The sequence below is a fragment of the Dromiciops gliroides genome, chromosome 3 (assembly GCF_019393635.1).
Source record: "Dromiciops gliroides isolate mDroGli1 chromosome 3, mDroGli1.pri, whole genome shotgun sequence".
NCBI lineage: Eukaryota > Metazoa > Chordata > Mammalia > Microbiotheria > Microbiotheriidae > Dromiciops > Dromiciops gliroides.
The window spans coordinates 270,320,180-270,464,358 of NC_057863.1; the positions used below are offsets into that span (position 1 = coordinate 270,320,180).

The 144,179-nt window shown below is 38.2% G+C and overlaps 1 protein-coding gene, 1 non-coding gene and 1 pseudogene across 2 annotated transcripts; 1 reads left to right on the top strand and 2 right to left on the bottom strand.

Annotated features, from left to right (window-relative positions):
* Positions 1–53,836: 53,836 nt before the first annotated feature.
* IFNAR2 (interferon alpha and beta receptor subunit 2) lies at positions 53,837–118,860 on the bottom strand. The gene is given in 10 exon segments (XM_043998038.1): positions 53,837–54,412; positions 54,415–54,667; positions 63,215–63,348; positions 81,855–82,023; positions 87,137–87,297; positions 88,181–88,347; positions 91,300–91,423; positions 104,066–104,101; positions 106,330–106,417; positions 118,488–118,860. Coding segments are annotated over 9 exon segments (1,515 nt in total). The 5' UTR covers positions 106,385–106,417; positions 118,488–118,860; the 3' UTR covers positions 53,837–53,996.
* On the top strand, positions 81,644–81,750 carry LOC122752207. The gene has a single exon (XR_006355997.1). It is a non-coding gene; the product is annotated as a U6 spliceosomal RNA (small nuclear RNA).
* On the bottom strand, positions 108,971–110,830 carry LOC122747455 (annotated as a pseudogene).
* Positions 118,861–144,179: the final 25,319 nt, after the last annotated feature.

The window sequence follows — 144,179 nt, forward strand, 5'->3', positions numbered from 1 at the left end:
TCCTGCAAGACTCTGAAACTCACCCCTAACCCCCAGTACCTCCTGGTCCCTCCCTTTCTCTGACTGCAAAAGTTGAAGGGGTGGACATGGGAGAGTTCATCTTAGATTCTCCACTTAAGGAGGGAGGCTAGGGCAGCTATCCCAAGTTCCTACCTGGCTGCCTCTCTTCATCGTTCCCTCATGCTTGTTTTTCATCATGTCCATGCCTGTACAAGCCTTCTCTCCTGCTTTTCAACTACTCATTATGTGTTGCCTTCTCTCATTAGACTGTGAACTTCTTGAGGGCAGGGGCGGATCATTTCCTTTATTTGTATCCTTAGCATTTAGTATGGTGCCTGGCATATAATAGGTGCTTAATAAATGTTTATTGACTGATTTATTGTTTGAAGGGCAAGGGGTGGGGTGGGAATGATAGTCTAGTTGCTTCTTTCTCTTTACTCCCTAGGTTCTATGTGATGGGCCAACAGGGAAGTTAGAAAAGCAGTAAGAAGCAAATTTGATAATGGGCTGCCAGAAGATAGACCTCTGTGTGACAGCCTTTGAACTTTGGAAAACTAAGTGGGTGTTCTGGAGGGGGTACTTCAAATACCAGCCAGTTTCCCAGAACCAACCACAAAGGTTGTTCTACACCTAGCTCTCCAGAAGGATCCTATAGCCGATGTTTTTGTTGGCTGTCTCCATCTCAGCCAACAACTGGAGTATATTTGACCTGTACAGTCAGTTCTGCTATAACACTTGTTTTAAAGATGCAAAATCTCTTCCAACATTATTTATATAGTAGGCAACAAATATGAGTATAACTCAAATTTTTTTTATTTGCTCATGTGCAATTTTGTCTGGGAGACATAGTGAGAATGCAGACAATGTCACCACTTCATCTTAATTCACAAGCTGCAATCCCGATACACAAACAAACCAGGTCTTTTTCAAGGTAAAGTGTCATATTGATTGTATATCTTCTGGTAGATAGAAGAGAAATGGTCTGCACCTGTGTAGTCTTTCCACAACCCACCACCTTCTGACATGGCCACTTCCTCCCAGAGTTGTGGCCCACTGAGACCACCCTCTTAACTGTAGCTGTCTACTTTACCAGCCCAAGCCTTTGGGAACTGGGGGCATAGGCCAAGGAGCAACCCCAGGCTACAGATATCACCACTATTTATTATAATATTTATTCAGCATGTATAAAACTGTGCTGTTCTTTTCATTAGGTTCGTATTCCCCCCCTTTTTTTTTTCAGGGCAGTGAGGGTTAAGTTGCCCAGGGTCACACAGCCAGCAAGTGTCTGAGGCTGGACCTGAACTCAGGTCCTCCTAACTCCAGGGTTGGTGCTCTATCCACTGCGTCACCTAGCTGCCCCCGTATTCCCTTTAAAAATTTTTTTTAATTTTAAAATTTTTGTTATTTTTTTGTGTGTGTGAGGCAGTTGGGGTTAAGTGACTTGCCCAGGGTCACACAGCTAGTAAGCGTGGTGTTCAAGGCCGGATTTGAACTCAGGTCCTCCTAAATCCAGGGTTGGTGCTTTCTCCATTGCACCACCTAGCTACCCACCCCCCCATTCCCTTTTTTATGACAATGATAAAGTTTTTGAATGCTATGCTTCTAAGCCCATTGTCCTCAGAAACTCTTTGGTTTTTATTGCACAATTTTGCACAGCATGGTTATTTTTAGGAATGCACATGTCAAATAACAGCAGAACCGACAGCATTTTGAATTGTGCCCCACATTCACAGTAGTAAGACGTTGGATTTGAATATTGACATTGTATTAATTGTACTAAACAATTCCTTAAGCTCTACTGACATTTGTGGAAATTGGTGACCCTGATTGCCTAGATCCATGGGAGGCAAAGGATCTGGGAGTGGATTGGAGTGGGAAGGCATTTGGGTCAGGCCACAGTGAAGATCAGATTAATAAGCAACTCGCCTCAGGGAGACATCATGGGACATGGGTGCTACCCTTGTCAAGCAACCATCTAACAGAGAGAAGTCTCTCTTGGGAGTACATAAGAATTGCACTACTTATTTCTTGGAGACTCCTCATACCTGATGAATAGGAGTGGGCTGCTTTTTTGCAGCACGCTTCCATGGGAAAGTAAGTGGTGGGAAGCTGCAGTCTTTCTGTATTTCCCATGTAAAAACCACTTTATCAGCTGAGAGAAAAGTTGATTTTCCAAACTCATGCTTGAGAACCTTTTAGTGGAGGAAAAAACCAGATTGATTCTTGCCCACATGAGAGGGCAGCCAGGATGGGAGAGGATCTAGACATTTGGTCATATGAAAAATGACTGAAGGAACTTGGGGTGTGCAAATATAGAAGATTTGGAGGAGGTATGACGGGTTTTTTTCTAGTAATTTTTATGGGGGGGGAATGAGGGTTAAGTGACTTTCCCAGGGTCACACAGCTAGTAAGTGTCAAGTGTCTGAGCCTGGATTTGAACTCAGGTCCTCCTGAATCCAGGGCCAATGCTTTATCCACTGCGTCATCTAGCTGCCCCCCCCCCCCCAGTTATTTTTAAATACACAAAGTACTGCTGAATGGAAGGATTAAATGTACTCAACATAGCTTCAGTGGCAGAATGAAGTCCAACGAGTGGAAATCATTGGCCTTAACAATGAAAATAAATATCATTCTAAGAATTGAGAAAGGTCCAAAAATGAATGGGCCACCTTGAAAAGAGGTGAACTCTCATTTCTTGGAAAGATATGAGAAGAAGTTAGATAACCACTTGTTGGGGGGTATTGTGGAGTTCTAAATTAGGTAGAAGGCTGAACTCTCTATGTCTGAGACTATGCAATTAAGAACTGAGTAAAGCAATAGAAATCTCAAAGATGGCAAAATTATAGAATTAATGTTTTAGGAGTTATATTGAAAGTGAATTTTTGGAAGTATATGACTGCCTCCATTTTGTCCTATCTTCAAAATTTTGCTGTGTGTATAGTCTCTGCATGAACTACAAGACCATATGCAGCAGCTGTTTTCCTTCAGTATCTTCTCTCCTCCTACAATTGATACAAAAAGACTTCATTGCAAAAAAAAAAAAAAGGCTATCAGAGTCTCTGAAACATCACTCTCCATCATCTAGTGTAACAGGCAGCTCCCTTCGATTCAGTGAAACTAGCTATACTAACAGGGACATGTTCCTTGTCTATCTCCTGTAGCTAATGATATACGTTTTCCTTAACAAGCATACTTTATTTCCTTTTTGTAAACAACTGAAATTAGTAACCATCTCTCCCCACCATAAATATTGCTAGCTGAATTGTGAATGACACATTCCCCATCAACTGCTGTTGGGTTTTGTCACATTCTGACTATAATAAAACCCATACTCTGGTTTGTGCTGGCTTAACTGGCATTATCTAGTTGAATTGACAAGAAAATTCATAAATTCATAAGATTCATAAAAACTTACCACTTTCAGTAGTTTGGGCACAGATAGGCTGACTCCATTCTCCACTTTTGTTCTTAGTCTTTATAAACCCTTGTACTTGAAGACAGTATACTGTCCAAGGATCCAGATCAGTAAGGACTTCGGAATCATACAAGGCACTTTTTTCAAACTAAAATTAAAGATGAACAGAAGAAAAAATGCCACAGAAATAAAGAACAATTTAATTTTGCAATGACCAGTTATAACACACACTCAGCATTTATAACACATACACAGGGAAGTATTAAAATGATGCCTATATTCCACTTCTCTCTAGGAGGACCTTTTTTTTAACTGATCATGACTATTGATAAGTATTCCAAATGATATGCTGAAAAGTAAAATTCTTTTCTTTTACTTAGAAAAGCAAATACAAATGTTATCCTTCACTCACTGATATTCTCAATCTGATTCTAACCGACAAAGAACAATTAGTTGCCACAAGAGTGACCACTCCATTTTAGAATTAATAAATGAGGTAGATAAGAAAATTGAGTTTAGCATGACAGGCACCCTAGATTCTGAGAGAGTGGATAATAATGGGTTTAGAGAAAAAATAGGTATGATTTCATGGCCTAAAATTCTACAGGGGAAGTTGCTAGATGAAGAAAGTTCTTAGTAATAAAATGCTGAAGGTAAAAACATAAATTATTCTGAGGAAAAAAGAGGGGTAGAGCTATTTCAAATGAATAATATGGGCACATAGGGATCTTAGCAACCAATGTACATTTTATTTTATTGATATCTATTGTCTTTACAACTTTGTCATTTCATCTCTCTACGTATTCCTGATTAAGCTCTACTTTGTGACAAAAGAAAACAATTAAGCAATAATGTCTGCAGCAGGAGCTGTGGCTTTCGTATTGGACTGCACAACTACACTGTGGCCTGTGACTCTTCAAGGCGCTGATCCATGGTCGTCTGTGACTGGCAGAAGCCTGCTACTAGATCCAACAGTGTATGCAAGATCATACTAATAGTACTTCCCCTCTCTTTCAAGAGCGGGAAAGCTATGTGCTCTCTGGGACCCTCACTGGTTTTTTGATTACTCAAAATTTGATTTTTATTTAGTTAACTTTTCTTTACATCGTTCTATATTATATATATGGTTGTATATATATTTTCTCTTGGTTCTGCTTATTTTGTTCCATTCATATAAACCTTTCCATGCTTCTCTGAATTCCTCATATTCATCTTTTCTTACTGCATAACCATGTTCTACATCATTCAAATATCCCAGTCCCGCCCCCCCCCCCCCCTTATGGACAGTATGTTCATTTTCCTGCATGATTCCCAATTGAAATTCAAAACTATTAGCTAACTTCACAGTTCTACCAAGTGAATTAGTGTGGTCCTTCCCCTCCTAGCCCTCCATATTACAACAATGGTTATTGACATTTTTTGTGTGTGATCAAGTTGCATGGTATGAGACCCAACTTCAGGGATATTTCAATTGGTACATTTTGCTGTTAATGATTTTGATCATATTTTCATAGAGTCATTTATATTTTAATATTCTTTTGAACACTTTGTTCATATACTCTGATTTCTTATCTGGTGAGGAATGGCTCTTGGTATTAGATATCTGTGTTAACTGAGAGGCAATGTGGCATAACTGAAAAAATACTGACTTGGTAGTGCTGAACTTGGAATCATAGGACCTGAGTTAAAATATTAGCACTCCCACTGACTATTATACAACCATGGACAAGTCATTTAATTTCTCAGGACCTCAGTTTCCTAATCTGCAAAAATGAGCGGGTTGGAGTAGTTGACCTTTAAGGGTCCCTTCCATCTTTAGATATATGATTTAACTTTCTCTCTCTTTCTCTCTCCATATACCTACATAAACACATATGTATGATATCAGACTTTTATTGATGGAAATATTTCACCCATTCTGCCATTTTTCTTTTATTTGTGTTAATTTATGCAAAAGTATTTTAAAATGTTGTATATATAACTATTTTATATTTTATTATCTCTATGTCTTTCTTAATTATGTATTCTTCCCCTAACCACAATTGTAAAAAGCACTTGATCTTATTCTCTTATAATTTCTTTTTATGGCATAACCTTTGACATTTCAGTTGTTTATCTATTTTAACCTTTTTGTGTATATTTATTTTAAGTTTATTTAAGCTTATATGGTGTGAGATGTTGGTCTAAATCTAACATTTGACAAACTACTTTCTACTTTCCCCAACCAGCTGTTGTTAAAAGGGAAGCTCTTCTCTTTGTAATTTATGTTGTTGAGTTTATCAAACACTGGGGAACTGTTTTCAATTGCATCTGTTTCTTGCTTATTCTAGGCTATCCCACTGATCTATTTTTTTGTTTATAAAAAGAACCCCAACCCTAATACCAAATAATTTTAATGATGACTGTTTCATAATAAAACTGTTTGAGGTCTATGTCCCTTTCATTTGAACTATTTACTATTAGTTCCCTTGGGATTTCATATATTTTTTTCCTTCCAAACTAATTTTACTATTTTGTCTAGTTCTTTAAAATATTTCCTCTGTAACTTAAATGGTTTAACATGACAAAATGTAAATTACTTTAGGTAGTATCATAACTTTTTATTATGTTGGCACAGCTCAATCATCAGCAGTGAATATCATCTCAATTATTTGTCTTCCTTTATTTTTGTCAAATGCTTTATAATCATATTTACATGTCTATATGTATGTGTAAATGGGTAGATTAACTCTAAGATATTTTATGTATTTCCTAATGATTTTGAAAGGAATTCCTTATAATTTCTTCCTGGTCTTTGTTAGTACTTTATAGAAATTGTTTTTTCCAAATTTATTTTATACTTGCTGGAATCCAGCTACTAATCCTGTGACTTTATTTAGTTACTGATTTTGGGGTGTTTTTAAAGTATATGATCCCTTCATCTCCAAGTAAGGATAATTTTGTTTTCTTTCTCCATTGCAAACAATGCTAGGTCTTGATATTGTTTTTGATCATATTAATGAAAGACCCTACAATGCTTTTTAGGATTTTTTAACATGAATGAATGCTGCATTATATCAACATATTTTTTGCATCTATTGAAATAATCATGTGGTTTCTGTTATCCTTGATTATGTAATTATGATAATTTTCTTTAATATTGACTTATTTATGCATTACTGTTATGAAAACAATCTGGTTGTGGTGGATTATATTCTGGCTATAAGAGGCAGCTTGGTTTAATTGATAGAGAAGTAGCCTTGAATCCAGGAAACAATTCTGAAGATGCAAATAGAAATAATTCTAACAAGGAAGGGAAGGGAGAACTTATCTCAAGGGAACACTGTGGATACAGAGGTATCTTAATAAATATCTTTGATTTTATTTTAAAAATATAAGTTCCATATCTGATATATACTGTGATTTACCCTGGCAAGTCCCTTAACCGCTCAGTGCTCTATGCAGCTCTCTAATACTCTAAGATGCAGATAAGTTGCTGACCTGCATTAGTAAAGGGAATTTTCTCATCTTGGAGTTCCCTGTGCCAAATCTCCCCTAAACCCCCCCAAAACAAAAAATAAAAACCAACAACAAACCCACAAGTCTACTCCTTATCCCTATTTTTTTTTTTAATTAGTGAGGCAATTGGAGTTAAGTGACTTGCCCAGGGTCACACAGCTAGTAAGTGTTAAGTTTCTGAGGCTGGATTTGAACTCAGGTCCTCCTGAATCCAGGGCCAGTGCTCTATCCACTGCGCCACCTAGCTGCCCCCCTTATCCCTATTTATGAGTACATTTTTTAAAAGTTTACATTACTATTCATTAATGAGATTGGTTTTCTCTGCTTTGTCTCTCCCTGATTTGACTAGCAGGACTGTATGTCTCACAAAAGTAATTTGGCTCTAGAGCACTTTTTTCCTTTCCATTTTTAGGATAATTTTTTTGGGAGAATAGTTATTAATTACTCTTAAAATATTTGATATAATTAATGTAGCTAGATATAGCCACATAGGTTTGGCCAATTTTATTTTTTCCCTAAAAGGCAAGGAAGCTGTTTCTGAGACTTGATTGATCTTGAAGCCCATAGCTTAAGGCTTGACAAAACTCAGTTCATTAAAGGCATGAGAAAGCTTATAAGGAGTCTGTAGCCCTCAGACTTGGTGGATGTCTTACTGCCATACTAGTTACCACACAGCCTGTTCACCAGATACATTCCTATATGGAGACAAGAGGGGCCATCTATACCTGAACCAGTTCTGTATCCTTGCTGAATATCCTTTTTATTCTATAGCAAGGTAACCCTCCTTCATGAACTTTTGGATGGCCTTTCTACACATATTTCATTTCATTCTAATTTTGAACTTGAACTACCAGAGCAACTTGAATCAGATCTGGCCTACATGAGAAACCTCAATAATTCTGCAAAAGAGACGCAAACCCCACAACTTACCTTGTGATTGGTGCCATTTTTCCAGTATAACACTTTGTAAATCCATGAATAATAATAATCTTTTAAAGTCCATTCATTAGGTTCATTTTCAATGTTTGGATGTGAAAAGTGTAAGTGTAAAGAACCAGCCAGTGATTCTACTTGTATTCCAGGAGGTCCAATGATGGCTAAGTATGAGAACAAAGGAAAAGCACACAATATTTCATTGTCCACCAAGATTTGCTTTTCATAGGTAACATAAGAAAAGCAAATTAGCACAGATCCTTAGGCCTACAATAAGGCAAGTTTAGTGGTTAAGTAAGCTTTTAGTATAAATATTAAATATGACATGCACTAATATTGGATTTCACTCCAATGATGTACATTTTTGTGATTGTGTACTACTACTATGTCAAAAATGAATGCTATCCTAAGGTCAAAAATCATACCTATGGGGAAGTTAGGTGGCACAGTGGATAGAGCACTGGCCCTGGATTCAGGAGGACCTAAGTTCAAATCCGACCTCAGACACTTGACACTTACTAGCTGTGTGACCTTAGGCAAGTCACTTAACCCTCATTGCCCCCTCCCCCCACAAAAAAATCATACCTATGGGGAAATCACCAATAGAATTAGTCATAGTAATTAATTTTCATCAAATCCTGATGGCTGTAATATATAGTTTTAGAGATAGTGGTAGGTTAAAATGGAAAGAGTTCTAGAATTGTTTAAGTCTTGTTTCTGACATTGTAGCTCTGTGACCATGGATGTTTATTTTTTCTGTCTGAATTTCACACTAGGGTGTTCTTGTAAAATGGAGATAATAATACTTGCATGATCTATCTCACCAGATTGTTTTTTTTTGGTTTAACCTTAAAGTACTGCATAAGGAGTTGTTATTAATGCTTTTGTTTTCATTTATGGAAACATTTCATTTAGCTGGAATCTTGGGAGTAATTAATGGTTTATATGCATGGATTTTCCCACATAGATGAAATGTACTTTTTCAAAAACAATTTTTGTTGTTACATATTTTTCTGTTTTCTTAAGAGCATAATGAACATAATCTAATGTGTCTGTGATTTCACAGATGTGCACATTTTCTATCCAGTGTTATTCCTATCCATTTTAACAGATTGTTAAAAAAAAAATACTAGTTGCCTCTCAATGACACTTCTTCTCATCAAAATCTCCCTTGTAACAAATGACTACAGTTAAGTTTTTGGGCCTTTTCCTACCCTACAATCCTGGATGTAGCTGCTGCTAAGCCAGGTATGATAGTCTCCTAGTCCTGTACCTCCCACAGTCCTGGAAGAAATGGTTCAAGATAGGCCTCAGGGTCTGTGAATCTTTTCCTCTCTTAGCTGTATATGGGGCATCCCAGCTGGTAACACCATGGTCTTCGGACTCTCACCCCTCCCTTGGCCTAACTCCTTCTACAATCCTGGAGAAGGTTGTCCTGCGTTTCTGAATAGGATAATATACTAAAATGGGGTCCTGCAACACCAGCTCAGAGCTGGGCAAATGAAACTCAGAATGAATAACATGGTTCCTTGTTATTTTTCCATCCAAAGGGAAATACTCGCCTACAATTTTTTTCCTTCATTTCTTATCTGTTGTTCCCTCACTTTATTTGGTTTAGTATTTCTTAACTGTTTTTTTTTTTTTTGTGGGGCAATAAGTGTTAAGTTACTTGCCCAAGGTCACACAGCTAGTATCCTAACTGTTCTTGAGATGGAACTGAGTTAGATTAGAATCTTTCATGCTTCCATTTTTGCCAACAGCATCCCATAGACTGTTCATTGAGGATCAACCCAAAATATTAGAAGCATTCTTTTAGCTCTTTTAACATTTTGTGGATGCTAGGGTAGCACTTAAACATTTCATCTTTTAACTATTATTCTTTTTACCCACCTTCTTTTCTAATCATATATATCTTGGATGGTATCTTTTATGCCAATTCTTAAGCACAGGTCATCATTGGCAATATGTTGTAGCATGTTATGAATCTCTCCATTGTTTTGGGAGCTTATGAAATAGAAGATGGCACAAGGTGTTGAGTTGTTCAGTTGTTTAAATAGTTTCACCTTCACTCACCCCAGCCCCTTGAGGAAATGGCTCTTCAAGAAGTTTCAGAGGTATGGTAACTAGAACATGTAGTTCCAAACATGCCTAGGTCATGTAATTAAATCCTTTCTGCAGGATCAGGGCAACCTTCCTGGCATCTCCTTCCTGGCATTTGTTGGCCCCACTCATCTCAGGCAGGTTTCTGCACAGCCTGGAGGAGAATTGGCCTCCATGCTGATTCTGGAATCATAGGAGGTGTACAGCCTAGGTGGTTGGTCCCAGGCGTTAGAGGGCTACAGAAGGTAATCATCAAGTGGGACTCAGACTGAGAGACCCCAGTTCTATTATATCCAAACTGCTGATATGAGAGGCATAGCCCAGGGGATGTGGTCTGGATAGTCATTGTTTCTTATAGCCCAGTAATATTCCATTACATTCATGTACCACAACTTATTTAAGCATTCCCCAGTTGAAGGATATCTTTTTTGTTTCCAGTTAAGTTACTAAAAAGTGCTACTCTAAAGATTTTGATTTTATTCTTTCCATTTATATTATTTTAGTCATTATGTATATTATTTTCCTGGTTTTATTTACTTCACCTTGTACCAATTTCTATAAGTTATCCCATGGTTCTTTTCATTATATTTATTGTTTTTTATAGCATAATAATATTCTATTACCAAGTATTATATATATTATGCACCATAACATGTATAGCCATGCCCCAACTGATGGACCATTTTCTATGTTCCCAGTTTTTTTTTCTTAGACTAAAGGAAACTCTCAATAACACATATACACACAAACAACTGGAAAAAAATTAAGCATCTGAGTTGTCTATCAATGTTGTTGAAAGAAACACTGCCACACATAGAACTTCAGTCTGTTATAAAGCAGTAATCATCAAAACAATCTGGTACTGGCTAAGAAATAGAGAAGTGGATCAGTGGAATAGAATAGGTAGAAGTTATGTTCTAGTAAATGACTATAGTAATCTAGTATATGATAAACCAAAAGATCCAAGCTTTTGGAACAAAAACTCATTATTTGACAAAAACTGCTGGGAAAACTGGAAGACAGTGTGGCAGAAACTAGGTATAGACCAACATCTGACACTGTATACTAAAATAAGGTCAAAATGGGTACGTGATTTACACATAATTGATGATACCATAAGCAAATTAAGAGAGCAGGGACTTGTTTGTCTGTTAGATTTATAGGCAAAGGAAGAATGTATTACCAAAGAAGATATAGAGAGCAAAACAAAATGTAAAATAGATAATTTTGATTATATAAAATGAAAAAGTTTTTGCACAAACAAAATGAATGTAACCAAGATTACAAGGGAAGCAGAAAACTGGGAAAGAATTATTTTGAAACAAGTATCTCTGATAAAGGCCTCATTTCTCAGTTATTTAGAGAACTGAGTCAAATTTATAAAAATACAAATCATTCACCAATTGATAAATGGTCAAAGGATATGAACAGGAAGTTTCAGATAAAGAAATCAAAACTATAGTCATGTGAAAAAAATGGTCTAGATCACTATTGATCAGAGAAATGCAAATTAAAACAACTCTGAGGTATCACTTCATACCTATCAGGTGTACAAAAAATTAATTATTAACTAATCTAACCTGGAAAATATAATTTGGATTTATGAAAAATTATAATTATATGGAAAATTATAGGTTTAGAGAAATTATAATTGGGCCATAAGTCCCTTTGTGGTCGCCATTAAAATGTAGAAATATTTTGATTTACTAGCCTAATTTGGGGGGCTAATCTGACTGGAGGACTAATCTGGGGACTTTTGACTGTTTGGCTATCTGACTGCTATAAATTTAATGTGGGCCGTTTATCAAGTTCCACCACACTGCTCCACTCCTAAATTGATAAGCAAAATATTAAGAAGCCTCTTAACTAAATAATCAAAGCAGAGTTTATTTATGAGATACTATTTAAAAAAGAATACAGGGAAATAAAATGTACAACCTGACTGTGTTCCTGGGTGCTTTCACCTGCTGCCCCTGGAATTTTTTTCAATACAATCAGGGCTTTAGCCACCTCTCGCCTCAGGGTATGTTACACTTTCCCTGCTCAGCTACTTTCTTCTAACTCCTCTTAATTTTCACTTTCTCCAACCTGTACCCTGTGCTGACCGCTTCTGTGCTTTCCGCTGCCTCCTGGTCAGGCTGTCTGTCTGTCTGCTCCGTCAGTCTGCCCTCTGCTGCCTTTGCCGCCCCTCTAATTTTGTCTGCCTCTCTTAATCTTGTCTGCCGGCCTTTCCTCCTTGCTCCTAGTCCTGCATTACTGTTTGTCTAGTCCCCTCCTGCATCCTTGTAGCCCGCCTCTAGTCTGCTGTGCTTCAGTCCTCCTGTCTCTCTATCTCCAACTTTTCTAATCTCGTCAGCAGCCTCCCTAAATCTTGTCAGCCTCCAGTCCTCTTCTTCCCCGTCTGAGTCTAACCCCCAGGTCTATATATACCTTTTCTTCTCTCCACTCAAATCTCGGGGCTTCTTGCACCACACACACCAAGCTAATCCGCTAGCCAGGCTGCGGCTGGTGGGGACGGGGTACGCTCCAGCCTCACATGCCTCAGCATAGGCTATGCCAGGAGCCCAGCATTTCTCAGATACTCCACTCAGGGTGGAGGAGCTGGGGACTTTTTCCCCCAGCTGTCTGACCTGGTGTTTTTTGTACAGGCTTTTTTGGCTCATCTGAAGCAGAGGGGGACGGGCATCAGCACCTCCCACGCAGAAGAGACCCTGAGGGCCTGAGGCTTCTAATCTCAGCCTAAAGGTAGGGTCCCCAATCAAAATAAATTTCCACACAGGAAAATACTGGATGTTGGAGGGGATGTGGGAAAGCTGGACACTATCTACTGTTGGTAGAGTTGTGAAAGATCCAACCTTTCTGGAGAGCAATTTGGAGCTATGCCCAGAGTTTAAATTTAAAATTTAAAATTTGGGTTTTCTTTTCTTTTTCTTTTTTTTTGGTGAGGCCGCTGGGGTTAAGTGACTTGCCCAGGGTCACACAGCTAGTAAGGGTCAAGTGTCTGAGGTCGGATTTGAACTCAAGTCCTCCTGATTCCAGGGCCGGTGCTCTATCCACTGTACCACCTAGCTGCCCCTATGCCCAAAGTTTTTATAGAACTGTGCATACCCTTTGATCCAGCAATACCCACTGCTAGGTTTATATCCCAAAGAATCCCCCAAAAGAGAGAAAAAGGCATATTTGTACAAAAATATTTATAGCAGTTCTTTTGTGGTGGTTAAGAACTGGAAATCAAAGGAATACCATCAATTGGGAAGGATAAATAAACTGTGGCAATATGATGGTGATGGAATATTATTGTACTATAAGATATGACAAGTAGGATGATTTCAGAAAGAACCTGGAAAGACTTGTAAGAACTGATGTGTAGTGAAATGAGCAGAACCAAGGGAACGTTGTGAACAGAGACAGCAATATTGTTTGATGAAGAACTGTGAATGACTTAACTATCTCAGCAATACAATGATACCAGACAATCCCAAAGGACTATTGTATGAAGCATACATCCACTTCCAAAGAAAGTACTGACATTGATTGAATATGAGGCTGAAGCAGTGCTATTTTTCACTGTCTTTCATTTTTTCTTTCATTAAAGTTTTCTTGTACAAAATGACTAATATGGTCATGTTTTACATAATTGCACGTGTATAACCCATATCTGATTACTTACCACCTGCACGGTAAGGGGAAGGGAGGAAGGGAAGGAGGATAAAATTTGGAACTCAAAACTAAAATAAAAATGTTTATCATTTTAAAAAAAAGAAATTATATAAAGTCTATGAACTTGAGATAAACAAAAGAAAGGTCCCATGTACACCGAAGTGTTTGTAGCAGCACTTTTTGTGGTGGGGATGAGCTGGAGATAGATTAGATGTCCATCATTTAGATAATAGCCAAAGAACTTATGTTTTATAAATATATTATATTTTATGTATAAGGAGATTCAATTATTAGAATATTACCAAACTATAAGAAGTGATGGATATGAGTTTCAGAAAAGCATGGGATGACTTATATAAATTAGTAGAGAATAAAGTAGGTAGAGCCAGGAAAGTGATATATATATATATATATATATATAGTGACTGCAGCGATGTAAATGTAAAGAACATCAGCAAAGTTGAAACTGATTGCCACTAAATTGAAGGACCAGGTTTGGCCCAAAGAAAGAAATAAGATAAGATACCTCTCCCTACCCAAACTACTTTGCAGAGGAAGAACCATGGGTGTGAGATACTGCAAATACCATCATTCTGTTGTTGTTGATATGTGTTTTAGTTTTGTGGGAACTTTTTTTCTTCTTTTTTCATAGATTCAAGTGATGGCTCTCTGGGAGAGGCAGGAAGAGAAATATGATGGGAAACATAGATGTCAATAAATAAAAGACATCAATAAAGATTATTTTTTTAAAAAGACTGAGAGAGGGGCAGCTAGGTGGCGCAGTGGATAGAGCACTGGCCCTGGATTCGGAGGACCTGAGTTCAGGTGCGGCCTCAGACACTTGACACTTAACTAGCTGTGTGACCTTGGGCAAGCCACTTAACCCAACTGCCTCACCACCCCACACCAAAAGAAAAAGAAAAAGAAAAGAAAAGAAAGAGTAAAAAGACTGAGGAGAAAAAAATCTGCAGCCCCCTTACTTTTCTCTTTAAAAGTTTTATTATTAATATCTTTTGATCTTGCATCACTTCATTGCCCACTGTGTCTCTCCCTGCCTTCCCCACCAAGTCAAGGAGCCATTTCTTATAACAGTTGGTGTTTCTCCTTCTGAAGAGGACCATGACATCAGGGTGATGTCATGCTTTGCAGTGAATTAGATTTAAGTGAGGGAGGGCTATGAAAGGTCATCAACCTCACTCTCTCCTCCAGAAGCCATCTGATCCAGTGGCACGATATATATCAGGATGACTGGAGATGCCCTGAATGTTTAAGGCAATTGGGGTTGGATGCCTTGCTCAGAGTCATGGAGCTAGTGGTGTATCTGACAGTGATATTTGAACTTGGACCCTCCTGATTCCAGGGCCAGTGCTTTGTCCACTGTATCACTTAGCTGTCCCCTTGTAACAGAGAATAAAAAGAAAGAGGGGGAAAAGCAGTTCAAAATATTGGGGCAGCTAGGTGGCACAGTGTGTAGATCCAGCCTCACAGACATGTTGGCTCTAACTCAACAAATAGCTTTCTAACAGTTAGAGCTTTTTTTTTTTTAAAAAAATGAACTAGTGACTTAGAGAGTAAGCTTCCCATTAATGAAGGATGTTATCAGAGTTGATTCTAATATTGAGTAGGAATTTGTACTACACCTCTAAGATCCTTTCTTTCAAGAGGATTCTCTGATTCTAAATTTTAGCACGGTTTGGCCTAAATCACTGTAACTCCTAAATGACTGAACACAGCAAACATCCCAATACCTCCCCATCAGTGCCAGGGCATTGGCCTTAGGGCTGAAAGGGACCTTAGAGGCCATTCAGTCTAATTCCTTTCTTTTACAGATGAAGAAACTGAGGCTTTGGGGGTTAGATGACTTGCTCAGTGCCACACAGGTAGACAATAACAGGGGCAGGATTCAAACCCAGGTTTTCTGGCTCCAAAGTCACTTATAACAGTGCAGTTGTTTCCAATGGAAAAATCACCTTCCCCTACCCCCAGCATCTGCAACTCTGCCCACCTAGATCACCTCTTGGTAGCAATGAACTCTCTTGGCTAGCTCTGTCATCTGAGCCAGTGTGTATAAGGGTGTTGTCAATTTGAGGAGCAGAGTTTTTATTTATTTAATTAGTATGAAATTTACTTGTTACGTGTTTCCATTTGGCTTTTCAAGCTGTTGACTTTTTTCTCATGACTTTCCTGCATCACTCTTATTTTTTCCTCTACCGTCTCTTACTTTATCTTTAAAGTCCTTTTGGAGACACCTCTATGGCTGAGAAACAATTCATATTTTCTTGGAAGCTTTGGATTGTAGGAGCCCTGATGTGCTATCCTCTTCTGAGGTGCACCTTTATCTTCTTGTCACCTAAAGAAACTTTCTATGGTCTGCATCTTTCTCTGTCTTTTCATCTTGCTGGCCTATTTCTTGACTTTTAACTCCTTCTTAAAGTGGGACACTGCTTCCAGGCTGCACTGTCCTAAGCTTCAGGGGGTCCAAGGTGGTACGATTTAAGGAGAGGAAGGTTCTTTACTTGTCTGGCCTGTGCTCAGGTCTGTAAATAAATCCCAAGCCTACTTGCTATCCAACCAGGAAACAAAAGTTACTACTGGGTTAATAGCGCCAGTGGGTCTGTGTCCCTCCCCTGCCTGGGCCACCATTCAAGATTGCTTCCTGGTTCTCAGCTAGGTTAGAACAACTGAATTCTTCCTCAGCTCCAGCAGAGACCCCTGTATTTCTCCACCCACCCCCCTGCCCAGTCAACTGCTCAGCTTTCTCACCAGACTGTGAAACTTAGTTCTAGAAGACACTGGCGCTGCAGCTGATTTGGAGGCTCTGGGGGTAAATTTCTCTGGCAACAGCCTGCCTGGGACTGGATCTGTGTCAGCATGACCTCGGGATTGGACTCCACTACCAGCCCGGCAACAGCCAGCCCCCTCCTGCACAAACTTCTAAGCTGTTTCTTTGACTGGAAAATTGATCTCAGCCTGTCCTTTTGGGGGTTCTGCTGCTCCAGGAACTGTCTTATGGCATTTGGACTTTTTTGGAGTGATTGTGTCAGGAGCTCTAAGCTTATTGCCTTTCCTCCCTCCATCTTGCTACCCCCCCCCCCCACTACCTGTTTCAAAGTATTGTTCTATATTCCCCTGTCCTTCTGAAATCTGTTCTGTCTTTAGGCTCTTTTGATTTTTGAAACTCTCCATGTAATCTTCACTCTCACTGTCTGATGTATATAGATTTCAATCTATGAAGGGTTGTCTTTTTAATTATTTTTCCATTTGTCAGCAGTAACTGGAGATCATTATCTTTTGTGTCTCCATCCTGCTACTGCAGAAGATGGCTGGAGATGCTTATTGAATCTTACATTCAATTTAGAGCTCAAGATTTCCTCTTCCCATGGGCACAATCTTTAATCTTTTGAGCACCTCTCTGTGTGGAATTCCAAGATGTCAAGATTAGAAGGAGTTCTAAACATTATGATCTCAATGTTTCCTCATTTTTCATCTGGAATGTTATGGTAAGGATGCTTCATTTTAGGATGGTGAAATTGGGCTACATGTCTTACTACATGTAAGAATTCCCTGAGATTTGACTGGCTTACGGTTTTCCTCCTCTATTGAACTAATTACTTTAGAGAGTTCTTTAATGAGATGTCCAGGTCTAACATTCTCTGGAATTCAAAGGCATGTTCTGATACAAATTCTTTTTCATCCATAATTTAAATCAATATGCAATGCCTTGACTCCTGCACTAAATAATTTAGGGGCTGGAAATAATCATCTCTCAGTTCATTCAGCTTCCAGTAGATTTTGGTTACCAACCAACATATGGCTTCAAAGAAAGGACTTGAAAAGATCAGGTGTTTTAGCCTTCTGCCCTTCTCCTACCGCCTAAAGCTGCATGCCAACATTAAGTTTCTGCCAGAAAGTTCCCTCCAAAAGCATAAAGTTCTGAGATGTGAGCACAACATGAACCTAACTTGTTGGAACAAATGGTATTGAATAAAAAACAAATCTTCTCACCCCAGAGAACATGGTACCAGACTGACATGCCACCAAAGTCAATGTGAAAGTCTGTATAATTGTTTTGAACTCTCATCAAACAATATTTCTGAACAAATGGCTTAGGGAAGACTGAGTCATCTGGCCAGTAATTTCCATCCAACAATGTTTTGGGGTAGTATCAGGAACTTCCACCAATTCTGACATGGCTGTGTCTGAAAATTGAGGCTGATCACATTTACACCTTTGTTCTGTTAGGATTCATGAAGTATTTAATATAATGTGAAGCCTCATTTTTGCTAATCTGCCTGCCTTGCCACATCAATACATCTATTACTTGTCACCACTACATAAATTTCCACATTTTCTAACAGCATCAGAACTAATCCTTAGGCTGAGTTTTGATCACTCTCCTGGATCCAGAATGATCCACAAGAGAAAATAGCAAGTCCCTTGGCAGGGTAGACTCCCTCGATAGAAGGGAGGGATGATCTAAGTTCTAGATAATCTATTTTGGGAACCTAATAGGCACATCAAATCCCCATGTTCTCCAGGTATCTTTTTGTCTGTGGGCTACCATTCTTTACAATGATTTCATCAGCACTTGGGAAGACAATTCCTCAGCAAAAGTCCTTGTTCCAACTTGTACTGGTTGGGAACCATCATCATTCTCTGTGTAGTCATGTCTGGACCAGTTCCTTCTCTTTTCATGAAGGAAGACCCATGGAGAACTGCACAGTTGGGAAAGTGATACAGGTCAATATCGACAGTATGATGTTCTTCTGCTGCCATGGAAGCAGTCTTCTTACAGATATTGCACTGCGATCATGAAGCGGTTTGTGTTGTACAACTACTGGCACACACAAGTACAGGGTGTGGAGGGGACGGTGCTATGGAAGGCCCAGCTCAGGGCTGCTTTGACTGCCACTGCTCTGGTCATGTGTTAAAAGCCACTCATCTCCCCTCGATCCCTCTCCAGCTGACTAGAGCAAGCTCAGCTGCCAGCCAGTGTGACCTATTACCTAAGCCTAGTGCAACACAATGGCCTCCTGGTGGATCTTCCTGTCCCCACTCTTTATCCCCTTTAACCACTGCTGCCAAAATAATCTTTCCTATGTAAAGATCTTGTGACACCACTCCTCTGCTTAAAATTCTTCAGTGGCTCTTTTTTTTTTTTTTTGGTGGGGCAACGAGGGTTAAGTGACTTGCCCAGGGTCACACAGCTAGTAAGTGTCAAGTGTCTGAGGTCAGATTGAACTCAGGTCCTCCTAAATCAAGGGCTGGTGCTTTATCCACTGCACCACCTAGCTGCCCTCTTCAGTGGTTCTTTATGAAACCCTTCTACCTAGTATTCTAAGGTGATCTGCAACTGGCACCATTCTACCTTTCCAATCTTATCACCTATTATTCTTTACATTCTAAACAATGTTTTGCCCCAATTACCACATATAACATTCACCTGCTTTTGTGCCTTTGCCCAGGCTTTCCTCTGAGCTTCAGATGCCCTCCCTTCTCCTTTCTAGTGGCTGAACTGCCATCCATCATGTAAAGCCCAACTGAAATGTCACATTTCCAAGGATTCCAGTACTGATATTCCTCCTTAGATTGCACACCGTATACTGTTTGTTACTTTCTAATGTGTTTATCCTTTATACAATAGTAATATAGCTATCTGTGTTGGTGTCTTATTTCACTATTAGATACAATTCTTTTTTTTGTTTTGTTTTGTTTTTTGTTTTTATTTTTTATTTTTTTTGGAGATAGATTCTTAAAGTAAGGGAATGCTAAATTTTTTTCTACATAGTACAATGTATTAAAAATGTTTTGTTGTTCATAGCAATAACCAAAAGTCAAATTCAAGGTTTCCTGCTTTTATCTTTATCTATCTTGATCATTATTTAAGTGTCACAGCAGGTATAATGTTACCTGAGTCAGGAATCACTTTTCTTGACAACCCTGGGTAATCTTCTGCTAGGTTGGGCAGGGAAGAAAAGGGGCGAATGAAAAGGGAGAGGATTAAGAAGGTAGAAAGAGAACATAGTCTCAAGATGAATGTAGGATATCATTGTTCAAAGGATTAGGCAGAGAAGATTAGTCAATTTTCTGGAAAAGTTAAAAGCTAAGAGAATCTGCCAAAGACAAGGCTGTCCAGTGATATTCTGCATGGTTCTAAACAATGCCAGTCCCTTTTGGAGACTCACCCACTCCCATAACAATTGATGCCATATAAATAGTAGACCATTAATTACCTTGTATAATAGTAGACCACTCTGGACACCTCTTACCTTTGGCTTTGTAGCACCCAAATAATCTAAGTTGTTTCCTTTTTCCTTTTTAATCTTTTTTTCCCTTGCTTTCTCTTTGTTTCTACAACCCTTTTGCATGGATAGGCCCTAACTTTTCATTCTATGATATCTTTTATTAGGATTTACCAGGATTTTTGGAGAGTTGATTGCTTCCATGAGTTCTTCTAACATCTTCACATGATATGAATTCATTGATAATTTATGATAATTCATTTTTTAAACAAACTATTTAGCTATGTGATTTATGGACAAACCAATGAACTTTTCTAGGTCTCTCTTTTCTCATTTGTAAAAAAAAAAGAGGGTTGGATTAGATCAGAATTTTTCAAGCTGTAAAAGGGGTATGTAAAGTAATGGAAAAATTATTAGATGATTCTGAGAATAACTCCTATATAAATACACCCACTTTGCAAAATGAAACAAAAGTTCATATAAAAACCAACAAAAGACAACATGACAAATTAACTCTGAAGGTGAGTGTGATACAGGAATTATTTATTACAATATGAGTAAATGAAGTCAAATTTTGAATTATTATATGCTTCATTTGATGCTTGACTTTTTCTAGAGATGAAACACATGAAATATGAATTATTTACGGGCTCAATTTTACAATGATCTGTAATGTTACTACTGACTATAGGTTAAACATTATAGATTTGGTGTCATATTGGTCCAAATATAGGCCAGCACCTTCTTCTCCTTCCCTGTCTTCCTCTCCCTCAGCCATGAACAAATTTTGAAAAATAATGTCCAATCTCTTTTCACTTTTTTTTTTTGGCAGGGCAATGAGGGTTAAGGTGACTTGTCCAGGGTCACACAGCTAGTGTCAAGTGTCTGAGGCCGGATTTGAACTCAGGTCCTCCTGAATCCAGGGCCAGTGCTTTATGCACTGTGCCACCTAGCTGCCCTCAAATAATGTCAATATCATACATTATCATAACACTACTCTGATGATGCCATCCTAGAGCATGTACACTCAGGCTTTATATATGTGATTTGAGAAAAATCTTGAATAGAATCTATGTTGAGATCATTATAGTATAAGCTTTTTGCCTTACCTTAAATTGTAACCACCCTAAGATTTAGTGAAATGTTTAAACATACTGTTTTTTTTTTTTTTTAGTGAGGCATTTGGGGTTAAGTGACTTGCCCAGGGTCACACAGCTAGTAAGTGTTAAGTGTCTGAGGCCAAATTTGAACTCAGGTCCTCCCAACTCCAGGGCCGGTGCTCTATCCACTGCGCCACCTAGCTGCCCCTAAACATACTGTTCTTTACTGGTTTTTCTTTCTCAGTCTACTTTACTGGTTCATTATCTATGTCCCCCATCGTAGGGTTACTCCAAGGGATACTCCTTGGATACTCCCTTGCTCTGTCCTATGCTCTTCTCTCTGTCTCCAAGTGTGTCTCTGTCTTTGTTACTCCCTGTCAGTATTTTTTCATTACTTTGTCTTGCTGATTATATCAAATATCAAGAATTCAATAACTTCACAAATCCTAAAATAACCTGCTTCTTCTTAGAACTTTCATTTCTTCTTTTCTCACTTCTCAGCCCTTTGTAATCTGGTTTCTAATCTCACCACTCAACAGAAACTACCCTCTCCAAAATTATCAATAATTTCTTTTGTTGTTTTTAACTGGCCCTGTTATTTCATCAGTGCGTGGAGTTTCCTGTGAGAAACTTCTATTAATGTGGTTCAGCACCTCTTCTGCAATTTCTAGCCTAGACCAGGGTTTGGCAAGCTACTTCTCTTGGGCCAAATTGGGGCCCTGCCTAAGCCAAGAATGGTTTAAAATTTTTATTTACAAAGTAAAAATCATTCTTTAGCAATACAAAAACAGGTGGGGGAGGAGGACTGGTTTGGGTTGACTGAAGCCACAGCCTCAGCTGTTGTTTGCCTCCTGGTCTCAACAGCTGCCTGTGGCCAATGAAAGGGTTAAATGATTTGTCCAGGGTCACAGAGCCAGCAGATATCAGAGATGAGAGTTGAACCTCTCTCTACCCACTATGCCACTCTGTCTCTTACTAATGATCCCTTAGTTGCCAAATCTGATGGTATTTTCTCAATCCTCATACTTCTTGGTTCTCTATGACATTTGACATTAATAACCAACCTCTTCCTGGCTATGTTCTTGTCTCTGGGTTTTTTTGTGACATTTCTCTCTTGGTTTTCCTTTTACTTCTCTGTTCACTACTCCTTCTTAGTTTTGTTTGTTTGTTCATCATATATATGATGCTGCCTGACTGTTGGTAGATCCAAACACCCAGGTCCTCTTCTTTTTGCATTCCCTTTTATGCTAACCTCATCAGCTTCCATGGCTTTAATGAAGATCTCCATGCAGATGACTCCCACATCTATATATCTAGTTCTACTAGGTTCCCAAGATCCAATCCTATATCATCAAATGCCTATTGGACATTTGAAACTGGATGATACATAGACAATTCAAAAGCTCAATATATCAAAATAGATCTTATTACTTCTCCCCTCAAATCTATCCCTTTGCTGAACTTCCCTATTTCCATTGAGGGTACCACCATATTACTAATCTCTCATTTGGGATTACCCTTACTTCCCTTTGTTCACTTAGCTCACTGTCCATTCAGCAGTCAAATTTTATCATTTTTATTTTCACATAATCATTCACATTCAATTCCTTCTCTCTACTCACTCAGTCACTACTTCTGGCCTGTACTATTGTAAAAGCCTCCTAATTGTTGCCACTGAATCTCCATTCTGTCCTTGACTTAATTTCCCGATGATGTTCCTTTTAAAAAAAATTTTATTGATGTGTTTTGTTTTTACATTACAAACATTTCTGAATATCCCAGTCTATGTGAGCTCTCTTTTAACAAAGTAAACAGTGAGGCAACACTTACAATGCCAGTGACCTCAGCAGAAAGTGAATATAACATTCAGGAGCTGCTAGTAAATTAAACATTTACTGGCTCCCCAGAAAAAGAAAATGTACCCATGATACATTTTAAGTTTCATTTTCATCATGAACATTTTCTTCATTGTTTTCTTAAGTCTAGATAATGAACAAAACAATGAATCAAGCCCTTGATTTATAGTATTTGCTCATTTCCAAAGGTAATAATTCTCATTTAACTCTGCATCAATTAATACAGGTCTTGCCATATTTCCTTGAAATCATCTTTATTTCTTATAGTACAATAGTACTCCACTACATTAATTTATTCAGCCATTTCTCAATTAAGGAGTATCCCTTCAGGTTCTAGTTTTTTGACATCACAAAAGAGCTGTATAAATACTTTTTTGGGCAGCTAAGTGGTACCATGAATGCAGTGCTAGGTCTGGAACCTGAGTTCAAATCTGCCTCAGACACCAGCTGTCTGACCCTGGGCAAGCGACTTAATTCTGTTTGCCTCAATTTCCTCATCTGTAACATGAGCTGGAGAAGGAGATGGCAAACTGTTTCAGTATCTTTGCCAAGAAGCGCCCCCCCCCCCCCCAAAAAAAAAAGGGGTCAAAAAGAGGCATGACTGAAAGGAACTAAATAATAAAAATACTTTTGTACATGTAGGAACTTTTCCTATTTCTTTTGTTTGTTTGTTTTTTTGGGTGGGGTAATGAGGGTTAAGTGACTTGCCCAAAGCCACACAGCTAGTGTCAAGTGTCTGACCCTGGATTTGAACTCAGGTCCTCCTGAATCCGAGGCCAGTCCTTTATTCACTGCCCCACCTAGCTGTCCCCAACCTTTTCTTATTTCTTTGTCTTTTTGGGTACAGGACTAGCGGTGGTATAGCTAAGTCAAATGCACTGTTTCCTAACCTAATTTTTAATTGCTGTCCAGAATGGTTATTGTACTGTTTACAGGTACAAAGAAGAGTGTGTCAATGTACTTGTTTCAAACAACACCTTCAACATTCAGCATTTTCCATTTTTTTGTCATCTTTGCTACTCTTATAGGTATGAAGTGGAATCCTGAAACTGTTTTAACTTGAATTTCTCTAATTAGTATTTTGGAGTAGTGAGGCTTTTTTCTTTCATATGGTCATGGATAACCTTGTTTTCTTCCCCTTGAGAACTGCCTATTCTTATCTTTATACCATTTCTCTATTGGAGAATGGCTCTCATGCTTATAAATTTGAATCAGTTCTTTATATATCATAGAAATGAGACCTTTATCAGCAAAAAAACTGAGAGATATTGATCTCAATCTAATTTCATCTTAAAGTTTACATCTAATCATGTTACCTTCCTATTTAATAAACTCAAGTGGCTCCTTATTTCTTTTGGGAACAAATATAAATTCCTCTGCCTGGCATTTCAAGTCTTTCTTATAGCCTTAATCTACATTTTCAACTTTATGGTGCAGTATGTCTTGTATGTATGACACTCCATTTCCTGTCCCTGTGACTTTTTACTGGCTGTTCTCCATGACACGATGGCACTCCCAATTCACTTTTGTCTTGTTTCCTTATTCCCTTCAAGACTTAACTCAAGTCCCACCTTCTATATAATATTTTTAAGATCCTCCTAGTTCTTAGAGCTCTCTTCCCCAAGCTGCTTTGTGTGTGTTTTTGTGTGATTATGAATGTGTTTGTGTATTTATGTTCATGCTTTCTACACAATAGAATGTAAATTCCTTGAGGGTCAGGGACTGTTTCCCGCCCCCCCCCCCCTTATATCCCTAGTGCACAGAGCTTTGATCATAGTAAATAAATGCTGATTGATTGATATGCATGATTTGCTACCATCATAGTCAGATGGCATAGGTTCAAAACATAATGAAAGTGATTTTGTCCTTTTTTGTTGCATCTGAATGTGAAATGTATACACTAAAAGTTAAATAATCTTTGTGTGGAATTTAAAAGTATCATATATGCTATGTTTCTCAGTGTATTTAATTTTTGACAAATATAATTTGTTCTTCAAAAACTAACTTAACAAAAACTGAAATGATTCAAGAATAGTTACAAATAATTGCTTGAAGTTTTCAGAAATATAATTTAGATTTAATTTAAATTGTTTGTCTATTTTTAAAACAAGAAATAACATCACATTATGATATATACATAACTATGTTGAAAAGAAAATCCACTGAAACAGTATGAGTTAGTACAAATACAGAAACACAAAGTAAAAAGCTCAAATCCCCCAAAAATAATCTATCATATTTAACCTGTGTAACTGATAGAGAAGAAAGTGTTGTGTTTGCTGTATGCAAAGATCTAGCTGCAGAGAGCTGAAACCTAACAAACTAAAACAACACTTTGAAAGTGTATATGCAGAATACATTGGTAAGTCAAGATAACTTTAACAGGGAAAATTGGATGCTTTTAACAAGCAAAAACATATTTTAATAAAAAGTCATTACTCTCAAAAGGATTGCACATATTGCATAAGATTACCAATAGAATTGTTTATTGTAAAAGTCTCATTCAATAGGAGAAATGGTAGTTCTACCTATAGCTACTGATATGGTTAAAATAATGGCTCATAAATTAAATGCAAGCATATTTGAATGGTTCCACTTTCAAATAATTAGTGGGAAGGAGAATCATCAGTACATTTCTGATGATCTTTGTGATTAACTGAAAAACTAAAATCTTTCTATTTTGCATTGTCAGTGGTTGAAGCAATAGATGTAGTTAGAGATGCTCATTTGATGACCTATGTATGATACTCTACAGAAACCGATATTAAGGAAGATCCATAGTTTACATACTTCTTTCTAGCAATGCCATATCAAGAGAAATTTGCAATATAATTGACAAACTTTTAAGATGAAAATTGTATAATGTGGGGGTAATGTATTATACTTTGCACTGAATAGCTCAATTGATGTCGAGATAAAACTTAAAATATGTACAAGTACCAGGTAAGAATGTGGCCCCTTGGGGCAGCTAGGTGGCGCAGTGGATAGAGCACTGGCCCTGAATTCAGGAGTACCTGAGTTCAAATCCAGCCTCAGACACTTGACACTTACTAGCTGTGTGACCCTGGGCAAGTCACTTAACCCCCATTGCCCCACAAAAAAAAACAAAAACAAACAAAAGAATGTGGCCCTTTATGCAATATAGATACATTGAACACTTCACAGATAACCAGTTACTTGTATTGAGAAATACAAGTGAGGTGCTATATCGGCTTTCAAGTTGTCATAAGAGAAATCAACTTCATAAAAATAGTCCATTAAAATGAATACTCTTTTCAAAATTGTTAGATGATTTAGGGCAGAGCATAGGGCATTTCTATATGACTGTGAAACAATAGATTTTCATATGCCAAAGTACTTACAAGAGTGTTTGAACTAAATGAAGAAATCACTTTTCTTAGTGATAATAATTAAGATGAAGTAAATTCATTTTATAACAAAATTTCCTCCTGAAACTTGTATGTTTTTGGATATTTTAAAAACTGAGTATCCTAAATAAATCATTGTAAGGTCTTCAAGTTCATACTCCTATCCAGAAAGATAAAGAGATTATATTCCCCGCAAAGTTAGAACTATAGATATTGCAAAATAATATTTTAATATATTTCAATTTTAAAAAATACCTATCTAAAAATGAATAGAAGAAAGTAAAAATCTGCTCATTAATCACTTGATTGGTGTACAGAAGAAATTCTCACTGTAAACATATAAGACACTGTAAACATAAAAGATTTTATTTTATTCCATTTGTATAAGAACAGTTAGTAGGGGGCGCAATGGATAAAGCACCAGCCTTGGATTCAGGAGGACTTGAGTTCAAATCAGCCTCAGACACTTGACACTTACTAGCTGTGTGGCCCTGGGCAAGTCACTTAACCCTCATTGCCCCGCAAAAAAAAAAAAAAATAAAATAAAACCAAAATCAATTAGTAGACATTTCTTATTATGGTGTGTTTAAAAAGTATTTGAAACTGCAAATTTTATGTTTAAACTATGGGTAGAGAGCTTTCTGCTTTCTCAAAGAAAATGATACACATATAAATATGTTTGTATTTCCTAACATTTGCAGAAACAGATTTTTCTGCTGTTAACTGTTACAAAGGCAAATATCGATCTCCATTAATATTTGAAAAAGATTTATTATCATCAATTATACCACATTTTGAGACTGTGTTTAAAACATATAATATCAATAGTTATTTTTATAAATTATTAGTATAAAAATAATAAAGGAGCTATCAATAAATATGTTATTTTTCATGTTTAAGTTTGCTTATATATTTACAATTTTAATAAATTCATTTTATTTGAATAAAATACAAGCTAAGAAAATTACTTATGTAGATGATTTTACAAAAAGCATGTGTAAGATACAGGAGCAGGTATAACAATTTTTTTAAAATAGGGGTTGTTAGGCCATAAAGCTTGGAAACCACTGGACTACATGAGCTCAGATGCCTTCCAGTTCTAACATTCCATGAAAGCCTGCCTCTTCAAGCTCAATACATCTTCTGCTATAATACTTCATTTCTCCCTACTTTCCTATCACAGAGAGTAACACTACCCTGTTTCCTATTTCCAAGCTAAAGGGCAATGTTAACATTTCAGAATTTACTTCTTTTCCACTTTATTAAAAAAATTACCAGCAGCAACGATTTCTTTCCCTGCCACACTACTGAATATCCCCATTCCTGTTTTAGCTATCCAACTGTTCATACATACTCCAATTAATTAGTACCTATGACTTATTTTTTTCAGGCCTTCTACCTTCTTTGCACTTTCAACATTTTTTATATTTAACTTCAAATTATTTTTCAGTGCCTAATTTAATTTTGCACTTTCATAGCCCTCTAGTGACTCCTTATTTTTCTCTAGACAAAATATCTATTATTTTGAAATTATTTATTAACTAGTCCTCTTTACCTTTTGCTGTCATCTCCTGTTATACTTGCATTCTTAGTTTTGGACAAGATGACCTTCTTGGGGGCACTGTCCATCCGGTTTCCCATCTACAGTAGTACAATACAATACAACAATACCAAGCCATTGTTCATGGTATCTATGTCCTTACAACAGCCTTCTCTCTTTCACCTACCATATTTCTTCCTAAAGTTACAACTCAAACCCCAACTGTTTCAAGGATCTTTATCAATTAACTCTACCTATTCTCCAACTTAGCCCAATGTGTGACTTACTTTGATCATAATTGTTATGAGTTATTATGTAATTTTTATGAATACTCCTTATAGGTCACTCTCCAATTTCCACTTGCAGATTTCATCCCCAGAGTAATGATGGCTTGAGTTCTAAGGATAACCCTGTGGCACTCCACTTTTAATATTATAACCCTTAAACTCCCATTTGTGTGATTAATATGAGAAATCAAGGCTTACTTACCTTTTTTTAGCAAAGGTAGTTATTAAGATAGGTATAGTAAGGACAGTTGGTCCAAACACTCTTCCCAAAAACCTAGGGCACATACACCACCACAAATATACACAGGTCCATGGGCAGAGGGGCTTCAAACTTAGAGGAAAGGTAGCAAAACACACATATTGGGAATATGGGAGACAAAGGGTTACCAGTACTGGAAATCCTTACTTCCTTTGTAGGGTTCTTACATAGCAACCTATGAAAAAACAGCTCTCTGCTGGGGAGGCTGCTCAGCTGGGCTCCCAGGTTCTGCTCCTTTCTTGAGTCCACAGCAATCATTTTTATCCATCAGGAGGGACAAAGCTTCCTAAGGTGCCTCCTTCCTTTCCACATCCATGTCTGTCCTCAGTGTGTCTCTCTACTCCCAGCTGGATGCTTGAATTCCTACTGGTCAGATCTCACTGATTACACGGTAGGTGATGGGGAAGGGGAGGGAGGAGAGAAAATCCTTTCTTCTCCTACCAAGAGCAATTACCTCTCAGTGCCCTGATTTTACTCCTGGCTTTAGCTGGTGAAGTGGAAACTTACTGAGAAACCTACATCTATTTAAAGTCCAAAGAGGCATATAGCTAGACCATCTATATAGTCCATAATAAACATTACTCCATTTTTGACTCAAAGAGGTTTACAACTCTTAAAACAAAACAATCACATTGTAAATATGCCTTGTTTATACATCAGAACCTTATCATGTGTGATCATTTAACACCATGTGATCTTATTCTTAGGTTTTTAATGATTACATTAATTGAAGTGGGAGGGAAACCAATCTGTGTGTGTGTGTGTGTGTGTGTGTGTGTGTGTGTGTGTGTGTGTGGTATGTGTGTATGCATATATATGAATATATATATATATATATATAACACTTTTCTTTTGATTATATGTTTGTCTGTTTTGTCTTTCTTTTGAAAAAGGAAGTTCTTCAAGGCTGGTTTTATATTCAAGAATATTTCAAATACATGGTGTCATAGTGAATATTTTTTACCAAGGAGAATGGATGCTCAGGTAGTTATTTCTGATGCATTAATATATGAAGTAAAATCATAGTGAGATAAATTAGCATACTGATTTATTTTCAACAGGAAAGAAGAAAAAAATATTACTTACTGTCTTCCAAAGGACAAAAGGTGATGTTGACCCAATCTGACTGATCATCTTCAGATTCAGCCCTAACACGCAGGATATAGTCACCATACTTGGAAATATTTGAGAAATCACAGCTGGTGAGGATAGTATGAGTGCATACATCTTCAAATATCAGTAACTATAAAACCATAAAAAAAGGTTAGAGTTCTAATTCTCATTTACCCAGAAGCTGATATATAACTTGTTAGAATATCCATCAGATTAAGACAGGGGGAAAACTGAGAAAATGGAACTGGCCAATTCTGCTTTTCATTATGGTTTTTTGTTTGTTTTTGAAGACTAGATCTCTCCCTGTTGCACCCAGGCTAGAAACAGCCACTTTGGGACTGATCCCACAAGCCATTTTTTTTGTTTTTGTTTTTGTTTTTGTTTTTGGCTTTGGGTTTTTTTTTTTTTTTTTTGGTGGGGCAATGAGGGTTAAGTGACTTGCCCAGGATCACACAGCTAGTAAGTGTCAAGTGTCTGAGGCTGGATTTGAACTCAGGTCCTCCTAAATCCAGGGCTAGTGCTTTATCCACTGTACCACCTAGTTGCCCCCCCCCAACTCCTTTTTGATTGTTCACTGAACAGTCTGGTGACTCCACACCCCTCTACTCCTACTCTTGAGGCTCACCATATTGGTGTCAGATTTAGTGCAAACATCCAATAGACTTAGATCATAGCAACTCAGAACTCCTGAGCTCAAGAAATCAACTAGTTTCAGTCTTCTCAGTAACAGGGATCACAGGCTATGCCACCATGTCCACATACTATTATTCTTGATTTTATATATATATATATATATATATAAATAAATGCATTAGTATATAAAGGTTTAGTGATTCTTTTTTGGTGGGGAACTCAATGTAGGAACTCTTTTCAATGACATATCACAATCTGTCTATACATATATTCATATAAATAAATGAACAACAATATATAACAGTGATTTCTAAACCATGTCCTAACAATAAAAACAGTAAACTATAGTTCTGAGTACTCAAAATAATATATACTATCCACATCCATCAGTCTTTCTGAGCTAGATATTCATGATTTACAGAAGTTTGGCTAGTCAGTCAAAGTGACTTGAATATAAAAGACCCTAGCTGCCAGGGTCAGTGACAATTTTTAAAAAATAAGTTTTTATTTATTTTCTTTTGTTCCTTACATCACCACAGTAACCCTCCCACTATCAGAGAGCCATCCAATATAACAAATCGTATTTTTTTAGAGAAAAAAAAGTCAGCACAATTGGCTGATACATTGAAAAAATTCCCAAAACATGTACAATGTGTAACATTTGTGTACCTCCCACCCCTACAAAGGAGTAGGCTGTCTTCTATATCTCTTCATTGGAATAAGGTTTGATCTCATAGTTTTGTTATCATCTACTTTTGATTTTTTGGGGGTGTATCATTGTCCTTTCCAGTTACATCATTGTGGTTACTGTATTTATTGTTTTCTTGGTTTTGCTTACTTCATTCTGCATCAGTTCATATATATCTTTCTATACTTTTGTGTATATATCACACACATCATTTCTTACAGCACAGTAGTATTCCTCATGTACCACAATTTGTTTAGCCATTCCCCAGTTGATAGGCATCTACTTTGTTCCAATCTTTAACTTTCAACAAAAGTGCTACTATACATATTTGGTAATATATGGGGACTTCCTCCCCCCCCCACCACCTTATTGATGGCTTCTTTGAGCTATAAGTCCAGTAATGGAGTCTTTGGTTCAAAGGGTACCAACATTTTTATTACTTTGTTTATATAATTCCAAATTGTAATTATTTATGTTCCACTGGTAAAAAAATTTTAAATCTAGAGTCATCTCCATGCCACCATGGAGCATTAGAGGAGGAACTTTATTGGATATTCAGTTACATTACTAGTAAAGGGGAAACTGTTTTACTAGTTCCTAATCAAATTTTGGAAAGCTGGTATTCTAAGCTCAAGTTAATTCAACTAATATTTATTAAATGCCTATTATGTATAAGACATTGTGCTAGGTTCTGGAAATAAAGACAAAAAAATTGAAACAGGTTTTACCTTTGAAGAGCTTTTAGTGTACTATAGTAAATAAATAAATAGATTAAATAGCAAGCTATTATTTTGGTTAAGAAGTGGTATATTACAGTATTTATTCAACAAAGAAGAGTATATCTTCTGACTTTGGTTTCATGATAATTCTCAAGTGAAATACTTAGTTATCTGCCCAACTCTTTAAAAAACTTTCATTATAGGACATTTAAGCACCTATCTCTATACCATTTACCAACTATTTCCCATGCTTAGGATGCATTCCCTCCTCATTTCTGCTTCTATCCTTCAAAACTCAGCCTAAATGCCACCTTCTACATTTGGCCTGTCCTGATCCCTCCTCCATGATATAGCTTATATTATTTTTTATATTCCTTTTTTTTGTTGTTGTTTTGTTTTGTGAGGCAATTGGGGTTAAATGACTTGCCCAGGATCACACAGCTAGTAAGTGTTAAGTGTCTGAGGCCGGATTTGAACTCAGTTACTCCTGACTCCAGGGCCGGTACTCTATCCACTGCATCACCTAGCTGCCCTATTTTGTATATTCTTATATGTGTACATTCGTGTCCCTGGGTAGAGAACACCACTCTGAAGTCAAGAACTGCTTCAATTTTGTCTTTGTATCACCGGCACCTAGTAGAAGGCCTGGCCCATGGTAGGTGCATCAAAAATGCCTATTGATTGACTAGAGGATTGAAAGTAATGTTAGTAATGTATTACAAACTGACAGTGTCTCATAACCACCTGGAAAGTCTTTGAGTACCAAGCTGATAACATATTTATGTTTATCAGGATGAGGATCAACAGCCTAGCTGAGCTTGGAAACATTCACCACCAGAAGGTCCACAAGTCCCAACAACTCAGAAAGCTTATGATCTGAAAGAGGTAAAACATATCAAGAGGGAATTCCCACACCGATAAAATGATGGATTATTGAAATACTGAGGCATAGGAGATAATAGCAGCTTTATGGTTTATGAAGGATTTTACATGACCTCATTTGATCCTTTTACCAACTCTATAAGGTTGGTACTACCAGTATTATTATCATCTCTACTTTTATAGACTAAGATACCAAAATCACAGAAGTTAACTGACTTGCTTGGACTGACACAATCAGTAAGTATCTGAGGCAAGATTTCCATACAGGTTTCTTGACCTCTGAGTTCAGTGGTTTGTTGTTTGGGTTTTTTTTCCCCCTAATAAACTGTCCCACCTGGTCCCAGACTTTGGACTCAGAGTCATCGTTTATGGCTGGCATAAAGTCATGACCATAGACCTGCCTTTCATTTTGTAAGGGCAGCTTGCCAAAGGAGGAAAGGAATCAGATTCTCTTATAAGCTATAGCTCATGTGACTACTGATGAGTGATAGGAATGAGATGAGCCCTGGGCCCAATCCAGGGCACAGAATTCAGACTAGCTTCACAAGTAATTGTTCTCTGATGACATGCCTCACCTTAGTAAGCTTCTGGTATTTTTTCTCCTGATGTTTGCAGAATGCAAATACTTCTGTTAGAAATAATTTGCTTTCATTTAGAAATTTACAGTGAGTCTAGACTTGACAGTAGGGAGGGATTTATGGCAAATGTCTTTGAAATAAATGACAGTTTGACATGTTTAATTGTACTTGGTGTAGAAACCCCATATAAATATCATTTTAGGAAACCACCTCTGTATTTTCATAATATAGCAAAATGGAATTATGAAATTCAAAGTCCATTTGGCAAAGAAAAAAAAAGAAAAAATCCACAATCCACACTCAAAAGAAAAATAAAATCTTTGCATGGAAAGTAGATAGTCATGATTTCACTGGCATAGAGAAGATACAGTGAAAAAATGCCCTCTTCTAGTGCAGACTGGCCTCTACTCTACAATTTATAATCTGAGTGGTTAAGTGACTTGCCCAAAGTCACAAATTGAACATATAATAGAACCCAGGTCTGTCTTTTAACTGAGGTCAGTTCTCTATCTATTTACTACTATTGATTCTTGATTGCTTTGCAAGTGCTCCATAAATACTGACTCATCCTTGAACATTCTTAAAACTTAAGTTTTGGGCATAGAGTTTAAAGGCAAACCACTGACCTCTAAAAGTGTTATTCCAAAGGAAAAGCTAAAATTGATATAGGTCTTTTCCCCACTATAAAACAGCTATGTCTGATAAAGATGCTATGTTTTATTTTAGTTTTCTGGTGAACTGTGGCTAGTTTCACATATATACAATAATCAAGACTATCTGTTGAATAATTGAAGGGAATAAATCTCCATATAGAAGAGGCTCTATGATACATTCATATAGTAGAACCTTCTAATATTATTATTTACTCCTCTTCCTCCTTTTTCTTCAATGATATAAAAATGTCATTTGGATTTGGTAAGTGTAAAATTCTTAGCGTACACCGAGGAAATGCAAAGGACTTTAATTACTTCATTTGATCTTAAACAACCCTATAAGGTAAATATTACAAGTATTAGTATTCCTCATTTTACAGATGAGGAAACAGAGACGTTAACTAATTTAACTGATCCCAGAATTAATTCCACTTAATTAATTCCAGAGGACTGGAAAAGCCTCCAGACAACCTCCAGGTAAGACGCGTTGAGTGCAAGATACCAAGGAGAAGACTATGGCTGAGTATGTGAGAATTAACAGGTACCCTGACATCAAAGGTGAAAATAAAGTCCATTATTATCCCAGTTGTCCTGTCTGCTACTGGAGGTTATCCTGAGAATACTTTTCAGTGAGCTTACAGAAATGAATTACAAATCCTATTATTTTTATTCAACTACAAAAGCAGTTATTTTTAATTATTTTGGAGGCAATTGGGTTAAATGACTTTCCAGGGTCACAAGCTGGTAAGCCTCTGAAGCTGGAGTCTGAACTCAGGTCCTTCTGACTCTAGGGCGAATGCTCTATCCACTGTACCACCTACCTGTCCCGCAGTTTTAAAAACAACCACTTTTTGCAAAGGTCTATAGAACATTAAATATAAAATAGTGTTAGAACAGCAACTTGCCCACCAATGCCAGGACCATTTTTGTATGAATCCCATCAAAAAAGATGAGAAGAAAGAGATGGTGATACAAGCAGCATATAATAGTGACTAATGAGCTGGTCTTGAAGCCAGGAAGATGTAGTTTTAACTCTTGTCTCTGATGCATACTGACTCTGTGACTGTGGGCAGGTGACTTACCACTCCATGCTTCTGGCCCAGGGATTGGCAAACTATGACTGGGGACAATCCAGCCTGATGATCAGTTTTTATACAGCTCTCAAGATAAAAATGTTTTTTTACAGTGTAAGTACAACAAAACTATTTTAAAGTATAAAAACCGTTCTTAGCTCCTGCTATATTAGAGAAGGCAACAGGACAGATCTGGCCAGCTGGCAGGCTGACCCCTGCCCTAGGCAGCTAATTAAGACTCTAAATTTCAGAGAAGTGCAACTTGCATTGGTAGGAGTTCCTTCACCTGGGAGTTCCATATACCATTGAAATGACAAGTCTAGTTCCTACCCCTAATAATAATAAAAAGAATCCAAAGGACAAAACATCAAAAATACTTCCTAATAAACATAACAAAAGGGGAAAGAACAAGACCCTTCCTTTGTTGTTGTTCATCCTTTTGTTCTTGAAGAGGACCAATGACATCATGAGAGTGATATCTTGACTTTTCAGGTGAATTGGAATTTAAGTGAGGCAGAGCTGTGCAAAGTCATCAGCCATGAGTCCTTTCATTTGTGTTTAACCAGTCATATGATCATAATGTAAATTCCAAAACCTAATTGGCAACTGGTGGACATTTACAAAAACTCAATAATAAATTAGCTCATTAAACCTACCTTTTATACTGGGCTGTGTAGGTCACATTTCCTTATAAAAATCAGGTGGTTCCCACTGCAGAATGTTCTTCAAATTAACTGAATTCATTCTTACATTTTGGCTGTGGCAGTATTCTAGCACTGTAAAAATGAAAGGGAAAGGAATAGACCAAACTTTCCTCAACCAGGATTTGAAAAGGAACAAATAGCTTAGTCCCTGTGCCTAGCCACAATAGGTGATTAATAAACGCTTATTGACTGAAAAATATACATAGATTCTACAGCTTTCACTTTTGTTCTATGCTTCTAAAATGCTGTTTTTTAAAAATGCAAATATGAAAATGAATATATACACATGTGTATATATACATATGTATGTGTGTACATGCATATATATATACACATATATATCTTCTAAATTATTTCCTTATTCATCAGACCAAGTTAATACTTAGAAAGTAAAACTATACTTTGGTAGTAGCAAAGAACAGAGGAAAAAGCACTGATTTGAGAAGATGTATGAATGAATGTAATGGACTATTACTGAACAGGAGGAGATGGTGAATATGATAAGTACAGAGACTTAGGTTTCAGACATAAGAATTGATGCAAAGTGAAGTAAGCAGAACAATGAAAAACAACATACACAATCACTGCACTGATGTAGATGGAAAGAACAAGAACAAAATGATGAAAACTGAATTCTGTAGAGTTATAATACTCAAGTTGGATTCAAAGAGAATGGGAATGGGGGTGGCTAGGTGGCGCAGTGGATAGAGCACCAGCCCTTGATTTAGGAGACCTGAGTTCAAATCCAGCCTCAGATACTTGACACTTACTAGCTGTGTGACCTTGGGCAAGTCACTTAACCCCAACTGCCTCAAAAAATTTTTTTAAAGGACAAAAGGATCAGAACTGATAATGCGATTTGCCTGTCATATTCACAAGAGAGAATGGGAATGTATCTCCTCTTTTTTTGCAGAGGCTATGGGTCTGCAACACTACATATGTCAGATTTAGATGATGTGTTGTATTAGTTTTGCTATGCTAGTCCGCCCTTATAAATTCTTTCCTCTAAGGTGATAACACTTTGTGAAGAGAAGGGAGAGACTTATTGGAAAATATGCAGATGACATAAAAACAAAGGCTTTCAATAATTTTAAGTACAAATAAATTTCACCTGCTTTGGCAAGAGGCTGGTATTTTTGTGTGTTCTATTTATCTTGGCTGTCATGGACATCCTAACTCTGCTGGTTCAAATTTTTTATAATTTTCAAATTGCCATTCAGTCACACAGCTAGATTTTTTTTAAAGCCAGGAAATGGATGTAGGTGTGTGACAGGAGCAACATCTACCACTTATTAGGTTGAGAAATATGGCAATAAGTCCATTTTGCAGTGACAAATTCATATGCACGGTCCAAAGAAAACTGGAAAGTCCTTGTTACTTTGGCTAGTTTTTCCCTAAAAAGACAATTCTCAATTCAGAAAACTAGGACTCTAGTCATTTATATAGCTTCCCAGTTGCTTAAGACATCAGAGGCCAGATGGCATTCCTCAAGCTTGATGTACTTCAATTGCCTGATGAGTCAACACATTCTCCTTTAGAAGCATCTGGGTAGGGGCAGCTAGGTGGCGCAGTGGATAGAGCACCAGCCCTGGAGTCAGGAGTACCTGAGTTCAAATCTGGCCTCAGACACTTAACACTTACTAGCTGTGTGACCCTGGGCAAGTCACTTAACCCCAATTGCCTCACTAAAAACAAAACAAACAAATAAAAAAAGAAGCGTCTGGGTAATGCAATGTATAGAACAGTAGGCCTGGAGTCAGGAAGATCTGAGTTCAAATCTGACCTCAGGTGATTGTGGACAAGTCACTTACCTGCTGTCTCTCTCAGTTTCCCCAACTATAAAATAGGGTAATAATAGTAACTACCTCTCAGGATTGTTGTGAGGATCAAATGAGATAGATTTGTAAAGTGTTTAGCACAGTGCCTGATACATGTGGTTAATAAATCTTCTTTCCTTTCTTCCTTCTAAATATGCCATCAGGGCCAAATGTGGAGGCAAGGGAAGCTGTACCCAATGGAATAAATGCTCTATCTTTGTTGAATGTCCTTTCCATGATATGTTGCAAAAGCTTCCTTCTGTTAATTGTTATGTGGTCTACCAGTGAACAATCCTGAGCCTGATCCATAGGACTAGTCTTTGGTCCAGAACAAGGCATTTCAGCCTATGTAGGCTAATTATCTTATTGTCATGTCAATTAGAATGGGATTGGGTCAGAAAGGAATATAAATTGTGGGAACATTAGCATTTTAATTAAAAACTGACTTAAATTGTCCACTATTAATAAGTTGGACTTTTAGCAGTTAGCAGAAGCATTTATTAAGTGACTAATATGTGCGAGACACTGTGCTTACTGCTAGGGATACTCAGGGTTATTGCAGACTGTAGTACATTACTGTCATGACAATGGAGATGCTACTACTTTAAAGAAAAAGCGACTCCCTGAGAAGTCAGATAAATGCAGTGCTAGTGGCAAAGTGAAGCCCCCAAAATGCTGTTTGCTAGTAGAGCAATCTCTCTTCATTTCATAATCATTGTAACTACAACTACAAGTTACTGTGTCTTGAGATGGGGAACCATGGCCCCCAGTCAGAGAAATGGAAATCTCAAGTCAATCAGAGTATAAGAGAATCCTGAACCTTCCACCTGATGTTCCTTGTTTCATGGGGTTGTCATAGTCAAAAGCTCATCACTGAGTGGTCATCCTCTGGTGATGATGAGCCTCTCTAGACTTAGCTAGACTACTTTTCTGAAACGAGACATGGTATGGGTATCAACAACACCTACTCAAAATCTTTCTGTTATGATAGAAATGACCAGAGCATGTATTCTGTTGGTAGAGAAGAAGAACTGGAATCGCTTTTACAGAAGGCCACTTGATGTAGTGGAATGAATGTTGAATTGGGAGTCTGGAAAGACTTGGGTTCAAATTTAGCCCCTGACACTTGCTAGCTGTGTGACACTGAGCAAGTCATTTAATTGCTCTTGTCCTTAGTTGCCTTATCTGTAAAATGAAAAATAATATCTACTCTGTGAAGCTGTGACATCCCTCACAGGAGAAAGACTGCCTTCTTTGGAACTAATAAGACCTAGCCACCAAATCTTATCTCTGGTGGGGCAGCTAGCTGGCGCAGTGGATAGAGCACCAGCCCAGGAGTCAGGAGTACCTGAGTTCAAATCTGGCCTCAGACACATAACACTTACTAGCTGAGTGACCCTGGGCAAGTCACTTAACCCAATTGACTCACTAAAAAAAAAAAATCTTGTCTCTGACACATAATAGACATATGACTATAGGCAAGTTATTTACCCCTCAGTGTCCCCAGACAGCTCCATTAAGATTATAAATTACCACTTGTCTATGTGCATTGATAGAAGGAGTTACTGCATTTGCAGGTCCTCACACTGATGAAATCATGACTGGAATAAAAAAAAAAAGGGCCCTAAAAGTCTTTACCCACAGGATTGTCAATAGATGTAAAAAATGCTTTATAAACCTTAAAGTGTTATATATAGATGGATTTGTGAAGAGCTGCTGAGATTATATTAAAAATATATTTTGTATTGGCTTTCATCAAGTTTCAATTAATACTTTTTTTTTTTTTGGTGAGGCAATTGGGGTTAGTGACTTGCCCAGGTCACACAGCTAGTAAGTGTTAAGTGTCTGAGGCCAGATTTGAACTCAGGTACTCCTGAATCCAGGGCCGGTGCTTTATCCACTGCACCATCTAGCTTCCCCCATTTTTTTTAATGTAATAAAAGCAATGATACATGAGTTATCCAGAAAAACTATGAAAGATTCCTCTGGAAATCTTTCATAACATGGCAAATACCAGGCACTTATAAATGTTTATGATTAAATTGATAGAAACTTATCCTAGAAAATAGGAGCCATCTACATGATGCCACTCTGGCAACCCTAAATAGTATCGATTTGTGAGAGGACTTCAGATCATAGGATCAGAAAGCACCTTAGAGATCATCTAATCAAACCTCTTCATTTTACAGCTGAGGAAACTAATGCTAGATAGCTGAAGTTTCATTCCTGGTAACTGGTGTTAAGTAATCAATAGTATGCTAAATGTACTTTTTCTTCACTTAAGCCTTTAAACTCTCCTATAACAACTAGTACAGTGGGTAATCAGTAAACATGTATTAAATGGGGACTGGCCTAAGGAGAAAATAGTGTATGTATATATATATCAGCATATTTATATATTTTATGTACTGTAAAAAACATGATAAATATACACATTTGTTCTAGTATATAATATATTTATATAATATGAATATATGCAAAGTGAATCATGATCAAGGCCATATATGTGTATCTATAGACATATAATATATTTAATATCTAATATTATACAATACAGCATACATGTGATAGGCCATATATGTAGATATAATGTTGATATAATATGTTATAGGCATCATGCTAATATAACATGCATTTATATATTTTATAAATCATGTGTATATGTGGACACACAAGTTATATATAGACATACATATATAACACAATGCAGTTATCTATCTACTTATTAATTAATCAATTAATCTTTTACTTTCTCTCTCTCTTTCTCTTTCTTCTTTCTAGTTTTGAGTTCCAGATTCTATCCCTCTCTCATTCCCTCCCTCCCTCCCCCTCCCCCCCAGGTGGTAGTTAAGCAGTCAGATATAGGTGATACATGTGCAATTAGGTAAAACATTACATATTAGTAAAAAGGACTCAAGTTAAAAAAAAAAGAAAGTGCAAAATAGCATGCTTCAGTCTGTGTTCCATCGATATCAGTTCTTTCTCTGGAGGTGGATAGTATGCTTCATCATTAGTCCCTTGGGATTGTCTTGGATTGCATGCATGAATACATGCACATACATACCGTCCAATCCATCCCTCCATCCATCCATCCATCCATCCATCCATCCATCCATCCATCCATCCATCCATCCATCCCATACATACATACATCCATCCATACATACATACATACATACACACAACATCTGTTCCCTGGAATTTATTTTTGTCCTAGAACACCTCAAAGATAAGACAGAGCTCATCATGCAGGTGATAGAGAAGAATGTGGTGGCTATGTGAGTGAAGAATGGAAAGAACAGCTATTCAGTACTACCATTACAATCAAACCCCCCAATCTTAGTAGATTTGGTTCTTGGACAGCTTTGAATATTTGTTTCTTAATGTGGGGGAACTGTTTAAGAAAAAGGCAACATAGTGGAAACGTAGTGGAAAGAGTCATGGATTTGGAGCCAGTGGCTTGAGCTCGAATCCGGTTCTACTCAAAGGCAATGGCTTACTAGCTGGTGTGTGCTTGTGTTATGGATCATGGGTCTGTAATGGCCCCAAGTATTAGTAACCAGAAAGAGTATACTGTAGTATGTCAGCTATAGACTATTTAAAAAAAAATTTTTTTTTGCAGGGCAATGAGGGTTAAGTGACTTGCCCAGGGTCACACAGCTAGTAAGTGTCAAGTGTCTGAGGCCAGATTTGAACTCAGGTACTCCTGAATCCAGGGCCGTGCTTTATCCACTGCACCACCTAACTGCCCCAGCTATAGACTATTTTTAAAAGATAATTTTAGATTTAAAAAATCCTGTTTCCCAAATTATTTTTTTTCATCACTCAAGAGCATTCTAAGTCACATGTATATGATCTGATAAGTTCATAAGTGGCTCAAATAATCTTCAATGCTTTATCAATTTCCTGACTTAAAGAGACATATAATTTCTAGTACATTGGCTTGTACATCCAGAAGATGATGTGACAATAACTGACTTAACAAGGAAAGGAAGAAGTATTCAGAAAAACCTGAGCTGACTCAGGCAGAAGTGATTTCTAGAATTGGGAAATTGTGCAGATGTACAGGAACTTCACTGAATTATTCTGTCAGCCGAATGATGGAGGCTCAGTTTGCTACAGTAGCCAACTTCATTTTCCCTCACTTTCCAAAAGAATATTTAGTTTATCAAACCAATTTACCTCTTGTTTTGTTTCCCTAACTACACTTAAAGTCCCAATAGTTTTTCTATCTCTCCATACCATCTTGTAGAGTTGACAGCTGTGAAGTATTAATTAAAAGTAGTCAAATGAACTATTTAAAATTAGGGCTTGGCACTGGTATTATGAAATATGCTTCCAGGGAACCAAATTTATAAGACATCTATGAAATATTTCACTTTATATTAGAGATTTCAAATTGAAGCCAACATACTAGGCTCAGATTCCGGGCTTAGATTTATGGCATTGTAATGTAGCACTGGGAAAAGGCGAGAGTAGATAAAAGTGGCAAAAAAAAAAAAAAAAAGAGGTGGGCAGGAAATACTGGCAGGACAGGAAGCTTAGCCAGCTCTGCCACTATGGAAGCTCAACACTTAAGGAAGGGATAAGGAAGTCATATAGTCTCCTCAGATCCTCAGGAAGTGGGGAGAACCCCTAGACTGGGTGATAATAGCCAATATGTTGGAAGACTAATAGCTAATATTGTTGGAAGACTGACTCTCTGTCTGTCTGTCTCTGTTTCTCTGTCTGTCTCTGTCTGTCTCTCTGTCTGTCTGTCTTTTCGTTTCCTCCGAGTATGTGGGAAGCAAAGGCAAAGGGAGAAAGGAGACAGATTCCACTTTAGATCCCAGTCCTGGAAGTTTCCCAGACCAGCAACCCCTCTTTCAGCGCCCTTCAACTCACCTGAGATGAAAGAGGCAGCTGTACAGCCAGGGCTGGAAAACTCCTTTCCATGTTCGGAGGGCAGCGATAGGGTAAATCCAACCTCTTGTCTCCTTCGTCTATGTAACTGTTTCTTTGGGAACGCTTTTTTTGGGTGGAGAAAGGAGAACCAAAACCCCTCGAGGAAAAGGGGAAGGGGATGCTCGGTGGTGCTTTTACTCACCTGGCTCCATAATCTCGCCTTCCAGGCCAGCAGGTGGCCCTGCCTCCTCCTTCTCTCATCCCCCTCTGGCCTCGAGCTTGAACGTCACCCCTCCCATCCCAGCACAGTGGGTAAATTACAGGAAACCAGCCACAGGCTGGGCGGGGAAAGGCCTTGGGGTCCGCGCTTCCCATACAACCAGAAATTGCCCCAATTCTGGCTGCAGAGTGAGAAGTCGTTAGGTTTTTGAGAGCCATATCCCGCTAGCCCTTTTCCTGCGACCATCTGGGGCCCACGGCCAATCCAAGTGCCCCCTTCGTTCCTCCTAATCGTGAAAGTCACCATGCTCTGAGAAAATTTCTATTCAATTCCAACGTACAAGTACAGTTAATAAGTGTCACCTCGCAGGGGGCATTGTCCTCGCCGCTGGAAATATAAAAACAGACAAAAGAAAAACTGACCCTCAAGTGGTTACTTTCTTTTCTTCTTTTCTCTGTCTCTGGTCTCTGTCTCTGTCTCTGTCTCTGTCTCTGTCTCGGTCTCTGTCTCTGTCTCTGTCTCTGGTCTCTGTCTCTGTCTCTCTCCACTCTAGCCTTCACAGCCTGACCTCAAACTTTTTTTCAGCTTCATTGGATATTATTTTCTCTCCTTTCTTTCTCATTTTTATTTAAAGTTTGGCGTTCCAAATTCTGTCCCTCCCTCCCCTGCTCCCTCCCTGAGATAGTAAGCAATCAGATGTAGGAGTGGGTGTGTGTGTGTGTGTGAGACACACATACATATATATACACAGTATACATATATATGCAATTATGTATACCTTTCCATATTAGTAATTTTGTTTTTTGTTTTTGTTAACGTGGGGCAATGAGGGTTAAGTGACTTGCCCAGGGTCACACAGCTACTGTCAAGTGTCTGAGACCTTGAACTCAGGTCCTCCTGAATCCGGGGCTGGTGCTTTATCCACTGGGCCACCTAGCTGCCGCCATATTAGTCATTTTGTATAAGAAGACTGGAATAAAAGAAAAAAAAAAGAAAGAATGAACAATAGTATGCTTCTGCTTGCATTCAACAATATCAGTTTTTTCTCTGGAGGCAGATAGTATGCTTCATCATTAGTCCTTTGGGATGTCTTGGATCATTGTAGTCCTGAAAATCGCTGTCATTCACAATTCTTCATTGGACAATGTTGCTGTTACTGTGTTAAACATTCTCCTGGTTTTGTACACTTCACTATGCATCAGTTCATGTAAGTCTTTCCAGGTTTTTTCTGAAGTCATTCGCTTATCATTTTTCTTTTTCTTCTTTCTCTCTTTCTTTCTTTTTGGGCCAATGAGGGTTAAGTGACTTGCCCAGGGTCACACAGATAGTAAGTGTCAAGTGTCCTGAGGTTGAATTTGAACTCAGGTTCTCCTGAATCCAGGGCGGGTGCTTTATCCACTGTACCACCTAGCTGCCCCCCTGCTTGCCATTTCTTATAGCACAATAATATTACACCACAATTTTATACCATAGCTTGTCTAGCATTCCCAAATTGATGGTCATCCCTTTGATTTCCAATTCTTAGCCATCACAAAAAAGAGCTGCTATAGGGGCAGGTAGGTGGCACAGTGGATAAAGCACTGGCCCTGGATTCAGGAGTACCTGAGTTCAAATCTGGCCTCAGACACTTGACACTTACTAGCTGTGATCTGGGCAAGTCACTTAACCCCCATTGCCCCACAAAAAAATTTTTTTAAAAAGCTGCTATAAATATTTTTGTACAAATAGGTAATTTTTCCTTTTGGCGGGGGGGGGGTGGATATCTTGAGATATAGATCTAGCAGTGGTATTGCTAGATCAAAGTGTATGCACAGGTTTATAGCCCTTTGCCTAAACTGCTCTGTAGAATGGTGAATTGGTTCACAACTCCACCAACAGTGCATTAGTTTCTCAGTTTTCCCACATCCCCTCCAACATTAACCCATCTGATAGGTGTGAGGTGGTACCTCAGAGTTGTTTTAATTTGCATTTCAGGGGCATTACTTTTTAGGGGGCAGAGGAATGGAGGATGGGATTAGCTGTACAAGGATAAGGCTGTACACAGGTGGAGGAATTCCTTTGCAACACAGAAGTTCCCCTCTTGGGCTATTGTAGTTGGAGATAGAGTAGTCCTACTGATGCCACCTGACCCACCCTGCTTCTTGAAGTAAGCAGCAGAAGAACAGGTGCCCACTTAAGTCTCAGCCTATGCCTTCGAGGCGGCTCTTTAAGACTCATACACACAAAAGTGGTTCAGGGGGCATCTCAGGCATATTTGGATTCTCTTTTACAATGCTTGTGATGTGAACCCCTATCTAGTTCAGCTCAGCTGAACAAATGTTATTTGGTGTCTAAAAGGGGAATCACACTCTCTCTAGTCCTAAGGCCCATTGATATGGGGATTTCCACTTAGTGGTAAAGATGAATGCCCTATTGCTTGAGGGGAGGGGTGGTCAGTCAGGAGGTAACAGAGCTCTGGCCTTCACTACCCATCATCTGGGTAGTCCTGGCTTAGGTTGCTGAAGGAAAACATTCTGGGAAGATAGGAAAGGATGGAGGTAGTCTTCAGTATGTCCCTATTTGCAGTTTGCTACTCTATATATTTTGGGGAATTTCTACTTGGTTGAGATTGAGGACCTTCTCTTTTAATTGAGCTGTGAGTTATCTCAATCCCCATGAGAGAACTTTTTCATTTCGTGTTTTCTGGTATTTGTTCTCTTATGTCTACCTTCTCTGATTTCTGTTTTGCTATGATTTGGATAAATGGGCTTTGTTATTCATTTGCTGTGTTCATTGTAGAATTGATATTAGGTGGGAAAAGGGATAAGCTTTGGATATAGAGCTTGGGAGGGAGGGGTGCCCCTCTTTCTCCCAGAAATGACAAAGTGATCCAAAGTTAGATTGAACCCAATCATATCTCCTAGACTATATTAAGGGGGACAGATAGATATACTTCCAGTCTAGTATCCTTTCACTCTGATGAGAGTAGAGTGGCCTCTGGCTTCTCCTGCCTGGCAGGAATGAAACTCCCATGAGGAAGGGTGGAAGAAGAGGCTAGAGATATTGATTCTATCTCCCTTCAAGTTATATACAAGGACAACTGTCCTTCCCACACCAGTCCCTCTCTAAACGTGGGCTTCCATGCTCCATTCCTTACACATTTTAAAGGCTTAGAAATGAAACATGAACATTAAACCCATCCAGGTTAGGCTAATTTTTTTCTTCAATAATATTGAGACCGTTCCTTAGACTGGGTTGGTCAGTAGATTAAGGGCTCAGACAGTTGAAGTCATTTCCTCATCACCTGAATATGAAGTAACCAAGAGGAGCTAAAGAACCCTCAGATGCTTCACTGGTGAATCAAGATGGGAGTTTTGCTTCGCTGAATCAAACTCAATTACTTGTTGAATAGCTTCTCTTGCTATGAGTAAGTATATCTCTTTTTGTTAACTACTGAATGACTTACAAGTGTCTCATTTTTATCCCAATGTCAAATCTAAACTCCCAGGGGATAATTATTTCTATTTATTTATTTATTTTTAGGTGAGGCAATGTGGTTAAGTGACTTGCCCAGGGTCACACAGCTAGTAAGTGTCAAGTGTCTGAGGCCGGATTTGAACTCAGGTCCTCCTGACTCCAGGGCTGGTGCTCTATCCACTGCACACCTAGCTGTCCTGGATAATTATTTAAACTTTTTTTTTTTTTGGTGAGGCAATTGGGGTTAAGTGACTTGCCCAGGGTTCACACATCTAGTAAGTATCAAGTGTCTGAGGCCAGATTTGAAACTCAGGTCCTCCTGAATCCAGGGCCAATGCTCTATCCACTGTGCCACCTAGCTGCCCCCTGGATAATTATTATTAACTGATAGAGTATAATGATCCATCTATTCTCTCTCTCTCTCTCTCATACACACACACACACACACACATGCACACACGTTCATCTGACCTTGCTAGGTTGTCCTACTGTTGGGACTTGTCAACTGGACTGAACTGGCTTCTAACCTGCGGATGGTCAGAACTGAACAGAGCAGGCTAGAGGACAGGACAGTCAGGAATCAAACAGAAGTTTAATTTCAAAGTGAGGGAAAGAATTTACAAGTGAAGTCCTCTTTCCTAAGAAGTGGGGCTCACAAAAAAAAATGCCTTAGGGGCAGCTAGGTGGCACAGTGGATAGAGCACCAGCCCTGGAGTCAGGAGTACCTGAGTTCAAATCCGGCCTCAGACACTTAACACTTACTAGCTGTGTGACCCTGGGCAAGTCACTTAATCCCAATTGCCTCACCAAAAAAAAAAAAAAAGAAGTGGGGCTCACTTGCTTATGGCAGGAGTAGATTTTTAAGCATGAAAACCACAAATGGCTGGACCACAACACAGGCATTCTTCAGTTTGAGTAAACGTCTCCAAGACATCAGGGTCGATGAACCTTGTGGTTGTTCAGTGGGTCCAAAACCAGGGTTGCTGTGGCTGGGACTTTTCACTTTTGAGCAGCAGGAGGGCACCTGATACAGTGCACAAGGTAGTTACAAGTATGGGGGATTGTTAAGTGTCAAGGGGTCTGATCAATCACTTTGCTGCATCTCAGCTGCCAAGTCAGGGTCCTTTGGAAAGTAGGGAAGCACCAACAAATGTAAATGGTTACTAAAATCATTCCACATACCCATTGACATAGACATTTGATCATTTCCACATTCATTTCCACTTCCACAGACTCATTCTGTCCAATCAAAAACCAAAGGAGATGGAAAGGGCAGGGCTATCACTCCTTGCTTACTGTCCTAGAGGACATAGCCTACCCTCTAAGGGATGCTAGCTGCAGTGATGATATGATGGGGGGTAATAGGTAAGTATGTTGGAGGTGAAGTGGGTAGAATTTCCCCAATGGAACATACATAATTACTACTGCTGCTCCAAAGACCTTTTGCTGTTGCAAAAGGGGGGAAGGTTGGGAACCTTGAATAACAGCAAGACAAGAGCATTTGGGGATAATGGATGAAATGAAAGGTGTGGTTGTGTTAGAAATAAGACCTACCTTGGGGGGGGGGTATATTGGAAAGGTTTCAGGATTTGCGAGGTATAATAAGCACACTCACACTTCTTCTAGAGTTATAAGAACTTTATTAACTATAGGATAGTGAGTTAGATAAGGACAATAGGTTTCAGAATCATAGAAACTGAGAAGCAATGACACAATAACAATTTCAATCACAACTACAGTAATAAAGACAAACATCACCAAATCAGGGAAGCACCAACATCTGGATTTCTAACTGGGGAATCCTGGGTCACAGCTTCCAGAGTCTCCACTGAGAAAGGTCCCGGGCAGAATGTGCTCTCCACAGGTGAGATTCCAAAGACCACTTTCCCAACGAAGACTTATATACAGTTTTTAAACAAAGAAGATGCTGTCAGCTGCTTGCTTGAATCAGTACAGATGTTTTTCTTCCTTCTCATGGGCTGACAAAGCCTGTGAGAGGATTGAAGAACATACTGTTTTGACTGGAACACTTTAATCTGTTTCTGGAACTTCTGCAAAAATTCTGTTTTGCTCCAAGGAAGATCAGGCTTTCAAGGAAGAAAACAAACCTATCAATCATCTTGATTGATTCCAAAAAACCAAAAGGTCCCTGCAAGTTTTATATTCTCATGAACAAGGAAGATCTTGATTCATAATTAACCCTTCAGGAGGTCCCAGGGATCTCAGGTTTTTCTTTTTGATATACACAAGAAGAAAAGTCTAAGAAACGTATAGAGTCAGGTAATTTTGGAAATGGAAGAAACCTTGGAAATCAGGTATTTTTACCTCCTAATTTAAAGATAGGCAAAAGACTGAGAGGTTAAGGTGATTTCCTCAAAGTCAAAAAACTAGTAAGTGATGTAGTCTGGACCCAAGAGTAGGTATTTTGACTCCTAATACTTAATCCACCATGCTATATTTGTCTTTAAAATAGCAAGGTACCAATGGAGATAAGAAAAGAAATAGGTTGATTATATACCTTAACTTAGAATGGGAGTGGAAGTTGCATTGGATTTGAAATCAGAAGTGCTAGAGTTGAACTATGAATAACAGAAAAACCAATTAAGGTATAACCCATGAATGGGGCATAGCCATTTCTCTCTCTCTGGTCTGGCTCCACTCATTGCACTTTGTCCTAAAATTGCAAGTGTATGATAGCTAGAGATTAGAGCACCATTATGTGACTGTGAGTCACATTCAATAGCCTAGAGGTAACCCTCTTGCAAGGGAGTATATTCACCACTATAGCCCATAAGCCCCCACTGACCATTATATAGAAATTCAATCAACATATGCATTAACTCTTTTTTGGGGGGGGGTTCTTGTATTTTTTCTTTCTTGTAGTTTTTCCCTTTTGTTCTGATTCTTATTTTAATTAATTATTAATTTAGAATTTTTCTCCACCTTACATGTAATAACATATTGTAACATCAATTTTTAAAATTTCACATTCCAAATTCTCTTCCTTCCTCCCTACTCCCCCTTAAAAACAAGCCATTCAATATGTTATATATGTGCAGTTATACAAAACGTAGTAGACAAAAAAACTTTAGAAAAAGGAACTAACAAACAATACAACAAATATACTTCCATCTGTATTCAGATACCATCAGTTCTTTCTTGGGAGATGGATTGCATTTTTTGTAAGTCCTTCAGAGTTGTCTGGATCATTGCATTGCTGAAAATAACAAAGTCATTTGTAAGCAGATCACCTTACAATATTGCGGTTATATTGTATCCAGTACATTTCACTTTGTACTAACTAGCTCATGTAAGTCTTTCCAGGTTTTTCTGATAGCATCTTGCTCATCTTTTTTTTTTTTTTAATAGTAAACTACATTTATAAAGTACTTTAAAGGAAGATTTCCTTGCCATACACCCATGACATTGATTATTCCAATAACAATAATAGCTAACATTCATATAGTACCTTATACCTGACAAAGAATTTTTCTTCACAATAGCGCAACAAAGTACCATCACCATCATCCTTATACTCATCTTACATTGCTCTTGCCTCTGCTTCAGTTTTTCCCCCCCAGTTACTATTGCTAACTGTGTTCCCTCCATCCTATTCCCTCCCCATGATATTTACTCTATTTTCTATCTCTTTTACCTTTTCCCTCAAAAGTGTTTTGCTTCTGACTGCCCCTCCCCCAATCTGCTCTCCCTCTTTCACCCCTCCTGCCTTATCCCCTTCCCTCCCACTTTCGCACAGGGCAAAATATATTACCACACCCACTTGAGTGTGTATGTTATTCCTTCTTTGAGTCAATTCTGATGAGAGTAAGGTTCATTCACTCCCCCACTCCCCATCTTCTTCTCCATTCCATTAGCTTGTTCTTGCTTCTTTTATGTGAGATATTTTAGTTCATTCCACCTCTCCCTCTCCCTTTCCCTTTCTCTCAGTGCAATTCTCTCACCCCTTAATTTTATTTTAAAGATGTCATCATGAGGCAGCTAGGTGACACAGTGGACAAAGCACCTCCCCTGTACCCAGGAGGACCCGAGCCCAATCCAGATGCCATTAACTTTTTTTTTTTTTTTAGTGAGGCAATTGGGGTTAAGTGACTTGCCAGGGTCATACAACTAATAAGTGTTAAGTGTCTGAGGCTGGATTTGAACTCAGGTACTCCTGACTCCAGGGCCAGTGCTCTATCCACTGTGCCACCTAGCTGTCCCCAGCCATTAACTTTTAAACACAAAACATTTATTTAATGATAAGCCAAAAAAACAAAAACAAAAAAACAAGAATAATCATTACAGTTACTGGATGTAATGCAAATATAAAAATAATCAATATGTCACAGTCAACACTCAGGGCAAATCTGGACTGCAGTCCCTGATTGCTTTGGCCTCTTCAGAACAATCTATGGCACCAGAAGCCAAAGCTGTTTCTCTTCTGCTTTCTTTCTGATCCTCATCACTTACCTACTGGGCAAATCTCTACTTCTACTCTTGAACTGATGAAACAGTGACAAGCTCATTCACTAATAATCACCCTCAAAAGGATGTAGAAAAATTGTTAGATTAATACAATGAGAGCAGTTCTCTTGAGTCAGAGAACTGCAAAGCTCTCTGGGTAGGCTCTCTGGGCAATGCAGACAACCCAGTCAGTTCTTCATTCAGTTCCTAGGGGCACAGTGCCCCCATAATCTGGAAAATCCATGTAAAATTTTTTGGTCCTTCCTTTATACCAGAGAAGTCTGAATTGTTTATGGTATTAAAAGATAAACTATATTGATATTATACAATAATATAAATATATTTTATGCATTTCCAAGTTTCTAAACTTTTTCTGTATTGACTGCTGGCTTTCCTGTGTCATCTGTGTCTTCAGACAACTCCCCCCAAATTCTCATCTAATTTCTTATGCCAATCCATGATATGTCAAAATCATGATGGGGAAAGTCTGTATATCTTGGAATTAAGACTTTATTAGAGAAGCTTGCTGCAAATATTTCTACCCTAGTTATCTACTTTCCTTCTAATTTTAAGTGCATCAATTTTGTTTGTGCTGTTTAAAAAAAAAAATTGTGCAGGGGCAGCTAGGGTGGTGAAGTGGATAAAGCACCAACCCTGGATTCAGAAGGACCTGAGTTCAAATCCGACCTCAGACACTTGACACTTACTAGCTGTGTGACCCTGGCCAAGTCACTTAACCCTCACTGCCCAGTTAAAAAAATTTTTTTAAATTGTCCAAATGAGATTGACATCTTTATTTTTTGTTCATGAACTGTTCTCCTATTCACAGATCTAAAGGTTAATTTCTTCTTACTCTTCTACATGTTTGTGATGCCACTCTTTGGTATACGGAATGAGAGGTTAGTCTATACCTAATTTCTACTACCCTGCCTTCCACTTTTCTCAGCAGTTTTTGTCAGATAGTGAGTTCTTATTCTAGGGTTTAGCACCTGCTGGCCTCATCACCCAGAAGGAGGTGTGGAGAGAGAGCCATTAACAGCCCTTACCTCCTTTCTCATTGCAGAGATGTGGGAACTACAAGGGCAGAATATTGAATAAATTTTAAGAAAAGGATCCTACATTAGATATTTTTGTACTGTTTTTCTCATACAAGAAATGATTCAATCTAGGGAGTAGCAGTGAGAAATGACTGCTAGAGACAAAAGACATCAACAAAACAAATTAAAAACAAAAACATAAAACCTCCTTACCTTGCAGAGGTGGTAAGGCTCTAGTACACAAAGGATCATAGATATAGAGCTGGAAGGGACTTTAAAGGTCAGCTGATCCAACCTTTTCAATTTACATATGAGAAAACTGAGCCAGAAACATGAAATGACTTGTCTAAAGTCCTCCTGTCAGAGACAGGATTCAAAATGAAAAAATTACATTGATGTCCATATCATTTTATAGTTTATTCTACTCTGTATTAATCCGATTCTGTATTACCAACCCCATTTTGTATGCCTGCTCAAGGCATATTTATAGCTTTGCCTATGAGGCTAAGTTTAGAAATTCCGTTCTACTGCTAATCACTGTTCTATTCTTTCCTAAGGAAATCTGTTATCCTTGAGGATGCAGGTAGATACCAGGCAGTCTGGTCTACTATCTTTAGACCATCAAGCTATCCTTCAAGGCTATCTGGTTTATTATCCAAAGAAGTCTGATCCACCATCTCTAACCTACCAGGTGGAATCAAACAATGGACATTTCTTAGTCACAGGAAGGAAGAAGTTGTTGATAGCCCCTCATTCCTTATTTCTGACCAATTGTATTGGTCCTTACCCCCATGATGCTGCCAGCCCTATAGCCAACTGCATTCTTTTCTTTATCTATCTAGTTGTTTTTCATTTTATGCTTATAAAGAGGAATTATGCCACCTCCCCTGGGTAATTGACCTAACTGAAGTAGCCATTTGACCCACTTTATTAACAGGTTTGCACCTTGCTAATAAACTGATACAGCTCAGAATTCTGCACCTCAGTTAGCTTTATTAAATTTTACTGGGACAAAACCCAAGTCCTCTGATTTCAAATCCAGTTTTTCTAATGCTAAACCTATAACACTGAAAGGCACCTAACAATTAATGACATGCTGTATCTCCAGATCATATGCATCTGTTTCTACTATCTTCCTTGACTTTACCTAGACTATCCAGTGTCAATTCATTAATTGTGTCTGTTACTTATGTAGACTAGCCCTTTAGTTCTTTATCTTTCCCTCCCCTCCCCCCTCTTCCATCTAAATTTTTTTTTTTTTTTTTGCTTCTTAGAAGCATCTAACTTCTGGCTCAGGAAACTCCTATCTCTCTGTCTGTCTGTCTATCCATCCATCCATCCATCCATCCATCCATCCATCCATCCATCCTCTCTCTCTCTCTCTCTCTCTCTCTCTCTCCTCTCTCTATCTACTATCTATCATCTATCAAACAGTGGACCTCATCCTTCATGCTGACAAATAGTACTGGGCACATTTTAACTCCAATAAAGGTGCTTTATTAGTACACTTTCTTTTTTATTGTTATTTTTTAGGCATACTTTCACTTTAAGCATTTCACAACACCCCAGTGTTTGATTTAGTTTGATTTTTATCATGAGTCGTTCACATTGTCTGGTTTTCTTCACTTTCCCTTGGTCCTTTGGACCACATATAACTAGCAAGTGTAAAGAATTAATTGTTGGGGCAGCTAGATGGTACAGTGGATAGAGCACAGGCCTGGAGTCAGGAGTACCTGAGTTCAAATCCGGCCTCAGACACTTAACACTTACTAGCTGTGTGACCCTGGGCAAGTCACTTAACCCCAATTGCCTCACTAAAAAACAAACAAACAAACAAACAAAAAAAGAATTAATTGTTATTTCAGGTTTTTATGACTCCATCTTTCAGCTAGAATTTAAAAAAAAAGCCTTGGTGTGCGCACTGGCCTCTGGGGCTCCACCAATGGCATGGTGCTCTACCCACTGGTTGTAGCTGTCGCCATGGCACTGGCACCTCACATCATCACCACTCGAGGATGCCTACATGGGCCTGGCAAAATTATCATGACTGGGGGCAGCTAGATGGCGCAGTGGATATAGCACCGGCCCTGGATTCAGGAGTAACTGAGTTCAAATCCAGCCTCAGACACTTAACACTTACTAGCTGTGTGACCATGGGCGAGTCACTTAACCCCAATTGCCTCACTAAAAAAAAAAAAAATTATCATGTCTGGAAGCCCAGTGAGGGCAGTCATGTGACTATCAGAACGGCCAGCCAATTGGCTGGGGGCTATGTGTGGTCAGCCTGGGGTCTGCTGGGAAGGAGGGAAGTTTTTTCGCCATTCTAGCTTGAAGCTGGAAGGTGACAGGATGCTGCTGTGTGTTCTCAGCTGATTCCTGGGCAGTGGTGTTGTTCAGGTTGTATAATTTCCCTTTCCCCATTTTATTTCCTTTCCCTTGATCCTACTGATCCTGTTTGTATTTTTTTTAAGTTCATTCTTGTTAAATAAATCCTGCTCTGTTTTGAGGGAGGCTGTCTGTCTCCTTCCTTGCCTCAATATTGTGGTGAGCCGCTTAGCTAACACTCCCAATTAAAAATTGGTCTCCACAAGGAAGGAGAGAATGAGAGAAAATCCTATATTTCTTTTTTTTTTTTTTTGCAGGGCATGGGGGTTAAGTGACTTGCCTAGGGTCACACAGCTAGTTTGTGTCAAGTGTCTGAGGCTAGATTTGAACTCAGGTACTCTTGAATCCAGAACCGGTGCTTTATTTACTGCACCACCTAGCTGCCCAGAATCCTATATTTCTTAATGTCTGTAAGTTTTAACTTATCAGGATTCATCTTCTTATATAACCATCCCCTAGGTTCACATCTGACTCTGAAGTAACACTTTCATCAGAGGAAGCATTTTCAGACCAGAGGTATTCTTTGGAGGGGACATGGAAAAGTGCTGTAGCATGAGTTATATGTTTTAATTCAATGCCATCGGAATCCACTAAGTTGATTTTATCTTCTTGCACAGGCAATATCTGAGCAGCATCTTCTTCTGATGCTTCATCATCTCCAGGGATTTCCCACAAATACAGTGTTAAATTCACATTAAAATTAAAACAATCTTCTGACTTAGAAGAAAAGTTGCTATCTTCAGAATGGTGTCTCCAGATATGGCACACTCTACTTTCATCTGACCCAGTCTTTAATTGACATGATATAGCACTATCTGTGTCAGCTGGAAGAGGGTCAACCTCTGGGTTTCAGGTTCCTTTGGGTATGAATCAGTGGAATTATATTCTTTACAGGTGAAATTGGAGTCCTGACTTAGAGATCTACAGGTTAAAGCCATCATGGTGTAGTTATTTTCTATTTAAGGAGTTGATTCACAGTCACTATCACTTTTGTCATCACTGTCATCACACATTTTTTTCTTCTTGGTCTTGTAAATGATGTTTGCCCTTGTGACTTCCACATAAGACAGCTGAAGTGGGCCAGGTATGACAGCTGGGAAATCCTTTAAGAAAATAGAAGGGGACAGGGGAAAGAGAGATTAATGCTGAAGTTTTGCTTTTTATAGTTCACTGACAACAATCATTACAATTTGAAAGTTGACAATGTTAAACTCCTGAAAATATTAGATTGCAAACTTTTCTGGTCTACCTCCTAATTTAAAAAAACAAAACAAAACATGGTGAACTTCTAGGTTTATATCTGAAAGATATCCCCCAAAAGAGAAAGACCTATTAGTACAAAAATATTTTTAGTAGCTCTTTTTGTGATGGCTAAGAATTGGAAATCAAAGAAATGCCCACTAATTGGGGAATGGCTAAATAAACTGTGATATATGATGGTGATGGATTATTATGTGCTATAAGAAATGACAAGAAGGATGATTTCAGAAAGTCCTAGAAAGACTTGTATGAACAGTTGTATAGTGAAGTGTGCAGAACCAAGAGAACATTGTGCACAGAGACAGCAATATTGTTTGATGAAGAATTGTGAATGATTTAATTATTCTCAACAATTCAATGATCCAAGACAATCCCAAGGGATTATTGATGAAACATACTATCCACCTCCAAAGAAAGAACTGATATTGATGGAACACAGACTGAAGCATGCTATTTTTCCACTTTCTTCCATTTTTTTCTTTTATTCAAGTTTTCTTGTACAAAATGACTAATATGGTAATGTTTTACACAATCATACATGTATAACCCATATCTGATTGCTTGCCACCCTGGGGAAGGGGGAGGAGAGGGAAGGAAGGAGGGATAAAAATTGGAACTCAAAACTATTGAAAAAAATTTAATTACTTAAAAAAAAACATGGTGAGAAATTTTTAAAAAGCATTAAGCATATTCTAGAAGATCTATAGGAATCCTAGTCAGTTCCTCAGTGGATACTGGTACAAAATCCCCAGTTCTTCCTTTTGCTTATTATGCTCTCTACTCTTCTTTCTTGTTTATACAAGTCCTGCCTTAGCCCTCAAGGAATATTTTTTCCTCTGAACTCCTAAGGCATTTCTTATCTGCAGCATTCATTTGCTGGCTCATAAAATTATTTATTTATTTTAGCCATTTGTCCTATCTTTCCAATTAATTACTAATAGTAGCTAACAATGATATGCTTGGGGGCAGCTAGGTGGTGCAGTGGTCCCGGATTCAGGAGTACCTGATTTCAAATCCAGCCTCAGACACTTGACACTTACTAGCTGTATGACCCTGGGCAAGTCACTTAACCCTCATTGCCCCACCAAAAAAACAAAACAAACAAATAAAAACAAAACAATGATATGCTTGGATTAATAGGAAACAATGCATTCAACTCACAGGGCAGAGACAACATTGAGGATAGACACTGATGAAGAGAAATAATTGTCCAAGAGAGGAGATGGCTTTGTGGGGAGAAGGATTGCTGATGGTGGTGAGAGGTTCTGGCTATGCACTCAAGAAAGAAAAAGACTGGGAACCTAGCTAAACAGTCTGGGAAGCAGAAAGCTAAATTCAAAGGGAGCTTGGTGAGCACTCTACAAGGAGAAAAAGACCTTCCAGCACTGGAAGTTGTGAGTCAACCTTTGCCCCATGTAAGTCACCCTTTGACACATCCTAAATACTTGTCTGGGTATTCGAAATTTAATCTCACTCTCCATAAGAAAACATCATATATTTATGGGTGCTTCTCTCATAAATTGCTACTTCTAATAAAGAGGTACGGCCAAAAAAGAGGATGAAGTGGCAAACTCTACAAAGCAAATAACATAAATGGGTTTAAAAGAGGGAGATGAAAACCAGTACTTCAGAAGCTTTTACCTCATGAGGAACACACATAAAGTAAAGATTAAATTGAGGGGCCAATGGAGATTATGTAACAAATGTGTAGTGGCCCCCATTAGAACCATTTTGTAATTTTCTCCAGTTTCATTGAGTAGTATGAAAATATAATCTAAGGTAGCAGATGGCAGGAGTTGGGGTTTGGCAAGACTTTATTGGTGACAGGATAAGGTGACAAGGGATTTGAGAATATATAACTGATTCACCAAGGGATCAAGATAAGGGAGGAGGGTGTAGCCAGTACAAGGGCTATTGTTGTTTGTTCTTTGTTCCGGAAGGGGACCATGACAGATGTCAAGACTTGCAAAGAATTGGATTTAAGTGAGGGAGGGCTGTGTAAGGTCACCAACCTCATTCTCTCCTTCAGAGCCATCTGGGTCCAGTGGCAAGATATACATTAGGTTATACTGGAAATGACCCCAGATATTTAAGGCAATTGGGTTAAGTGACTTGCCAAGGGTCATACAACTAGTAAGTGTTTGAGGTGAGATTTGAGCTCAGGTCCTCATGACTCCAGGGCCAGTGCTTTATGCACTGTGTCACCTAGCTGCCCACAAGGGTGATTGCTTGAGGCAGAATATTACATTCATATGAGAGAATCTGTTTAGCCATTTTCCATTCACTTTGCTTCTAGTTTTTTGCCACTACAAATAATGCTGCTAATAATATTTTGGCATACATATATTTGTGTTGTACATACAATATTGAGATTGCTGGATTAATGAGCATCAACAGTTTAGCAACTAATTAATCAATGAACATTTTTTTAAACCACCTACTATGTCCTCAATATATGAAGACAAAAATGAGACAAGTCCTGATCTTAAGAGCTTTTCTCACATAATTCCAAACTATTTTCTAGAAAAGTTGTATCAATTTAAAGTTCCCAACAGTGTATCAGTGTGCATGTTTTCTCATGGCCTTCCAAAAGAGACTTTTATGTTTTTTTAATCATAAACATATTTTATTATTTTCCAGTTACATGTAAAGATAGTTTTCAACAATTGTTTTTTTTTTTTTTGCGGGGCAATGGGGTTAAGTGACTTGCCTAGGGTCACACAGCTAGTAAGTGTCAAGTGTCGGAGGTCGGATTTGAACTCAGGTACTCCTGAATCCAGAGCCGGTGCTTTAATCCACTGCGCCACCTAGCCGCCCCCTCAACAATTGTTTTAATAAAATTTTTAGTTCCAAATTTTTCTCCCTCCCTCCCTCCCCTTCCCAAGACAGAAAGCAATCTGATATAGGTTATATATGTACAATCACATTAAACATATTTCTGCATTAGAGACTTTTATTTCTTATTGTCTTTGCCAATTTGATTGATGTGAGGTAAAATCCCCAAGATGTTTTAATTTTCATTTCTCTTATTATTAGTGGCTTAGAGCTTCTCCCCTTTGATTGCTGATCATCTGCCTTTCATATCAAAAAGACCGTTCATGTCCTTTAATTACTTATATGTTGGAGAATGGCTCTTGGAACAATCTTTGTTTTGCTTACAGCACCCACTACAATGTCTTATTCATAGTAGGCAATAAATAAATATTTGTTGAATTTATTCTTTTGTCTCTCATCATCTTAGCCCATTTAATCTCTGCATTTTAAATAGCTTCTTGGAAATTGGGTAACATTTTCAATTATATTACTAATTTATAACAAAAAGTCTACAAAGGATAGGTGAAGAAGGACCTTTGAAAATGTTATAAAGTATCTATCTAAAACAAAAAAAACCTAGTATTATATGAAATGGGGAAACACTAGAAGTTATCTGAGTAAACAAAGGCACGAACCAAGTCTGCTCTGCTTTTCTGCTATTTCTTGATATATGTCTAGAAATGCTAGCAATAGCAGTAAGAGAAATTAAAGGCCTAAAGATAAGCAAAGAAGAGACAAAATGATCTACCTTTGCAGATAACATTATGCTTTAAGTAGAAATGCCTAGAGTAGTCACAAAGAAACCAATAGAGATGAGTTTCAGTAAAGTAACAGGTTACTAAATAAGCCCTCAAAAATAAACAGTATTTCTACATAGCAATAACAAAAGCAGGAGGGAATAATAGAAAGGGAAATTCCATTTAAAATAACTACAAAATGCATAAAATATCTGGGAGTTAATCTAACAAAGTATATGTAATACCTGAATATATGATTGTAAAATGTTCCTTAAAGAAATAAAGAACAAGCTAAATAGCTGGAGGGATAGTCAGTACTCATGGTTGTGTTGTGCTAATCTATTTCAAATGGCAATACTTCAGAAATTAATTTATAAATGTAGGGCTACACTAGTGGTGTCAAACTCAAATAGAAACATGCATCCCTGCTGTAGCATACTGATTTAGAAAACCACAAATTAATACTATGTTGTATTTTATTCTTTGTTTTGTTTGAGAATTACATTTTTTGGGGGGCGGGGCAATGAGGGTTAAGTGACTTGCCCAGGGTCACACAGATAGTAAGTGTCAAGTGTCTGAGGTTGGATTTGAACTCAGGTCGTCCTGAATCCAGGGCCAATGATTTACCCACTGTGCCACGTAGCTGCCCCCTTAACAATTACATTAAAAAAATTGTTTTTTTGGAAATTCCTTATTCTTTTTTTTGCGGGGGGGGGGGGGGGAGGTGGTGGTGAGACATTTGGGGTTAAGTGACTTGCCCAGGGTCACAAAGCTAGTGTCAAGTGTCTGAAGTCGGATTTGAACTCAGGTCCTTCTGAATCCAGGGCCAGTGCTTTATCCACTGTGCCATCTAGCTGCCCCGACAATTACATTTTAATTTGGTTCAGGGTGACAAGTTTGACACCTCTGTGCTATACCAATCAAATTGCCAAGATAATACTTTACAGAGGCAGCTAAATTAATAACAAAATAAAACATTTTTAAAGGAGGAATGAAGGGGGAATAGCATTCCCAGACATTATATTATATAATATTACATATTATAAACTGCATTACAAAGCAATAATCACCAAAAGCATTGGGGACTGGCTACAATTTTTTAAAAAGTAGATCAACGGAGAAGGCTAAGGAAGAATGAGAAATAAATAAACTAAATAACCTAGCATTTGATTAACTTTTTAAAAAATCTAGGAAAGAGTTTCTTATCTAGTATAACAGGATTAAAAAGACAGGCCTCTAATGACCCTCACAAGTAGCTGACATAAATGAGTCTGATCACACTCATTGTTAGGTTATCAAACCTTAACCTGACATATGACTTGTTATATATTTAATTGGTCTATCCTGAACTATATAGTGATCTAGTGGCATACTGGATAATTTATTTCTTGTTAATAAATTTGTAATCTCTTACTAATTAACTCAAGTTTCCACTCTAATTCATTAAGTATTCATTATTCAATGAATTAGAGAAACCTCTTTTCTCATTAGTAATTACTACTATATATGTATTAAAATTTCTGAATATATTAACATTTTTGAATGTATTAACAAATCAGGGCAATTTCAAATGTAGACACATATAACTATATGAAATATATTGGCTATAACCAACATCACCATTCAAGTCACCTCACGCCCTCACAAATATCCATAGCTAACTTCTGGAAACTCAGTCTCAAATATGATTTAAGTCTCAGAACATTATCTTCATATTTCTCTTCAGGATTAGTCCTTTCTCTTTGTCTTCTCTTCAATAAACAGAAGAAATAGTTTTTCCACTGGGGCATTTAGGTGGTGCAGTGGATAGAGCACTGGCTCAGGAGTCAGGAGGACCCAAGTTCAAATCTGGCCTCAGACACTTGACACTTACTAGCTGTGTTACCCTGGGCAAGTCACTTAATCCCAATCACCTCACCAAAAAAAGAAAGAAAGGAAGAAATAGTCTTTTCCCAAATATACTGTGCTGCCACCTCCTTAATGACTCTTCATAGGGTTTTCTTTATAGGTTTGGCTCTTCAATGAACATTGAAAACAGTTCTCATATGAAGGAAGTCCATTCTCACCTTCTCTCCCTGTTACATAAATTCTTCATAGATCCTCATGGATCACAATTAAATACACTTTCTCCCTGACTCAATAAAGAAAGACACACATAGTACCAATTCTTCATAGATACTTCATAGATACATAGATATATAAACACATTGTTTCCCTGACTCAATAGGGAGAGGTATTTCTGTTCAGTCTTTCTCTCAATTGACTTTTCATAGATCCCCATTGATAATAGATAAATGCACATATCTTCTCTCTGATTGTGTAGGAAAAAGCATTTCATATCAATCCATTTCTTTTTTTAAAATTTATTTTTGTTTAAGTCATTTCTTAATTATCACTTCAAACTGTTAGCCCAGATTTATTTTCTCCCAATAATCTGAGGTCTTAAAGCTACAGTAGCAATATCTAGAATCTCTGTGATACAAACAATCAAAGAAAGAATCACAGTAAGAAAACTGGAAAGATTAGTTTTAGATCAACAATTTAGACTGCATTTTTCAATAAACTAAAAATGGATATATGACTATTAAAGTTCATATCATAAAATGAATTAGAAGAGAACTACATCAGGTACATAGTCACTGCTGTGACCAGGAGGATGAATTCTTAATCAAACATAAAATAGAGATGCTTACAAAAGATAAAATAGATAATTTCTATTACATGAAATTGGAAACCTTTTATGTGAACAAAATTAAGACAAGAAAGAAAACAACCAATTGGGAAAAATATTTTTATCAAATATCTCTGATAAAGGTCTGGTACCAAGATAAACAGGTAACTAACAGAGATATATAAACCCAAAGCTATTCCCTATAGGTAAGAGAAATATGAAAATCAAAAGAATTGGCATAGAAAACAAAAGATGGAAATATCTGGAAGGGCTGTTGAAAGATGAGCACACTAAGGAACTGTTGGTGAACCTGAAAATCAGTCCAACCATTCTAGAAAAAAAATTGGAATTATTCAGAGAAAGTGAATAAAATGTCCATACCCTGTGACCTAGAAATCCCACTGCTTGGAATATATATTATATGGTATATGGGGGCTAGGGGTGATCAAAGGTAAAAAGAAAAAAGCTCTGGGTAGTTAAAACATTAACTTTTGTTTTTTAGTAAATAAGCAGAAACAAAGTAGATGTCTATCAGTTGGGGAATAGCTACAATCCTACTATGGAAAAGAACTACAATCCTCTTTGGAAATCTTTAGCAATGCCTTTCAGAAATTATTATAGAATTTTGAACAGGATGGAAGTATAAATTTCAGTCAAAAAAGCCATAAGAGCTCATAAGAACATTTGAATTCTGACCATATCAAGAGTTTAAAAAAAAAAGAGTTAATAAGTTAAAAAATGCTAAAACAAATACTTTGAAGAGGATCTGGTCATATCATATACATATTTATGATAAATGAAAGTGGCACAGTAGATAGAGCACCAGTCCTGGTGTCAAGAAAATCTTAGTTCAAATCTAACCTCAGACATTCAACTAGCTGTGTGACCCTCTGCAAGCCACTTAACCTTGTATGCCTCAGTTTCCTCATCTATAAAATAAACTGGAGAAGGAAATGGCAAACAACTTCAGTATCTCTGCCAAAAAACTAAAACCAAAACCAAAACCAAAAACCCAAACAAAATCCAAATGGGGTCACAAAGAATTTTATATGACTGAAATGACTGAACAACAACATGTACAAAGCACTCTGGTAAATTCTGGGGATACAAATAGGAAAGTAAGACAATTCCTGCTCTCAAGGAATAATTACTGTGCTGTAGTAGTAATGCATATGATGAATACAGAGAAGCATGGGAAGATTTATATGAACTTGAAAAAGTAAAATAAATATAACAATGAAAAGCAATATACACAATGACTACAAAATAAACAGAAGAGGGGGCAGCTAGGTGGTGCAGTGGATGAAGCACCGGCCCTGGATTCAGGAGGACCTGAATTCAAGCTCAGACACTTGACACTTACTAGCTCTGTGACCCCAGGCAGGTCACTTAACCCCCATCGCCCTGCAAAAAAAACCCAAAACAAAAAACAACAACAACAACAACAAAATCCCCACCAAACCACAAAGCAAAATAAACAGAAGAACAATCCCTACCAAACATTTCAGACTGAATTCTGTGTATAATGATCAATCTTGGCTTCATATAATGTACTGGAAGCACTTCTTTGCAAGGGTGGGGGGCCTCTGGTTATGTATACATTGTGTATGATGTCAGTTTTTTTCAATATCTTGGTTACTTTATCTTAATTGTTCTTTCTTCTCTTTTTTCTTTTTTTTTTTTGTTATTAAGGGATGGCACTCTGGGAGGGGTTGAAGGATTATTTTGAGAAATGTAGGTCACATTAAAAAGATAACAATAAAATTTTACTTTTAAAATAGCAGGAGGGGCAGCTAGGTGGCCCAGTGGATAGAGCACCGGCCCTGGATTCAGGAGGATCTAAGTTCAAATTTGAGCTCAGACACTTTACATTTACTAGCTGTGTGATCTTGGGCAAGTCACTTAACCCTCATTGCCGCCCCCCCCCCAATAGCAGGAAAAACATGAAAAATTTCTAATTTCACTGAGAAAACAAGACACACATCCAAGAAATTGTTAAGAAACAATTCAAAAGAGAATAGTAGTAAATACCAAAATGAGCATCTGTTTTGGAAACCCCATCTCATTATGCAGACTTTAAAAGCAATCTTATGATTCATTGCTGGCAGAGTGAAAAGAGAATCTAACCTTCTTGAATAAAAACAAAGAAATGACATAAAAGTACATACCAACACTTTGAGAGAATCTGGTTTTTTTCTGCATATATATCCTGTTTTTTTCAGGAACATCACAAAGATTATTAGTAAGATGATGACTAAACATGTAGCAAGTATGAATTGTATTATAATGTTTTTTTCTGAACCTGCAAATGGAAATGTAACTAGAATTATTTCAAATAAAATTCATCATGTGTTTAACAGAAGACAAAAACCCTTTCCCCCACCCTGAAATTCAAAATTTATGAACTTGTAATAGATGAAGGATTTTTTAACTAAAAGTTTTGAACTATTTACAAAAATAAGAAAATAACATATATTGTATATACATTTCCATTATGTTTATAGGCTGTTTTTAAAAAGATGTTAACTTCAACAAGGTTGTAACAAAATTGTCCTGTTTGTTTTTGTGATTTCTTATGAATTTTTTTCCTATGCATTCTAAGAGTGTTGTTATGCTTGTAATTATCTTAAGTTTTCCTTTCTTCACTCTATATGAAGTTTTATGGCTTCCCATATTTCTTTATATTTTTCATATTATTCATTTATTACATTGAAATAATGTTCCACTAAACTCATATATCATAATTTGTTCAGCCATTCCTCAAATCATAGATATTTTGATTTCTTTAACCACCATTGCCATTTAAATGTTAAGATATCAAGAGATATCATGACATTGTGGATAGAATTGTGCTGTAGTGTAAGGAATGGTGGGGCTCAGTTCCTTCCTCTGGTCATGGGATAATCATTTAACCTCTCAGTGCCTTGCGTACCCTAAACAGCAGATGAGTTGCTGGTCTAGATCTGTGGAGAGAGGTTCAACACCAGACATCTCCACATAGATGAAACCACAGACAGGGAACCAAGAATGCTATTTTAAGAGTTTTAAAAGTTTTCACTTCCCCCAATATGAGAATTTGAGCAATTTTTCATATGGTTACTGATAATTTGTATTTCTCTCCCCCCCCCCCAAACGCTGCTTGTTTATACCCTTTTATAATTTATCCTTTGGAGAACGGCTCTTAAACCCATAAATCTGTATGAGTTCTTTGTAGATTTTGGATGTCAGATTTTTTTCAGAAATCTTTATTGCAAAGATTCTACCCCCCACCCCCCCCATTTCTTTCCTTATTTGGATGCATTGCTTATTCTGGGGCAAGAATTTGTTTTTTTTAAAAATAAAATCAAAATAATCTATTTTGTCCCAAGGCTTCTTCTAATTTCTAACTAAATCACTCTTCCCCTTTTCCACACCTATGACAAATGGAACATTTCATTAAAATCTATTTTTTTTTTTGCAGGGTAATGGGGATTAAGTGACTTGCCCAGGGTCACACAGCTAGTAAGTGTCAAATGTCTGAGGCCGGATTTGAACTCAGGTACTGCTGAATTCAGGGCTGGTGCTTTATCCACTGCACCACCTAGCTGCCCCCTAAAATCTATTTTTAATGATTTAAAAATACTTAGCTCTTGGACTTCCGGGGCAGAGCCAAGATGGTGGAGGAAAGGCAGTGAGCTCTCGAACTCATGACAAGATCATTCCAAAAAACATCCAAATAACACCACAGGAAAATGTCTGGAGCAGCAAAATTCACAGAAGAATGTGCTGAAATCATCTTCTAACCAAGAACGGCTTGGAAGGTCAGAAGGAGGGAGCTGCTGTGCTGATACAGAAGTCGAGCCCAACCCCATAGTCACCCTGACACAGATCCAGTCCCAGGAAGGCCTCACCAGAGAAGGAGACCCCCAGAGCCTCTGAATCAGCTGAGGCGCTGGTATTGTCTGGAGCAGAGTTCACAGTCTGGTGAGAGGGCTGAGCCCTGGGCAGCGGGGAGACTACAGGGGTCTATGCTGGTGCTGAGGCAGAGCTTGGATTTTTCACCCGTGTTGGGAACCAGGAGGTAGGCTTGAGTAGCAGTGCCCCAGGTGGGGGAGGGGCACAGGCTCATCGGAGCTAACAACCACAACACACAAAGCTGGTTGAAAAATACTTAGCTCTTTTTTCCAAAATGAATTTTGTATTTTATTGAGTTCTGTAAAATATTCTTTTTGATAATTTGGTATAGCACTGAAATTGTAAGTTAACTTTGGTAATATTTTATAACATTGGCATACTCCACGTATGGACCTTTAATATTCATTCAATATTTAAGTTGTTATCTATTTCTTTAAGGAATACTTTTTATTTTTTTTGTCAATATTTAGAATTTTATTTTCCCAAATTACATGTAGAATACAAATTTTAACATCAATTTTTTAAAACTCTGTGCTCCAAATTCTCCCCCCCCCCAATAATTCAAGCAATTCAATATAAACTATACATGAGCAGTCATGCAAAACATTTCCACAGTAGCCAGGTCATGAAAGAAAATGGACAAAAACAAAATTTCAGATAAAAGAACTAACAAGAAAAATTATACTTCAATCAGTATTCAGATACTATCAGTTCTCTCTCTATAGATGGATTGCATTTTTAATAAGACCTTCAGAGTTTTCTTAGATCATTGCATTCCCTGTTGATTCCCTAGGATTTTCCAAGTCAATCTTCATGGCATTAGCAAATTAGGATAGTTTTATCTTCTCTTTATCCATGTTCATTCATTTTATTTTATTCTTCATTGTTAATGCTAGCTCTTCTTCTAGAACTATATCAAATAATAGTGGGGAGAATGGGCATTCTTGCTTTACGTCTATATTATTTAGGAAAGCTTAAGTGTATCCTTATTATGATGGTTGCTTTTGATTTTAGATAGATACATTTTTTTTTTGGCAAGGCAATGAGGGTTAAGTGACTTGCCCAGGGTCACACAGCTAGTAAGTGTCAAGTGTCCGAGGCTGGATTTGAACTCAGGTCCTTCTGAATCCAAGGCCAGTGCTTTATCCATTGCACCACCTAGATACTTTTTATGATGTTAAAAAAGGTCCCAGGGCAGCTAGGTGGTGCAGTAGATAAAACACCAGCCCTGGATTCAGGAAGACCTGAATTAAAATCCAGTCTCTGACACTTGACACTTACTAGCTGTGAGACCTTGGGCAAGTCACTTAACCCTCATTGCTCCACCAAAAAAAAAAAGTCCCTCTATGCTTATACTTTGTAGAGTTATTTTTGTTGTTGCTGCATATATGAGTGTTATACTTTGTCAAAAGCCTTCTCTAAATCAATTGAAATAATCATGTAGCTTTAGATGTTTTTATTTTGAATATGATGAATTCTTCTGTTTGTTTTCCTAATGTTGAATCATCTAGCATTCCTAGCAAAATTCAACTTGATCATGATGAGTGATTTCTTGGAAGAATTACTGTAGTCTATGGGAAGAATTTTACTTCAAATTTTTGAAATGTTATTGATTAATGACATTGGTCTATAGTTCTTTTGTGTTTTATTCTTCCTTGGTTTAGGTATTAAGACTATATTTAACTCATAAAAGGAGTCCTGTAGTGTACTTTCTCAATTTTTGCCCCACCCAAAATTGTTTAGCATTGGTATTAACTGTCCATTAAACATATGACAGAAATGTTCTGTCCACTAAAAGTTTATGTTATATGGCCTCAACTGGACCCTCATAGTTGGCAATACTATATATCCTATTATATATTGCTTATCAACAACTCACTATTCCATTTTCCACAATGGCTCTTCCAAACCTTTTCATCCTTCCTCAAACGTCCCATGGCTCCCCTTCATCCACCTCTCTTTCCTGAGAACCTTGCCTCATATTATACAGAAAAAATTGAGGCCATTCGCCATGAACTTTCCATTTTCTCTTCCTCATTTCCTGTCACTCAGATGCCTTCTGCCAATTTCTCCTTCTTCACCTCTATCTCACATGATGAAATTACCTTACTCCTTACCAAGGCTAACCCTTCTACTCGTTCAAGCAATCCCATTCTGTCCTGTTTCCTCCAACAGACCTCGTCTGTCATCCCCATTTTTTTCACTTCTTTTTTTTTGGGGGGGTGAGGCAATTGGAGCTAAGTGACTTGCCCAAGGTCACACAGCTAGTTAAGTGTCAAATGTCTGAGGCTGGATTTGAACTCAGGTCCTCCCAAATCCAGGGCCGGTGCTTTATCCACTGCGCTACCTAGCTGCCCCCTCTACTTATTTTCGATCTCTCATTTTCTACTGGTTCATTTCCTAGTGCCTACAAATCATGGCTCCCCCATCTTGAAAAACTCTCACTTGATCCTTTCATGCTCATTAACTATTATTCTCTTTCTCTTCTGCCCTTTGTATCTAAACTCCTTGAAAAGGTCATCTACAATGGCTGCCTCCACTTTTTTCTTCTCCCACTCTCAATTTTGGATTACTTTCACCATCTGCTTCTGCTTACATGTTGTCAAATAAAGTTGGAGAAACTCACAAAACCATTCTGACTAGGTCCACTACAAATTAATGCAATATAATATCACCTGGGCCCTTACTGAAGCAAGGCAATCCTTTTATACCTCCCTCATTGACTTCCTTTCCCACTCACCACAGAGGCTTTTCTACATCTTTTTATCTCTCCTCAAATCTCCCATAGTTCTTCTTTCTTCTCTCTTCTCAGCTGAGAACACTGCCTCTTATTTCTTTTTTAAAAATTTATTTATTTTTAATTAATTAATTAAATTTTTTCTGTTACATGTAAAGATAGTTCTCAACTTTTGTTTATACAAGCTTTCCAATTTCAGATTTTTCTCTCTCCCTCCCCTCCCTTCCCTCCCTCCCCTCTCCCCTAGACAGCAGGTAATCTGATATAGGTTTTATATATATACATATATATAATATATATATATATATATATATACACACACATAATAACATTAATCCTATTTCTGCATTAGTCATGTTATAAGAGAAAAATCAGAGCAATGATGAAAAACCTCAAAATAGAAAAAACAACAGCACCAAAACCAAAAGAAATAGTATGGTTCATTCAGCATCTATACTCCACAGTTCTTTTTTTTTTTTCTTGGATTTGGAGATCCTCTTCTATCATGAGTTCCCTGGAACTCTTCTGTACCATTGCATTGGTGAGAAGAATATGGACTCATCACAGTAGATCAACACTCAATGTTGATGATACTGTGTACAATGTTCTTCTGGTTCTGCTCATCTTACTCATCATCAGCCCACGCAAGACCCTCCAGGTTTCTCTGAACTCCTGCTCATCGTTTCTTACAGCACAATAGTATTCCATTGTATTCATATACCACAACTTGTCCAGCCATTCCCCAGTTGATGGGCATCCCCTCAACTTCCAATTCCTTGCCACCACATAGAGAGCAGCTATAAACATTTTTGTACATGTGGGTCCCTTTCCCCTTTCCATGATTTCTTTGGGAAAAAGACCCCAAAGTGGTATTGCTGGGTCAAAGGGTATGGACAGCTTTATTGCCCTTTGGGCATAATTCCAAATTGCTCTCCAGAATGGCTGGATCAGTTCACAGCTCCACCAACAATGCATTAGTGTTCCAATTTTCCCACAGCTTCTCCAACCTTTATTATTTTCCTTTTTTGTCATTTTAGCCAATCTGATAGGTGTCAGGTGGTACCTCAGAGTTGTTTTAATTTGCATCTCTCTAATCAATAATGATTTAGAGCATTTTTTCATATGGGAATAGATAGCTTTGGTTTCTTCATCAGAAAACTGCCTGTTCATATCCTTCGACTATTTCTCAATTGGGAAATGACTTGGATTCTTATAAATTTGATTTAGTTCCTTATATATTTTAGAGATGAGGCCTTTATCAGAAGTACTGGCCTCAAAAATTGTTTCCCAGCTTTCTGCCTCCCTTCTAATTTTGGATGCATTGCTTCTGTTTGTACAGAAATTTTTTAATTTAATATAATCAAAATCATCCATTTTGCATTTTATAATATACTCTATCTCTTGTTTGGTCATAAACTGTTTTCCTTTCCAAAGATCTGATAGGTAGACTATTCCTTTCTCTCCTAATTTACCTATGGCATCACCTCTTATGTCTAAATCGTGTATCCATTTTTACCTTATTTTAGTATAAGGTGTAAGATGTTGGTCTATGCCTAATTTCTGCCATACTATCTTCCAGTTTTCCCAGCAGTTTTTGTCAAATACTGAGTTCCTATCCCAGAAGCTGGAGTCTTTGTGTTTGTCAAACACTACATTACTAGTGTCATTTACTACTGCATTTCCTGTGCCTAGACTATTCCATTGATCTACCACTCTATTTTTTAGCCAGTACCAGATAGTTTTGATGACTACCACTTTATAGTAAAGCTCCAGGTTTGGTACCGCTAACCCACCTTCCTTTGAGTTTTTTTTCATTATTTCCCTGGATATTCTTGATTTTTTGTTTTTCCAGATGAATTTTGTTATTATTTTTTCTAGCTCTATAAAATAATTTTTAGGTAGTCTGATTGGTATGGCACTGAATAAATAAATTAATTTAGGCAGTATTGTCATTTTTACTATATTAGCTCTGCCTATCCATGAGCAATTGATATCTTTCCAATTATTTAGATCTGATTTGATTTGTGTGAAGAGTGTTTGGTAGTTATGTTCATAGAGTTCCTGGGTTTGTCTTGGCAAGTAGACTCCCAAGTATTTTATATTATCTACCGTTACTTTAAATGGAATTTCTCTTTGTAGCTCTTGCTGCTGGACTTTGTCGGTCATGTATAGAAATGCTGATGATTTATGTGGATTTATTTTATATCCTGCTACTTTGCTAAAGTTGTTAATTGTTTCAAGTAATTTTTGAGTTGATTCTCTAGGATTCTTTAAGTATACCATCATATCATCTGCAAAGAGTGACAGTTTTGTTTCCTCCTTGCCTATTCTAATTCCTTTAATTCTTTTCTCTGATTGCTAAAGCTAACATTTCTAGGACAATATTAAATAATAGGGGTGATAATGGACATCCCTGTTTCACCCCTGATCTTATTGGGAAGGTCTCTAATTTATCTCCATTGCATATAATACTTGCTGATGGCTTTAGGTAGATACTGTTTATTATTTTAAGGAAAGCTCCACCTATTCCTAAATTCTCTAGTGTTTTTATTAGGAATGGGTGCTGTATTTTGTCAAAAGCTTTCTCTGCATCTATTGAGATAATCATATGATTTTGGTTGGTTTTCTTATTGATGTGGTTGATTATGTTAATAGTTTTCCTAATGTGGAACCAGCCCTGCATTCCTGGTATAAATCCCACCGGGTCATAGTGTATTATCCTGGTGATCACTTGCTGTAATCTCCTTGCTAATATCTTATTTAAGATTTTAGCATCAATATTCATTAGGGAAATTGGTCTATAATTTTCTTTCTCTGTTTTTGCTTTGCCTGGTTTTGATATCACCACCATATTTGTGTCATAAAATGAATTTGGTAGAACTCCTTCTTCACCTATTTTCCCAAATAATTTGTATAATATTGGAATTAATTGTTCTTTAAATGTTTGGTAAAATTCATCCGTAAAATCTGGCCCTGGGGATTTTTTCTTAGGGAGTTCATTAATGGCTTGTTCAATTTCTTTTTCTAATATGGGTTTATTTAAGGATTTTATTTCCTCTTCAGTTAACCTGGGCAGTTTGTATTTTTGTAAATATTCATCCATTTCATTTAGATTGTCAAATTTATTGGCATACAGTTGGGCAAGATAATTCCTAATTATTGATTTAATTTCCACTTCATTGGTGGTAACATCACCCTTTTCATTTTTGATACTGGTGATTTGGTTTTCTTCTTTTTTTAATCAAGTTAACAAATATTTTATCTATTTTATTGGTTTTTTCATAATACCAGCTCTTAGTTTTATTAATTAATTCTATAGTTTTTTTTTTGCTTTCAATCTTATTAATTTCTCCTTTAATTTTCAGGATCTCTAGTTTAGTATCTAATTGGGGATTTCTAATTTGTTCTTTTTCTAGCTTTTTAAGTTGCATGCCCAATTCATTAATCTCCTCTTTTTCTTTTTTATTCATGTAAGCATTTAGAGCTATAAATTTTAAGCACTGCTTTGGCTGCATCCCATAGATTTTGGTATGTTGTTTCATTATTGTCATTCTCTTGGATATAGTTATTGATTGTTTCTATGATTTGTTGTTTGGCCCATTCATTCTTTAGAATGATACTATTTAGTTTCCAATTGATTTTCATTCTACTTTCCCCTGGCTCTTTCTTTCATGTAATTTTTATTGCATCATGATCTGAGAAGGATGCATTTACTATTTCTTCCTTTCTACATTTGACTATGATGTTTTTGTGCCCTAATACATGGTCAATTTTTGAAAATGTGCCATGTACTATTGAGAAAAAGTTATATTCCTTTCTATCCCCATTCAATTTTCTCCAGACATCTATCATGTCTAACTTTTCTAGTAATCTATTCACCTCTTTCACTTCTTTTTTATTTATTTTTTGGCTAGATTTATATAATTCTGAGAGGGGGAGATTCAGATCCCCCACTAGTATAGTGTTACTGTCTAATTCCTCTTGTGACTCATTTAACTTCTCCTTTAAGAACTTGGATGCTATACCACTTCGTGCATACATATTTAATATTGATATTACTTCATTATCTATAGTACCTTTTAGCAAGATGTCATTTCCTTCCTTATCTCTTTTAATGAGATCTATTTTTGCCTGCACTTTGTCTGGGATAAGGATTGCTACCCCTGCTTTTTTTACTTTAGCTGAAGCATAATATGTTCTGCTCCAGCCTTTTACCTTTACTCTGTGTGTATCTCTCTGCTTCAAATGTGTTTCTTGTAAACAGCATATTGTAGGATTCTGGTTTTTAATCCACTCTGCAATTCGCTTCCATTTTATAGCAGAGTTCATCCCATTCACATTCACAGTTATTATTACTGTCTATTCCCCTCCATTTTATTTACCCCCTTTGTACTTTTCCCCCCTTCTTTCCCCCTATTCCTCCTCACCAATGTTTTACTTCTTACCCCTGCCTCCCCCAATCTGCCCTCCCTTTTTATCACCCCCTCTCTTTTCTTTACCCTTTTCTCTCTTGCTTTTGTCCTCCCTTCTATCAGTCCCCCCCCTTCCCTTCCCCTTTTGCTTCCCTAAAGAATGCGCTAAGTTTCTTTATCCCAATGAACATACGTATTTTATTCCCTCTTTGAATCAAATCTAATGAGATTAGGGTTGAAACAATGTTCACCCCTCCTTTCTTTCCCTCTATTGTAATAGGTTTTTTTTTTCCACCTCTTCATATGATATAATTCATCCCATTCCACCTCCCCTTTCCTTTCCTCCCCTTAGACTCCCTTTTTAACCTCTCAATTTTTTTTGTATCATCACATCAAAGACAATTTATATTTATACCCTCTGTGTAAACTCCTTCTCTCTGCCCAAATACATTTACAGTTAAGAGTTATGAGTATTATCTTCCTGTGTAGGGATATAAGCAGTTTAACCTAATTGAGTTACCTTTTTTTTCCCCCCTCTGTTTACCTTTTTAAACTTCTCTTGAGTCTTGTATGTTAAGATCGAATTTTCTATTCAGTTCTGGTCTTTTCGTCAGGAAAGATTGAAAGTCTCCAATGTCATTAAATGTCCATCTTTTCCCCTGAAAGAGAATGCACATTTTTGCTGGGTAATAGATTCTTGGCTGCAATCCAAGCTCCTTTGCCTTCTGGAATATCATATTCCAAGCCTTGTGGTCCTTTAATGTTGAAGCTGCCAGGTCCTGAGCAATCCTGACTGTGGCTCCATGATATTTAAATTGCTTCTTTCTGGCTGCTTGGAGTATTTTCTCCTTCACCATATAATTCTGGAATTTGGCTACAATATTCCTTGGAGTTTTCCTTTTGGGGTCTCTTTCAGGAGGTGATCGGTGAATTCTTTCAATGATGATTTTATCCTCTGATTCTATATCAGGGCAGTTCTCCTTAATAATTTCCTGGAATATGGTGTCTAGATTCTTTTTCTGGTCATGGCTTTCAGGCAGACCAATGATTCTCAAATCGTCTCTCCTCGATCTGTTTTCCAGATCAGTTGTCTTTCCAATGAGGTATTTCACATTTTCTTCTATTTTTTCATTCTTTTGATTCTGCTTGACTGATTCCTGGTGTCTCATGGATTCCTTATCTTCCAACTGACCAATTTTAATTTTTAAGGCATTGTTTTCTTCAGTGAGATTATGCACCTTTTTTTCCATTTGGCCAAGTGAATTTTTTAAGGCATTGTTTTCTTCAATGAGATTATGCACCTTTTTTTCCATTTGGCCAAATGAATTTTTTAAGGCATTGTTTTCTTCAGTGAAATTATGCTCTTTTTTTTCCATTTGGCCAGTCAATTTTTGTGCTTCCTTTTCCAAGCTGCTGATTCTCTTTTTATAGTTTTCTTGTTTTGCTTTCATTTCTCTCCCCATTTTTTCTTCTACCTCTCTCAATTGATTTTTAAAATCCTTTTTGAGCTATTCCAGGAAGGCTTTTTGTTCTTGAGACCAATTCACCTTCCCTCGTGAGGCTTCACATGTAGGCAATTTGAGGGTATTGTCCTCATCTGCGTTTGTGTTGGCTTTTTCCCTATTGATACTGAAGCTCTCAATGGAGAGGGCTCTTTTTTGCTTCTTACTCATTATTGCAGCTTATTTGTTTATTTTTTAAGTTGAGGTCTGCTCTGGGGGCACCAGGGTCCCTGTTTTGGGCTTCTTGTGCCCAGGTATAGGTGCTGTGTGACCGGCTTTTTACTCTGAGGCCTCTATAGTGTGTGCAGTTCGCCCCCCTGCACTTCCTGTCTGAGTGCTGGGCCAGGCGCCTGATCCCGCCTGACCCATTCATGGCCCTCCCGGCCGGTGCAGGTAGGTTTTTCCACTGTCCTTCTTGGCCACCAGATTTTTGGGCCAGGTTCCAGGGGCCTCAGTTGTTTGGCTGTGGCCCGCAGCTCCTCCTGACTTGCCCCAACCCCCTTGGCACTGGGCTGCTGCCCTGTGCTGGGCCTCCCTTTTGCCCGAGTCAGATCGACCTTTTCCTGAAGTCTTCTAAATTATCTCTGTTTGGAAGACTGTGTCTCTCTGTCTCTTTGCAGGTTCAGTAGTTTCAGAATCTGTCCAGAGGCTTGATTTAATGTTCTTTTTGAGGGAACAGAAGGAGAGCTCAGGCAGCTTGCTGCTTCCTCTCCGCCATCTTGGCTCCGCCCCCACTGCCTCTTATTTCACTGAAAATAACTGGGGCCATTTGTCAAGAACTTCCTATTCTCTCCTCCTCCTTAACTCACATAGATGCCATCTGCCATTATCTCCTCCTTTACCCATCTCACATGAGGTCACCCTTCTCCTTGCCAAGGCAAGCCCCACTACATGCATAAGCAATCCCATTCCATCCTATCTTCTACAAGTCTACCATCTCCATCATCTCCAGTCCCTCACTTATCTTCAATCTCTCCCTGTCTGGCTTTTCCCCTAATGTCTACAAACACACCCATATTTCCCTCATCCTTAAAACCCTCTCACTTGATCCATCCATACATCCCCACTAACTATCATCCTATATCTTTCTTCCCTTTTGTGGCTAAACTTTGTAGCCAGATTTGAACTCAAGTCTTCCTGACTCCAGGTTTGGCACTTTATCCACTGTGCTACCTAGCTATCCACCTGAGTTCTACTTTACTGACAAAATAAAAGTCATCTGCTATGAGCTCCTTCTTTTCTCCATGTCACAACTCAAAATCTCTTAATATTACCCTCCCCCATTTCTCTCTTTCTCATCGCTCTACACCCTAAGGAAAAATTGATCTTTTCCTTGCCAAGGCCAATCCCACTACATATGCACTCGACCCTATAGAGCCTCCTGTCTTACCTGAGAACTTGTCAAACTGAGCATTCTTCCTTTCTCTCATCTTCAATCTTACCTCCTATGAACACCTAAGTTTCCTCTATCCTTAAAAAAAAAAAAAGTCCAGTTGACTCTGAAATCCCCTCAAGCTGTTCTCATATCTTTTCTTCGTTGTTGTTCAGTTGTTTAGTCATGTTCAACTCCTCATGACCCTACAGACCATACTATCCATGGAGTTTTCTTGGCAAAGACACTAAAGTGATTTGCTATTTCCTTCTTTAGTGGATTAAAGCAAATAGGGTCCCACAGCTAGTGAGCGTCTGAGGCCAGATTAGAATCTGGGTCTTCCTGAATACAGGCCCAGTGCTCTATCCACTGGGTCAAATAGCTGCCTCTCTATTTTTTTTTTCCTGTGGGGAAATGGGGGTTAAGTGACTTGCCCAGGGTCACACAGCTAGTAAGTGTCAAGTGTCTGAGGCCGAATTTGAACTCAGGTACTCCTGAATCCAGGGCTGGTGCTTTATCCACTGCACTACCTAGTTGCCCCCTCTATTTTATTTATTAATTAATTTGTTTGTTTATTTTAGCAACAAACATTTATTTTATTTTTTCCAGTTACACATAAGGGTAATTTTCAACAGTCATTTTCATAAAATTTAGAGTTCCAAATTTTTCTCCCTCCCTCCCTCCCTTTCCTCCCCCCTCCACAAGATTGCAACCAGGTTATATATGTACAATCTACAAGTGTTCTTTTTATCAGTTCTTTCTATGGGGGTGGATAGTAAGTTTCCTCATTAGTTTCTTGGGATTGTTTTGGATCATTGCATTGCTGAGAGTAGTTAAGTCATTCACAATTGCTCACTGAACAACACTGTTGTCACTATGCACAATGTCCTCCCAGCTCTGCTCACTTCACTATACATAGATGTTCATTAGTCTTTCCAGGTTTTTCGGGGATCATACTGTTTGTCATTTCCTGTAGCACAAGACCATTCCGCTACAATCATATAGCACAGCTATTTCCATCATTCCTCAATTGATGGACATTCCCTTTATTCTCAATTCTTAGCCTCCACCAAGAGTTGCTATAAATATTTTTTGTACAATTTTTCCCCCTTTTCTCTTTTTCATGATTACTATTGTAAACTGTTTCCCTTCCATCCTATTCCCTTCCCCATGATATTTATTCTATTCCCCATCTTCTTTCATCCTATCACTCTTCAAAAGGGATTTGCTTCTGTCTGTCCCCTCCCCCACTCTGCTCTTCCTTCTTTTGCCCCTCTCTCTTTATCCCCTTCCCTTCCTATTTTCCTGCAGGGTTAGAGGGATTACTCTACCCAAGTGAGTGTGTACATTATTCCCTCCTGGAGCCAATTCTAATGAGATTGAGGTCTTTGAGCCAATTCTGATGAGTGTTAGGCTCATTTACTGCCCAGATTAAATAGATTACTCCACCCAGTTGTGTGTGTATGTGTGTGTGTGTGTGTGTGTGTGTGTGTGTGTGTGTGTGTGTGTGTGTTAGTCCCTCCTTGAGGCAGCTCTGATGAGTTTAAGGTCTTTGAGCCTTTTCTGATAAGTGTAAAATTCATTTACTGCCATGCTCCTCTCCCATCTCTTCCCCCACTCCATAAGCCTTTTCCTGTTTCTTTCATGTAGGATTTCACCTCTGCCCTTTCCCCTCCCCCAGTGCATTCCCTTCACCCCTCAATTTAACCCTAAAGATAGCATCATGGGGCAGCTAGGTGACACAGTGGACAAAGCATCACCCCTGGACCCAGGGGGATCCCAGCCAAAACCCAGCCTCAGACATAAGACAGTCGCCCACTGTATGACCCCAGGTATGTCACCCAGCTCCAATTTTTTATGGGTCTTGTATTTGGAAGTCAAATTTGCCATTCAGTTCAGGTCTTTTCATCACCAATATCTAAAAGTCTTCTTTTTCATTAAAGTCCCATTTTTCCCCCTGAAAGATTATGATGAGTTTTGCTGGGTAGGTTAATTCTTGGTTGTAATCCCATTTCCTTTGCCCTCTGGAATATCATATTCCATGCCCTCTGGTCCTTTAATGTAGAAGCTGCTAGATCTTGTGCTATCCTGACTGTGGCTCCACAGCACTTGAATTCTTTCTTTTTGGCAGCTTGCAATATTTTCTCCTTGACCTGAGAGCTCTGGAATTTGGCTATAATATTCCTAGGAGTTTTCCTTTTGGGATCTCTTTCTGGAGGTGATTGGTAGATTCTTTCAATTTCTATTTTAGCCTCTTCTTCTAGAATTTCAGGGCAATTTTCCTTGAGGATATCTTGGAAGATGATGTCTAAGCTCTTTCCTTGATCATGGTTTTCAGGTAGACCAATAATTTTCAAATGATCTCTCCAGGACCTATTTTCCAGGTCAGCACTTTTCCCCAGAAGATATTTCACATTGCCTTCTATTTTTTTATTCATTTGGATTTGCTTTACTGTGTCTTGGTTTCTCATAAAGTCAATGGTTTCCATTTGTTCAATCCTAATTCTTAGGCAATTATTTTCTTCAGAGAACTTTTCCATTTGGCTTTTCAAGCTGTTGACTTTTTTCTCATGTCTTTCCTGTATCACCCTCATTTCTCTTTCCATTTTTTCCTCTACTTCTCTAACTTTTTCTTCAAAGTTCTTTTTGAGCACCTCTATGGCCTGAGAGCAATTCATATTTTTCTTGGAAGCTTTAGATATAGGGGCCCTGATGTTGACATCTTCCTCTGAGGGTGCCCCTTGGTCTTCCTTGTTACTGAAGAAATTTTCTATGGTCCTTACCTTTCTCTGTCTGCTCATCTTGCCTTTCTTTTACTAGACTTTTAGCTCCTTAAAGTGGGGCACTGTTTCCAGGCTGCAGTATTCCAAGCTTAAGAAGTCCCAGGTGGTATGATTTAAGGAGAATCAGGTTCTTCACTCACCTGGCCTGTTCCCTGGTCCTTGGATGACTCCATACCAACTTGCAAATCAACCAGCTTTGTGTGTTGTAGTTGTTAGCTATGATGAGCCTATGCCCCTCCCCCACCTGGGGCACTGCTACTCAAGCCTACCTCCTGGTTCCCAGCATGGGTGAAAAATCCAAGCTCTGCCTCAGCACCAGCATAGACCCCTTTAGTCTCCCCCCTGCCCAGGGCTTAGCCCTCTCACCAGACTGTGAGCTTACTTCCCAATGACACTGGCACCTCAGCTGATGCAGATGCTCTGAGGGTCTCCCTCTCTGGTGAGGCCTTCTTGGGACTGGATCTGTGTCAGGGTGACTATGGGTTTGGGCTCGACTTCTGTATCAGCACAGCAGCTCCCTCCTTCTGACCTTCCAAGCCGTTCTTGGTTAGAAGATGATTTCAGCACATTCTTCTGTGAGTTTTGCTGCTCCGGGCATTTTCCTATGGTGTTATTTGGATGTTTTTTGGAGCAATTGTGTCATGAGTTCGAGAGCTCACTGCCTTTCCTCCACCATCTTGGCCTACCCCTTCTATTTTAATCTAAATTCCTAAAAAGAATTATCTATGCTGGTTGCCTCCATTTCTCCACTTCATATGCACATTTCTATTCCTGGGAAGCCGACTTCTGACCATACATTCTACTTTATTGAAACTGCTTTCTCCAAGTGAACCAATGATTCCTTCATTAATAAAACCAGTGCTCTTTCCTCTGTACTCACCCTACCTGACCTCTTTGTAGCTTTTGGCAATGTTGACTAACCCTTCTTCCAGGATATTCTTTCTTCCCTGACCTCTGGGACATGACATTAAAGAGGCACCTGTTTTGCCCAAGCACCCTAAGGACCATCAAACACTTCCATGTGATCTGCAGATGGAACCTTTCATACATGTGTCTCCCCATTAGAATGTGAGATCCTTGAGAGCAGGGGCTGCCCTACTTCAGTATTTGTATCCTCAGTGCTTAGCACAGTGCTTTGATTACAGTAAATGCTTCATTTGTACATTCATTGGTTTTCCTTTTTGTCTTATTCTCCTTTTTAGGATTATCATCCATTTCCCACCCACTAAATATGCATGACCTCCAGACTTTCTTAAGCCTTTTTCTCTTTTTCCTCTTTATTCTCTTGATGGTACTAGCAATTTCCATGGGTTCAATTATCATCTCTATAGAGATGATTCCCTGTTTCTATTGAGAGCAAAATTATCCTTCCAGTTACCTAGGTTCTTTTTTTTTTTAATTTTTTTTAAATTTTGGGGTTTTTTTGTGAGGCAATGAGGGTTAAGTGACTTGCCCAGGGTCACACAGCTAGTCAAGTGTCAAGTGTCTGAGACCAGATTTGAATTCAAGGTCCCCCTGAATCCAGGGTTGGTGCTTTATCCACTGTGCCACTTAGCTGCCCCCTACGTAGGTTTTTTTTGTGTGTGTGAGGCAATTGGGGTTAAGTGACTTGCCTAGGGTCACACAGCTAGTAAGTGTCAAGGGTCTGAATCCGGATTTGAACTCAGGTACTCCTGACTCCAGGACCAGTGCTCTATCCACTGTGCCACCTAGCTGCCCCTGTAGGTTTTTAATGTCAGAGTTATTTTGGACTCTCCTTCCCTTACCCCTGGTACCCAGTCAGTTGCTAAGTTTTGTCAGTTATGTCTCTATATATCACTGGCTTCTCTCTTCCGCTCTTACAACCAGCACCTAGGTCAGGCCCTCATACCCTCTTGTCTAGATGTTTACAAGTCCACTAATATCAAGTCTCTTTTTTCCCCTCCAGCCCATTCTCCACACAGCTGCCAAATTACTATTTCTTTTTTCCTCCCTTTGTAATCCTATTTTGTTTTGTACATTTAAAAACATTATTCTGAGAAGGGGTTCATCAGACTACAAAGGGCTCCATGACATGAAAATCGTTAAGAACCTGTGCACCATGCTGAATAGGTGGTTAACAAATGTTTGTTTAATCAAATTAAATTGATTAGAAGAGGAATGATCAAGTGAACCAAATTAATATTTCTAAAAATTGTGTTTGGCTATGTCACTCCTTTACTTAAGAATCCTTACTGATCACACTGACCTTTCTAGATATTTGACGTTCCACTCTCTTATACACTCTATGTCCTAACCACGTTGGTCGACTAGTTGTCTCCTGAATGGAATGGTCCATCTTCTTTCTTTTCACATGGTGTCTGTCCTTTATGCCTGGAACATGCTCCCTTCTTACTACTGCTTCCAAGAAATTATAGCTCCCTTAAAAATATTCATCTTTGCTACCATGTACCACATAAAACTGTAACTACACTGCCCTCCTGCCCACAAATAAATATTAGTATATTTTGTAGTATCCCCAGTAGAATTAAACTCCTTGAGGGAAAAGATTGTTTCATTTTTTTTTTGGTCTTATTATCTCCAATACGGTAGAGTCCACACACATAAGAGGAACATAATAAATGTTTGTTGAACTGAACTGACTTGATTCAGGAAATGCCAGAGCTTTTATGATGGACAGGAAGTGTCTTCACTTGGTTGAAGTGTATGGAAGAGAATAATATATTTTTAGAGAAAGGTAGAAAGATAGTATGGTATCAGATTGTGATGGCCCTTTAGTTGCAGACAAAAGGTGGGTAAGTGACAATTCACCATTTTAATGAATGGTATCCTTATTCTGCCACTTCCCTTGGTATATAGGCGTTCTTTGAGCTAACATGAATCAGCAAACATTTATTAAGTGCTTACTTAGTGCCAGGTGCTATGTTAAGCTCTGGAGACTAAAGGAAAAAGTAAAAAACAGTCCCTGACCTCAAGGACCTTACATTCTAATGAGAGATATAACATAAACATAAATTTGTCCACAAAGAATAGAGAAGAGATGGAAGATACAGGAAAATATACTATAAGTTGAAATGATGTAAGTTGAATCTTATTCCCAAAGAAGAAATGGTATGATTAGGGATTATGTTCTTGTCCAAGGGTTGATACCTAACATGTTACAGAAATTATCACTAACACCACATGACACCAACTACAAACGATGTATTATCTACTATAAAGCTTTTCTAAAGAATGGTAAAAGCAGTGAAGACAATACAAAAACCAATCACAATATGAAGTTACTTAATATGAAAAATATCATAGAAAGGCATGAAGAAAGGATTGGGTTCAGTTCCTTTATCTGACACATATTGGCTGTGTGATCATTGGCAATCATTCACTTATCTTTAGGATTCCCCATGCAAATTTGCTTTGGGGGTGGAAGATTCCATGTTGAGAATTTCCTATGTTGATGCAATTAGAAGCTGAGATATAACATATATTGTGAAATATATGTTTCCGATAACTTCATATTTTTACTTCAGCAAATCAGAAGGTATAGCAATGAAGGGTCTTGCAATTTAGAGAGGCTTTTTAGAGAATTTTTGACGGTTATCTTTGATGAAACTTTTCTATGAGATTTAAGGTTATGTATCAGTAAATTGAATAGTCAAGAAAGGTTAGTAGGAAATTTACATGCTGTGGTGGTAGCTATGGTGGTGAATGAGTAGCCATTGAAAAACAATGCATTAGGGGCAGCTAGGTGGCGCAGTGGATAAAGCACTGGCCTTGGATTCAGGACGACCTGAGTTCAAATCCAGTCTCAGACACTTGATACTTAACTAGCTGTGTGACCCTGGGCAAGTCACTTAACCCTCATTGCCCTGCAAAAAAAAAAAAAAGAAAAGAAAAGAAAAAGAAAAACAATGCATTTTAGTCCTCACTTTGGCAGCACATATACTAAAATTGGAACGATACAGAGAAGATTAGCATGGCCCCTTCGCAAGGATCACATGCAAATTTGTTAAGTGAAAAACAATGTATTAGCAATTAAATTGTGACAGAAAAATCTACTCTCTAATCCCACTTATTTTTTGTACAACCTCAAGGTAAGTTCAGATGTAAAGTATGCAAAATTACAACATACCTGATTCTTGGCTAGGAGAAAGCATGATACATTTTAAGGGAGATTGTATTACATCATTCTCAGAAAGCTGATTATTCCAGTAAGCAGATATACAGTAATTTGAATTTGGAATCAGAGAGTCAATTATGGTAGTTACACTTTCTCTGCCATCCATATCAACTTCTAGATTCTAAAATGAAAACCAATATTTATCTTTAAAAAAGATTATTATGAACATGATATGGAACATCAATATAGTTAAATTTGCTTTGTAACTACTTTGTATTTAAGTGACAATTTCAATGCATAAAATGTTATAACAATTTTTTCTATTACTCCCGTAAATTTCCATCAGAACTTTTATTTAATTTATTCCCATTTTTCATTTTATATGGTCATATTATAAATACTGTTTTTCTGGCTCTGCTTTAAAAAAAACCCACCTTAATATTATTTCTTAAATCTCTCATATTTGCTGATCTTAATTCATTATAGCATCACATTATATCAGTGTTCCACAATTTATTTAAGCATTCTCTATTTTTTTATAGTTAGCTTGCTTCTATTTTTTTCTGATTACAAATAATGCTGCCCTGAAAATCTCTGAAAAAGGAGCTCTTTAAAAAATAACTTTCAAGGTATATTTCCAACAAGTTCATTGTTGGGATAAAAATTATTAATATTTTTGTAACTTTCATGGAATATTGCCAGATTGGTTTCCAAATGACTGTAATTCAAAGTTTACAATTCCACCAACAATGAATGACCATACCATTTTTTCCACACAACTTCATTAACTCTGAGTTGGTTTTAATTATTTCTGCAAATCTTATAGGGGTGAGATACCTTAAAGTTATTTTAATTTAAATCATTTTGATTATTAGTGAAGTCGAATGTTTTTCAAGAGACTTAAATATAACTTTTCTCTTTTGAAAAGTCTACTCAAGTCAAATCAACAAATATTTATTGTGTCTACTCTGTATCAGGCATATAGCTAGCTTTGAATTTATATAGCAAAGTATACTTTCTGTATTTTATCTCATTTGATCCTCACAACAACCTTATGAAATAGATGCTGTTATCCCTATTTTTCAGATAAGGAAACTGAGGTGAACAGAGTTAAAGTTATTTGTCCAATGTCACAGAGCTATAGTAATTGGCCGGAGCTGGCAGCTTGCCTACTGTGCTGGGGTGGCCAGGCCTAGTTGGGCCTGTTGTGCCAGGGGTTCTGCAGCTGGCAGTTTGCCTGCTATGCTGGGGGCCAGAGGCCTCACAGGTGGCCTGCTGTGCTGCTAGCCTGCTGAGCCAGGACCACAGGACCTTGGTTGCTGATCTGTGCTGTGGCTTAGAGCCTCATGCTGGTTTGCTAAGATACCTCCTGCTCTGGGCTGTGTTCCCCTTTTACCCAAGTGAGACAGATCTTTCCTGATGTCCTTCTAAATCATCTTGGGCTGGAAAATTGTTTCACTCCATCTCTTTGTGGGTTCTGTTGTTCCAGAATTTGTTTAGAGACTTTATTTAATGTTGTTTCAAGGGAAACTGGAGAGCTCAAGCAAGTTCCTGGCTTTTCTCTGCCATCTTGGCTCTGCTAATTCTTTGTCAAGTTTTAAAACCAACATGGGTGATTAAGAGCAATTAACAAGATGTTTAGAGAAAAGCACTACAAGAAGAAAAGCACCTAGTCTGAAATGGGATCAAAGAATGTATATACCAGGAGTGGTAGGTGGTCAAGAAATCACTGACATACTATTCCAAAAGATAAAGTCCAATATTCTTTCCATTGCATCATGTTGCTTCTCTATGGTTTACCTGATGGAAGTACATCTTGCTCTGGAAAAAACAAACAAACGAAAAAAACCTATAGCTGTTCTTTAAATGAGCCTAGTCAGAAAAAAGTGATTTCTTCCTTTACTAGGACAGAAAACTCTGTTCTTAGCTAATGCTGGACTTGATTGAAATTAGATTTCTTTAAGGGTAGGTAGGTGGTACAGTGGATAGAGTGTCAGGCCTGGAGTCAGGAAGACTCTTCTTAGTTAAAATCAAGCCTCAGACACTTACCAGCTGTGTGACCCTGAGCAAGGCACTTAACCCTGTTTGCTTCAGTTTCCTCATCTATAAAATGAGCTGGAAAAGGAAATGGGAAATCACTGCAGTATCTGTGCTAAGAAACCTGCAAAAAGGGTCACAAAGAGTGAGACACAACGGAAAAATGACTAAATTACAACAAAGATTACTTTATATATTCATCCACCCTTTCTTTGAATGTCAAGGGTTTTTGTTTTTGCCTCTTTTCCTTCTGATTCTCTTCTCTATTTCTGATAAAGCTACACAAAGTCAACCTTTCAGCTTCTGTGTCCTCATTTATAAAATGAGGATAATAATCTCACATGGTTGTTGTGAGGACAAAATTATTGAAATTATTTTGTATAAAGGTATTTTGTAAAATATAAGGTGCTATATAAATTTGAATTTTTTTTTTTTTAGTGAGGCAATTGGGGTTAAGTGACTTGCCCAGGGTCACACAGCTAATAAGTGTTAAGTGTCTGAGGCCGGATTTGAACTCAGGTACTCCTGAATCCAGTGCTCTATCCACTGCACCACCTAGCTGCCCCTTGAATTGTTTTTTAAGATAGGAGGCATAAAGAGGCCTATAAAAGATAACTTTTGAATTTTTTTTTTTTTGCAGGGCAATGAGGGTTAAGTGACTTGCCCAGCTAGTAACTGTCAAGTGTCTGAGGTCGGATTTGAACTCAGGTCTTTCTGAATCCAGGGCTGGTGCTTTATCCACTGAACCACCTAGCTGCCTCCTGGAGTTGTATTCTTGAGTATTTCAAAGTTGTTTTTTTTTTTAATGTTATAGTACTTGTATATATTGTTCTTCTGGTTTTCTTCACTTCACTCACCTCATTCATACATGTCTTCCCAGGTTTTTCTGAATCTATCCCTTTTATTATATATTATAACATATTATAATATTTTATCATATCATATTATTGTATATTATAATATTTTATTACATCATATACAATTAATAATTTATTTAGTCATTCCCCAAACAAAATGCTTCAACAAAGTGCCTACTAATAATTACTTTTATACATATGGATCCTTTTAATATTTTCAGCAGTGGGGGGAGGAAAAGATGTTACATGCCTAGTGGTGGTATTGCTTGGTCAAAAAGCATGTGCAATTTAGTGACTTTTGTAATATAGTTTCAAAGTGCTTTAGATTATAACTGGACTAATTTACAACTCTCAACTTTACTAACAGTGCAGTGGAGTGCCTGACCTCCCACAGTTCCTTTAAAAATTTTATAATTTGCCTTTTTGGACATTTTTTGCCAATCTGATAGGTAGTATCTGGGACTTCAGAGATGTTTCAATTTGCATTTTTATTTGGATTTGCATTTATTTTTCATTTGACTCTTGATAGCTTAAATTTCTTCCTTTGAGAACTAGATGTTCATATCCTTTGACCTTTTATCTACTGGGGATTGACTGTCCTTATATATTTGAATCAGTTCCTTATATACCTTGGATACCAAACCTTTATCAGAGGAACTTGTTAAAAAGATCTCCCTTTGTGGGCAGCTAGGTGGTACAGTCGATAAAGCACCAGCCCAGGATTTGGGAGGATCTGAATTCAAATCTGACCTCAGATACTTGGTACATACTAGCTGTGTGACCCTGGGCAAGTCATTTAACCCCAATTGCCTCACCAAAAAAAAAATCTCCCTTTTTCCTTTTTAATTTTAAGAGCATTGACTTTGTTTCTGCAGAGGCTTTTCAACTTAAGGCCATCAAGACTGTCCATTTTATCTCCTGTGATCCCCTCTGTCCCTTCTTTGCTCATGGATTCTTCCTATATCCATGTGTGTAAAAGGTATCTCTTTTCTTGCTTCTCAAATTAATTTATGATGTGACCTTTAATTTCTAGGTCATTCCAATATATTTGCCAAGAAAACTCCAAATGGGGACATGAAGAGTTGGACATGACTGAAAAACGACTGAACAATAATATTCTTATATGTTCATTTGCTTCTATTATACTATATATTAATCTATTCCACTCATCAACTTTGTCTTTTAAACAACATCAAACTGTTTTCATGATTACTGTCTTATCATTTAGTTTGAGATGTGGTATTCCCAGGTAACCTTTCTTCCCTTTAAAAAAAATAGTTTGGGGCAGCTAGGTGGTGCAGTGGATAGAGCAATGGCCCTGGATTCAGGAGGACCTGAGTTCCAATCCGGCCTCAGACACTTGATACTTAGCAGCTGTGTGTCCCTGGGCAAGTCACTTAACCCCAATTACCTCACTTAAAAAAAAAACACAAAACAGTTTGCTTTGAGATTCTTGACCTTTTATGCCTTCAGATGAATTTTATTATTCTTTTTAGCACTACAAAGCAATCCTTCCATAATTGATCAGCATAGCACTGAACAAGTCAATTAATTTAGGCAGTATTGTCACTGTTATATTTTCAGGGCCTACTCATGAGCTATTAATATTTCTCCAATTATTTAACTGTGTTGAAAGGTTTGTTTTGGTTTTTTTTTTTGGTACTTGTATTAATAGAATTTTTGTGTGTTTGAATAATTCTAGAAAATTTTCATTTATGATTTCTTGAAATATGTTATCCAGTCTCATTTTGGGGGAAATTGACATATTCAAGAGAAGTTACGAAGAGAGAAAATATAAGATCTGGCAACTGATTGGATATGCAGGATAAGTGAGAGTGAGGAGTAAAAAAATGACACAGAGTATGTGAAGCTGGGTCACCAGAAGGATGGTGATGTCTTGACTGGAATAGTAAAGTTTGAAATACTGATGTCAAATGCTCATGTCAAACACTGTTGAACACTACATTGTGATTGTCCTTTTCCAATTAGGGTCACTTTGAGTGATATGGTCAACTTGTGTTTTAGGAAAATCACTTTGGTGGTAGAATGGAGGATGGTTTTTGAATGGAGAGAGACCTGAGGCATGCAAACCCATCAGCAGGCTGTCTTAATAGTTTTTAGTTTAAGTTATATACTCTGAACTAATATATTTTTTGGGGGTTTTTTTTTTGTTTGTTTGTTTTTTTAGCGAGGCAATTGGGGTTAAGTGACTTGCCCAGGGTCACACAGCTAGTAAGTGTTAAGTGTCTGAGGCTGGATTTGAACTCAGGTACTCCTGACTCCAGGGCCGGTGCTCTATCCACTGTGCCACCTAGCTGCCCCATATATTTTTTATACAAGTTAAACATAATACATTTTAAGATTCTTATGGTTTTAATTATAATACAAGAATCCACTCACCTGGGGTAAAGCATCATGTGATTGCACTTTAATAATGACTTCTGATGAATAAAATTCTTTTTCTTTATTCTTTATCTTAGATAAGGATGCTGGGTAATGCACGGTAACATTAATTGTATCCTTAAAACCAAAAATACTAACTTCTGGTGGATCTAAAATTGCTGTTTAGAGAAAACAAACACAAAATAGTTAACAACTGGGGAAACTTCTAAAGATCAACAATAATAATACTTGCTTCACAAAGAATTTTTTCTCAAAGAATCTCAATGCTTTGCAGATATTTTCTTTTCAATCTGCCCAAGACCCCAGCTGAGACAAGAATCAATCTCATTTTACTGATAGGAAAAATAAAGGATATAAAGACTCAGTAAATCCTGCCAAATAATAAAGTGAGTTATGAGAGTGCTAAGGACAGAATCCAATTAAATGCCCTAACTTCTAGTCTATTATACCAAATATAACCATATCAGATTCATTTCTACCAATGTTTTATATGCATTTCATTATTTTTCATTGCAATGAATCTCAAGGTCTTCCAAATTATTTACTTATGTGGAATTTTGTTATCATGAAAACTTAACAACATTCTCAGGCAGTGAGAAGCAGAAGGAAAGAAACACTATAGTAAACTGTAGGGTGGCTCAGACTCCCTTTTGCCCAAAGTATCTCCAGCACTAAGCTAGGCACATCTGGTGTTACTAGTATACCTAAAGCATAGGGGTAGTGAAAATATTGGGTATGTAAGTGTAAGTATATGATGGGGAGTGGTAGAGTAACACAATAGCTGCTTCAGGAGCCATTTAATATCAGATGGTACAAGCTCCTTCAAATTCTTAGATAATATGCTTATACACAATCACATGTGAATGTGTATGTAAGAGTGTTCTTTTGTTGTAAATTGGGAAATGAAAGCGATGAGAAATGAGAGATGAAAATGTCAGATGAAAGATCTTTGAACAGTTTAGCTATCACTAAAGTAAATTCTATTTTAATTCACCCCTAATCTTGTAGAAAAGCAAAGGAAATTAATAAAAACGAACTTACTCATTATGGGAATGAAACTGTGATCACATTCAACTAATTTTTCTGTTCCATTGAAGCCTATTACATTGACAAGGTAGGTTTCATTGGTTTCTTCAATATCTGTCATGTTACATGATAATTTTGTGATATTTGTGCAACTTTCAAAGGTCTTCCATTCGTCATTAGTACTATGCTCAAGAGAAAAGAAATAGGAAATGATCAACCTAATGCTTCTGTAAAGTGAATCACAAACTAAGTCAATACTTAAACTTTAACTATAAAAGGAAGGGGATCTTCTTCCCTCCTAGCCATTGTATTTGCAATTACTAGATTACTAGTAACTTTGGGGATAGTAATTTCAGCAGAATGATGACTAGTGAGATGGGAGGATCTAATGAATGTTTTGGAAGATGAAGCAATAAGTATGTTTGTTTGCAGGACGAGTGGAGGCAGTATATAGGAAAAAATTAGAAGAATGGATAAACTTCTAGAGAAGATTGAAGGCATTTAGAGTCAAGGGTACATGTAGAGGGTTGGTCTTGGTGAGAATAAAGGTTACTCCCTCTTCAGAGATGAAGTAGAGGAGGAAATAATGCAGGATGATATCAAGGGTAGGTAGAGGGAGGATGTACTGTGGGAGACATGAAAGGAAAAAAGATTTGAAATGGCCTATCTGGTGAGTGGAAGTTAATAATAGTCAATTAACATTTATTAAGGACCTAATATTTGCTAGGCACTGTGCTAGGCACTAGGGATACAAAAAAAAAGAGCCAAGCCATTCCCTGCCCTCAAGGAGCACAGAATCTAGTAGGAGAGACAAGATGCAAATAAATACATACAAACTAGCTATATACTGGATAAACAGGAAATAAATAAAAGAGGTAAGGCATTAGAATTAAGAGGGGTTGGGAAAGACTTCCTGTAGAAGATGGGATGTTAGTTGGGACTTGAAGGGAGCCAGTAGGTAGAGACAGGAGGGAGAGAATCCCAGGGATAGCGGATAGCCAGAGATAATGCCTAGAGCTGAGAAGAGATGCTGTGTCTTGTTTGTGGAACAGGCAAGAGGTTGGTATCACTGGTTACAGAGTAGATTGTGGGTAGTAAGGTATAAGAAGACTGGAGAGCTAGGAGGGGGCTAGGTTATGAAGAGCTTTGAATACCAAACAGAAGAATTTGCATTTGATTTTGGAAGCAATAAGAAGCCACTGAAGTTTATTGAGTAGAGGAGTGGCATGGTTGGACCAGAGTTTTAGGAAAATCACTTTGGTGGTTGAATGGAAGGTGGATTGGAGTTTCTATGTAGAGAGACTTGAGGCAGGCAGACTCACCAGCAGACTTTTTCGATAGTCCAGGTGTGAGGTGATGAGGGCCTGCACCAACATAAATGTCAGAGGAGAGAAGGGGGTGTATTTGAGAGAGGTAAAGGTGAAATCATGAGGGCTTAGCAACAGACTGGATACTGGAAGGTGAGAGACAGGGAAGAATCAAGGATGACACCCAGTTGAGACTCTATAAAATAAATTTTAGTGGATCCAATCAGCATAGTTTCAGAGATTTCTCCTGTTCTCTTCGGAAAGACATATAGGAGGAATGCAGGATTGGGGTTTGGCAAGTCATAAGTATCGACAGGAGAGGGTATAGGTGATTCAAGATTAGAGAATAGCAGAGTTGAACTGGTTCAATAAGGATTTGAGATAGGGAAGAGAGAATAACACAGTCAGAGTCAGGGTAATCACCTAGGAAATTATGGAAGGGTAGAGTGATTGGGAAGTCATGGTGACGATGAGCAAAAGGTTTAGGAGGAGTCAATAAAAACAAAGGTGTGACCATCTTTGTGTTTAGATAAGGTGGAGTGTAAAAGTAACTCATGGCACTGAGGAACTGAGAGGTTAGGATATTTGAGAAAACTTAATCATGTAAGTTGAAGCCCCCTTGTATGAATTAATATGATTTTAGACTGAACTAAGACAAGCACAGTGTCCAGGATTTGGGAGTTGACAGTTCCATTGTACTCAGATCTCATCTGGAGTACTGTATTCACTTCTGGGTACCATATCCAAAAAGTTTAGAGACTAGTCAGAGGAGGACAATCAGAATAGTGAATGGCCTTGAGTTCATGCAAGAAGAGCCCATTGAAATAACTAGGGATATTTAGTTTAGAAAAGGAAAGACCTAAGAGGGATATGATAATGGTCTTCAAATATTTGTAAGTATTATATGTATATAATATATATAATATATAGTATATGTAATATAGCAGGGGGAATGTACTTAGGCTACTTGGCCCAAGAAGCTACAAGATGCTGATTTTGATAAAACTTCCTAACAATTAGAGATATTTAAAACTGGAACGTGCTACTTTGTTTGTTTGTTTGTTTTTATGTGGGGCAATGAGGGTTAAGTGACTTGCCCAGGGTCACGCAGCTAGTGTGTGTCAAGTGTCTGAGGTCCGATTTGAACTCAGGTCCTCCTGAATCCAGGGCCAGTGTTTTATCCACTGTGCCACCTAGCTGCCCCTGGAATGTGCTGCTTTGGAAGGTTCTCCCTCTCTAGAGGTCTTTAATGAAAGGACAGCTATGTTGGAGATTCTCGTTCAGATATGGATTGAACTAGATATCCTTTGAAATTCCTTCCAACTCTGAGATTCTATAATTCTGTGAAGTAACAGACTCTGAGATGATCAATTCAATCCCAGTCCTGTGACACACAGGAAATAATCTCCACTTCCCCTCCCCTTCCCACTCCTCCTTCCCCCAAACAATAGACCTGTTTAACATACCAACAAACCTGAAAATTGTTACTTTGACTTGTAGAAGAATTTGGGCCAGCCTCTTTGGGTATGAAAATACATTTGGTTAATCTACGTGTTTGGCCTGTTATCTAGGTGTACTTGGCAAATATCTGTAGGTTTGGTTACTCTAAATGCCAATCGATGGTTTTGGCTTGTTTTGTAAAAATGGCTATTTTTCCTTTGGCTCACTATATGTTTACATTTCAAGAATCTTGGCTTAAAAAGGAATGGAAAAGCCAATTATCTTATTTTAATGTTTAGGTCCATCACAACTGGATTTCCCCCAATAGTATTCTCCCCTAAATAGAAAAAGAGAACGATTTAGCAAAGTACAAATTGTAAAACAGACCTCATAGTTGTGTAAGTCACAGTATAGCGAATTGGTATAGTAGGACGTCTGTTTAATTTCCAAGATGAAATGTGCTGAAAATTACGAGATGTAATCATCAAAGTGCAATTGTACAATGACATTTCTAAGGAAAGAAAAAAAATAATCACTATTAGATTACTGGAACAAGGGGAAAAAGTCTTATGTTCAATTGTTTCTTAATCTATTCACCAGTTCCCTAGGGCTAAATAACACACAAAGACCTGAGAGAAATGATTATTAACAGCCAATGATTTGGGGAGATCCAGTTCCCCTTTTTTCTTTTTTTTTAAAGTAATAAATTGTTTTTAAGTAATATATTTTTATTTATGGTTTTATGTTCCATTTTTTATCCCTCCTGCCCTCCCTCCTCTCTCCCCTCCCTGAGGTGGTAAGCAATCAGATATGGGTAATACATGTATGATAATGTAAAACATTACTATATTATATAAGAAAACTTGAATAAAAGAAAAAATGGAAGAAATTGAAAAATAGCATGCTTCAGTCTGTGTTCCATCAAAAAACAATTCTTTCTTTTTTTTAAATTTTATTTTATTTTTATTTTTGAGGGGCAACGAGGGTTAAGTAACTTGCCCAGGGTCACGTAGCTCGTAAGTGTCAAGTGTCTGAGGCTGGATTTGAACTCAGGTCCTCCTGAATCCAGGGCCAGTGCTTTATCCACTGCACCACCTAGCTGTCCCCAATAACAGTTCTTTCTTTGGAGGTGGATGGTATGTTTCATCAATAGTCCTTTGGGATTGTGGTGGATCATTGTTTTGTTGAGAATAGTCTTTCACAGTTCTTCATCAAACAATAATGCACAATGTTCTCTTGGTTCTGCTCACTTCACTATACATCAGTTCATACAAGTTTTTCCAGGACTTTCTGAAATTATACTGCTTGTCATTTCTTATAGCACAATAATATTCCATCACCACCATATACCACAGTTTGTTTAGCCATTCCTTAACTGACAGGCATTCCTTTGATTTCCAATTCTTAGCCACCACAAAAAGAGCTGCTATAAATATTTTTGTACAAATAGGTCTTTTTCTCTTTTTGGGGATGCCTTTGGGATATAAACCTAGCAGTGGTATTGCTGGATCAAAGGGTATGCACAGTTCTATAGCCCTTTTGGTACAATTCCAAATTGCTCTCCAGAATGGTTGGATCTTTTCCCAACTTCACCAACAGTGGATTAGTGTCCCAGATTTCCCACATCCTCTCCAACATCCAGTATTTTCTTTTTGTGATATTTGCCACTCTGATAGGTGTGAGGTGATACCTCGGAGTTGTTTTAATTTGCATTTCTCTGATCAATAGTGATCTAGAAGGGGCAGCTAGGTGGCGCAGTGGATAGAGCACCGGCCCTGGAGTCAGGAGTACCTGAGTTCAGGTCCCACCTCAGACACTTAACACTTACTAGCTGTGTGACCCTGGGCAAGTCACTTAACCCCAATTGCCTCACTAAAAAAAAAAAAATAGTGATCTAGAGCAATTTTTTTTCATATGCTCGTAGATAGCTTTGATTTCTTTGTCTGAAATTTGCCTGTTAATATCCTTTAACCATTTGTCAATTGGGCAATAACTTATATTTTTATAAAACCGACTCAGTTCTCTACACATTTGAGAAATGAGGCCTTTATTAGAGATGCTTATTTCAAAATAATTCTTTCCCAGTTTTCTGCTTCCCTTGTAATCTTGGTTACTTTAGTTTTCTTTTTGCAAAAACTTTTAAATTTTATATAAACAAAATGATCTATTTTACATTTTGTTTTGTCCTCTATATCTTCTTTGGTCCTAAATTCTTCCTTTGCTCATAAATCTGACAGATAAATGATCCCATACTCTCTTAATTTGCTTATGGTATTCTTTATGTATAAATCATGTACCCAAATTGACCTTATTTTAGTATATGGTGTGAGATGTTGGTCTATACCTAGTTTCTGTCATACTGTTTTCCAGTTTTCTCAGCAGGTTTTTGTTTTTTTAAGTGAGGCAATTGGGGTTAAGTGACTTGCCCAGGATCACACAGCTAGTAAGTGTTAAGTGTCTGAGGCCGGATTTGAACCCAGATACTCCTGACTCCAGGGCCGGTGCTCTATTCACTGCGCCACCTAGCTGCCCCTTTCTCAGCAGTTTTTGTCAAATAATGAGTTTTTGTTCCAAAAGCTTGGATCTTTGGGTTTATCACATACTAGGTTACTATAGTCATTTACTATAATGTAATTTGTACCTATTCTATCCCACTGATTCACCTGTCTATTTCTTAGCCTGTACCAGATTATTTTGATAATTACTGCTTTATAATACAGTTTGAGATCTGGTACTGCCAGAGTACCTTCTTTCATAATTTTTTTCATTCATTCCCATGATATCCTTGAACTTTTGTTTTTTCCAGATGAATTTTGTTATTATTTTTTTCTAGATCGATAAAATACTTCTTGGATAATTTGATTGGTATAGCACTAATAAATAAATTAGGTAGTATTGTCATTTTTATTATATTGGCTCGTCGTAGCCATGAGCAATTAATATTTTTCCAATTGTTTAAATGACTTTATTTGTGTGAAAAGTGTTTTTGTAGTTCTGGTCATAGAGTTCCTGTGTTTGTCTTGGCAGGTAGACTCCAAAGTATTTTATATTGGCCAGTTATTTTAGTTTTTTGTTTGTTTATTTGTTTTGTTTGTTTTTTGCAGGGCGGTGAAGGTTACGTGACTTGCCCAGGGTCACATAACTAGTTAAGTGTCAAGTGTCTGAAGTTGGATTTGAACTCCTGAATCTAGGGCCGGTGCTTTATCCACTATGCCACCTAGCTGCTTCCAGCCACAGTTATTTTAAATGGAATTTCTCTTTCTATCTGTTGTTGCTGGACTTTGTTGGTAATATAAAGAAATGCTGATTGTTTGTGTGGGTTTATTTTGTATCCTGCAACTTTGCCAAAGTTGTTAATAATTTCAAGTAGCTTTTTAGATGATTCTCTAAGTATAACATTATATCATCTGCATAGTGATAGTTTTGTTTCCTCATTACCTATTCTATTTCGTTTAATTTTTTTTCTTCTCTTATTGCTATAGCTAACATGTCTAGTACTATATTAAATAATAGAGGTGATAATGGGCATCCTTGTTTCATCCCTGATTGTATTGGGAAGGCTTTTAGGTTATCCCCATTACAGATAATGTTTGTTGATGGTTTTAGATAAAAAGTACTTATCATTTAAAGGTAAGCTACTTTTATTCCTGTGCTCTCTAGTGTTTTTAATAGGAATTGGTGCTGTATTTTGTCCAAGGCCTCTTCTGTATCTAGAGACAATCATATGATTTGTTTGTTTTGTTATTGATATGGTCAATTATGCTGAGTTTTCTTAATACTGAACCATCCCTACATTCTTGGTATAAATCCCACCTGGTCATAGTGTATCATCTTTGTGATGTATTGATGCAATCTTTTTGTTAGTATTTTATTTAAAAATTTTGCCTCAATATTCATTAGTGAGATTGGTCTAGAATTTTCTTTCTCCATTTTGGCTCTTCCTGGTTTGGGTATCAGCACCATATTTATCTCATAAAAGGAACTTGGTAGGACTCCTTCACTTATTTTTCATATAATTTATATAGTATTGGGATTAATTGTTCTTTAAATGTTTGGTAGAATTCACTTGTGAATCCATTTGGTCCTAGGGATTTTTTCCTAGGAAGTTCATTGATGGCTTGTTCAATTTCTTTTTCTAAAACTGGGTTCTTTAAATATTTAATTTCTTCCGCTAATGGGGGTAATTTATATTTTTGTAGATATTCATCCATTTCATTTAGATCATCAAATTTATTGGTATTTCATTGGGCAAAATAGTTCCTGATAATTGTCTTAATTTCCTCTTCATGGGTGGGAAGTTCACCCCTTTCATTTTTGATACTAGTAATTTGGTTTTCTTTCCTTTTTTGATCAAATTTACCAATGGTTTATCTATTTTATTGGGTTTTTTCCATAAAATCAGCTTCTAGTTTTATTTATTAATTCAATGGTTTTCTTATTTTCAATTTTATTAATCTCTCCTTGATTTTCAGGATTTCCAATTTGGTGTTTAGTTGGGAATTTTTAATTTGTTCATTTTATAGTTTTTTTAGTTGTATGTCTGATTCATTGATCTGATTTTTCTCTACTTTATTGATGTAAGCAGTTAGGGATATAAATTTTCCCCTAAGTACTGCTTTGGAGGCATCCCATAAATTTTGATATGTTGTCTCATCATTGTCATTTTCTTTAATTAAATCATTGTTTCTATGATTTGTTCTTTGACCCACTTGTTATTTAGGATCAGATGATTTAATTTCCAATTGATTTTTAATCTCTCAATGGTCCATTATGGAATGTAATTCCTATCACATTATGATCTGAAAATGATGTGGTTGCTATTTCTGCTTTTCTGCATCTGGTTGTAAGGTTTTTATGCCCTAATACATGGTCAATTTTTGTGTAGGTCCCATGTACCACTGAGAAGGTATATTCCTTTCTATTACTATTTGATTTTCTCCAGAGATCTATCATATCTAACTTTTCAAGAATTTATTAATTTTTTAAACTTCTTTCTTGTTTATTTTTTGGTTAGATTTATCCAGTTCTGAAAGGGGAAGGTTAAGGTCCCCCATCAGGATAGTTTTATTATCTATTGCCTCCTGTAACTCATTTAACTTCTTCAGAAATTTAGATGCTATACCATTTGGTGCATATATGTTAAGTATTGATATGACTTTATTATCCATGGTACCTTCCAGCAAGATTTAATTTCCTTCATCTTTTTTTTTTTTTAGGGCAATGAGAGTTAAGTGACTTGTCCAGGGTCACACAGCTAGTAAATGTCAAGTGTCTGAGGCTGAATTTAAACTCAGGTACTCCTGAATCCAAGGCCAGTGCTTTATCCACTGCACCACCTAGCTGCCCCTCTTCTTTATCTTTTAACTAGATCTATTTTTGCTTTTGCTTTGTCTGAAATCATTATTGCTACCTTGCTTTCTTTGCTTCAGCTGAAGCATAATAGATTCTGTTTCAGCCCCTTTTGTGTATCTTATATGTTATCTCTCTGCTTTAAATCTGTTTTTTGTAAACAACATATTGTAGGATTTTTGTTTTTAATTAATTCTATCTGCTTCCATTTTATGGGTGAGTTCATCCTATTCACATTTATAGTTATGATGACTAACTGTTTATTTCCCTCCATGCTATTTTCACCTATTTCCCCCCCCCCACTCTTAGCTCCCACCCTTTTCCTACTCACAAGTGTTTTACTTATGATCACTGCCTTCCCCAATATCCCCTCTCTTGTATCAGTCCCCCCTCCCCCTTAAATTATCATCATCCCTTTAAAAACTTCCTTTATAGGGTAAGATATATCTATATCCAACTAAGTATGTTTGTTATTCCCTCTTTGAACCAACTTTGATAAGAGTAATGTTTAATCTTTGCCCATCCCCAACCCCCATTTTCTTCTCCATTACGATAGTTCTTTCATGCCTCTTTTGTGTGTGTGTGTGTGTGTGTGTGTGTGTGTGTGTATGACAATTCATCCCATTCAATTTCTCCCCTCCTTCTTATTCCATGCAATTTCTTCCTTATCCCATTATTTTGTTTTTTTGGTATGTTGTCCCATTAATGCCACCTTATAACCACACCTGTCTACATATACTCCTTCTAATTATTCTTATAACAAAGTTGTTAAGACTTACAAATATTTTTTATCATATAGAAATATAAATAGTTTTCCAAAGAAATTATAGAAAAGGGAAGAGGAACCACATGTACAAAAATATTTTTAGCAGTTCTCTTTGTGGTGGCAAAGAATTGGAAATTGAGGGAATACCCATTAACTGGGGAATGGCTGAACAAGTTGTGGTATATGAATGTAATGGAATACTATTGTGCTGTAAGAAATGATGAGCAGGCAGATTTCAGAAAAACCTGAAAAGACCTAAGTGGACTAATGCTTTTTTTTTTTTTTTTGGTTAAAATTGTATTTATTTATTTATTTTGGTGAGGCAATTGGGGTTAAGTGACTTGCTCAGGGTCACACAGCTAGTAAGTGTTAAGTGTCAGAGGCCGGATTTGAACTCAGGTCCTCCTGAATCCAGGGCCAGTGCTCTATCCACTGTGCCACCTAGCTGCCCCCTAAGTGGACTAATGCTGAGTGAAGTGAGCAGAACCAGGAGAACACTGTACACAGTAACAGCAACATTTTATGATGATCAGCTGTGATAGACTTGGCTCTTCTCAGCAATGCAATGATCCAAGACAATTCTAAAGAACTCATGATGGAAAATGTTCTTCACATGAAGAAAAAAGAATAGTGTATTCTGAATGCAGATTGAACCATACTGTTTCTACTTTTCTGGTGTTTTTTTTTCTTTATTAAGGTTTTCCCCTTGTGTTCTGATTCTTCTTTCACAACATGATTAATGCAGAAATATGTTTAATGTGATTGTACATATATAACGTATATCAGATTGCTTTCTGTTTGGGGGAGGGGGAAGGAAAGGGAGAAAAAATTTGGAACTAAAAATCTTATGAAAACAAATGTTGAAAACTATCTTTACATGTAACTGGAAAATAATAAAATACTTTTATGATAAAAAAAATTATAATGCACTGCCTTCTATGGAAATGGGCTCCCATTGTAGAGTGGCTTTACTAAAGTAAAGTTGGACTAGATGACCTGTGGTCCCTTATTTTAAAAAAAAAGAAATATAAATAGTTTAACCTTATTGAATTTCTTACAGTTTTTCTTTCTTGTTTCTTTTTTACCTTTTTATGTTTCTCTTGAGTCTTGTATTTGGAGGTTAAATTTTTAATTCAACTCTGGCACTTTAATAAGGAATGCTTGAAAGTCCTCTATTTCAATAAATGTCAATTTTCCCCCTGAAAGAATATATTCAATTTTGCTGGGTAGGTGATTCTTGTTTGTAAACCTAACAACTTTGCCTTCCAGTATATTATATTACAAGCCCTATGATTCTTTGATGTGGAGGCTGCCAAATCCTGTATAATTCTGACAGTAGCTCCATATTATTTGAATTATTTCTTTTTGGCTGCTTGCGATACTTTTTCCTTGATCTGTAAACTTTGAAATTTGGATCTTCTAGGGAGTTTTCATTTTGGGATCTCTTTGAGGTGGTGATTGGTGGATTCTTTCAATTTCTATTTTGCCCTCTGGTTCTAATATTTCAGGGAAGTTTTCTTTGATAATTTCTTGAAAGATATTGTCCAGGCTTTTTTTTTTTTTGATCATGGCTTTCAGGTAGTCCAATAATTCTTATATTGTCACTCCTGAATTTATTTATTTATTTATTTTTGGTGGGGCAATTGGGGTTAAGTGATTTGCCCAAGGTCACACAGCTAGTCAGTGTCAGGTGTCTGAGGCTGGATTTGAACTCAGGTCCTCCTGACTCCAGGTGCTGGTGCTCTATCCACTGTGCCACCTAGCTGCCCCCTGAATCTATTTTCTAAGTCAGTTGTTTTTCCAATGAGAAATTTCATATTTTCTTCTATATCTTTTTACCTTTTTGATTTTGTTTTATTGTATCTTGGTGTCTCAGAGTCATTAATTTCCATTTGTTTAATTCTAATTTTTAAAGAATTATTTTCTTGAGTGACCTTTTGCACTACCTTTTCCATTTGACTAAATCTGTTTTTAGGGAGTTATTTTCCTCAGTAAATTTTAAAATTTCTTTTTCATGGTCCTCTTGCATTACTTTTATTTCTTTCCCCATTTTTTCTTCTACTTCTCTAATTTTCTTTTTTAAATCCTTTTTAAGCTCTTCCAGGGATTCTTTTTGGGCCCGAGACCAGCTTACTTTTTTTTTTTTTGGAAGCTTCACCTGTAGCCATTTTGTTACTATTGTCCTCTATGTTTATACCTTGATTTTCCTTTTCACGGTATTAACTGTGTGGGGGTGTGGGTTTGGTTTTTTTTTTTTTTGCTCATTTTTGTGCCTTGATGTTTTTGAGATAGTTGGGCTTTATTTCTGCACTGTTATAAATTTTTGTGGTGAGACTGGGTCTTACTGGTGGCTTTCACAGGGCTTCAGGGCTTAGCTGCTTGCTTTCTCTATAGAGTAAGCTTCCCTTCTGATTGGTATTGGGGGGTTAGTCCTCCCTTTTGGTCTCCCCTGGGTGTGGACTGGCCTTCTCCAGGGGTGATGTCCTGGTGCTGGGTTGCAAAAGTTAACAAAGTCTTTTTGGTGGCTGGCCCTGGAGGAGTGATATTATTGTTGGTCTGCCCCAGGAGTGGTGGACTGCTGCTGGGTTGCTGTTAGCAGGCCCTGGAGGAGTAATTTTGCCTCCAATCTACCCAAGTGTAGGGGTCCTGTTGCTGGGTTGCTATGGTAATGGAGTCCCTCTGCTAGCAGGTCATGCAAGGGTAATTTTGTTGTGATCTGCTGAGAGTTGGAGCCCCCTGCTACTGATTTGCTCTGGAAAGTGTCTCTGCTGGGAAGTTGCAGGGGCTGGAATTTGCTGTTGACCAGTCTTGGGCGGGCCTTCACTACTGGTCAGCAGTGGGGTCAAAGCCTCCCTGGTGGTCTGTGCTAGCTGTGAGGTGTCTTGGGAAGACCCCTGCTATATTGCCCAGACTGATCACCTGCCCAGGGAGCTGCTGGTTTGCAGGTGGATGGAGCCTCACTGGTGACTTGCTCCAGGCTCAGAGCCCTGCAGAGCCCCCTGCTGTGAGCACAGAAACTGCTGCCGCTGCTGCTGTTCAGGGTCTCACTTTCCTCCCTCCCAGCTAAGACACATCTTTCCGGCTGGGCTAGTAATCCCTATTCCTGGAATGATTCAGAGGCAATTTTCTATTGGAGGGGAAATTTGGAAGAGCTACAGAGGGTTGCTTTCTCACTCTACCACCTTGGCACCAGAAGTACCCCCCCTCCCCCTTTTCTATAGTTTTCATTTCAAAATTCAGCTCTTGAAGGACATTACTGATAATGAGATTGAATTAACTCTCCTCAACCTTGGTCAGACCCTACCCAACCTTATAAGAAATTTAACATAAGGTAGGGAAGCCCATTGTGTTCTACTCAGGTTTGGGTGAAGATAAATTCTTTTAGATGGCCCAAGATTGGGACGGTGGTGCTTAATTTAGAAGTAAATGTGGGGCAGCTAGGTGGTGCAGTAGATAAAGCACTGACCCTGGATTCAGGAGGACCTGAGTTCAAATCCAACCTCAGACACTTGACACTTACTAGCTGTGTGCCCCTGGGCAAGTCACTTAACCCTCATTGCCCTGAAAGCCAAAAAAAAAAAGTAAATGACATAAATCAAAGTTCATTAGAATAGGTTTAGCCCCTCATTGTAATATTCATTCTCTCTCATTATTTGTTAACTAATCAGAGTTGATTGTCACTCTCCGGAACACCTGCTTTTCAAAGGGCATATAAGCAGTGAGCCTTCCATCATGATTGTCTTTGGCATTTGAGAGAGCCACTGACTTCTTTTATTAAAATGCTAGCATTATGTGACCCTGGGCAAGTCACTTAACCCCCATTGCCCTACCAAAAAAAATGTTAGCATTATCAAATGATTAATTATCCAGAAATGATTTATCTTGAACTTTTTAAAAACCATGTACCAATTTAAGGCATGACCTATCAAACACTAGTTCAGGTAAAGAATTTCTTCCTAAGGTCCTGAGGATCTTGGAAACATGAAGAAGAAAGAACTGTATTTCAAGTCTAACTTCAAATGCCTCTTCACTGAAGCAAGGTGATTCTTCCAATTTGGTTATCCTTATAATATTACCGTTAATGTGTCAATTGTTCTCCTGTTCTGCTCACTTCAATTTGTATCAACTTGTACAAGTATTACCAGATTTTTTGAGAATCCTCTCTTTCATCATTTCTTACCACAATACTATTCTATCATCTTCATATACCATAACTTGTTCAGCAGTTCCCCAATTAATGGGCGTCCCCTCAGCTTCCAATTCTTTACAACTACAAAAAAGATACTATAATTTTTTTTTTTTTAGTGAGGCAATTGGGGTTAAGTGACTTGCCCAGGGTCACACAGCTAGTAAGTGTTAAGTGTCTGAGGCCGGATTTGAACTCAGGTACTCCTGACTCCAGGGCCGGTGCTCTATCCACTGCGTCATCTATCTGCCCCGATACTCTAACCTTTTTTGTGGGCACTGGGTGACACAGTGGATAGAATGCAGGGCCTTGAATCCTGAGTTCAAATATGGCCTCAGACACATATTGGCTGTGTCACCTGGGGCAAGTCATTTAACCCTGTTTATCTCAGCTTCCTCATCTGCAAAATGAGCTAGATAAAGAAATGGCAAACCATTCTGAATATCTTTGCCAAGAAAACCCCAAAAAGAGGTCATAAAGAGTCAGGCACAACTGAAAACAACTAAGCAACAATAGGAAATAAATATTTTTGTACATATACAGGTCCTCTTCCTCTTTCTTTGATTTCTTTGGAGTATAGATATAAGTGTATTGCTGGGTCAATAGGTATGCCTGGTTTTGTAGTTTTTGGGGCATAGTTCCACATTGCTTTCCAGAATGGACTAGTTCAAAGCTGCACCAACAGTGGAGCTTATTTTTCCACATCCCTTCCAGCATTTGTCATTTTTCTTTTCTGTCATTTAGCCAACCTAATAGGTATGAAATGATACCTCAAATTCATTTTAATTTGCGCCTCTCCTTATTATTTTTTTAGAGCATTCCCCCCCCCCCCATATGGCTATTAATAGTTTGGACTACGGTCCTTTGATCATTGGATCAGTTTAGGAATGGCTCTTATTCTTAATAATTTGACTCAGTTGCCTATATATCTCGGATATGAGCTGTTTATCAGAGAAAGTTACAAAGATTTTTTTTCACAATTTCCTGCTTTTCTTTTTTTTTTAGTGAGGCAATTGGGGTTAAGTGACTTGCTCAGGGTCACACAGCTAGTAAGTGTTAAGTGTCTGAGGCCGGATTTGAACTCAGGTCCTCCGGACTCTAGGGCCGGTGCTCTATCTACTGCGCCACCTAGCTGCCCCTGCTTTTCTAATTTTAGCTAAACTTATCTCCTTGCTAATATTTTATTTAAATTTTTTGAATCAATATTCATGAGGGAAATTGGGCTTCAATTTCCTTTCTCCATTTTGGTTCTTCCTGATTTAGGGATCAAGATCATATTCATGTGATATTTGGTAGGGCTTCTTCTTGACCTATTTTTTTTTTCAAATAATTTATGTAGTATTAGAATGAATTGTTCTTTAAGTGTTTGGTAAAATTTGCTTGTAAATGCATTTGGTACTGATTTTTTTCCTCTTAAGGAGCTCATTTGTAGCCTGTTTTATTTTTCTAAGATAGGATTATTTAAGTATTTTATTTCCTGTTTTCTTAATCAAGGAAATTTATATTTTTGTAAAGATTCATCCATTTAATTTAGATTGTCAATTTTATTGCAATATAGTTGGACAAAATAGCTCCTAATAAATGTTTTTATTTCATGAACTTCATTGGTTGTGAATTCACTCTTTTCATTTTTGATACTGGTGATTTGATTTTCTTCTTAATCAAATTAACTAATGCTTTATTCATTAATTTATTCATTCATTCATTCATTCATTTATTTTAAAGCACCAAGCTTTATTTATTAGTTCAATAGGTTTTTTTTACTCTCATTTTTATTAATCTCTCCTTTGATTTTCAGGATTTCTATTTTAATGTTTAGTTAGAAAGTTTTAGATTAGTTCTTTTTTTAGCTTTATTTTGAGTTGCATGCCTGATTTGTTGATCTGCTCTTTTTCTCCTTTATTGATATAAACATTTAAGAGATATTAATTTTTCTCAGTGTTGTGAAGTTTAGTCCATGGTGATTCAGGTCTGTTTCTTTACCATCTCTTCTATTTTTCTTTCACTTTCACTCTTCCTTTTGTAATTTTCATTTGTAATTTTAGAAAGAAATATGTTCATGGTCTTGCTTGTTCATTTGTTGTTATTGCTCTTTATTGTGGTATTTGATTACCTTTCTTGTATTTCTGTTATCTTGGGTGTTTGCAAAGCAAATAGTTTAATTAGGTCTGGCTTTCTTCTGTTGCCTCTTTTACTAAACATATATCTATTTTTCATTAATGGTTAGGTCAATGTTGTGTGACATGTCACTTAGGATTACATTGTGAACTCCTTTGCTCTTTAGAAAGTATTTTTCCATTCCCCCTGCATTTTCTGGTACAGAATAATCTCATGTTATTAAAATTCCTTTCCTTTATATTTGAGGATCCTTTTACAATTAGCTTGTAAATTGTTTCATCTGTCATTGGAATTGTTAAATTTTACCAATATGTGTCTTATAGTTTGCTGCATAGGGTCTTTTTTTTTTTTAAGGGACAGTCCATAGTTTCTTTGGATGGACAAGAAGATTGCTAAGATAAATTACTTTTTCATTATTTTGTATTTTCCATGCCAGTTCTCTCTTCCATTGATGGGGACATCGAAGAACTGATTATGTATTCATGGTGCCTTACAATTATCTATATCAGTATTGTAGCTCATACTAAATCTATTCATTATTTTAATCCAATATTAGTAAATGAAGCAAAGGGAGCCACAGAATTGTTTTCTGGGTTCTAATAAAACTGTTGCCCAGTTTCATTACTAGAAACTAGAGCTCAAATAATCCTACTATTCTCACTTTACTGAAAAGTCACTCCTAAATACTCTAATTCCTATTCAAAGTTCATTCAAACCACTAAAAAATTTCTTACCCATCATGGTGTATGAAGATACAAGGCAGATGGACTCTAGAAAAAAGAAGATAACACTTTAGAATTACAACAAGTATTTCTGTAAATTATATTTACAATTTAATTGACTACTGTACATATTTATTTACTGGTTACTTTCTTACTAAAGCATATTGGGTATATTTTCTCCCACATGTTAAAGAAGTCTCAACTAAATGACTCTCAATCAACATGTGCAATCATGAAGAAGAAAGTTTTATAATTTGAGTAAATTAAAATGAAAATCAACTAGAATAAAGGAGGTTTTGAGCTGATGTGTGTAATATTAGAATAAGAAGTATACATATGTACACACATATAATATATATTTAGCAGGGCAGGAAAATTCTCAAAACATGATTTATTAATTAATAATAGATTTTACAGGGAAAGGAATTTACTAATAGAGGTGGAAGAGAGAAAAAAGCTATTAACTATCGGGATGATGATGGTGGGAGAGGTGATGTGATGGTGTTGACAATGTAAGAACACAGGGAAAGATAATAGAAAAAAGACTATTCAGAAAAATTGGCTTGCTGGGAGGTAGTCTAGCCTAGTCTGTATTGGCAAGGTGTCTGACAAGTTTTTAAAGTAGACTTCATTTGCTTAGTCACACAACTGATGGAAAAGTGCAGAGAACACAAGATTCAGATGTATTTATTGTTTGCTGATTTTAAAGAGCTTATGATTTGACTGAGCAAAACACAGCCTTTAAAGGTTTTCCTCCAATAAACTGTCCCCTGTACATGTTAAGAATATCCTTGATTCCAGGGGCAGCTGAGTGGCACAGTGGATAAAGCACTGGCCCTGGATTCACTGGCCTCAGACACTTGACACTTATTAGCTGTGTGACCCTGGGCAAGTCACTTAACTCTCATTTGCCCCGGAAAAAAAAAAAAAGAATATCCTTGATTCCTTGGTCCATGTAACAACTGTTCACCTATCCTCTTACTAACAATGTAAATCAGGAGTGAAAACAGAGATAGGCTTGCTGTTCTGAAGGTTGTCCTACAGAGTTCCAATGGAAAAAGAATTCTTTAAATATTATGAAATCCTCTATATACTTCTGGTTGCAGATGATATTGTGTTGACTGTATCAAGCTCTTGGATATTATAGGTCTTCTTCAATGAGATCCATAAGTCAAAATAAATAAGTAAAACAAACTAATTTTAAGAAAAAAAAACAAAGAATGTATATTGTTCAGTTTATGCCATGCAGTTAGATGGATTTGCAAAGTTAGTCTATAATACATTCATCCTGAATGAGTGTTGCAGATGGACATTAAGCTGAACTGAGAATTGAATAGGGGAAGTAGGCAGGATAGATCATATTGAAGGAATTGCACAGTACCTTCAATGATCCTAAATTACTCCTTGACACAAAAATCTATTTTTAATACTAATATTCTCCCTGTGATGATATGGTGTGGCTAAGGTTGTGAATTGTTTAACATCACAAACTCCAAAAAACATCCAAATTCTTGGTGAACCAAAAAGCAGTGGGGAGATGCATGGTAGATGTAAGTAGGCTGCAATAAATCATCAGTGATTGGGGCAGCTAGGTGGTACAGTGGATGAAGCACTAGCCCTGGATTCAGGAGGACCTGAGTTCAAATCTGGCCTTAGACACTTGACACTTACTAGCTGTGTGACCCTGGGCAAGTCACTTAACCCTCATTGCCCAACCAAAAACCAAAACCAAAACCAACCAAAAACAAATCATCAGTGATGACTTATGAAGAAGAAATAGCATAAAAGAGATTCAGGATATGTAGAATTGGAAAAGTAGGTTAAGTTGATAAAAAAATTATATCAGAGGAAAGTGGATGGACAGCCCAATTACTGCACTGGTACCCGGAAAATGCTCTAAGTATGGAGGAACATAGAACAGAAAATTGCAAAGAATCCAAAAGCATGGATGTGTTACAATCTCTACCAGTGAAGGGAATAGCCACATTGAGTGTATCACAGGCATACTCACATATCAAATTATTCATTTGCCAATGGTTGTCATCCTCTAACATTACTTTTAGTGATCACATGATTATGCATGTTAGGTGGCGCAGTGGATAGAGCACCAGCCCTGGATTCAGGAGGACCTGAGTTCAAATCTGACCTCAGACACTTAACAATTACTAGCTGTGTGACCCTGGGCAAGTCACTTAACCCCAATTGCCTCATCAAAAACCAAAAAACCCAAAATATGATTATGCATGTAAGATTCAGAAAAAAAAAAACCAACTTACCCCAGGGCAGGAATAATAGTAATCCAATAAATAAGGTACACTGGTTCAGAAGCATTGCTGTTAAGATTAACTTATTTTGTTTTCACATCTGAAATGACACCAAATGAAAACATTATTTGATTTTAAAGAGCCTATTAAAATACAAATATTAAATGTGCAGAGCCAAGACAATAAGAGACAAAGGACAGAATTCAATAAATATTTATTACTATTTCCAACTATGAGTACAACATTGTCATGGGTGCTGTGGGCACCACACACAAAACCAAAATATGATCCAAGAGCCATTTCCCAATACATAAGTGATCAAAAGACACAGTTTTCAGAAGAAGAAATGCAAATAATCAGCAACATAAGAAAGAAGGCTTCAAATCACTAATAATAAGAGAAATGCAAATTAAAATAACTTCTTTTATTTCTCATCTATCAAGTTGGCAAAGAGGAGCTATGAGAAGATAAGCACATTGATCAACTCTTGATAGTATCAAACTGGTTGAACTGTTCTAGAAATCAATCTAGAATTATGGCAGAAAAATGGCCAATATAAACTCTTTAAGGACAGTGCATGCCTCACTACTACAGGTTTGTCTCTTTTTTTGTTATTCAGTCATTTTCAGTCAAGTATGACTCTTCATGACCCCATTTGGGGTTTTCTTGAGAGAGACACTGGGATGGTCTGTCATTTCCTTCTCCAACTGAGGCAAACAGGATTAAGTGACTTGTCCAGGGTCACACAACTAGTAAGTGTCTGAAGGTCCTGGATTTGAACTCAGGTCTTCCTGACTCCAGACCATGACTCCACTGACCTGATTCCACTGTACTACCTAGCTGCCCATTTATCTCCCTGGCATTTAGCAAAGTGCTTAGCAAGTAGTAGGTGTTTAATAAATGGTAATTGGCTGACAACTAAAATGTTCCTACCCTTTTATCCAGCTATCTTACTACAGGGCATATGATGGAAAGAAAATAAGAACAGAAAGATATCTTGTATTCCAAAATATTATTATCAGCATTATTTGTGGTAGCAAAAGGAATGCCCACTGACAGGGAACAAATGAATAAACTCTTATATGTGAATGTAATGTTGTTTCTTAGGCCTTTATTCTTGCCCTGACTATACTCTTTTCTCTTCACACTCTTTACTCTTTGGTGAGTTAGTTTAACTCTATACTATCCAATATACTCAAATCCCTTGTCTCTTTGTCCTATAACCAGTTGCCTTTTTTTTAAAACACTTTTTTGGGGCGGGGCAATGAGGGTTAAGTGACTTGCCCAGGGTCACACAGCTAGTAAGTGTGAAGTGTCTGAGACCGGATTTGAACTCAAGTACTCCTGAATCCAGAGCCAGTGCTTTATCCACTGTGCCACCTAGCTGCCCCACCAATTGCCTTTTGAAACCCAAACAGTGAATTACTCCTAATCGTGTGCTATGGAATGGACCTAGAGAAAAATCACAAAATGATTCTGACTACAAATTTTTGTTTTGTTTTGTTTTGGTTTGGTTTTGTGGGATAATGAGGGTTAAGTGACTTGCCCAGGGTCACACAGCTAGTGTGTCAAGTGTCTGAGGCCAGATTTGAACTCAGGTCCTCCTGAATTCAGGAACAGTACTTTATCCACTGCACTACCTACCTGTCTCCCGACTACAAATTTGTTACATAATTTCAACTTGGCCCTCACTGAAGCAAGGCAAACCTTGTACACCTCCCTAAGCAATTTGTTTTTCTGTTCGTCACAGCCACTATTTCAAAATTTTTCACCCCAACTCAATCTTCCCACTCTCTCCCCTCCCAAGCCCAGCAGATGACCTCACCTCATACTTCACCCAAAAAAAAAAAAAAAAGAGGCCATCACACAGCTAGTAGTTGTCAAGTGTCTGAGGCCAGATTTGAACTCAGTTCTTCCTGAATCCAGGGCCAGTTCTTTATCCACTGTGCCACCTAGCTGCCCTAATCCAATCATTCCTACTGGATGAAGGCATCCTATAGCTCTCCTTTTCTTGACTAACTCCTTGAGAAAACCATTTGCACTAAGTATCTCCACTTCATCTCTTCCTAAATGATCAGAAATCTGTTTTTTTTTTTTGACATCTTTCAATTGAAACTTCTCTCTCCAAAATTACTAGTAATCTACGACCACCAACAAAGACAATAATTTAGTATGTGTCAGGCTCTGTGCTAGGCACAGAGGAAACAAAAACCAAAACCCCCCAACTCAACAACAAAAGAAATCAAACCAAACCAAAAAACAATCCCTACTCCCCTAAGGAGTTCACATATTGTAACATGGGAGACAACACACAACTAACTATGTAGTACAAGATAGATGCATCGTAAATGAGAGGTCCACTCAGAGGGAAGCTATTGGGAGGAGGGGGAGGAAGAAGAAAAAAAAAGGAAAGGCTTCATGTGGGGTGTGTGTGTGTGTGTGTGTGTGTGTATGTGTGTGTGTGTGTGTGTGTGTGTGTGTGTGTAATTAAGTTTTTATTTACAGGACACTGCAAGACAGAAAATTCCACATAGAAATAAGAAGCCTATTTAGGATAGAGGTTTCATATAGTATGCACACAATTCAAACTGTTCAAGTATGCATTAATGCTACATTAAGTCACATTTTAAAAAAGATCTTAGTGGAGGTTAGATTATAAAATATAAAAGTTAAATGTCCCAGGTATGCCATCTTGAATCTGGAAGGGATAGCCATTTAACGTAGATTCTGGTACAACATTTTGATCTTCTTTCTCTGCAGAGAAATACTTCTCTGCAGACTAGAGGAAGCCTTATATACTATTTTGTTTTCATGGGACTGAAGTACTTCAATTCTTTTTAGTCTTCCACATTCTTCAATTAGGTACACAGTTTTTCAGTTTCATTTAATTTTTTAACAGCCAGAAAAAATATTTGAGATTGCATCCAAAATAAGTAAGATAATTTTGCTGTCTTTTGCAGACAAGTGGCTGACTGAGGGTCCCACAATTTCATTTTGGACAAGATACACAATCTGTTCAATTGTTCTATCACGTGTAGTTTGTGACAGCCCATACAGCTTCTTTATGTGACTTAAAGTCTCCCTTTGACAGAATTCCAACCAAGTATGGAACTAGTACATAATTCACAACTTGTTGTATTTGGTTCTGATGGTTAGCCATGATGTTTGACAAGTTCCACGCAGCCTCCTTCTGGATATTGGTTGGGTGAACAAGCAGACCAGGAAAGACAGCAAAGACTGCTGAATCTATCACAATCTGAACTTGTTCATCTGTCCCAGTGACAATATTTCCTATAGCCCATAAGTAAGGAGTTACTATTGACAATTCACTAGATCTTAGAAGCTTCACCAGTTTTGGGACAACTCCAGTTTTCACAACCATTTCAATTGTCATTTGAGTCATTTGGGAAGTAGGTAATGGCCTAACAGGTATCTGCCAGAATTTCTGGATCATCATGATGTAAAAGGGAACTTAGGTAGGAAGAATTTGCTCAATAGTTTCTTTCTATTGGAAGAGCAGGATTCTTTTCATGACAAAGATTTGAAAGTGTTCAGGTAAGATTTCTTAAGTAACCACTTGCTAATGATGATATATCAGGAAGTACAATCAGAGTTAAAAGAGAGTCTATTGCATTGTACTTGATAACCAAATCTCTGTAGGCTAAACCATCACCTAACAATGTTTCCCAGAGCCCACACTGCCTGTTCACTGATGTGTACCTGGGAAGAGGCCAACAGGGCAATGAATACAGGTATAGCCCCTGTATCTACCACAGCCTTGGTTTGGTCTGATATTCCAAAAGCAATGTTAGTAAGTGCCCAAGCAGAATCAAACTGAATAGGATTACAGTCTGTCCTGCCCAAGAAGCCTACTAACTTTAAAATCATATCAGCCTCAATTATTTGGTCTATGGAAGGCTGTTTTTCCCTAGAAAGGAGTTTCCTAGCAGCTTGGGTAGCCTGACGTTGAACATCCAGATTATTACTATTATATTATATTATTATTGCCTTTGGACAATTTCTTCAACAGATCAAAGTTCAGAGCCCTGGTTATTTTAGTTTTCTTGCAGGGGAGAAGTAGCATCATCAAGAAAAGTGCTGACGTTTCTTCTTTTCAGTATCTGCTCATCTTTTTTAGCTTTCTTCAGTGCTACATTCACTTCAGTATTCCAGTACCTCATTTCTGTACTGTCTTTCCTAATGTTCTTTTTTATATATTTATAATAATTTGAACTGTCCAACAATTGAATGAAATTCTTTTTTTTAATTTTTATTTTTGGGCTGGGCAATGAGGGTTAAGTGACTTGCCCAGGGTCACATAGCTAGTAAGTGTCAAGTGTCTGAGGCTGGGTTTGAACTCAGGTCCTCCTGAACTCAGGGCCAGTATTTTATCCACTGTGCTACCTAGCTGCCTCACTTTCCCTTTCTTCTTAAACCAATTAAGTTGGGTAGCTGGTGAATTAGCATTTTCATTGGTGGACATGGTTGTGTTCAACACTGGGAGAAAAGCAAGGAGGGAACTTGCAGGAAGGCACCAGCCCCTTTAGGGGAAGTGAGAGAAGGTTGTAGTTACATCAGGGTTAGACTTTCCGCAGCCATTACAGCTCAGTCCTAAAAGTCACGTGGCCAAGGAAAGGTCTCTTACAGAAGGCAAGATATGAGCTGAGTCTTGAAAAGCTACAGAAGCCACAAGGCAGAGCATCCAGGAATGGGAGATAAAAGTTATCTATTACTGTTGTTGCAATAATCAACCTTATGGGTTCATTGTAAGGAAATCGCTCTTTAAAGTACTATATAAATGTAGTTTACTATAAAAAAAAATGATGATCAGGACAGTATCAGAAAGACCTGGAGGGACAGCATGAGCTGATGCAAAGTGAAATCTACTGTATACAAAATAAACAGTAATATTGTGAGATGATCTGCTGTAAATTACTCTGTTATTTTCAGCAATGCAATGATCCAAGACAACTCTGAAGGTGTTATGAAAAATGCAATCCATCTACAGAGAGAGAACTGATGGTATTTTAATACAGATTGAAACATAATTATTTTTGTTAGTTACTTTATTGGAAACAAACAAAAAAAATGATGAGCAAGATGCTATCAGAAAAACCTGGAAAGACCTACATGAACTGATGTAGAGTGAAATGTACCGTATACAAAATAATAGCAATAGTCTAAGATGATCTGCCGTGAATGACTTGGTTATTTTCAGCAATGCATTGATCCAAGATAACTCTGAAAGACTTATGAAAATTGCAATTCATCTACAGAGAAAGAACTGATAGTATCTGAAAATAGACTGAAGCATAATTTTTTTGATAGTTCCTTAATCTGAAGTTTTGTTTTTATCTGTTTTCTTTCACAACCTGGCTAATGTGGAGACATTTTGCATGACTACTCATGTATAACTTATACTGAATTGCTTGAGTTCTTGGGGGGTGGGGTGGGGAGGGAGGGAAAGAAGTTGGAACACAAAGTTTTAAAAAATTGATATAAAAATGTGTTTTTACATGTAATTTGGAAAAAAATAAAATTCTAAATAAGAAAAAAAAACCCAAAACAAACAAAGTTTAGCCACAAAAAGAGAGTTGTCCCTGAGTTTCAGGCAGCTGTATGTAGCTATAAATTGGAAGGTACTTTGAGTTTTCTCTTTTATAGTCATAATTTATGTGACCATATAATTCTTCTGAATTTTGTGAAATCTGCTTTTCAAAGATACATGACCAATAATGCTGAGCGTTCCTCTTGACAATAAGATGATAATAATATCAGTTAGTATCAATCAATTGATAAACATTTATTAAGTACCTCCTATGTGCCAGACATGGAGCCAAGTGCTAGGGATAGAAAAAGAGACATAATCTTCTCAGCAGTGTAATGATCCAAGACAATTCCAAAGAACTCATGATGGAAAATGTTCTCCACATCCAAAAAAAAGAACTGTGGATTCTGAATGCAGATTGAATCATACTATTTCTAATTTTTGGCTGTTTTTTGTTGTTGGTGGTGGTGGTGAGGTTTTCCCCTTTTGTTCTGATTCTTCTTTCACAACATGACTAATGCAGAAATAAATTTAATGTGATTGTACATGTATAGCCTATATCAGATTGCTTTCTGTCTTGGGCAGGGGAAGGAAAGGAGGGGAGGGAGAAAAATTTGGAACTAGAAATCTCATGAAAACAAATGGTGAAAACTATTTTTACATGTAACTGTAAAATAATAAAATACTTTTATGATTAAAAAGAGAAAAAAGGGGCAGCTAGATGGCGCAGTGGATAGAGCACTGGCCTTGGAGTCAGGAGTACCTGAGTTCAAATCCGGCCTCAGACACTTAACACTTACTAGCTGTGTGACCCTGGGCAAGTCACTTAACCCCAATTGCCTCACTAAAAAAAAAAAAAAAAGAGGAAAAAAAAGGGGGAGGCAGGTGGCACAGTGGATAAAGCATTGGCCCTGGATTCAGGAGGACCTGAGTTCAAATTTGGCCTCAGACACTTGACACTTACTAGTTGTGTGACCCTGGGCAAATCACTTAACACTCTTTGTCCCACAAAAAGAAAAAAGAAAAAGAGGCAAAAGACAATCCTTGTTCTCAAAGAGCTTATAATCTAATGGGGGAGACACAATGCAAACAAATATATACAGAGAAAGCTATATATACAGGATAAATGAGAAATAATTAGAAGGCTGTGAAATTCCAAGGGGTTAGGAAAGGCTTCCTATGGAAGCTGTGATTTTAGTATTTAGTATTTAGATTTAAAGGAAGCAAGGGAAGTCAGTAATTGGAGTGGAGGAAGAAGAATGTTCCAGGCATGAGAGGCAGCTAGAAAGAATGCTCAGTGCTGAGAGGCGAATTGTCTTGTTTGAGGAAAAGGAAGAAAGAGTGTCACTGGATTGAAGAATACATGTTGGGGAATGAAGTATAAGAAGACTGAAAAAGTAGAGGAGACTAGATAAGAAAGGGTTTGAATGCTGAAGAGAGCATTTTGTATTTGCTCCCTGAGGTAACAGGAAGCTACTAGAATTTATTGAATTGGGGGAGGGGGGGGAGTGACATGATTAGCACTTTAGAAAAGTCACTTTAGTAGATGGATTGGAATGGTGAGAGACTTGAGGCAGGCAGGCTCACTATTAGGCTATGACAATAAATCCATCCATGAGGTGTTGAGAGAAGGGAGCATATATGAAAGATGTTGCATATAACTGACAGGACGTGGCAACAGATTGGATATGGGAGGTGAGAGATAGTGAAAAATCCAGGATGACTCCTATGTTGTAAGCCTGAGGGACTGGGAGGATGGTATTACCCTCTACAGTAAAAGGGAAGGAATAGGGGGAGAGGGGTTTGGGGGAGGTAATGAGTTTCCATTTTGGACAGAGTAAATTCAAAATGTCTGAAAGGCAGTTGGAGATGTGAGAGTGTAGGTCAGTAGAGAGTCTGAGGCAGGATAAATTAGATTGGAAAATTATCAGCATGGAGATGGTAATCACAGTGGTATCTCAGTACTCATTGGCTTCGAAACTCATCAAATTTAGTATTTGACACATTTCCTTAAGAAAAAATTACTTCGGGGGCGGCTAGGTGGCGCAGTGGATAAAGCACCAGCCCTGGATTCAGGAGTACCTGAGTTCAAATCCGGCCTCAGACACTTGACACTTACTAACTGTGTGACCCTGGGCAAGTCACTTAACCCCAACTGCCTCACCAAAAAAATAAAATAAAATAAAATAAAATTAAGGGGTGAGAGGAATGCACTGGGAGAAAGGGAAAAGTGGAATGGGGGTAAAGTAGCTCACACAAAAGAAGCAAGAAAAAAAACTTATGGAGTGGAGGGAACAATGGGGAAGGAGCAGGGGAGTGAGTGAGCCTTACTCTCATCACAATTGGCTCAAAGAGGGAATAACATACACACTCAAGTGGGTACAGTAATATATCTTGCCCTGCAGGAAAGTGGGAGGGGAAGGGGATAAGAGGGGAGAGATGAAGGAAGGGAGGGCAAATTGGGGGAGGGAGCAGTATGAAGCAAAACACTTTTGAGGAGGGATAGGGTGAAAGAAGATAGAAAATAGAGTAAATATCAAGGGAAGGGAATAGGATGGAGGGTAATACAGTTAGTAATAGTAACTGTGAAAGAAATGAAGAGCAGGATGCTATCAGAAGGACTTGTGAAAAAAGCAATCCATCTACAGAGAAAACACTGATGGTAATCTGAATACAGATTGAAATAAAAAAATTTTTTTAGGTCCTCTTTCTAAACTTATTTTGTCTGTTTTCTTTCACAACCTGACTAACGTGGAGATGTTTTGTAAGACTGTACTTGTGGGCAGCTAGGTGGCACAGCAGATAGAGCACTGGCTCTGGATTCAGGAGTACCTGAGTTCAAATCTGACCTCAGACACTTGATACTTACTAGCTGTGTGACCCTGGGCATCACTTAACCCCTGTAGCCCCACAAAAAATGTTACTTGTGTAACATATTGAATTTCTTGAGTTCTTAGGGAGGGGTGGGAAAGGAGGGAGGAAGAGAATTTGGAACACAAAGTTTTTAAAAAATCAGTGTGGGGCCAGTTAGGTGGTATGGTGGATAAAGCACTGGCCCTGGATTCAGAAGGACCTGAGTTCAAATCTGGCCTTAAACACTTGACACTTACTAGCTGTGTGACCCTGGGCAAGTCACTTAACTCCTCATTGCCCTGAAAAAAAAATCAGTGTGAAAATTTGTTTTTATATGTAACTTCGGGAAAATTCTAAATAAATAAATAAATTTTTGGAAATACCAAGGCCCTCTTCCAGAAGTGCTTTGAGGTGATCTCAGATACTGAGTTGACACTGAGAATGCTCTGGAAGGATCATTTCATTATCTTCTACTGTGTCACTCTGATAGGTATGGCCTAACAGTCTCTTACAAGACCATGAACTCTGCCTGAAGGAAATTGTGGCCAGAAGCTGTAACTCTGAGGGACTTTGAAGGCTTTGAGGTTGAACCTAGTCTAATACCGGAGGACACTGTCTCTGGGCAAGTCCATGGACCTGGAGGTCAGTGATGAAGACATGAAGAGTTAGTGGAGGAGCACAGAAGAGCTCAGCACTGAGGAGGAGGAGGAACTTCCGAGGGACCAGCAACAGATAGTGAGTGGTTGGGGAACTTTCTTCAGGTGAGGAGGATGGAAGGGAAGAAGCCACTATTGCACTGCTAAAAGAAATGTGTTTTAAATGGGTTGAATCACAAAATTTTGTTGAAAAGTATTATCCTGACAAAGCTCTAGCAAGCTGAAATGTGGACCTATTGAATGATCAATGTCTCACTTCAGAAACATTTTGAAATGTAGGCAGAAGCAAGTTTCTCTTGATAGGTTTTTAGTGAAACTCCCTAAATCTGAGTCTCCAAGAAGGGCTGAGTGGTGTTAAGAGACAGAAAAGAGAAAGAATCCCTGTGCAAGTGCTTGATGTTTTATTGGAAGGGGACCCCCTTTCCAGGCAAAAACCTCTCTCCTCTTCCTCCTTACCATTAGGCCATCAACTCCTTACTGTACAGAAAAAGTGAAGTTAAATTTTATTTTATTTTATCTAATTATTGGTTTAAATTTTTTTTTCTTTCTGCCTAGTTTTAAGGTTTTGTGTGTGTGTGTGTGTGTATATATATATACATACATACATATATATATATACATACATACATACATACATACATATATATATATATATATATATACATACATACATATATATATATGTAGTAGTAGTATGTCTCCACCAGTCGTGGACAACCATGGATCAGCGTCTTGAAGAGCCACAGGCCACAGTGTGGCTGTGCAGACCAATATGGGAGCCACAGCTCCTGAGTGACATAATCGGTAACTGCCATATCCCGTGTTGTATCTACCCCAATGAGGAGTAGCTGGAGTGTCCTCTCCAGGGCGCTGGCCTGGGCGAATCAATTGGAAAACAAGCTGTTGCCCATGCAGCAGGTTTTCTCTCTCCGCCACATTGGTGGATCCAAAGGAGAGGCAGAGCCAATACAGTTTGGCACTAGCCGCCGCAGGAGTTGCCAGAGGGATGTGATGTCCAACATCCAACTGCCTAAGGGACTCTGACTCCTGATTTTTCCTCGGGGTAAACTCCCGAAGCCTTTCCCACTTAGGCTTATTGCCATTTTACAAAGGAGGAAATTGTGGTTGAGAGAGTGTCATGCCCAGTGTCATAGAGCTAGTTAAGTGTCTGTGGTAGGATTCAAGGTTAGGTCTTCCAGACTCTAAATTCTGTGCTCCATCCACTATGCTAAACTTCTCTCTGGAAACTCCTTGAGGGCAGAAACTATTCACTTGTGTATGTTTTCCCTCAGATCCTAGCACAGTGCCCAGCACATGGTAGTCACTTAAATTCTTGTTGGTGGGGCAGCTAGTTGTTTCAGTGGTTAAAGCACTGGCCCTGGATTCAGGAGGACCTGAGTTCAAGTGTGACCTCAGACACTTGACACTTACTAGCTGTGTTACCCTGGGCAAGTCACTTAACCCTCACTGCACCACAAAACAAACAAAAACAACACTTGTGGGTTAGTTGTAAAAATGAAACTAATTTTGGTCAATAACCAAAAGTTATTGGTTATTAATTTTAGGTGACACAGCATAGTTCTTTAAGTACCTGAATACAGCTCTCATGCCCACTCTAAATCTTTTTTCTTCAAGTTTAACACCGTCAAATTCCTTCCTTATATGACATGATCTTAATTTCCTTCACCATTCTCATTGCCCTTCTGTGGCTGCTCTCCAGTTTGTTGATTTCACTTCTCAACTGTAGCGCCCAGAAATTAAATGAAAAGAACTCTTTTGGGCATTATATGTCCTCAGCCTACTCTGATTTTTAAAATAAATTGCATAACAGCTGTTAATCCAAAGAATTCATTCAGAACACTTTAAGAAGCCCTGCATTTTTTTCTTTTTTGCGGGGCAATGGGGGTTAAGTGACTTGCCCAGGGTCACACAGCTAGTAAGTGTCAAATGTCTGAGGCCGGATTTGAAGTCAGGTACTCCTGAATCCAGGGCCAGTGCTTTATCCACTGCGCCACCTAGCCGCCCCCCTCTTCAGAACACTTTAAAGTTGGGATAATTAGGGAAGTTTGACCGAAAGCGTTATTCTGATTCCATTCCCCCAAATTATTTATCATTTCCAACCCTGCTAATGAAAGCCATTTCTTATTCATTGGCCAATGGCCAATATATTGCATATATGTGATGATATATTCCTCTGAGAAAACTGAATTACACCCATACTGACATTCTCCTTATAAATGAAATCGCAAGACATAAAAAGTTGTAAAGTCAAGCTGGGAAATCTCCCTTCAAATCCATAGCCCCAGGATGAACTACCTTCACTAGAAAACTGGGGTTATCAGACCTCCAGGCATCCATGCAGTAGGTGTGTTCATCAAGGGTAAGAGGACATAGAAGTGTGCAGAAGAAGATTGCATAAATCCGTGGCCAAACAGTGAAAGAACAATTAGTGGAAGCTGCTAAGAAGTAAATTTAGACTTGGTATCAAGAAAAACTTTCTAAAAATTAGACCAGTCACCCCGAAGTGAACTGGGTTACCGCTAGAGGTAGAGAGTCCCCTTTCCCAAAGCAGAAGACAAACACTAGTTGGTTATGTTATGGTGGTGGTGGAGTGTTCCTCCGTGTATTAGAGAGCTGCCGAATTCCTTTCCATCTCTCAGATTCCAGGAAATCCTGCCCCTCTATTAAAATCCTTAATTTTCCTCCAAGACCCAGCTCAAATGCCACCTTTTGGAATCTCTTCCCAATTCCCCTAGCTGCAAGTACATTACCGTTTAAGACGACCCTCTGCTACAAAGTATGAACCTGTCTTGTAATATAGAGCAATTTTTTTCATTGAAGAGAGGGAATGCAAGCTCGGCTTGTATGGGCAATGTTTCTTCAGCGCAAGCACAACGTCTGGTTTAATAACTGGCTTAATAAATAGGAGTTTAATTGCTTATTTGATTATCTGCAGGTGAGTGGTGGAGGGGGGGGGTGGTTTGTATTTGGCCACAGACATTTTAGATTCGGAACGCAACTTCCGGCCTCATCTTTAAAATGAGGTTGGATTAGATGAGTTTCTAGGTCCTTTCCCTTGGTCCACCCGAAAACAAACCCAATTATAGCTTTACCTTTGCAGCGCAGGGTGTCGGTTCCGCGGGGTCTATCATCGTCTCCTCCCGCTTTCTGTTCTCCTCCGGGGGAGTCAGGGATGCGGAGGAAGGGAGGTGGGGACCTGAGGGGTGTTGGTAGGACTGGGCCCCGAGCTGCGGTTGTATTCTGGGGGAAGAAGGAGGCTGTGGAGCCGGCAGCCGGGAAGGATCACGGATCCTGATCTTCGCAAATGAAATCAAAACCGTTTTCCCAGGAATGCCGTTCCCAGACTCCGTTCACTCAGTTCACCCCGGATTGCGCAAATGGGGAAAATCCAAGCTAGGAAGGGAAAGAGAAGCCGAGAAAGAGAGCCCAGAATCGCGGAGTGGCTGGAGAGGTGGAGTCGGGGGTTGAGAGAGGGCGGGGAAATAGGGGAAAGGAGTGGGAAGAAATGTTAACGTTAAGCCATCCTTTAAAGAATGCGCATTGTGTCCCCTCGTGGTGAGAGAGAGCGGTGCTCTGGGTTGCTTCTGAAATGTGGACAGCGCCCTACAGACCATTTTATGAATCTAGCTCTCTCTGGGGATGTGAGGGGAAAACTTTCCCTGTAGGTCGCTTTAGAGTGCCAGGAGTGAGAAGGGAAGAATGAGGTATTGCAGTGGTCCTAGGATCATATGAGTGGAGCCGGAAGGGACCTCAGGAGTCACTCGGTCAGTCAATAAAACATTTATTCATCCTATGTCACGGGTTGCTCCTTGAGAGCGGAGGGTCTAATGCGGGAGGCAACGTTCAAACAAGATATAAACAGGATGGGGCAGCTAGGTGGCGCGGTGGATAGAGCACCGGCCCTGGAGTCAGGAGGACCTGAGTTCAAATCCAACATCAGATAACTGACACTTACTAGCTGTGTGACCTTGGGCAAATCACTTAACCCTCATTGCCCCCCCCCCCCCAAGAGGGAAAGTCAGTGGAAACCAGGAGGGAAATCAGTGCCTGGGAGGTGGGATAGTCTTGTTTAAGAAACACCAAGGAAGTCAGTGTCATTGGATTGCTGAGTATGGGAGGAACTGTAAGGTGTAAGGAGACTCAAAATGAAAGGTAGGAGGGTGGGTGAGATAAAAGGCTTTGAAAGATAAATAGGTGAATTTATATTTAATCCTGGAGGTAAGAGGGAACCACTGGAGTTTCCTGGGGGTGTGTATGACATGGTCAGACCTAAGCTTTAGGAAGACCAATTTGACAGCTGAATTGGATGGATTGGAGTGAGGCAGCCAGATGCCACCAGCAGGCTGTATCAATAGTCCAGGTGTGAGGTGATGAGGGCCTGCACCAGAGTGGGGGCAGTATCAGAGGAGAGAAGTACAAGACCCCAGCCCCATGCCCATGGATCGAGCAATGGCTGAATAAGTTGTGGTATATGACTATAATAGAGGACCATCATTTAGTAAAAAATGAGAAAATAGATGATTTCAAAAAAGACTCCATGGTGGAATTGCTTTCCAGAATAATGGCTGTGGGTGTTGGTCTTGGAAGCAGGATGTGGGTGAATTAAGAAGGGACGATACTACTTTTAGAGCTTTCAGACTTACCCTTCAGTCAGTGAGTAGGACTTGGTGTTGATAAAGAAGGTGAATTCCTTCTCCACAGTAATTGCTCTCTTTCATGATGGCTACAGGGCCTGAGCTGAAAGCAGGGTCAGGGGTCTGGGAGGTGCTACCACTCTTGCTGGCCTGTCAGTGGCATTTGGTCAGCAGTTGAATCTCCCTGGGACTCAGTTTCCCCAACTTTCACATCTATAATTGCCTGTTGGACATTTTAAACTGGATGCCCAGGAGACATGTTAAGCTCAACCTATCCAAAATTGAACTCATTATCTTTTCTCCCCAACCCCTATCTTCTTTCCAAGTTCCCTATACTAGTTGTTTCTTGGTTTGAGATGTATTGGCTTAACTCACACAGGGCAAGCTCTCATATAGTGGTGAGAAAAGCACTATAAAAGGACACTCTCAAGTCTCTTTGAAGAACTTTGGAATTGATTGCATGACATGGGAGACACAGGCACAGGCCCTCCCAACATGATGTGCTATCATCAGAGAAGGAGCAGAAAATGAGCAAAGCAGAACTGAAATAGTGCAAAGGAAACTCAAATGTGCAGATTTAGACAATCAACCCCAACTGTTCACGTGGACTTTTTGTGCCCCAACTGTGGTAGAGCACTCTTAGATCATATTGGGCTGATCAGCCACAGCCAGACACACTATAACTTGATTCCAACATACTGATGTTGTTGGGGGGACTTGCAATTTGCATTGGGGGGCTAGCTTACCTGAACAATTGGAAGCTCATAGAGAGAAATATATGGCCAGGGGGACAGATCACTATGGAGAACTGTCCCACTAGAGTAAGAGAAGACCTGGTCTTTTGTATCTTTACAAAACAAAGAAAGGGGAGGGAAGGGCAAAATAACAGTGAGGGGATCTTTGAATAATGGGGTATTAGTAGGATATGCAGCATCCATCCATATCCTGCATATAGTCTTGCAGACCTTGATATTACTTATCAGTTCACCAGGGTCATGCTCAGCCACACCTTATTCCTGAGATGGGAGACAGAGCTGCTTTTCTCTTGGCCTTGGGGATTGGGATCTTTAGGTTTCTTGGGGTCCCACTGCATTCTGTGATATTTAAAATCTAAATGTGCTGTCTAAAAAATCTAATGTGTGGTCACCTTAAATTAGAAGCTTTAGCACCAGTCTTTGGGCATTAAGCATTTATTAAAGCATACTAGGTATTAGAAAAAAGAGAACATGTGGAGTTAAGAAAAGACCTATCTAGCCAAGAGTTCCAGCCTGGTCTGGTTCTTCCTCAAGTCCTCCACCATGAGCCTGCTTCAATCATAAACTCCCCTCAAACTGGGTGTGGAAGCTTTTGATAGGTCTGGAGCAGAGGCGGTCCTTACACACTGCTTCAAGCTGATTGGTAGGCATCATCCAAATCCATTTGTTCACTGGACTCGAAGGTGGTCTCAAGTTGAGTTCAAAGTCCTTAGCTTCTGAGAACAATACCTTCTTAAGGGCTAGCCAGGTGTGGTTACAATCTAATTAATTTGAAGTAGGCTAATCAGCAAAGTCAATCACTCTCACTTAATTCAATCAGTTTAGATTAATCTCCAGGTGGGCCTTTGAGTATCTGCCAAATTCAATTATTTTCTCACAATTCCCTCAACTTGTCATTTTGGTCTTTGAGAAGTAAGAACAACCTCCTCCCAGTCACCTAGGCTTGAAACCTAGGTATCCACCTCCACACCTCATTCTCTCATCCCCAATGTTCAATCTTTTGTCAAGTCCATTTTATTCTATCTTTGTATATGAACTCTTCTTTCCTCTGATACTACCACAATTCTGGTTCAGGCTCTCTTCACCTCACATTGGGACTATTGAAACAGTCTGCTGATGCATCTGCCTGCCTCAAATATCTCCTCACTCCAATCCACTCTCCATTCAGCTGGCAAAGTGATCTTCCTAAAGCATAGTTTGTTACATTACTGTTACATTACTGTTTGTTACATTACTGTTACATTACTGACCCCCTCAAGAAACTCCAATGGCTCCCTCTTCCCTCAAGGATCAAATATAAATTCCTCTCTTTGTCATTAAAAACCCTTTATAATCTATTTCCCCACCCCACCCCTTTCCTTTTAGGTCTTCTTAGACTTGATCTTCCCTTCCCTACTCCCACCCCCAATACTGTGCAATCCAATGACACTGACTTCCTTTCTGTTCCTTGATTAAGGCACTCCATCTCTTACCTCAAGACATTTTCATTGGCTTTCCCTCATTCATAAAATGCTCTCCCTCCTCATTTTTGCCTCCTGGCTTGCCTGATTCCTTTAAATCCCAGTTAAATTTCACCTCTCAAAGACAGCTTTCCCTAAACCTTCTTAATTATAGTCCCTCCCCTTTGCTGATTACTTCCTATTTATCCCCTAGATAGTTTGTTTGTACTTGAGGGCACTGACTCTGTTTTGACTCTTTTTTTTTTTTTTCAAACCCAGAGTTCAGCACAGTGACTAACTCATATTAGGCACTTAGTAAGGATATACAGACTGACTGAGAAAACACTTCATATACATTATCTCATTTAATCCTCAGAACAACCCAAGAACAAGAACCTACACCTCAGAAAACATGAGGCCCCAGAAGCACTGACTGTCTGGGGCTTATATGGATAATAATTATGAGAGTTAGAGCCTGAACCCTACTGAGTTTGAATTGGGTGTTTTCTTCTGCTATATCATACTGCTTAGTTAGATTTTTTTTTTAGCTTTTTTTTTTTTTGGTGGGGCAATGGGGTTAAGTGACTTGCCCAGGGTCACACAGCTGGTAAGTGTCAAGGGTCTGAGGTCGGATTTGAACTCAGGTACTCCTGAATCCAGGGCTGGTCTTTATCCACTGCACCACCTAGCCGCCCCTAAGATTTTTTTTTTTTTAAAGACTGGGTCTTGGGGGAAGCTAGGTGGTGCAGTGGATAGAGCACCAGCCCTGGAGTCAGGAGTACCTGAGTTCAAATCCAACCTCAGACCCTTAACACTTACCAGCTGTGTGAACCTGGGCAAGTCACTTAACCCCAATTGACTGACTAAAAAAAAAAAAAAAAAGACTGGGTCTTTCTGTCTTACCCAGCTGGAAATGCAGGGGCTACTCACTGGTCAATGCCGATACTAATCAGCATGGTCAATTTTAGACATAGGCTAGTGTGCCCATCCTCAGGCATCCTTTTCATACCCTACTGGCTTCCCATATTGATACCAGGCTTAATGCAGACAGTTATATCTATTTAGCCCATTTTGGCTCAGAACTCCCCAGTAGCAGAGATAGAGACAGGCACCATCAAGCCTGGTCTTCATTATAATTTTTTTTGTCTGCTGATATTGGCAGAAATACTAAATGAGATAATTTTGCAAAGTGAAAAGGAACCTAGATTTGAAATTAGAGGACCTAATTTTAGGCTTGTACTGTATTGCAACAAAGGGCTCAATGATAAGGGAAAATACATAGAGAATTGATTGTGGTATACAATCAAAAAGCATAAATAAAACTTTTTTTTTAAAGTCAAGATTACCAAGTCTTCCATGCAATGATGTTTCTTGCCTCTGGATATGATAAAAATCACTCTAAAATAGCATAGGCAGTAGGTTCTACTGGATAGAGTACTGGAGTTGAAGTCTGAAAAACCCAAGTTCCAATGCTATTGCTCCCTTACTCTTGTGTGAATATAGGCCAGTTATTTAACTCCTTGTTAACTGTCTCCTGAGAGTCTTGGTTTCCTTACCTGGAAAATGGGAATAAAACCTGAAGTCTCTATTTCATCATCTGGGTCACAGGAGATAAGTAAAGCATTTTGAAAACTTTAATCACTATATAAAGGTCATGTTATTGTTATTGTCTCTATAAAAAGAACCTTCCATCTGGTAAAACTGTCTTCTTGGGGCAGCTAGGTGGTACAGTGGATAGAGCACCGGCCCTGGATTCAGGAGGACCCGAGTTAAAATCTGGCCTCAGACACTTGACACTTACTAGCTGTGTGACCCTGGGCCAGTCACTTAACCCCAATTGCCTCACCCCCCCCAAATAAAACGGTCTTCTCATTTCTTTTATCTTGAAAACGCCAATGCTACTATTATTTGGTTCCCCCACTAAAATATCAACTAGCTAACAATTGATCTTTGGAGTTCTAACAGTTAAATTGTTTATAGACTACCTCAAAATATTATTTTTAGCATTCTCTATCTCTTTTTCTGCTACTTTGCCATCATCACTGGAGAAGCCAGAGGAGGTCACAGAAGACAAGTAAGTAGTCTTCTTTGTTTTGGGTTTTTAAAAATGATTGCTCTAAACTGTATTTTCTAAAATTGATTGTTACTTATATAGTAATGTCTATTGCACCATTTTGATGGTAATAATTTCTTATTAATTCATATAATATAGAACAGTAAAGAACTGACCACATGGCAGTTATTAGCACAAGCAGGAGGAAAACCCCAGAAGACCCATGCTGTCTCTCAGAGAGACGCAGCACATGATATCAAGCAGAGTTCAGAAGCCCTACAAAACCTACACTGACCTAAAAGGGAGAGTGCACCAAGCAACAGCATTCTGAACCAAGAGTGCCAAGATAGTGCCAAGATAGTGCCAAGATAGTGCCAAGATGGAGCCAAGATGGCGACCCTTGGGTGGTCAAGGCTTTTTATTCTCTTTTGATAGAGGTGGGTCACTATCCATTGATCAAAGCTAATTGGTTAGCATCATTCAATTCCATTGGTTGATATGACCTGAGGGTGGTCCAAATTAAAAGGAGCTCTACCTGAAGATGGCATAATGGGAGAGACATTTGGGTAAAGGGTGAAGTCCAGTCTTAGGTGTGGTTTAATCCCATCAGCTCAATTTAGCTAGACAAAAGAGTCTATCTCCATTTCTTTTGTTCATCTGGGCTCATCCCAGTCAAGGACTCAACTTTCTGGGGTGAGGGGGAGAAAGCAACAAAAACCGGGTCTCTGGGTCCCCAAGAAATTCATTATTAATATTTTCTCACAGTTTCATGGGTTTCCATGGCCAAAGAATTTATTATCTGGTGACAACCCTTGAATCTTGAGCCTCTATCATAATATAGACAAGATAAACAGATAAGAGAAATAGATCCACAGCCTAAGTCAAGGACTAGCAGTTACAATAAGTTTTTCAGCTTCTTCATTCTTTTGTGAATATGCAGAAAAAAAGCTTCCCTGAAGTGCCAAAATTTGGAGAGAGAGCCCTTTTTCTTTCTTTCTTTTTTTTTTTTTTTGGTGAGGCAATTGGGGTTAAGTGACTTGCCCAGGGTCACACAGCTAGTAAGTGTTAAGTGTCTGAGGTCATACTTGAACTCAGGTCCTCCTGACTCCAGGGCCGGTGCTCTATCCACTGCACCACCTAGCTGCCCCGAGAGCCCTTTTTCTAATTTCTCTGACAGACAAAGCCAGAGAAAGAACTTAAGCTTCAGTTGATCAGATCCTTTTCTTGAGTCATCAAAACAAGTCCTATTAGTAATTAGTCAGATAGATTGAAATATCTTTGGGACATGGAGGGGAATAACCAAATCCAGTGTTTCAGTCACCAAGTACAGGTTTGCACAAGTTGAGATATTACAAATTTGATTACAGACAGGAAGAAGCTCAGCATGTGACTGTCTGTTATGACTCAAACTGCTTTTGTGACTATTCTCTTTTCGGACTGCTCTTAGGCTTAGTTGCAATTTGCCACAGCTTGGGGGGGGGGGGGAATCACTCTTGTTGGTCTCTGGGTGACTGTACAGTACTGTAGTGTAGTAACAGTCACAACTTTGTTACAGATGTAACTGGTCAGATCAGATGAATCATCATTTTTAGATTGTTCATAATTTTTAACGGTTGATAGTCTAAATGAGAGATATTTTTCCAGTGACCAACACATTTATCTATGTTACTGAAAGAAAGGAACTCTAATATTCTTGAAACAAGTGAAACTAGAAGACAAAAGGGAAATTTTAACTAAGTAGAAGGATGAACTCCCAGGTTCATTTTGGAGAGGCCAAAAAAGGAATTATGTTCTTCTGTCCAAGGATAATAAGAAGGACTCTAGGTTATCTTATTTTCACAAGGACTCTTGGTCATCTTATCTTACAGTGCCAATGATAAGCATAAATTGTCAACCAGGGCTCTAACCTGTGGATGGCCAGAGCTGAACAGAGCCAACTAGAGACAGGAGGCTCAGGAATCAGAAGTGTAATTTCAAAGTGAGGGAAATGGATTGCAAGCAAGGAGGCAAATTAGACATGTGTGCTGGGGCCCCCCACTAGTGGGGGGGACCCACTTTAGTGTGGTTGAATCTTGATTTATAGGCCTGGGGTACCTCAGAAGTTTTCTGGGGGAATTTAGGGAACCTTCTCCTTGGGAAGCTAAACCAAAGGACGGACACACCTAAAGACCAGTCACCCCACCCCTCAGGGAGATCTTCCTATTAGGCATGGCTGCTGTCTTAGTGTCACCAAAGGGACAGAGAGAACTCCAGAAGTCCTTTCATTCAAGCCTTCACTCAAGCTTTCTCCACCCCCAAAGGGAACTTTCCATTGTCAGGTGGTGATCACCCCATCTGCCATCTATAAAAGTTTTTGCCTTTCTCCTTTTGGGGGAGATAGGTATCTCAGAGAATCATGCCTCTGGAACTATATCCCCTTGAGATCCATCTTGAGGTTTCCTTTCTCTAGTGCTTAAATAAAAGATTATTTTATTCTAATTGGATTTGTGTATGAGAGGATATTATTCTTTAAAGAATACCTAAGGACCTCCCACCAACCTATTTCCCCATGACATATATATTTTTGGCTAGACAAAGAGTCAAACGGTATAGTGCATCAACAGTGGTGGAGGAACAACAGCAACAGTGTGGCAAGGTTATCTAGTGTCAAAAAGTCTATTCATAGCAAAGCCTGTTGGTGCTTGCCCGAGTTCATAGACCATCAGTTCCAGAAGGTAAGCACAAAGGATTGCTGTTATACCAAGCTCAGGGCACAGCCTGCTTACTGGGCTTTAGCTCTGGAAAACGGGCTGTCTCCTGATATCTTGACAAAACAAAAACAAAAAACAACCCAAAAAATTTGCAATGAAGATAATTTCAAGGTATGTAGTAACATCTTTTGCAGACACAGGCAGGGTTGTTGTGAGTCATGAGGGGGAAAATTGTGGTGATGATGGAGAGGAACTGAAAGTAGAGAGCATGATGGAGCAAAGGCAATAAATGGATACTATACATTACTGGGAAGAGAAGGTAAACCATATTTGGAAACTATCCAAAAGGATTTCCATTACATAATGTGATCTTTGAATGCCTGAACCAGTCTATTGAGCTATTATATCTTTTTTTTCTTTAAATCATAAAAGTATTTTATTATTTTCCAGTTACATGTAAAAATAGTTTTCAACATTTGTTTTCATAAGATTTTTAGTTCCAAATTTTTCTCCCTTCCCTCCCCTCTCCTCAAGACATAAAGCAATCTGATATAGTATATATATATATATATATATATATATATATATATATACACACACACATATACATATATATATACACACAATTACATTAAACACATTTCTGCATTAGTCATGTTGTAAAAGAAGAATCAGAACAAAAAGGAAAAACTTCAAAAAAGAGAAAAAAAAACAACAAAAAAGTAGAAGCAGTATGGTTCAATCTGCATTCAGAATCCACAATTTTTTTTTCTAGATGTGGAGAGCATTTTCCATCATGAGTCCTTTGGAATTATCTTGGACCATTGTATTGCTGAGAAGAGTCAAGTCTATCACAGTTGATCAAAACACAATGTTGCTGTTACTGTGTACAATGTTCTCCTGGTTCTGCTGACTTCACTCAGTATCGGTCCACTTAAGTCTCTTTGGGATACAGACCTTGTAGTGGTATTACTGGGTCAAAGGGTATGCACAGTCCCATATCCCTTTGGTCATAGTTCTAAATTTGAGCTATTATACCTTTATGTAACCCTGAGGGGGAACTAGTTGGATAGTCTATAGAAAAGTCCAAATGGAGTCACAAAGAGTTGGACGGTATTGAAATGACTAAACAACTAAAAACTTCTCTGGCACTGCCATGACTCTGTTATAATTCTTCATCACCTTATACCTGGAGTATTTCAATAAGCCTCTTGTTAACCTTCAAGTCTCCACTGCCACCCAATCTCAACTCAGCTATCAAATTGATCTTTCTTTCTTTCTTTCTTTCTTTCTTTCTTTCTTTCTTTCTTTCTTTCTTTCTTTCTTTCTTTCTTTCTTTCTTTCTTTCTTTCTTTCTTTCTTTCTTTCTTTCTTTCTTTCTTTCTTTCTTTCTTCTGGTGAGGCAATTGGGGTTAAGTGACTTGCCCAGAATCACACAGCTAGTAAGTGTCAAGTGTCTGAGGCCGAATTTGAACTCAAGTCCTCCTGACTCCTGGGCCGGTGCTTTATCCACTGGGCCACCTACCTGTCCCCTTGATCTTTCTTTTAAAATGCAGCTTTGACCATGTCATTTCTTTATTCAGTAAACTCCAGTGGCTCCTTATTGGCTCCAATGTCAAATACAAAATCCTCTGTTTGGCATTTAAAGACCTTTATAAACTGGCTCATTCTTATCTTTCCAGTTTCCTTACACTTTACTCCATTTCACATATTCTCATCCAGTGACACTGACCTTCTGCTATTCCTCACAAAAGATTGCCAACCTCCCAACTCTGGGAAATTTTGCTGTCTGTCTTACATGTCTGGAATTCTCTCCCTTCTCACTTCTGCCTAGGCTTCTTTCAAGTGTCAGTCCCAAATCCCACCTTTTACAAGAAACCTTTTCTGATTCTATATTCCTAGTGCCTTCTCTCTATTGATTATTATTATTTTTTTTTTTGGTGAGGCAATTGGGGTTAAGTGACTTGCCCAGGGTCACATAGCTAGTGTTGAGTGTCTGAAGCCAGTTTCGAACTCAGGTCCTCCTGAATCCAGGGCCGGGGCTCTATCCACTGTGCCATCTAGCTGTCCCCTCTATTGATTATTTCCAATTCATCCTGTGAGCACAAAAGATGGGTCTTTTTGCCTTTCTTAGCACAGTATCTGTCCTTAATAAATGCTTCTTGACTTGGTTTGATGTGGGGAGTGGGTTTAATTGATCAAATTGATTGTGAGGCCTATTAAGTCTTTTTCCCAAAGAGATCATAAGAAAGGGAAAAAGACCCACATATACAAAAATATTTATAGCTGCTCTTTTTGTGGTGGCAAGGAATTGGAAATTGAGGGGCTTCCCATCAACTGGGGAGTGGCTGAACACATTGTGGTATATGAATGTAATGGAATACTATTGTGCTGTATGAAACAATGAGCAGGCAGATTTCAGAGAAACCTGGAAGGACTTACATGAACTGATGCTGAGTGAGATGAGCAGAACCAGGAGAACATTGTACACAGTATCAACAACATTGTGTTTTGATCAACTGTGATAGACTTGACTCTTCTCTGCAATACAATGGTCCAAGATAGTTCCAAAGGGTTCATGATGGAAAATGCTCTCTAAATCCAGAAAAAAGAACTGTGGAATCTAGAGGGAGTTTGAACCATACTATCTCTACTTTTTTTGTTTTTGTTTTTTTTTGTTTTTCCCTTTTGTTCTGATTCTTCTTTCACAGAATGACTAATGCAGAAATATGTTTAATGTGATTGTACATATATAACCTATATCAGATTACTTGCTGTTTTGGGGAGGGGGGAGGGAGGGGAGGGAGGGAGAAAAATTTGGAACTAGAAATCTTATAAAAACAAATGTTAAAAACTATCTCTACATGTAACTAGAAAATAATAGTGCCCCTTGGTCTGTTTGTAAATCATTTGTGTTTTGTGTTGTGGTTCTTGCATTTGTAACACTAGTTCCTACATCTCCCTCAATTCATAAACCCCCTGTGGGCTCCTACTTCGCCCCCACTCAGCAGGAAGCAGTAACAGAAGAGATGATCTTCGTCCTTTTTCCCAGGGTATATGAAAAGGGGGGAATGATGTAGGAGGCAAAAAAGGGTTACCAGAAAAACCTAAGACCCAAGCTTTAATTCAGATATTAGCTCCAAAAGGGAGTTAGACCCCAGTTAATGGATAACTTACCAGGTTCTTGTACCCACAGTGATCAGTACCCATAAAAATGGGTCAGGTCAAATAACAATAAAGGAAATGACAAGGGTATACAAATCCTAAAGAAAAATGATTATATTTTGAAACTAGCCATGGGAATCAGAAAGAGACATGTGTGGAAAAGGCCAAATTTGCCCCCAGATTCACCTTATAACATGTAAACCCCCAAAACACACCTCCACTGAAAAAGGTACCCACCTGGGGGTTGGCTTAGGACCCCAGGAACTCCAAATTAGGGTAAGCCCTCCCTTGTAACACCCCTAGGTGGTGATTATTATAAAGAGAATGATAATCAATTTATCTATACTATAAATATAACTGTCTTTTCTTTCACTATTTGAGAGATACCTTTCCACTTTTCTGGTTCTCTCCCTATGATCACTCACAGCATTGCAATAAAACTTGGGAGACTGAGTCACTGAGCCTTGTAATTCTTTTGGGACAACTCATTGTCAATCTGACCCCAAATTCCATCCCACATCAAGTTTATCTGTTAACCCCTTTTAGCCTTCTCCATCAGGCTCACAACAATAATAATCTAATGGATTAATATTTTGTGCTTAAATAACAGCAACAGACATCAAATCATGAAAAAACTCATAACTTTCTTATGTCAACATAGAGCAATTTTATATATAGTTTCATTCAGATTTTTAAGAGATATATTGTTGTTCAGTTGTGTTAGGTGTGCATGGTTCCTTCTTCAGCTCATTTTATTTTATTTTATTTATATATATTTTTTTATTTTGGTGAGGCAATTGGGATAAAGTGACTTGCCCAGGGTCACATAGCTAGTAAGTGTTAAGTGTCTGAGGCTGGATTTGAACTCAGGTCCTCCTGAATCCATAGCCAATGCTCTATCCACTGTGCCACCTAGCTGCCCCTTCAGCTCATTTTATAAATGAGGAAACTGAGGCAAACAGGATTCAGTGACTTGCCCAGGGTTCAGTTAGTAAGTGTCTGAGTGTTGTGGGAATGCAGTGGGACCCCAAGAAACTTAAAGTTCCCAACCCCCAAGGAAGCCTTAAAACTTTCCCAGTGGGAAAAAAAAAACTTTCCCAATGGAAAAGCACCTGAGGAATAAGGTGTGGCTGAGAATGACCCTGGTAAACTGATAAGCAATATCAAGGTCTGCAAAATGATATGCAGGATATGGATGGATGCTTCTTATCTTACTGATACCCAATTCAAAGATCCCCTCACAATTATCTTGCCCTTCCCTCTCTTTTGTTTTGTAAAGATAGAAAAGACCAAGTCTTCTCTTACTCCAGTGGGACAGTCACTATGGTGATCTGTTCCAGGACATATATTCTTCTCTCCTAATAAATCTTTTTTTATTTTACAAAATTCATGATGAGCCTCCAATTCTTTGGGTGAGCTAGCTCCTTTCCCCCATCCAAGTTGAAAGTCCCCCCAACATGAAGGTAGATTTGAACCCAGGAAGATTAGTCTTCCTGTCTCCAGGCCTGGTGCTAGATCCACCTAGCTGCCCCCCTCCCCACTTTTGTTTTTCTGGCAATGGGGGTTAAGTGAGTTGCCCAGGGTCACACAGCTAGTAAGTGTCAAGTGTCTGAGGCCAGATTTGAACTTCTTCAACCAGGTCCTCTTGAATCCACAGCGAGTGCTTTATCTACTACACCACCTAGCTGCCCCTGATCCATATATTTATATTAACACTGTTCATATCCTTTGATCACTTATCAATTGGGGAATGACTCATTTTCTTATAAATTTGACTCAATTCTGACATTCACTATATTTCAACTGTATTCTGGATTATCTTCACTGTATTGAACTTTCTTCTCTTCCTCCTCCTTCTCTTCCTGCTGCTGCTGCTTCTGTAATCATCTAGATTGTTGGCATTCCAATGTGGGTCCTATAAAGACCAACTGGGGAGACTACTAAGGTGGGGGGGTACCCCTTCTACTGCAATCAACTCATTGCTGCTTCTATGATGGCTTATCTTTTCCTCCTGGAGAGAAGTCATCATTAAATCAGTTATACCTCCTCAAGTAGAATTGTATAGAGCTTTAAATATATTAATTAAATTAAACACATTAAGTTAAATATAGCTATAGAAAACATATTCAATTAATTATATTAATTCAAATAAATATTTAAATCGAGCTTTGACATGATCTATCACTGATAGGGGCTCCTCATCAAATCTAGGGATGTTAGTTCTCTAAATGGAGAGATCAAAGGGGTTGAAAGGTTTGTGTTGTCTAATAGAAACTGTGTTATCCTGAGTAGCAATCTTACATAGAGGAGAGATATGGTTAGATGATCTAATTGTTTTTTTTTTTAATTTTCTGTTTTTCCTGGCTTAGTTAGGTCTTCCTCTAAGGGAGTCTCTTTTGATGTACTGTTTTTGTTATTCTTAGTTTCTATTATAAAAACAAAATCCTTAAAATGCACAAAAAGCTAGGACAAAATGACTGCACAGAAAGGCACAGACAAAACAGGAACACAGCAAAATAAACACACATTTGTGGAAAAGCAGAATCTCAGTGACCAATTTTTTTTTTAAAGTATCTTTTGCTGATTCAAATCCCAATCAAGAAGAGGGTGGGAAATGACTTGGGGTATGCTTTCTACAATTTAAAGGCACAGGAAGCCCTCCTGAACTAAAGTTGAGTTCATGAAAACTTGAAGCAAAAACCCAGAAGTCACCTTTCTTCAAAGCCCAAAACATGTATTTGTGCTACGATTTTCTTTTTTTTTTTGGGGGGGGGCAGGGCAATGAGGGTTAAGCGACTTGCCCAAGGTCACACAGCTAGTAAGTGTCAATGATCTGATGTTGGATTTGAACTCAGGTCCTCCTGAATCCAGGGCTGGTGCTTTATCCACTGCACCACCCAGCTTCCTCTTGTGCTGTGATTTTCACCTGAGACCATGATATCACACATATACACAGAGAAAATACTTAGAAATATCCATTTGAAATCGATTGGTCTATGATGAATATATTTCCCTAATATCTAGACAAGGATACCAGATAGTGATAGCTCACTAGATCCCTCAGTTTTCTTTGCAAAAAGAGCACCTAGAATGTTGCCTCATATTTAACAGAAAAAAATTTAGGTCATTTGCCTTGAGCTCCCTCTTCTCATTTCTTCCTTATCTCATATCATTCATATGCCTTCTGCTACTATCTTCTCCTTTACCTCTGTTTCATATGAAAAGGTGGCCTTGTTTTTACCAAGGCCTACCTCTCCACCTACTCAAACAATTCCATTCCAACCTGTCTCCTCCAACAATTTGCCCCTTCTGTAGTCCCTACTCTTCTTTATTTTCATTTTCTCCCTGTCTACTGCCTTCCTTCCCTATTGCCAACAAACCTGTCCATCCATATCTCTCCTAATCTTCAAAAAAGCCCCTCCCTTGGAGATCCTTCCATCTCCACTAACTACTTTCCTCTATCTCTTTCTGCCTTTTATGGCCAAATTCCTTGAAAAGGCCATCTACATCTCCTAACCTCATACAATCCAACTTCAAACATCATCGTTCAGGGGCAGCTAGGTGGTGCAGTGGATAGAACACCGGCCCTGGATTCAGGAGGACCTGAGTTCAAATCTGACCTCAGACACTTAACACTTACTGGCTGTGTGACCCTGGGAAAGTCACTTAATCAAAATTGCCCTGCAAAAAAAAACCCAAAACAAAGCCAAAAAAACCCCATCATCATTCTACCAAAATTGCTCTTTCCAAAATTACCCATTACCTCTTTTTTTTTCTTTCTTTTCTTTTTTACCAATTACCTCTTAATTGCCAAATCTAATAGCCTTTTCTAGATCCTCATCCTTTTTTTTAAAAACTTTTTGTTGTTGTTGTTGTTGTTGTTTTGTTTTTTGGTGAGGCAATTGGAATAAAGTGACTTGCCCAGGGTCATACAGCTAGTAAATGTTAAGTGTCTGCGGTCGGATTTGAACTGAGGTCCTCCTGAATCCAGGGCCGGTGCTTTATCCGCTTCGCCACCTAGCTGCCCCAATCCTCATCCTTCTTGACCCCTGTGCAGCCTTTGACACTGTTGATCATTCTCTTCTTGATGCTTTTTTTTTCTTAAGGTTTTGTAGACACTATTCTCTCCTGGTTTCCTACTTATCTAATTGCTCCATCTCTTTTGCTGGGTCTTCAACCAGGTCACATATATAGTATTCTAGAATGCCTGTTTGTTCATTCCATTATGCCAAAGTCTGTTGATTAGTACTTAGTGAAATAGCAGATATCATAGATAAGGGAAGGTTTTCCGGTAGGTGGAGGCTCAAAGTCATTCTGATTAGGGAATGATACCAACCACATTCCTTAAATGTATGAGTTGGTCGACCTCTCAAGGAGAAGTGAAACTGGTGGATAAAAGATAACCCATTCTCTGAGAAATATAGAGAGGTTAGGACTTCCTTAACATTCACCCCCAATAGGTAGTGAGCATAACCATCCAGAGGAGTGTGGAAATTTCCAAAGTCCTTTTGTGATAAATAGGATTGGAATAGTGGCTGGCAATGCCACCTGGTGGCTAAATATGTATCAAATGTTTAACCTTTGATTTATGAATCCCCTCTACAACATTTCTGCACAGTAGCTGCCGAGCTGGAATAGGGCATGACTGGTATATATCTATCATATAAGACTATCTCAGCTAAAGAATTTTATGAAACAAGCTATATTTTGAGAGTAAGAGCAGATACTGCTGCAGGGCACCCTTTTCACTAAGAGCCCTTTCAGATTTTGGCTCAAGGGTTCATTATTGGGTACATGCCAAGGGGAGCCTGGTCTTTAGAGTAGAGTCAGACCTTTTCTCATCTTTTTTTGGCTCTTTTTTTTTTTTTTTTTTGGTGAGGCAATTGGGGTTAAGTGACTTCCCCAGGGTCACACAGCTAGTAATTGTGTCTGAGGCTGGATTTGAACTCGGGTCCTCCTGAATCCAGGGCCAGTGCTCTATCCACTGCACCACCTAGCTGCCCCTTTTTGGGCTCTTTTTGTCCCTACCTCAAGTAAAATCTTAGGTTTGATTAATAGCTAAGGTCTCTCCCAAAGAGTAGATATTCAGTTTAGCACAATGAAGATCAAGTATAGAACAGCTATTTATTTACGTCTCACACAAAAATCCTTAGAACACAAAATGCTTTTAAGCACTCATTAACAAAAACTCAAAATATGAAACAGGAATCTATGCCACCTTAAAAATATCAGAACATGCAGGACTTCTGAAAAATCATTTTTACCTTCACCATGGGTTTATACAGCTCCAACAACTCCTTCAAAGCCCCTCTCTCCAGGCAAGGCTCACCCTCCTGACTGTGGGCATCTTCTTTTCTGATAAGCATTGTAGAAGCTACAGGAGGTTCATCCTGCTGTGCTGTTAGAACCAACTGAGGAACTCAGGAATTTCTGAACATCCAAAGTAGATACTCTGGAAGAGTCCATTTCCCATTATTGTCTGGTCACTTATGCTCAGGAAAAGAAACACAAAGCAGAAGAGGCAGGTAGGTACTAGGTTCAGACTCACCTAAGCAACACATGCTCTATCCACCACATGTAAGCAGCCATCATTGGCGCTGAATGAGAGTTGCCCCTCATTTCATCACAGGAAAGGTCTATTGATAGAGTACCATGCTATGTATTCTAGAAAGAGGGAGAAGGGAGTCAGAAAGTTGTTGATGTTGTCTTTCTCTCTTTAAACTCTATTGGGGGCAGCTAGTCGCACAGTGGATAAAGCACCAGCCCTGGATTTAGGAGGACCTGAGTTAAAATCTGGCTTCAGATACTTGACACTTACTAGCTGTGTGACCCTGGCTAGGTCATTTAACCCTCATTGCCCTGCGAAAAAAAGGCTATTGAGTGAGAAGCTCTTCCTGGTTCAGTTTTTTGATGCATCCCTCTTCCCCAGCTGTCATCCTAGCAACTAAGCACAGATGTCCCTAGAAGTGACCATGGAGTTTTAGCACTTTGAGGGTGTTAAATGAACTGAAATATGCTTTTTACAAATTGTCCCCCATTGGTTCTTGTTCTGCTCTCTGATCTAAGCAAAACAAGTATTTCCCCTTATATCATTATTCATGTTAAAGTTCAGTGTAATCCTTAATAATAAAGAATAAATAAAAATAAAATAATAATCAATAAACATGCAATATCAATCAATAAATAGTTAATAATATATTATTTAGCAATAAATAATAATAAATAATATTCTTAAGAAAATGTATGATATGTATAACATATGCATATAATGTTATGCTATTGAAAAAATTTGAAAATTAGAAAAGAAGTGACAGTACCTTAAAAATGGAGCATCGGGGGCAGCTAGGTGGCACAATGGATAAGGTACTAGCCTTGGATTCAGGAGGACCTGAGTTCAAACCCAGCCTCAGACACTTACTAGCTGTGTGACCCTGGGCAAGTCACTTAAACCCCATTGCCCTGCAAAAAAAAAAAATGGAGCATCAATGAACAATCATTTATTAAGTGCCTACTCCATGCCATGCACTGTTCTAGGTGCTAGGTATAGAAATACAAGTGAAGCAGTCTCTGCTCTCAAGTAACATATTCTACTGCCATACAATTAATAAATACACATATGTCATTTTATAAAGCAGATTAAATCGGGTGTCCTTTCCTCTTAGGTCTTCATTTTATGACTAGACATAGAGGACCTCTGTGTAATTGTGCTGTATGTAGTTGGTAAATTCAGTTTATCCATAGGATTACTGAGGTTCACCGAGGACAGAGATTTCATATCCTAAAGAACTGTCAGCTTTATTTGTTCCACCACCATACACTTTGATCTTAATACTGATCAACTGTCTCATGTGTGCTTGCCAAGGGAGAATAGGTGAGGTTGTCTATAGATTAACCCAAATCACTAGAAAAACTACATTTTATTTTCATCAGTTCTGTGTGACTATTATGGCCTATAGGTGGCGCTGTTTCACAAGGAAAGAAGTCAGGTATCAAATTACTGAAGCAGTAAATATTCAGAAAAATATGTAGCCATTTTTGATGTTGTTAAAACAAAAATGCCACTCATATCATAATTGCTACTGTTTTAGGAAGTTTTGTTTTTTAGAAAAAATTTAAATATAGTCTATGAATACATTCACTTTTTCATAGATTTAACCTTTATTTTTTTTGTCTTTTTTTTTTTTTTAGGCAATGGGGGTTAAGTGACTTGCCCACGGTCACACAGCTAGTAAATGTCAAGTGTCTGAGGCCGGATTTGAACTCAGGTACTCCTGAGTCCAGGGCCGGTGCTTTAACCACTGCGCCATCTAGCTGCCCCCCTAACCTTTATTTTTAAAACTGTTCTGTTATCAATTGCTATTTCATGGAGTCATAGAATGTTAAAGCTAAGGGTGTTTGTTTTTTGTTTTGTGTGGGGCAATGGGGGTTAAGTGACTTGCCCAAGGTCACACAGCTAGTGTAGTGTCTGAGGCTGGATTTGAACTCAGGTACTCCTGAGTCCAGGGCCGGTACTTTACCCACTGCGCCACCTAGCCGACCCTTAACTGTTTTTATTTATAGTTTTGGGTTTCAATAATTTAGATAACATGACATATAATTCACTTAAAATTTTTCATAGATAATAACATGATGGTATCTAAACTAAATTTAGGAGGACTATTTATGGGAATATCTTTTTTTAAAAAAATTACCTTTCCTTCCTATGTTCATTGTCAGTTCAGTGCCTGGATTCACTTTAAAGAAAATTTAGAAGGGGGATTTCCCTTCTAATAAGATAATCACATTGTTTATATTTATCTGAAAATATAAGATAAGGCTTATTTTACTTCTTGTAGAAAGCAGATATGTAAAAAAAAAATTGAGATCTGGCAGGAATTCTGAGTAGATTTAAAAATTCTTTTCTACCAAGACTTTTAAAAGAGTGGTCCATGATGTTCCTCTAGATATCCTATGGGGTTGGTCTTCTGTAATATTTATGGTCTCAATAGGATAAGGGCCCAGAGGCTTTTCTCTGGCATGAGTCAGTTAGGTGGCACAGGGGATGGAACGCTGCACTTGGAATCAGGAAGACTTGGATTCAAATTTTGTCTCCTACATTTACTAGCTATGTGATCTTGGGCAAATAACTAAATCTCTCAGAGGCTCAGCTTCCTTCTCTGTAAAGTAGAGATAACAAAGCACCTACATTCCAGGTTGCTGTGAAGATAAAGTGAGATAATATTGGCAAAGTCCTTTGCAAACCCCAGTGCTGTCTATTGTTGTTCTGAGAAGTCACAAATTATTCTATCACTTGAGACTTTCAACCAGAGCTGCTTCTTCTTGTTGTCTCAGTCATTTAGTCATGTTGGAGTCTTTGTGACCCCATAGACCTTAGCATGCCAGGCCCTTCTATCTTCCGATATCTCTCAAAGTCTGTCCAAGTTCATGTTCATTGCTTCCATGACACTATCTCTCCATCTCATCCTCTGCCATCTCCTTTTTCTGTTGCTCTCAATCTTCTCCAATATCAGGATCTTTTCCAGTGAGTTCTGTCTTCTCATTTCAGCTCCAGTATTTAACTTTCCAGGGAATAGCCTGAATTAATTTCTTTAAGTAGTCACTAATTTGATCTCCTTGCTATCCAAGGGACTCTCAAAAGTTGTTTCCAGCACCACAATTTAAAAGCCTTGATTTTGTGGCCACTCAGCTTTCCTTCTGGTCCAGTTCTCACAGCCATACATTGCTACCGGAGAAACCATAGCTTTGACTACATGGACCTTTATGTTATAAAGGGCAATTCATGCATTGGGTTAGGTGTTTGTAGTAGTTACTAGACCTCTGAAATATTTTTGAATTTTGAGGTCTTTGCCTCTCTTAATGAACCTTAGGGATCATCTCATTAATATCTCATCCTAAGTAGTGTCCTCACCATTCATCCTGGTTAGGACCTTTTTTTAGCTGAATTAGAACTGAAATGGTCTAAAAAATTTGAGTTACCAAATTAGATGCCTGAATCTTTGCTGTCTGCAAAAAATTATTTTTCTTAAATTACCTTCTTTCTTGAAATCTCCTCCTTTTACCTTGACTGTATTCAATAAGGTTTAGAGCTAGAAGAAACCTTAGAGTTGATTTTAACTACCTCATTTTGGGGGGGGGAGGGGCAGGGCAATGAGGACTAAGTGACTTGCCCAGGGTCACACAGCTAGTAAGTGTCAAGTGTCTGAGGCCAAATTTGAATTCATTTGAAGTCATTCAAGCTGATAAGTGTTTGAGGCTGGATTTGAACTCAAAAAGACGAGTCTTCCTGACTCCAGGTCTGATAATATGTCCTTCACTACCTAGCTACCATCTGCCAAATACCTCCAGAATCCAGGGCTAGTGCTTTATCCACTGCACCACCTAGCTGCCCCTTAACTGTCTCATTTTACAAATGATGAAACTGAGTAACTTGCCCCAATTCACCCAAATAGTAACAGCTGAAATTTGAACTTGGGTGCTCTGACTCTCCAAATAGTACTCTTTTCATTATTCCAGGGGGCCTCCCTTCCCTTTCAGCCCATCTGGTAACAACCCACCCCTTTTTCTTCCTTTCCGTAGCACTGAGCTAAAAGAGATTTTACTACCTGGTGGCCATCAGGAGTGCTGAAGCCATGATCAAAAAGACAAGTTCTTCCATTTTATGTCTGTTGCTATTAACAATGGAAAATAATGAAGAGAGGCAAATTAATTTAGCTTTCTTCAAATTTTGGAATCTTATAATTTTAATGTTGGAAGGTACTACAGAAGGCATCTAGTCTCAGTCTACTTAGGGTCATCTTGACCCTACTCTTGGAATAGGGAGTAGGGAGTGATTGTTGGTGGTATTATTTCTTTGACCTCACAATTGAAGCTGTGCCTTTAGCACAACAGTGCATGATCAGAACAGACAGATGGGCATTTATCAGAATGATACTTTCTGGCACTGTTGATCAGGATAAAATATGGCTGACAAGTGAATCCTGAAAAATTTTCCATTCATGCCGATTCCTGAGAAAGTCTGAAAAAAAATTAAAAGTAGTCGAAAAATTGACTGCTTTTTCTTTGCCAGTTTCTTTTTAGGCCTGGCTCAGGGATTGTGCCAATTTGATACTCTTATGGTAAACTATGACACTTTTGAGTCACCTTGCAGATTTCAGTAAATTTTTATTCCTTTTGTATGTGACTATTCCAATCCTGTTATAAGTAAGAAAATAGAGGAAACGAAATGGAAGCAACTACTAACATCACTTCTATGCTAAAAACTTGGGATTATTCTGTGTTAGTAGATTCCAAGTCACCCAGTGGGAAATAGTTGCTAATTGTGCTTTTGTTCATCAGAGTTGTGTGAGAGAAATCCATGATTTATGGAATATGGGGGAATATTTATTTGGGACATTTGTTGGAGTTTGCATAATCTGTTCTGCCTGGTTTTAGTTTGTGGAACCACAGAAGGTTGGGGGATCATACTTTTGGCCAGGTGTGACTGAGGGTCTTTCATTGTGGGATGTCAGAGGGTCTCCTAATTGGCTGTTGGACTCGAAAGGCTGTTGGCTTTTTTTTTTTTTTAGGCAATTGGGGTTAAGTGACTTGCCCAGGGTCACACAGCTAGTAAGTGTTAAGTGTCTGAGGCCAGATTTGAACTCAGGTCCTCCTGACTCCAGGGCCTGTGCTCTATCCACTGCGCCACCTAGCTGCTGCCTCTGACTGTTGGCTTTTTAAAAGAAGAGGGAGCATCTGACTGGTTTCTTAGTTGTGGCTCTCTAAGGGTAAGATGTGATTCCAGTGAAGGTTGGGGAGGACAAGGTCCTTGTTTATTCTCCTGTAATGGTGATCCTGCTTTCATGGCAGGTACATGGAGGGACTTCAGGAGAGATTTCACTGAGGACCTTGGCTGTCTTTGCCTCTCTTTGTCTTTGTTCTTTCCTGATCTTAGCAAATGACTATCCTGATGACACATTTAGGATACCTTGCAGCAGCAGCAGCCACTGACACCAGGCTGTAGTACTATCCCATGAAGTCCCACTGACTGAAGGCAGGTGAACCTTCTGCATCAGGGAGTTCAGCTACCAGAAAAAACGTCAAGCTTGGTTGTTTGATCCCACAGTTTCTAGTGTGGAGGTGTAATGAGGAATGCCTAACTGGCAGCATAGTACTATATGCTAATATTTTAAGCCTCCCAACTAATTGTACCTGCAGTTATAACTCGTTACTTTTTTTTTTTTTGCAGGGCTATGGGGGGTTAAGTGACTTGCCCAGGGTCACACAGCTAGTAAGTGTCAAGTGTCTGAAGCTGGATTTGAATTCAGATACTCCTGAATCCAGGGCCAGTGCTTTATCCACTGTGCCACCTAGCTGCCCCTATAACTTGTTACTTAATGCTATTCTAATAATGTTGCTAATATGCACTGTAATTCTTTCTATGATAACATTTTATTTTTCTGATTAGGAGGATTAACTATCTGTCCCCTATTGTTCAGTAATTTCAGTTGTGTCCAACTCTTTGGGACCCCTATATGGGGTTTTCTTGGCAAAGAAACTGGAGTGGTTTGCCATTCTCCAGTTCATCTTACAGATGAAGAAACTGAGGCAAACAGGGTTAAGTGACTTGCTTGAAGTCATTCAAGCTGATAAGTGTTTGAGGCTGGATTTGAACTCAAAAAGACGAGTCTTCCTGACTCCAGGTCTGATAATATGTCCTTCACTACCTAGCTACCATCTGCCAAATACCTAATTCATGTTGCATATTAAATATCTCTTTTTCAGATTCCCCTTTTTGGCGAGACCCTAGGATCGACTAAACAAATGAACAAATGAACAAACTGGTCCTAAAATACAAATAAAAATGAATTGTGGCGTTTAATGAATTAATGAATGGGAGAAAAATTATGCTTGATCCAGTATCTAGAGGAAGGCTCCTTTAGCACTGAACATGGACCACAGCTAAGGTGATTGGGTAAAGAAGAGGGAGTAGTGCTAGCCACCAGCCCCCATGAGTCAATTAGGGTCTCTATACTAAATATATTTTATAAGCAACTTCCACATAATACACACTGGCCATTTCTATTTTATGTTGGGTGAATTATATCTCTAATTATCCCTTCCCCATACAATCATTAGTATTAAGAACGTTTCTGCATCTGAGATCAGATTCAAGCCATTAGATTCCCAAATTTTAGGGAAGTATAAATACTTCTGGTCTTCTTTTAAAAACTATTAGTAAGCATATGCTTATTGAAATAATAACAGCATCATATCACTTTTCAGTAATTATCACTCCTAACACCAGACAGCCCAGACTGTGAAGTGGAAGGTCCCAGAACCTAATCCTTTCATGTTTTTTATACCTGTCTGTGTAATGTAATTATAAAGCAAACTAACTTCCAAAGGAGATCTTCTGATTGACTAGTTTTAAAAAATAACCTGTATTTGAGATTTCAATGTGCCTTTATTTTCAAGTAAAAAATTATATAACAAAATAATAGTTATATTTCACAATAAGTAGCCATTCCAAAGGGAGCTTATTATAGAATTGCTGCATGCTTAGGGAGATAGAGCTTTTGCCTTTGCAAAATGACAGGATCACATGGCAACAGAATTCCATATAATTCAACCTGTCTATTGCAATGAATCTTTTAGGTCCAGATGTGAAAATGTTATAGGTTTACCAGGCAGAAAAACCAAAATGCGATGATATAAATTTTTTTTTTCCGGGGCAATGAGGGTTAAGTGACTTGCCCAAGGTCACACAGCTAGTAAGTGTCAAGTATCTGAGACCAAATTTGAACTCAGGTCCTCCTGAATCCAGGGCTGGTGCTTTATCCACTGCGCCACTTAGCTGCCCATATAATTTTTTTTTTAAAGGGATATGCAAATAAAATTTACAATACAATTATTTAAAAAAAACCCACATACTATTTAAGTAAATGAATCCTACAATTTCCCTAGCATAGGATAGTTCTTTTTGGAGAGTTTAGTGGTTCATGTCTTCTTTAGGTTCTGATATCTTCATCCACTTTACTTTATTTTTAGGTAAGAATAAGAAAAAATAACCACATAACAGATATTTGTGATTTTGATTGTCATTTGTAAAAGAACATTTTTAGCTTTTATTTATCCTTTCTTACCTTACTCTTTTTTTTAGTGAGGCAATTGGGGTTAAGTGACTTGCCCAGGGTCTTAAGTGTCTGAGGCCGTATTTGAACTCAGGTACTCCTGACTCCAGGGCTGGTGCTCTATCCATTGCGCTACCTAGCTGCCCCACCTTATTCTTTTTTTTTTTTTTTTAGTGAGGCAATTGGGATTAAGTGACTTGCCTAGGGTCACACAGCTAGTAAGTGTTAAGTGTCTGAGGTCGGATTTGAACTCAGGTACTCCTGACTCCAGGGCCGGTGCTCTATCCACTGCGCCATCTAGCTGCCCCCACCTTATTCTTTTTTAAAAAGAAATTGCCAAAGCACTTTTATCTGAATTTTCTTGCTTCCGTAATGTAGCTATTGTCCTTCCTTCTTACAGAGTACCATAATATCAGGGTAATGTTATGACTTGCACTGAACTGGATTTAAGTGAGGGAGGGCTATGCAGGGTCACCAGCCTCACTCTCTCCTCCAGAGCCATCTGGGTCCAGAGGCAAGACATATAGCAGGACAACTGGAGATGACTCTGGATGTTTAAGGCAATTGGGGTTAAGTGACTTATCCAGCTAACAAGTTTCTGAGGGGATATTTGAACTCAGGTCTTCCCAACTTCAGGGTCAGTGCTCTATCTACTGCTATCTACTACTTAGCTGCCCCCATAATATAATAGAGGTGTATCAAGAGATATAACAAGGGTACAATTAGTTTATAATTTTACAAATTTAAGATTAGGGTACCAATGGCAAAGTTGGCATTTAAAAAAAATGTGAATCTTCAAGTCCCATAGGTTTCTTAGCTCATTACTCTTGGCTCATATTTGTAAAATAATGCCCATTCTTAGATATTCTCAGTTCCATGAAAGGTCACCTTAAAGGTCTTGTAAAATAAAACAACAATGGCAAGCCACAAAAACCTTAA